The 144,179-nt window shown below is 41.0% G+C and overlaps 1 non-coding gene across 1 annotated transcript; it reads left to right on the forward strand.

Moving 5' to 3' along the window:
- Positions 1 to 129,669: 129,669 nt before the first annotated feature.
- On the forward strand, positions 129,670 to 129,741 carry TRNAR-ACG (transfer RNA arginine (anticodon ACG)). Its single transcript has one exon. It is a non-coding gene; the product is annotated as a tRNA-Arg (tRNA).
- The last annotated feature ends 14,438 nt before the right edge of the window (positions 129,742 to 144,179 follow it).

A 144,179-nucleotide genomic window follows, 5' to 3' on the forward strand; every position in this document is an offset into this window, starting at 1 on the left:
TCTGATTTAACTTGCCTGGGGTGTGGGTTGGTTATTTGTGATCATGCTCAGTTGCTAAGTTGTGTCTGACTCTTTTGTGACCCCATGGACTGTAGGCCACCAGGTTCCTCTGCTCATGGGATTTTCCAGGCAAGAATACTGGAGTGGGTTGCCATTTTCTTCTCCAGGAAATCTTCCCACTTCCCATCTCCTACTTGTCAGAAAGATTCTTTACCACAGGGCCACCTGGGAAGCCCCTGGGTTAGTTTTCAGGAGGTTTAAAAACCTCTTAGGCGATTGCAACATGTAGCTAAGGCTGAGAATCACTGGTTTGTACAATACTTTGGTGAAACAAGGAGTTTCTAATCTCAGATGCATGGAATTTACAGACCCACTATTATTTCTACTGCTAATTTACCTTTCTCTTGCTCTCTTTTATTCTTTTCCCCCTCATCACTGTGATAGGCAAACTAGTTACACCTTCCCTTGCAAAGATGTCCATGTCCTAATCCTTGGAACCAGAGAATATGTTACCTTGTACAGCAAAAGAATTTCTGCAGATGTGATGAAAGGTTTTGAGATGAGGATTTCATCCTGGTTTATCCAGGCTCACCCAAGTGTAATCTCGAGGGTCCTTATAAACAAAAGGAGGAGGGAGGAGAGTCTGAATCTGAGAAGGAGGTGTGATGACAGAAGCAGAGGTCAGCGGCCATGAGATGCTTACTCTGGAGATGGAGGGTGAACACGAGCCAAGGAACATTGACAGACTCTCAGTTCAGTTCAGTCGCTCAGTCATGTCCAACTCTTTGCAACCCCATGAATCACAGCACGCCAGGCCTCCCTGTCCATCACCAACTCCCGGAGTTCACTCAGATTCACGTCCATCGAGTCAGTGATGCCATCCAGCCATCTCATCCTCAGTCGTCCCCTTCTCCTCCTGCCCCCAATCCCTCCCAGCATCAGAGTCTTTTCCAATGAGTCAACTCTTCACATGAGGTGGCCAAAGTACTGGAGCTTCAGCTTTAGCATCATTCCTTCCAAAGAAATCCCAGGGCTGATCTCCTTCAGAATGGACTGGTTGGATCTCCTTGCAGTCCAAGGGACTCTCAAGAGTCTTCTCCAACACCACAGTTCAAAAGCATCAATTCTTCGGCGCTCAGCTTTCTTCACAGTCCAACTCTCACATCCATACATGACCACAGGAAAAACCACAGCCTTGACTAGACAGACCTTAGTCAGCAAAGTAATGTCTCTGCTTTTGAATATGCTATCCAGGTTGGTCATAACTTTTCTTCCAAGGAGCAAGCGTCTTTTAATTTCAGGGCTGCAGTCACCATCTGCAGTGATTTGGGAGCCCAAAAAAGTAAAGTCCGACACTGTTTCTACTGTTTCCCCATCTATTTCCCATGAAGTGATGGGATCAGATGCCATGATCTTCGTTTTCTGAATGTTGAGCTTTAAGCCAACTTTTTCACTCTCCTCTTTCACTTTCATCAAGAGGCTTTTTAGTTCCTCTTCACTTTCTGCCATAAGGGTGGTGTCATCTGCATATCTGAGGTGATTGATATTTCTCCCAGCAATCTTGATTCCAGCTTGTGTTTCTTCCAACCCAGCGTTTCTCATGATGTACTCTGCATAGAAGTTAAAAAAGCAGGGTGACAATATACAGCCTTGACACACTCCTTTTCCTATTTGGAACCAGTCTGTTGTTCCATGTCCAGTTCTAACTGTTGCTTCCTGGCCTGCATACAGATTTCTCAAGAGGCAGGTTAGGTGGTCTGGTATTCCCATCTCTTTCAGAATTGTCCACAGTTTATTGTGATCCACACAGTCAAAGGCTTTGGCATAGTCAATAAAGCAGAAATAGATGTTTTTCTGGAACTCTCTTGCTTTTTCCATGATCCAGAGGATGTTGGCAATTTGATCTCTGGTTCCTCTGCCTTTTCTAAAACCAGCTTGAACATCAGGGAGTTCGTGGTTCATGTACTGCTGAAGCCTGACTTGGAGAATTTTGAGCATTCCTTTACTAGCATGTGAGATGAGTGCAATTGTGTGGTAGTTTGAGCATTCTTTGGCATTGCCTTTCTTTGGGATTGGAATGAAAACTGACCTTTTCCAATCCTGTGGCCACTGCTGAGTTTTCCAGACTTGCTGGCATATTGAGTGCAGCATTTTCACAGCATGATCTTTCAGAATTTGAAACAGCTTAACTGGAATTTCATCACCTCCACTAGCTCTGTTCGTAGTGATGCTTTCTAAGGCCCATTGGACTTCACACTCCAAGATGTCTCACTCTAGGTTAGTGATCACATCATCATGATTATCTTGGTCATGAAGATCTTTTTTGTACAGACTCTAGAGGCAGAAAAAACAAGGAACAATTCCTCCCTAGAACCTCCAGAAAGAACAGAAGCCTGGCTGACCCCTGGATTTCAACCAAGTGAGACCCATTTTGACCGAATGAGAAGAAAATAAACTTGTGCTGTTTCAAACTACCACATTTTTGGAAAGGTGTTGCCCCAGCAGTAGGAAGTGAATACAATGGTTAATTCCACTTTTCTGTACTTCTTCTACCACCTAAAATAATCAATGTAAGGACTTTACAAAACATGCTTGGATATACAAGTGTCCTTAAAGAATGTGTACGTTTTACCTAAAAGACACAACCTAATGTGACAATGGGGACTTTCCTGATGGCTCAGACAGTAAAGAATCTGTCTGCAATGTGGGAGACCTGGATTCAATACCTGGGTTGGGAAGATCCCTTGGAGGAGGGCATGGCAATACACTCCAGTATTCTTGCATGGAGAATCTCATTGACCGAGGAGCCTGGCAGGCTACAGTCCATGGGGTCGCAAAGAGTAGGAGGTGACTGAGTGACTAAGCACAGCACAGTGTGACTATGGAGGGTTTCCCTAAGTTTCCCAACGCCTTTAATAGGAAACAAAGCCCTTCTCTTCTTTATTTTTATAAAAGTTTAAATGACAAATGCTTACAATGAGCCTTGGATCATTTTCACTAATGCGCACCAGACAAGTGCCAGTGAAGATGCTGAGTGACTTCTGGTTCGGGGTGGAGGAAGTGGGAAGCAGGAAGCATGAAGTACTGTGAGGTAGGGAGCAAGAAAAAGGTTAAGATAAGGGGGTACAGGAACCCCCAAACTTGCTCTGCTTCAGTTGGATGCCCATAATCAGAAGCCGTGTGTGAAAGTCTTTCTCTGAGCTCAGTTGCACATGCACAAAATTTCACAGGAGTGTCAGTTTCCACATGGGGCTTCCCAGGTGGCGCTGGTGGTAAAAAACCCACTCGAGTGAGAGACCTACAAGACTGGGGTTGGATTCCTGGGTCGGGAAGATCCCCTGGAGGGATTTGTATAGCATAATTATCCTTCTATCCAACCTTTTTTTTTTTTTTTTTTTGTTTGCCTGTTTCACTGAATATAAGCTCATCTCAGTAAAGATATTTTGTGCACCTGATGGAGTGGGAAAGCGTTGACTGTATGTGGTAGAAGGGAGTTTAGATTTGGTGCAAAGGACAAGAATTGTTTAAATACAACACTAGCTATACATCAATAAGTGACAACAGGCTGGGTAAAACAGAGGACTCCTTTAAAATATCATAACTTTACATTGAAAAAATTGTATATATAAACACAAGAATGAAGAGAAAATTATTGATTTGGAAATCAAAAGTTAATCAGATCCCTCTCTCTTTATGGCCAGAAAGCTGGAAACTTGTGATGAAGAGTGTGGTGTGAGTTGAGGTTGGAGGAGTGAGTGGGAATCCTACCAGCAAGGGGTTTTGTTGGCTGGGGTGCAGAGAAAGGCTTGGACTTTATGGTACTTTCAAGGGGAAGTCATTGGAGGACTTTAAGCAGAGGAGTGACAAGATGTGGTTAATGCTTAAAACAATCCTTCTGGTTGCTGCACGGAGGATGGGCTGTGGGCTCGGGGGCACAAGTAGAGTGGTAGCAGGGAGACTGGCCAGGAGGCTGCTGTAGGAGTCTATGTTAGAAATGATGGTGGCTTGCACTGGGATGGAGGAATAGAAATCGAAAGGAAGAAATGTGAAAGATATTTTGGGAGCACAGCTGAAAGGACTGTATGAGGGAAAAGGAAGAATCAAGAAGAATTCAGCTTTTGACTTAAGCAACTGAGTGGGTTGTTGGTGGTATTTACTGAGACAAGAGTGTGTGAGGTGACTAATAGGTTTGGGGGCAGAGAGAACAGAGAGTCCTATTTTGGGCATGATAATCTTGAGATGCCTATTTGACACGCAAGTGGAGATGTCATTAAGGGAGTTGGATATGAGGAAGGAACTTGGGAAAGAGGCCCAGGTTGGCTCTTTTAATTTAGGATTTTATCGATGGACCAGATGAGATTACATGAACAAGAGTTTAGATAAAGAGAAACTCGAGGGATCTTCAACTTTTAGACGTCAGAATAAAGAGGTATAGACAGCAAAGGACCATAGTGAAGAAGGGGCAGGAGTGTATGGTGGCATACGAAGCCACAAGAAGAAAGCAGAAAGGCAGATAAGCAGTGTTAATTGAATTTAAGAAGTTCAGTGTTGTTTATTTCATGTAACTAAAAAATTACAGTATGTGTATGTTGTATCAACCAATACTGGCCTAACTCCTAATGATGGGAAGTAAAGTAAAAATAAAAAAAGGTGATAATTATTACCATCATTATTTAATTTTTTCTAAAAGAATTAGCCAATAAAATTATACAAAAGGAAAAAATTGCAGTTATGCAAGCTTAAAAGACTTTCCAGTATTTTTACTTGGATCTCACTAAATTTGTACGTTAATCTAAATGGAATTGACATTTTTACAAGCTTAAGATTTTTAGCCCAAGAACAGGGTATGTGATGTATTTAAGTCTTCTTTTATGGACCTCAATATAGATAAACATTTGCTTCAAGAAGGTTCTGCTTCTTTCTAGTTAAATTTATTCTTAGGTATTTTTTAAAAGTTTTATTTTGTATTGGAGTAGAGTTGATCACAGAGAAGGCAATGGCACCCCACTCCAGTACTCTTGCCTGGAAAATCCCATGGATGGAGGAGCCTGGTAGGCTGCAGTCCATGGGGTCACTAAAAGTCGACACGACTGAGCGACTTCACTTTCACTTTTCACTTTCATGCATTGGAGAAGGAAATGGCAACCCACTCCAGTGTTCTTGCCTGGAGAATCCCAGGGACGGGGGAGCCTGGTGGGCTGCCATCTATGGAGTCACACAGAATTGGACACGACTGAAGTGACTTAGCAGCAGCAGCAGCAGAGTTGATCAACAATCTTGTGTTAGTTTCACATGTACAGAAAAATGATAAATACATAAATATATGTATTCTTTTTCAAATTCTTTTCCTATTTAGGTTATTACAGAGTACTGAGCAGAGTTCCCTGTGCTGTACAGTAGGTCCTTGTTAGGTATCTATTTTAAATATAGCAGTGTGTACATTTCAATCCTAAAGTATTGTAAAAACTCTTTATGTTGCTACTCTTAACATATTTGTATCTGTATATTTATCAATATATAGCTATACTGATATTGACATACAGATGCTCTTTGAAATATATAAGTTTAAAGGATTATGCACAGAAAGACTAAACCAGAAATGAACAAAATCTTCCTAAAGAAAACACATGCTCTCTCTTTCCACATATATATACATAGACATATGGTCTATTCACCCATATACATGTATATAGATATATGGATTGTGGTATATATATGCATATACATTTATATACATATGTGTGTTTGTGGGTGTATATATATGTGTATACATATATATGGCTTCCCAGGTGGCACTAGTGGAAAAGAAGCTGCCTGCCAATGTAGGAGACTAAGAGACATGGTTTCAGTCCCTGGGTGGGACGATCCCTTGGAGAAGGGCATGGCTACCCACTCCAGTATTCTTGACTGGAGAATCTCATGGACAAAGGAACCTGGCGAGCTACAGTCCACGGACTGCAAAGAGTTAGACATGACTGAAGCGACTTAGCACACATGCACGCATACACACACACACACACACACACACACACACACACACAGAGCTTCTTTGAGCAATACTTAAATTTATCTCTGGGTGAGTCTTTTTGTTTTCTTTAATACTAGAGTCTTTATTTCCCTTTCTTAATTGTGACAGGTTACATCTTAATTTCTTGGGCGTTTCTTGAGATGCCCAATAAAGAAAGTGTGAAGACAGTCTTCTTTTGTGAGTCTCTCCAAATGAAGGATCTGAGTAGGAGGGTCAGTGAGGGTCACTGAGGGGAGAAGAGTGTGGTCATCAGAATACTCCTATCATATTTTTAGTCATGTCTAAAATTTGAGCTGAAGTCTTAAGAGTCCTATGAACTGAGATATTAAATTACTTTTTAATTTTAACTCACAGTTTCTTTGAAATTCCATCTCTTTGGTAACATCTTGCTTTTTCCCTCTCTCTTTAATAAAACCTCATTTCCAGAACAACTAAACTGCTATAGCTCGTCAAATGATTCCTTTCAAAAGCCTTATGGGGAATGTTTTTAATAAACACTAAAAAAGTATTGTTCTATTTTTAAGCTTTTATCTCTGGTTTCTGAACCGTTCCTAGGAGCTTTCTACTGGTCTGTTTAGTCTAATTCAATACAAAACAGGAAAACAATTATACAAACCCTTTCCTAAAGAAGTGTTAAACAGATGCATGGTTTAAAGCACATGGAAACATTACATTTTGATAATATTTGGATAATTTATTAAACAATAGCCAGCACATTAAAATAGCATTTTACATATATGTTTTGATAGTGTTATATATTAATAATGTAGTTGGCTGCTTCTTCTGTATACAAAACCAATTACTGCACTTGCTTTGAGTTAGAAACAGCAGCGGGATTAAATATTGTCTTCTTCTGGAAATTTGACTTAATAAGTTAATTCTCTGAAAGAATAAACATGTAGGTAGGAGGCAGGATGAACACAGTATGCCAAAACAGGATCAGCAGTGAGATTTGATGTCTTTAGAATATTGTTATAAGCCAGTTCATTAAACCACAGAATTAAAATTATATTGAGAAACTCAACAGCAAATGAATTTATGAATCATGCTTGTTGGCAAACTCAAAAGCTCAAATGATTTATGGAAAAACAAATGAGAGAAGAACCCAACTTAACTTGACTAGAGACGTAGTCATGAGGGCTTAATTTCCAAGGGATCACATGCTTGGCAAGATTTCCCTAAAGGCAGAGGGAGAAGCAGAAATGGAACTAGGGGTTACAGATTTGAAAAAGTACAATGAGGGAGAGAAAAATGAATGTGTCCAGTGATTTATCCTTCACCTTTGTGCTATTTGGTTGGGTTCCTGTGTCTGATAAAACTCTTACTGTTCCAAGTTTCTTAGACAAATTCAGTGCTGGTGTCAGAAAGGGGGCCTGGGACTGCTTGATTCCATAGGGAAACTCAAGGGAATATTTTCAGTCCTCCAGTAGGGATGGAGTATTATAGAATGTTCCCTTCCTGTACTCCAGTCAAATCTTAAATTTTGATAAGGTCAGGTTTTGCTGAAGTAGTTTAAGACTAAAATGTTCTATATCAAGGGGTTCTCCCATCAACCTCTGGGAGAACCATATATGACTCAGTACAACTCATGACTGCAAGGGGAAACTCAGCCCAAAGTATGTTTTCTAATATTGAGGGGTGAATAGCATCCTCCTCATTCAGGCTTACTCATACCCACATGTTTGGGATGCTGCTTAGGTAGTGTCACTGAAGGACTACAGAAACTCATTGTTACCAAGATGCACCCTCTTAGGGAGTTCTTTCCATAGGGAAACAGAAATATGCTAGTCAGAGCTTATACAAGCCAGTAGCAACAGCAACAAAACAACACAATTTAAAAATGGGTGAAGACCCAAATAGACATTCTCCTAAGAGAACATAGAGATGGCCAACAGGCACATGAAAAGGTGCTCAACAATTTCTAACTATTTCAGAAATTCTAATCAAAACTGCAGTGAGGTACCACCTCAATCAGGAAAGAATGGCCATCATTAAAAAGTCTGCAAATAACAAATGCTGGAGAGGGTGTGGAGAAAAGGGAATACTTTAACACTGTCAAGAGCAATGTCGATTGGTACAGCCACTGTGGAAAACAGTGTGGAGATTTACCAAGAAAATAATATAGAATTGCCATATGATCCAGCAATCCCATTCTTGGGCTTATATTCAGACAAACCTGTAATTCAAACAATACATGCACCCCTATGTTCATAGCAGCACTATTCACAATAGCCAAGACTTGGAAGCAACCTAAATGTCCATTGACAGATGAATGAATAAAGAAGTGGTATATATATGTCCCACCAAACTACTTATTTGGGCACAGTTTACAATGCCCCTAATCAATTACAATAGTGACATCAAAGATCACTGATCACAGATCACTATAAGAAATATAATAATAATGAAAATATTTTGAGAATTACCAAAATACGTCACAGAGACATGAAGTGAGCAAATGCTGTTGGAAAATGATGCTGATAGACTTGCTTGACACAGGTTGCCACAAACATTTAACCTGTTAAAAAAAAAAAGCTCCCCCCATCCCAGACTGTAGTAACTGTGAAGCCCAATAAGATGAGGTATGACCATATGAATAAATCCAGAACCAGATATCAACAGTTTATGCTTATAGCTTTTATATAACTATAATACAAATCAAATTTACAAATTTACAAATTTAATTAGATATAACCTATAAGATCAACAGAATCCAAATCTGGGACACTTATTTAATGCTGGTTTGTTAAAAACTAAATTACCTTTCATTATGTGAGTGGATACTTTGTAGCTACCACCTTTCGTTGAAGATAGGTCCTTTCATGATTACTATCCATCTTGCAAGAGGGTTCAGAAATAATTTCACAATGCCAGCCAGAAAGAATAGGGAACAGGTCTCACTAGGGGAAACTTACAAGGCAAGAATCTGTGAGAAGAAAGACATACAGTTGTCTATGGAGGGAGGTGGTTGGAGTTAGCAAACTTAACTGGACATGCTGTGGGTGTGTGATTTCGGGAAGGTTCTTTGCCCTCTACTGCTGTACCTTTTTTATAGTATAAATGCAGCAAAGTAGTCATGTTAGCAACTCCTTGGGATATCTGAATTTTTGATTCCAGTGTTAAAAAAGTTGTCTGAGAAAAGCAGCTATTTGGAAACATTAAGGAATCCATGTAGAGTTGGGTTTTGGCCAGACTGTCCTGCTGGGGGAAGGTGGCCACTGGGCTTGTAATTCAGGTGACTCGGAATGAGTTCTTAGGACCATTTTCAGACAATTCTGCTCATTGTGTCTTGGTGCTAGATGCTAGGACACAGGTTCATTTGAATTTGGCATGTTTAAATCATCATAAGTCAAGTGATGATTCCATTCTTCTACCATTTTTTCCCATTTGAACTATTGTAAACTTTTATTTCCTTTTGTATGTCATTATATCACTTAGTCTTCTCTTGGAAAAAAGCCTCCTTTGTGTGTTTGCTTAGACGGTGTTAAAGTCATGGCAAATCCAAGAGCAAGCCAAGCCCCAAAATTTGGGAGATGTATTCATTTTTAAAGTAATAAGCTGACATGATATATCATTCTGAACATGCTTACTTTTAGATTACCAGAAAAACAAAACCACCAAACCAAAAAACAAACTATTGTAGAGAGGATTCCGACATCTATAATTTGGGAAACACTGGGAAGATCATGGATATTAGGGCTCAGTAACCTTGGACTTGAAACCTTGGCCCTTGAACTTTGGTATGTAGCCTCACGGAAGTCATTGAACCTCTCTGGGCTGGAAGTTTTGTATTTGTAAAGTGAGGATGACCTTTACTTATTCAATGTGTAGAAACTAAGCTAACTCTGTCCTAAGTGCTGGGGATCTAGCTGTGAGCAAGCTAAGTACCTGACTTCATGGAGCTCACACTGCAGCCAGGGTGGAGAGTGGAGGGAGGAAAAACACACTTAAAATAATTTCACATAGTGATAAGTGGTACGAAGAATACAGGGCAATGGGATAGAAAGTGACTTTGAGTAAAGGCAGAGTAGCTACTTAGTCAGGGAAAAACTCTGAGTAGACACCCAAATGATGAGATAAAACTAGAAGCAAGATGAGCCAGGAGATGTGTGAGTGAGCTTGTTGTATCTGAAGGATCCAGAAAACTAATGTGATTGGAGCAGAGAGAAGAAGGCAGTGATGGAGTCTACTTTGCAAGGTTGTTTAAGGATCACAGGAGCTAAAGACATAAAGTGCCCAGCACAGAATATCAACCCAACAGATGGCAAGCATTACTTGTATTATAGATTATAAATTCACATTTTATTACTTAGTCTGTTCCAAGCAGGAAAATTTTGTTGATCTCACTGAAGTTCGTTCCCCTTAGAAACAGAGAACCTAGCAAGATAACTGTTTCAGTCAGTAGTCACTCTTTATTCACTATGGCTTTGTTCACACTTAATTCTCTGTAAAGTTTTCCTCAGTGCAGTCTGTGGTATGTTTTCTCAACAATCTCAGGATATACATTATTCATATAATCACAGAATCTTTATTTATTGAAGCTGGTGATACCTTAGAGATCATTCTGCCTCGCTCATTTTTCTGGTAAGTAAGGTGCAGCCCAAGCAAATGACTCAATTTAAGGAGACAGAAATAGTGACAGAGCTGTACAGGGTCCAGGTCCCTGAACTCCAAACTGTGTCTTCTTTTTATTATCCTAACTTATTGCCTCTTACTCTTCCTCCCTGGTCAGACCCTGGCTTTTTGTTGCTTTGTTATGATTAGCAAATGATACTTTAGGCATAGTTTGGAGTGAACACAAGCCAGTGATAGGACCAGCAATTTAAAGCCTTTTAGACAGATCATCACAGAATGAATCTATGAATCATCCTAGATGGTTAGGGCATTGTTATGGACTAAATGTTTATGTCCTCTGAAAATTCATGTATTAAAGCCCCAACACAGCTGTGATGGTATTTGGAGGTAGAGACTTTGGGAAGTGATTGGTTCTACAGGAGGTCATAAGGGTAAATTCTTCATGAAGGAATTAATGCCCTGCAAGAAGAGACTAAAGAGTTTGCATACTCTTTTTCTGCTGTGTAAAGACACAGCAGGAAGGTAGCCAAGTAAGCCAAGAAGAGACCTCTCACCAGAATGTGATCATAACCGCACCTTATCTTGGAATTCCCAATGTTTGTTGTTTCAGCCCCCTTAGCCTATAGCATTTTGTTATAGCAGCTCGAGAAGACTAAGGCAGGCCTTCATACTGTAACATTTAGGATATATTATACTATTGAACATTTACTAGGGTGAGTAAGAATAAAGCAGTAAGTTGGTTGCCCCCCAAAACTTCACATAAAAGTAGAGGAGTTTTCTTGGGCAAATTTGCTAAAGTTTTCCCATCTTGATGGTGAGGTGTCCATTTCAAAGTTACATATGCCTTAAAAAATCTACTTTAAAACTGATCACTATTGATTTTAGGATGTGAAGGCAAAAACTGAAGATCTAAAAGAAAAATACAATCTAATAATATGGTATTAGGGGAACTTGTAAGGCTTACTGACTTGTCCCATCCTGAGGAAATACATCAGTGTCAAAGAAAACTAATCAGTGTTCTCTGTTCGCCCTAATCAGTGTCAGAGAACACTTGTTGAACTAGATGGGTTTGATATATGCTAAAATGTAGGCTATTTTGTGCCTGTAATTGAGAACTGGATCTTTGCTAGTAATTTTGTTAGAGATGTATGAGTCAGAGGAGAACACAATTCTCTTCTAAAGCTGTACTAAAGATACAGTGCTGACCCTGGGGGGACATTGTCAGTAAATAAGTGTAACACAGACACACAGAATTGATGTGCATGGTAATAATTGTACTCCATTACTTTTATAAAGTCTTCTGGTCTACTGATGCTTAAGAAAATATACTACTGAATACTAGCTTGATAGGGATGAATAAGTTGAGATATTGCTTCTCAAAATTTAGACTCAAGTGCTCTCTATAGAGTAGAAGATGCCTGAGTGCTCAGGATTGAATATTTAACAAGTGAAAAATAAAGGCAAGTTCAGTGCATGCATCAGCTGGCCATTGCACATACAGTTTTTGTATCCTATTCTACTTATAAATTTGCCTGCAGAATATTTGTAGTAATTCTTCAATATTGGGGTAATGGAAAGAGCCTATGGAATTGAAGACTCCTACATGTCCATCTATGTTTTGATTTTTTTTAAATCTTCAGAATAGGAGGAGTAATGACACCATATCTCAGGGTTGTCCTAAGAGTTAAATGAGATAAGGTGTGTGAAATGTGGCCTAAAAGAACACTAAATGGATATTCTTAATATATATGCACAAAAGCATTTCATTTCCAAACCCAAGAACAAAGGAAATAAAAAATAGGTTTTGTCACTAGTAATTAAATGAACTACGGCTGCCTTATAAGCAATGGACATGTGAGTAGAAGAAAAAGAATCCAGTGACTAAGGAAGCTGGCTTAAGAGGTCTCCTCATCCACAGCCAGGTCAGAAAAGATGAACCAGCAGAGCAGTTGGTTGCCTTCCTGGAAGCCAGTTTGGAAGGAGAGCTGGGGACTCTGGACAAGGATGTGGGAAGCCGTGGAACCTTCTTTTCATCTGGTTCATGAGTGAGGGCAGCCTGAAACACCTCCATGCACAGCAGGCCTGCAGTATCAATAGCTGAAGCAATTCAGGTGTAAGCAGAAGGAGGCATTCTCTGCGGGGAGGTTGGCTGGTGCAGTGTGGGTAGGGCTGTACCACCCATCAGCATTCCCAGTCCCAACCCCATGGACAGAGATTTTAGTAGAAAGCTAGCTTGCTTTGGAAATAAAGCCTTGAGATAAGTCTCCATTCTATCAGAGTGCCTGTAAGAACTTCCTATTTAGAACTTCCAGAACTGTCATTCTTTTCTGCCCCATTTGAGAGGAAAAATGTCTAGCTCTCTTTGTATTCAATTAAGAGTTTACCTTCGCCAGGCAGTAAACTCTATGGTATGTGCCGCAGAGTCATTTTGTTTTTCATTGGGTCTTCAAAGCCTGGCCCAGGGCCTGCACATAATAGGGGCTCAGTAAACAGATGAAGAATGAATATGTAACACAAAGTAAATAGGAGGAATATATAAATAAGAATGAGGTAAGTCCTTGGAGAAGTAACATTTACTGACTGCCTGGTTCGTCATTACTTACAGTAACGTTTGGTCCTCTGAACTACTCTGAGGTAAAGGTAAAATGACGTTTATTAAATGCAGAAAACAGAGACTTGGAGAATTTATGAAACTTATTTCTGGTCTCACACCTAGTAGTTGATATAGAATTTGGATGGGAAGTGAACAAGGCCAAAATCCATAATCCTCCAAAGGCCGAGGTTTCCCCCTGCACAGCATGGATGATACTTCAACACAGGCAGATTTAGGTTCTGTTCTAAGAGTGTCCCAAGGCAACTCAGAAGCCAGTTGCAATTCCAAGGAAGAATAGAACTGAATTTTCTGTTTGTTATTGAATGAAGCTGGTGTTTGTTTGAACTGACTGCAATGTTCCCAGTGAATGAGGACCACATACTTAGCAGCACCTGAGACGTGGTAGGAACTCAGTCAGTGTTTGTAGCACAGATAAATGAAAAATATAAATGAAAGAAAGAAAAGGATACATCAATCAGAGGTAACCAGTTTTAACCTAAAAGTCACAAGGATGAGCATGATGAGCTGCAGGGAGATGGAAACGTCAAAGGAAGGAAGCCATAAAAATGGGCAACAGAGTAAGCCCAGCGCCTGATGAGAAATAAGGCAAACACATTTAACGCCCACACAGAAAGTTGCTGTGCCTTCTATTTAGTTCTCTAAACAATAATCATGTGTTTCTTCAGTTCATTAGATAAACTATTAAAGAAAAACAAATAACCACATTGACCACTTTGGAAAGTCAATAAAGCTTTCCAGGATGGGTTTCCAGAATCAGAGAAGGAAATCTTAAGAACCTGCTGGTGCCCTGATTGAGTTACTATGCTTGGATTGCAAACGTTCCTTGTGCTTGAAGCATAATATTGCAAACTTTATTGATGCACTTTAACTGAATAGGCAAGATGTTTGCTATTGGCTGTGGCTAGAGTAAGTCTGGGCTTCCCGTGGCTCAGATGGTAAAGAATCTGCCTGCAGTGCGGGAGACCTGGGTTCAATCCCTGGGTTGGGAAGATCCCCTGGAGGAGGGCATGGTAACCCACACCAGTATTCCTGCCTGGATTATCCCCAGAGGAGCCTGGGGACAGAGGAGCCTGGCGGGCTACAGTCCATGGGGTCTCAAAGAGTCAGACATGACTGAGTGATTAAGCACAGCACTGCACAGAGTAAGGCCTTCCTCACCCATCCTGGCAGGTCTGGATGAGGAAGCATCCGTTTCCTGATAAAGAATATAGGCCCTTAGATGGCATTAATGTTCCGCAACAGCTACTGTGCTTGAGTTGTCCTTTGACACTTTGAGGCGAGTGACATCCTGCTGTGCCACACTCCACCCCTTGGTACCATTCCCATTCCTTTGGTACCAGTCCTGATGTGAAAGGGTCAGGAACCCTAATAAACACACGAGAAGATGCTCAACATCACTAATTATTAAGAAATGCAAATCAAAGCAACAATGAGATATCACCTCATACCAGCCAGAATGGCCAACATCACAAAATCTATAAACAATGCTGGAGAAGGTGTGGAGAAAAGGGAATCCTCTTGCACTATTCAGTTTCACTTTTCACTTTCATGCATTGGAGAAGGAAATGGCAACCCACTCCAGTGTTCTTGCCTGTAGAATCCCAGGGACGGGGGAGCCTAGTGGGCTGCCGTCTATGGGGTACAACAGAGTTGGACACGACTGACGCGACGCAGCAGCAGCAGCAGCAGCAGCAGCTTGCACTATTGCTGGGAATGTAAATTGATACAGCCACTGTGGAGAACAGCATGTAAGTTCCTTAAAAAGCTAAAAGTAGAACTATAATATGATCCATCAATCCCATTACTGGGCATATACCCAGAGAAAACCGTAATTCAAAAAGACACATGCCTCCCAGTGTTCACTGCAGCATTATTTACAATAGCCAGGGCATGGAGACAACCTAAGTGTCCCTTTACAGAGGAATGGATGAAGCAAATGTGGTACATAGACAATGGAATATCACTCAGCCACAGACAGAAACAAAATCGGGTCTTTTGTAGAGACCTGGATGGACCTAGAAACTGTGATACAGAGTGAAAAAGTCAGAAAAAGAAAAACAATGCATATATATTAACACATCCTTGTGGAATCTGAAAAAATTGGTATCAACAATCTTATTTACAAGGCAGAAATAGAGACACAGAAGTAGAGAACAAACATATGGATACCAAGGTGGGAAATAGGGGCGTAGGATGAATTGGAAAATTGAGACTATATCAATATGCACTATTGATACTATGTATAAAATAGGCTATTGATACTACGTATAAAATGGATAACTAATGAGAACCTATTTATAGCACTGGGGACTCTACTCAATGCTCTGTGGTGACTTAAACAGGAAGGAAATTTAAAAAAAGAGGGTAGATACGTATATGCTTAGCTGATTCACTTTGTTATACAGTAGAAACTAACACGTTATAAACCAACTATATGTCAATAAAAGCAAATACATAAATAAAAAAGAAAGGGGCAGGGGCCTTTCATGTTCATCTGCTTGGTCCCTCATCCTGTGAAAGTGATGGTTAGGATGGCACTGTCCTGCTCCAGCCGCCTGGACCAGAAGAGGTGAAACAAGAGCTCAGCGCCTCAAAACCCCTTAACTGCAAGTTATTTCCCACTTATTATTATTGTAATTTGAAATCGTTCCTTGAATTTTAAGATGAGAGAACTAAGTACATGTGACTTGTGATTTATCCAACTTAGTACCAGAAATGATGTTGATGTATACATTAACTGCTTAGTAGCACTGTCTGCATTTCTTGGATTCTGCTGGGAGGGATTGGGGGCAGGAGCAGAAGGGGACGACCGAGAATGAGATGGCTGGATGGTATCACGGACTCGATGGACGTGAGTCTGAGTGAACTCCAGGAGTCGGTGATGGACAGGGAGCATGGCGTGCTGTGATTAACGGGGTCACAAAGAGTGGGACACGACTGAGCGACTGAGCTGAACTGAACTGAACTGAGCTCAGTTATTGAATAATATCAAGATAGATTGATTCTGATGGTTCATTTTCTCTTAATGACTTTTATTGGCTATGATGTAATTAATTAGGAAGCATTTTGATACACTGATTAAACACATGGGATATGGAATCAGATGGGCTGGCCTCAAATCTCACTAGATTATTATCTAACTTGGTGGTCTTCAGGAAATTAATTAACCTTATGACCTCAGTTTCCTCATTTGTAAAATGGGCATAGGAGCTATAGCTTTCTAGATTGTTGTGCAGATTAAATGAATTAAACCATGTGATTTACTTACATGAAAAAGTCTAAGGTGTATTATCTCAATAAAAGAATATCAGCTATTAGATTGATATCAACATGAACATTTCCCACATTGTGACATTTCTGAAATCAGGATGTGTCTGAAAACCTTTCCAAAGAGACTTTCCAGGTGCTTGTGAGAGAACCTGACAAGTTGCCATCACTTAGCTGTGTTCATGTACCAGCTTTACTAGATGTGGAGGGTAGATGTTGACCTTGGTTGTGTTAGAACCTTTGGTAGTCCCACAGGTGCTATATCATTGAAATCAAATTGTAAGAATCAACAAAAATATTTTTAAACAAGCCTGCACCATAGAGCCACATAGAAACTAAAAGGTTTTTTTTTTTTTTTCAATAGAAGACAACCTTTTACTCATCAGGCAATGCAATTAAAGATATCAGACAAGGCCAGGTTTTTCAGAATACATCATGGAATCTTCAAAGCTAGGAGAAAGGTGTATACAACCAGTTTTGTGAAGGTCTATCACTCAAGCTCGGAACATCAGATAAAAGCTTTTAGCTGACTTTCAAGAAAAGCAGTTTAAATTCCAATAATATGTAAGTCCATCAAAAAATCTTATAAGCATAATCAAAGCAGAAATGTGGGCAAAATTCCAGATTCTTCGATGTGCTTTTAAATTATATGAGCAATCCAAAAATGTTACAATTGTCAAGACAATGGAGTTGAGTGATGAAAATTAGAACATCTTTATAACCCCAAAGTGACTCAGAATTATTTTTATACTTTGCAAATGAAGCTTAGAGACAAATTTTGATGCAGTTCATGGGGTCGCAAAGAATTGAACATGACTGAGTGAATGAACTGACTACTATATATAAAATAGATAAACAATAAGGACCTACTGTATAGCACAGAGAACTATATTCAATATCTTGTAATAACCTATAGCCTATAATGGAAAAGAATCTGAAAAAGTATATATATTCACATATATTTGTGTATATATATATATAAAACACATGAGCCACTTGCTATATACCTGAAACACTGTAAATTAACTATAATTTAATAAAAAATATAAATAATTCAACAGATACAGAAAAAAAGCATTCAGTAAAATAGAACTCATTAATGATAACAAACAACAAACCAGGATAAAAGCACTGAAAGAAAGCAGTGGTAAAATTTTAGTTAAGGAAATAATTGGGTAGTTTTAAATAGTAATACTAAGAGAAGAATATCTGGAACCACTGCATTTTATGGGCCTCTGAAATCTGAGATGATTGAAATCAGACTTACAGAGCTGGCCCCATGAAACAATATTCTTATATTGCCACAAAACTTCCTTTATGTCATCTCATGGCTGCTGGTGGCATACTCCATTAAAAAGAAATATGTTCTCTTTGGAATTTCCTGTGGAACTAACGAAACTCAGCTGTTTGATTTTTGCAATTGCTCATCTTCTGTTTATTTTTCTCCCCAATGAATATGGAGAGGAGGTATGCTGCTGCTGCTGCTGCTAAGTTGCTTCAGTCGTGTCCGTAATGGAAGCTTATTAATTGCTATGACATTTCTTTCTAATATATTTCAAGCCCAAGTGTTGAGTGAGCATGTGTCAGGTTTTGATCATTGGAACTTGTTTCTTCATAGGGCATCTTGCTGTTTTGTGCCTCTGGATATCAGATCTTTCCCTTCTTTCTCAGTTCTCTGTTTTTTAAAATCACTAATTCTTTGACTTTATTAAATATGACATCTGCCCTAGGTGCAAGGATCTTCCTGGACACTTCAACTCATGAAGAAAATTCTCTTCAATGATTTTTAGCGAATAGCAGAACTTACCCTAAGGTATAGCAGGCTTCCCTGGTGGCTCAGATGGTAAAGTGTCTGCCTGCAATGGCGGGAGACCTGGGTCCGATTCCTGGGTCAGGAAGATCCCCTGGAGAAGGAAATGGCAATCCACTCCAGCATTCTTGCCTGGAAAATACCATGGACGGAGGAGCCTGATAGGCTACAGTCCATGGGGTTGCAAAGAGTCGGACACAACTGAGCGACTTCACTTCACCCTAAGGTTATTCAATGGCAGGAGTTCTTAACTCTATCATGAGCCCTTGATTCTTTTGAATACCTAATCAAAGCTGTGTAATCATTGCACAGAAAAATTCATCTTCATGCTTACACATACATTTTGGATTAGCATTTGGGAATTAATGAATCGGTTGCAGCCCATTCATGACATCTAAGCTAAAAACCACTGTTTGCTAAGCTCTCACACAGACCCTCAGAAATTCCTTTAGTTTCCACCTATAAATCTGACAAATTGAGTATTTTTGAGGGTGAAGACACATTTCAGGCCAGAGTATGAAGGTTCAATTTCCTTCACCCCTCAAAGTAAGAGTTGGAGGGGTGGTCTTCCTTCATCCTGAGATTAATCCTCTAATCTTGAGAGTTAAGTTATACTACATCTACCGTTACTAAGGCACTCTCTGAGAGCCAAGAACTGTATAGAGCATTTCAAAGTTTTTCGTTTTCATAACGCACTTTGAGATAGATGAAATCATTCTTAGAGGAATAAAGAAAATAGAAGAACAAAATTCCAGAGCCAGAAGAGAATGCGATTAGACCAGCAGACAAAAGTGCTTCTGCTCTGAGTAGTTCATGTTCCTATTAGTTCATTCAACAAATATCTCCTAAGAGTGTTCTGTGGAATTTGTGCTATGCTGGAGTATTTGGCTATCACCAAAAAAAAAAAAAAAAAAAAAAAAATCAGACATAGTTCATGTCTTCAAATAAGCATTAGGAAGATGAGACAAAACAGTTTATCAGCCTAGGTACTGTCTCCTTGCTCTGAATGACATCAAACAAGTAAGACCTATTATTGTACTGAAAACACCCATGACCTGCTTAGAGGATATTGCAAGGAGATGCATGGCATTGATGTAGAGGCAAATAAAATAGGTGTTGAAAGAGTGAAATGAGCCCAATGAAACATGCTTGAGGGGAAAGAGAGATGGAGGGTGGCAGAGTGGACCTCTAAGCTCTCTCTTTAAGTTCCCCGGGGAAACTATGGGGACCATGCTGATGGAAGATAGAATGTCTATATTAACCTACTGACCCTGAGATCCTTGAATATAGAGCCCGAGTCTCGTTTGTTTTTTTACAACATTTTTTTCAGGTCTTAGCACAGTATTTGCTAAAGAGAAGGTGCCCAGCAGATGCTGGGTGCATGGAGTTGGAAACAAAATGTTAGAAAACAGAACCCCTAAAACAAAACTACTGCTACCACCAAGAAAGAAATATAAAAACCTATTTATGTGCTTTAGTGCTAAATGCAAACCAAGGAATTACTTTGGTCCTTGACCACTATGACTTGACAGCCTAGTAGAGACGCCTTAAGGTAGACATAGGAAATGCTTTGTATACATCATGGACTTCCTTACTCTGTGAAGAAATAATCCACTCATTGGAAGAAACAATGTAAAAATGAGGACATGTCATAGTTACTATTATTAGTTATTATTGGGCTTTCCCAGTTGCTCAGTGATATAAAACCCGCCTGCAATGCAAGAGATGTGTAGGAAATACAGGTTAAATCCCTGGGTCAGGAAGATCCCTTGGAGAGGTAAATGGCAACCCACTTTAATATTCTTGTCTGGAAAATCCCATGAACAGAGGAGCCTGGAGGGCTACAGTCCATGGGGTGGCAAAAGAGTCAGACATGACTGAGTGGCTAAACAATAACAGACAGCTAGTTATTATTTCTATTTATATTTTGTTCTTTTTTTCCCCCCTCTTTGGTACATGATGATTTGGCTGATCATCATCTAAAAAGTGTTGATTTGCTTGCTAGCTGTTATAAACTACTTTATACACAGACCATCTTTTATTATGACAGGGAGATACAACATTTCGATGGATATTGCTGCTTTTATTTGGCCTTTGCCATAACTTCCAGAAAATTTTCCATTATTGGGAATGCTTATGTAATCACATGCTAACACCTCCACACCTGCAGGAGTGACTCACAGTTCATCCTGCAGATCCATGGTGTGACTACTGGGAAAGTGCCTTCTGACGCAAACATGAATGTTTAAGTTACCAAAGAGACCAACAGCCCCGCCATGGGGTTTAGAGGTCAAAATTAAAAATGAATCCATTTAAACTCTTTTCTTCTGCATTTAAATTATGAGACAAGTCAAATAGAATTGGGAAATGCTCTTAGCAAGCAGATAAGTCACTTATTCACAACACAGTTGAAATAGAAAGCTTCCACACGTGGGAGGATTCATGAATATTTGCAGCAAGCAAACTCGCTCTTCCCCCTACACTTCGATGAGCGGGGGAATGAAGGTCTGCAGGTCTGCCTAGATTCTAGACAGTTTGTCAGAGCAGCCCCTTTGCTTCTGAGCCATTTCCACGTGCCCTTGTACCTGTCTGTGCTGGCTAGTTTTGTTCCACTGATAGCTGTCTTCAGCATTCAGCAAGAACTTTGCAAATATTTTTGTAGGAGTAGGGGGCTATGTAGTTATTATGTTCATGACTTAACTTTTCTTTTCTTCCTTCCTTCCTCATCAAGGCTTCTCCTGCCTTCTCTGGTTTCTCTTTCTGGGCTGTTTTTCCTATTTCTCTCTGTCTTTCTCCTGACACTGTATCTGTGTCTCTCTTTTTTTCATCTGCCTCTCTTGTCACATATTTCTTATGTGTTACCACATGCCAGGCACTAGGTTAGGAAATGGAGATTATACAGATCCTAAAGAAGGCAGTTTATACTTTCCAGAGTTCTCAGGCTAACAGGTAGGGGTTGAGAGGAGGGGAATGCATGGAAAGAGTAATGATGGCAATTCATAAAGGTGGAAGTGCGATGTTACAGTAGAACCAAGCAGTATTTAGCTCTGTCTCATAGGGCCAGGATGAACTGAAATTTGAACTAAGTCTTGAAGTATAAGCAGGAGTTTTTAGGTCAACAGTTGGGGAAGGGCAGGAGAGAGGCCATTCCAGAGGGGATAGTGTGTGCGAAGGTGTGCAGGTGAGAAAGTATCAACAATTATGGAAATGGCAAACAGAAAATTCACTTGGTCCACTTAGAACCAGAAACTGAGGGTGGAACACAGAGCAATGATGCTTTCAATCCACTAGTAATCCTTACCTGCAAATGTGCAACCAGTGCTTTTGGTTTTCTGCCAACAGTCACCCTGAAATACATATAATGAGGCCATATAGGGAAGCTGTTTTTCCCTGTAGTCTGTATCCATGGTGTTGGGCAGAGGGGAATCCTCTATCTCTCTGACCAGAGGGGTTTACGCTCTTTTAAAAATTAAAATTAAAAGTCAAATGTTGGGGATTTGAAGACAGCCAATACATTATTCCTTGGCATTGTCTTTCTTTGGGATTGAAATGAAAATTGACCTTTTCCAGTCCTGTAGCCACTGCTGAGTTTCCAAATTTGCTGGCATATTGATTGCAGTACTTTCACAGCATCATCTTTTAGGATTTGAAATAACTCAACTGGAATTCCATCACTTTGTTCATAGTGATGCTTCCTAAGGCCCACTTGACTTTGCATTCCAGAATGTCTGGCTCTAGGTAAGTGATCACACCATTATGATTATCTGGGTCATGAAGATCTTTTTTGTATAGTTCTTCTGTGTATTCTTGTCACCTCTTCTTAATATCTTCTGCTTCTGTTAGGTCCATACCATTTCTGTCCTTTATTGTGCCCACCTTTGCATGAAATATTCCCTTGGTATCTCTAATTTTCTTGAAGTGATCTCTAGTCTTTCCCATTTTATTGTTTTCCTCTATTTCTTTGCATTGATCACCGTGGAAGACTTTCTTATCTCTCCTTGCTATTCTTTAGAACTCTGCATTCAAATGGATATATCTTTCTTTTTCTCCTTGGCCTTTCACTTCTCTTCTTTTCTCACCTATTTGTAAGAGCCCCTCAGACAACCATTTTGCCTCTTTTTGCATTTCTTTTTCTTGGGAATGGTCTTGATCACTGCCTCCTGTACAATGTCACGAACCTCCGTCCATAGTTCTTCAGGCACTCTATCAGATCTAATCCCTTGAATCTATTTGTCACTCCCACTGTATAATCATAAGGGATTTGATTTAGGTCATACCTGAATGGTCTAGTGGTTTTTCCTACTTTCTTCAAGTCTGAATTTGGCAATAAGAAGTTCATGATCTGAGCCACAGTCAGCTCCTGGTCTTGTTTTTGCTGACTGTATAGAGCTTCTCCATCTTTGGCTGCAAAGAATATAATCAATCTGATATTGGTATTGACGATCTGGTGACGTCCATGTGTAGAGTCTTCTCTTGTGTTGTTGGAAGAGGGTGTTTGCTATGACCAGTGCTTTCTCTTGGCAAAACTCTATTAGCTTTTGCCCCACTTCGTTCTGTACTCCGAGGCCAAATTTGCCTATTACTCCAGGTGTTTCTTGACTTCCTACTTTTGCATTCCAGTCCTCTATAATGAAAAGGACATCTTTTTTTGGTCTTATTTCTAGGAGGTTTTCTAGGTCTTGATAGAATCATTCAACTTCAGCTTCTTCAGCATTACTAGTCTGGGCATAGGCTTGGATTACCGTGATATTGAATGGTTTGCCTTAGAAACGAACAGAGATCATTCTGTTGTTTTTGAGACTGCAACCAAGTACTGCATTTCAGACTCTTTTGTTGACTATGATGGCTACTCCATTTCTTCTAAGGGATTCTTGCCCACAGTAGTAGATATATAATGGTCATCTGAGTTAAATTCACCTATTCCAGTCCATTCCAGTCCATTTTAGGAAGAAAAGCTATGACCAACCTAGATAGCATTTTAAAAAGCAGAGACATTACTTTGCCAACAAAGGTCTGTCTAGTCAAAGCTATGGTTTTTCCAGTGGTCATGTATGGATGTGAGAGTTGGACTGTGAAGAAAGCTGAGCACTGAAGAATTGGTGCTTTTGAATTGTGGTGTTGGAGAAGACTCTTGAGAGTCCTCTGGACTGCAAGGAGATCCAACCAGTCCATCCTAAGGAAATCAGTCCTAAATATTCACTGGAAGGACTGATGCTGAAGCTGAGACTCCAATCCTTTGGCCACCTGCTGCGAAGAACTAACTCATTGGAAAAGACCCAAGTGCTGGCAGGAGGAGAAGGGGATGACAGAGGATGAGAAGGTTAGATGGCATCACTGACTCAATGGACATGAGTCTGAGTAAACTCTGGGAGTTGGTGATGGACAGAGAGGCCTGGTGAGCTGCAGTCAATGGGATCACAAAGAGTTGGATACAACTGAGTGACTGAACTGAACTGAATACATTATTCTACTTTTCCTTTCCAATTCCTTCAACCAACTGAGAGAGAAAGAATAAGGCAGATGGAATTCTGAATATCCCCTTTGTTAGTAATAAAGGTTAATTTGGAGACTATGACTTAAACCTTTGGGAATACTGAACTTCTTAGCTTTTTATCCCAGAATTAAGGAGGTTCATCTACCCAGTTGTAAAATAGGGGCTTCCTTGCAACCTTGAGGAGATAAAGGATCAGACCAGAGCTCTTTGCAAAGCAGGTAGAAGAATGGGAAGATGAGGTCGAAGACCTCAGTAGTCTTAGAAATCATTCCACCCACCATGGAATGAAATGAGTAAGCATCTGGGGAGAGGTCATGAGCTATAGTGATGATGTCCCATGGAAGCCTGAAGCCAGGTTAATAGAAGTATGTGTGAGAGAAACTGACATGGGTGAGAGGCATATGTGAAAGGTGATCTCGTGATTATTTTTTTTTTCTGAATCCCTAGCATGAACCAGTGTGGCAAGCAGAGACATCTTTTGTAAAAAATGTTTGTAACTGCCTTCTTTCTTAGAGTAGAGGGACAATGTGTTGACCTCCCAGGAATCTCCTAGATCTGGAACTCTAGATTGTATTCCATTAAAGTTAGTGGAGAAACTCTAGCATTATTGTTCAAAACCTGTGAGAGATCCAGGTTTTTAGAAGAGATCTAGAGTTGAGCACAAGATTTAAGGTGTGTGGCAGTGCGATCTTTTGAGCAGACTATAAATTTGGAAACAAGGTTCTCAGGTTATTGCCAAGACTTCAAGGGTCTGTTCAGGACTTTTTGTTCTGGCAATATTTAACTGCACTTGATCACGGTAACAACTCCCCTCTCCAGCTCTCAAGGACTCTTTGCTTTAGCTCTGATATAGATTTTGTTGGGGTGTTGTGCTCCTTGAAGATTAAGACAGTGACTCTGTACTAGCTTCAAGATGCCTGCATTTTAGTGTCCTTGGGTTTTTTTTTTTTTTAAGAAAGTTGAAACAAGACTTACAATTTAATTAGTAAGGAGTTGTAATCTGTTAGCACACCACACCTTTAATAGCTGTAGAGGCATGCCTGGAGGGGATGGCGACTGTGGTTTTCCAAAGAGATGCCACTGGGATCCAGAAAATATTTTGAGACCCTAATGCTACCTTTCTGGTTCTATGACCTTGACTCCTGTGACCTTACTCTTGTGACTGGATTTCCTCACAGTCTCTGCTTTAAATACTTACTCCTGCCCAGAGTGGGCATTTTTGGCTTATGGACTCTAGTTTTCCCTGATCCTACTTTCCCTTGAAGTTGGTAACTCTCTAGTGTTAGTGAGCACACCAGTCACTTACTTGGTGCTGACTCGCCGGGCAGATTCCTGGGCAGCAACCTCAGAGATTCTGATGTGTTAAGTCTGTGATGTGCCCCAAGAGTCTCACCTTGAACTAGCACCGCCAGAGATTCTGAGAAAGGTGGAAATGCTCACTCCCTTTTGTGGCCTTGGTCTACCTACGATTTCTGTCCTTAAGACTCATTTAGGTGCTGAAAACCTGAAGGAACAGGGCTGCTCTAGCTTGATATGAGATGCATTCCATGATGTACCTGGAAGAAGAGAATGAAGCTGGTGACGTGCTTTGAGATTAAAGGGGTAGCTTAATTATGTTGTTAGCACGAACTTTCCTTAAGGTTATGAGTTTATGGAATGATTCAGCTCTGTCCAGTTCAACTGAGTTCCCCTCAGGCTCTGTGCTTCATGATGGGGTCCAGTCCTCTGAGATCTTACAGTTTAGAGGGGTCCCTGGGAGAGTATTGTTTCTTCTCTCCATGCAGTCTGCCAAGAAGTTGTTGACTTCTGTGGTTGTATTGTTTATTAGGTGATTTTTTTTTTTTGGTTTGATTAGTAATTGGAAATGTGATCTACAGAAGTTACTTTGAGACCCTCTCTGGACCACGTGCCTCTGTTTAGGGATATTTGCCCAGAGATATAAAACCTCTTGAAAGGCTACCATGAGTCATCTTGCTTCAAGGGATCCTATTTACTTCTCAATAGGGTATTAATCATAGGACTTCTGAATCTCTAAAAATGTTTATAATTTTATTTTGTTTTCTGATATTCTTTTAATTGATATTCTAAATTATTCTCATGCTCCTTACGTTTTCTAGAATATGCTTTTACCTGAGACTCATTTTTGTTGTTTTTAAAACTTAGTTTACCATTTTATCAGTCTTTTTAATACATCAATCTATTTAATTGTGTTTCATTTCTTGTTGTTGTTCAGTCACTAAATCGTGTTGGACTCTGTGATCCCATGGACTGCAGCACACCAGGCCTCCCTGTCTCTCACTATATCCTGGAGTTTGCCCAAGTTTGTGTCCATTGAGTTGGTGATGCCATCCAACTATCTCATCCTCTGCCTCCCCCTTCTCCTCCTGCCTTTAATCTTTCCCAGCATCAGGGGCTTTTCTAATGAGTTGTCTGTTTGCCTGAGGTGGCCAAAGTATTGGAGCTTCAGCTCCAATTTTGTCTTTCTTATTCACTTTTTAAATTTTAATTTTATCTATTTATTTTGATCATTTCATAGCTATGACTTTTTATGAACAGGAAAACCGAACTGTGGCTGAATCTTTTGCATTTTTGTTTAATATAGGAAATTACTTTCAAGTTAGATTTGTTGTCCCAGTCCTTATTGACTTGTTTGTCATCATCTTGGTTCCCTGTTTATACTGTTTCACTCAAGAATTGTTTGAAATTCAAATTGTTCATTGTATGCTGCCTTCAGGGAAGTTTTATGAGAAGCTAGTGTGTTTAGGTGGGTGTTGGCGTGGTGCTAGCATGCCAGCTATTTTCAGTATAGACTGGATTGCAAGGTGGTGTGACCAGAGGCCAGTAAAATTCCTGAAATTGTCATTAAAAAGAAACAAAAACACTTATGTGCCTCAGTGAAAGGCATACTATATGTGGCATTAAAAATTATTATTTTTTTATTGTTTATGGTGGGTGAGAAATGTTTATTAACTTCCTCAGTGTCCTTTGAGGGAGCCGTAAAGCAAGCTTCACTGTGCAACCATTGTGTTATAGACTGAAATGTCCTGGATTAATTTTTAAGGTTACTTTTCTTAGAACACTTTGGACCCCCATGCGAAGACCTAGAAAAAAATCTGTTTCCATGATCCCTAAAATGTTGACACCAGTTCTCTCACTTGCAAAACTGCAGGTTGTGATTTAGTAAAAAGATTCTGTTTTCAAGCAAAAGAATCCAAACAATAGACTTCAGATAGGAGAGAAACCAGGACACCTGAAGGTTCTGTTAAGTCTCCATAATGCATCCCTGAAGGTCCAGTGTACATCCGTGTTCCCGCAGAGTCCTCGGCCTGGTTGGAATCTATCAGATACATTGGCTGTGGCACCAGTTCCTGCTCTGGGTTGTTAGAGATCTGTGGTCATCCACAAAGCACTTTTCAGACCCACTTCTGTCCATATCCTGGTCTGGTGATGTCCCTAAACTGATCTTATCTCCCATATTTGAAAGAGAATAGGAAGCTGGATTTTAGACACGTGCTACACACTTTGGAAAAATCATGTCTTTACCTTTACACGGGTGTTTGTTGCTGAGGATTTATGTACACTCAGGCATCCTTTCCTCCCACTTAAGGTAGAAATGATAGCCTTATTTAAAAAAATCTGCCAACTCACCTTTTGTAACAATTGTTAACTATCAATGAGTATATATATATATTTTTCGGTCTACCTAGCATCTTTATGTCCTTCTTTACATTAATGTGTCTATATCTATATGTCTCTATATTAGTTAGGTTTCTCCAGAGAAACAGAACCAATATCTCTATCAGCTCTATCTCAAGAGAGATTTTAATGAACTGGCTCTTGAAATAGTTGGAGGTTGGCAAGCCTAAAAATCATAAGATAGGAAGCAAGCTAGAGACTGGGAAAAACTGACATTTAAGCTTGAGTCTGAATACAGCCTGTAGGCATAAGTCCCTCTTTCTTGGAAGCGGGAAAGGAGAGGGCGGACACGCAGTCAGTTTTTTCCTTTTCTTAAGGACTTCAACTGACTGGAGGAGACCCACCCTGATCATTTGCTTTACTCAGAGTGTATTGATTAAATTGTTAATCTTATCTAAAAAATATCTTAATAGCAACACGACCAAATATCTGGGTCCTGTGGCCCAGCTGAGGTGACATATAAAATTAACCATCACATATCCCACCTTGCTTTTGGAGAACTGCTTTCCTGTCCATGTGCTTTGGATGGGGCCCCTCATTTTTGTTTTCAAGAGTGAGCATGCGATGCAGGCTCAGACAATCAGCATAAAATTACCCTGACCAGAGGGACTGCTTCAAGGATGGACAACAACCAAATCCAGGTCAATGAGAGCCCTTCCTGGGATTTCTGCTAGAATTACCAGGAATGAGGTGCTATTCTCAGAGTCTAGGTGCTAAGGCCAAGTAAGCTTGGCTCTACAGGGGCCATCTTTGCTCCCAATGGGGAAAGTGTGGTTGAAAATTAAGCCAACCCAGGGGAAAGAAAGCAGGGCCGAGAGAAGGAGAACCAGAGACCATTACTTGCAGGTATTCAGTTCAGTTCAGTTCAGTTCAGTTCAGTCACTCAGTCGTGTCTGACTCTTTGTGACCCCATGAACCACAGCACACTAGGCCTCCCTGTCCATCACCAACTCCCGGAGTCCACCCAGACCCATGTCCATTGAGCTGGTGATGCCATCCAACCATCTCATCCTCATCCCCTTCTCCTCCTGCCCTCAATCTTTCCCAGCATCAGGGTCTTTTCAAATGAGTCAGCTCTTCTCATCAGGTGGCCAAAGTATTGGAGTTTCAGCCTCAGCATCAGTCCTTCCAATGAACACCCAGGACTGATCTCCTTTAAGGTGGACTGGTTGGATCTCCTTGCAGTCCAAGGGGCTCTCAAGAGTCTTCTCCAACACCACAGTTCAAAAGCATCAGTTCTGTGCTCAGCTTTCTTTATAGTCCAACTCTCACATCCATACATGACCACAGGACAAACCATAGCCTTGACTAGACAAACCATTGTTGGCAAAGTAATGTCTCTGCTTTTGAATATGCTATCTAGGTTGGTCATAACTTTCCTTCCAAGGAGTAAGCGTCTTTTAATTTCATGGCTAAAATCACCATCTGCAGTGATTTTGGAGCCCAGAAAAATAAAGTCAGCCACTGTTTCCACTGTTTCCCCATCTATTTGCCATGAAATTATATAAACATTATTTGAAAACCTGATTCCAGCTGCCTTGATCCATGGATTTATTTTTTTTTAAGTTATATAAACTAATATATCCCTCTTCTTGCTAAAGCTAATTGAATCTGAGTTTCTGTCACTGGCAACTGCAATAGTTCTGATTAATACACAATCTGCTGAGCAATGTTCTAGGTGCTTCCCAGAAACAACCGCTTTCAACAAATTTAGCTGTTTCTTTTCATGTTTGTCTCTACACAGCTAAAAAATATGCCTTCACTGCTATTTCTTGATTGGTTGATTTTAGTCAGTAGTGATTGATTTCCTGTTAAGGTGACGGATTCCCTCTCCATTTCTCCCTCCCTGCTTCCAACCCTTCTATAGTTACAATGTTCGGTTAAATCACTAGTCAGGAGTTACATTATTCTGACTTTGGCCAAGATCAATTTACTCTGTATAATAGGAGGTAGCAAAATCTTCTAACAAGGCAAAGGATTAAAAAATAATTGAGGACGAATTTTGTACAGATTCTTTACAACACATCAGGTAAACTCGAAGAAAACAGAGAATGTGTATGAAATTCTAGTTGTTAAATTTTCTGTAGGAAGTAAGGCAACCCTGACTGATGTCTGCTGTCTGTGCGCCACACCCTGTATTGGTATTTAATGATGATCTTTTTGGTGTTTACCATAACCCTATGAATTTGTGTTGCTTTCTCCTTTTCATGGATGAGAAAACTGAGGGTCAGAGAAGATCATCATTTATGTGAAGCAAAAAACAAACAAACAAACAAACAAATGTCATCATCCTTTTGAATAATATGGGAGCAATCTGTGTACTCATAAAAGAAAGGCAAATCCTTGTTTAGGAAAACCTACTTAGTTATGGAATAAAGGCACAGGGATACAGTTTAACAGGGGCTCAATTTGCTCAGCTCTGACTGAGCCTTTATTTTGAATAAGTATAGTGGATGACTCTGTATTATGATACCCAGGTATTATGGGATTTGGGCTGGTCAACCTCATCTTGTCTTCTTTTATTTTTTAAACTATGTTTTAAAACGATTATTTTACTTTTTAACGTTTTTGGCCATGCTGTGTGGCACACAGGATCTTAGTTCCCTGATCAGGGACTGAACCCACATCCCCTGCAGGGGAAGTGCAGAGTCTTAACCACTGGACTCTTAACCAGGGAATTCCCAGATCCCATTTAAAACCAGTAAGAATTCAGCCTTGTAGCATCAGTGACTATTATGAGGGGCTGAACTAGGGGTTTGGCAATAGGTTCAGTAAAACCCAAAGGGAAAACTAAACCTTTCATTTGGAAATCAGTAGAACTCTAAGAAGATTCAAGAGATGTTTCAAGTGTGGTTGAGGTTGTGGAAGAGTTGGGGAAGCAGCTGGATTCAGAGATGGTCGAGGGAGCTTGTTATACTAGAAAAGCTCTAGAGCTGTTGTCTAGAGGCCTGAATTGAAATTCGGATCCAGCAGTAACTTGCTTGTGTGATCTCAGGCAACTCACTTAATCTTTTTTCTATTTCCTTACATGTAGAATAGTTGTAGAAATTGCCATCTTGCTTCCACTACACTATTGCTATGAGAAGCAAATGAGATATATGTGAGTAACTGAGGAGCAATGGTGTCAGTATAAGTGTAAGCTGTGTTCCACTCAGGGTATTCAAGGTCTGGTAGGGCATATCTACCGATGATTTATTTATACGCCTGGCCATCCCGCACCCTGAAAAACAGCTTATTTTAGAAAAAGAGAAAGCTGAAGTATATAAGTTTGGTTCAAGAATAATGGCCATTGGGAGGGTATCCTGATTCCTGGCATGATATAACTTGTCTATCCTGGGGGAGGGATGGGTTGTGGGTAGTTTCCAATTAATAAGCAAGCGAATACTAAAAGCTATAGCTTCTTTCAAATGCCTAGCAAATGTTGAGCCCACATGGAAATTCTCAGCAGGTTGGTGGCTGCAGTCACAGCAGTGATAGGAAATGACCTCTGGTGTCATTTAGAGCACTTTATGCCCCTTTATCATGTGAACTCTGGCAATCACCAGAGGAGATGAGGGCTCCTGAGCGAGGGTGGGCATGCCAGGGAGCCTCACCAGCGAAGGCTTTGGTAGGATCTTGATAGCTGCAACAACTGCAGCTTTTTCAGAGTGAATAAAAGTGAGAAAGGAGGGAAGTGAAAAGGAGGTTAGTTCGAGGAGCACATGGAGCACAACCCCAGGGAATAACTGCTGTGACAGCTTTGAAGGTAGATGGAAAGTATGGTCAGAGAGCCCTCTAGGGAAACGGGAGCAGAGCACCCCCTGGTGTTTACCATTTTATGATTTTTACTATAATCTTAATTTCATCCCTGCAGGAAAGGACAGGAAACTTGAGCGGTATTTGTTAGGTAGCTATGCAAATGGAAGGAATCATTATGAAGGCATTTTACAAGTACATTTGTGCTTCTGTGTGCTAGGTTGATCTCCGAATGTGTAGAAACTAGGGACCCAGAGCCAGAAAGCTTTTATTTTTTGTTCAAAGCAAAGCTGCACTGCATACTTTGGATCTCAGATTTGCCTCTTCAAGTTTTATTAGGTTTTCATTTAAGTATGTCAGATATGCAGATGACACCACCCTTATGGCAGAAAGTGAAGAGGAACTAAAAAGCCTCTTGATGAAAGTGAAAGAGGAGAGTGAAAAAGTTGGCTTAAAGCTCAACATTCAGAAAACGAAGATCATGGCATCTGGTCCCATCACTTCATGGGAAATAGATGGGGAAACAGTAGAAACAGTGGCAGACTTTACTTTTTTGGGCTCCAGAATCACTGCAGATGGTGACTGCAGCCATGAAATTAAAAGACGCTTACTCCTTGGAAGAAAAGTTATGACCAACCTAGATAGCATATTCAAAAGCAGAGACATTACTTTGCCAACTAAGGTTCGTCTAGTCAAGGCTATGGTTTTTCCTGTGGTCATATATGAATGTGAGAGTTGGACTGTGAAGAAAGCTGAGTGCTGAAGAATTGATGCTTTTGAACTGTGGTGTTGGAGAAGACTCTTGAGAGTCCCTTGGACTACTGCAAGGAGATCCAACCAGTCCATTCTGAAGGAGATCCTGGGATTTCTTTGGAAGGAATGATGCTAAAGCTGAAACTCCAGTACTTTGGCCACCTCATGCAAAGAGTTGACTCATTGGAAAAGACTCTGATGCTGGGAGGGATTGGGGGAAGAAGGAGAAGGGGATGACAGAGGATTGAGATGGCTGGATGGCATCACTGACTCGATGGACGTGAGTCTGTATGAACTCCGGGAGTTAGTGATGGACAGGGAGGCCTGGCGTGCTGCGATTCATGGGGTTGCAAAGAGTTGGACACGACTGAGCAACTGAACTGAATTGAACTGATGTCAGATTGAGGCTTTGTAATCAGAATGTTCGAATACTGAAGTTAACTGTGTCATCAAACTGAATAGAAAATGCAGAATGCTGTAATAACTTAAATCCAGGTTACTGTGCATTCATTCAACAAATATTTGCTGAAAACACACCAGGCAAAGTGCCAGGAAGTCACTCATTTATATATTCACTTAAGGAACATTTAGTGAGCACCTTGTTCTTGTCACTGGGATACTGTGAAGACAAGAAAAACAATGTCACTGCTCTCATGAAGCTTAAGTTAAATGAAAAGAGCAGTGAATCAACAAAGAAATAAATATTACATAGCAGTAAGTTCCGTGCAGAAAACTTATTAAGGGGAATATGACAGAGGGCAACTAGGTGGCTGCTTTAGACTGGAACATCAGAGGAGGTGACTGCTGATATTGGAATGCTGAGAAGGATTCAGCCATTTGGAGGGAGGTTGGGGTCAGAGCATTTGAAGCAGAGAACATGAAGACAAAGCTCATGGATCCTAAGACTTGGATGAATTTGTCCTATTGCACGAACAGAAAAGCCTTAAAATGAGGTTGGCACGGCATGAGGTTAAAAAAAGAAGACATGGGTCAGATTTTGTCGGACTTTGGAAATCAGGTGAAAGGGTCTGGGTTTTATTGTAACTGTGATCTGTGGTTGTTATGCAGAGAAGCACTTTGGGTTGCAGTAGCAGAAGCAGGGGTCTTGCCTGGAGAATCCCAGGGACAGCAGAGCCTGGTGGGCTGCCGTCTATGGGATCGCACAGAGTCGAACACGACTGAAGTGACTTAGCAGCAGCAGCAGCAGAAGCAGGGTGCTGTGACAATAATGTGGATGAGAAATGATGAAGGGGTGACCATTGATGATAGCAATGAAGATGGTGGAATAGAAGGATTCAGGATATAAATTAGCAGGTAGAGCTGACTGGACTTGCCGATAAGGTCTTATGTGGGGGAAAGGGGTATTAGAAGAGAGAGAACTGAAGTGTAACTCCTTGAAGATAGAATGTGAACCAAGATAGACATGATCTTGGACTAAAATCTATTCATAAATCTGAAGCAATATTCAGAGGGAACATCTCATCCTGGGATACTCTCCTCTATCTCAGGCAGGCTGTTTAGCAAAGGAAAGGGTCAGGTTTGTACCCAGAACCACCTCACTCCCATTCTCCCCTCCCCTTATTCCTAGAGCCTACTAAAAGATAAAGTTTTGTTCTTAAGAAAATGCAAGAATAAAGCAGAAACACTATGTCTGAGTTCCCAGAAATGGCTTGCTTGCCAGGCTCCGGCAAAGAGTCTATTCTTTTTATCAGTTAGAGGGTCCACTGAAAAGAGCAACAGCCTTCCTTTCCCACGAGTGTGCCAGCCAGGAGGTGGCAATGCCATTTCCTTTCCTCTTCCTAGTATTATTACCTTGGGAGCCTGCCTTCATTCACAGTTGAGAAAGGGTTGAGAGACTCCTGGGATTTGGTGTGAAGATCCTGAGTTTGACCTCTGGCTCCACTACTTAGTGGCTGTCTGTGCATGACCTTAGGTAACTTTCCTAGGGCTCAGTTTCTTTACCTATAAAATCTAACACCAGCTGGCATTTCCCCACCTCTGGTTCCCAGGAGTGATCAATATCCTGACTTCAAACACCACTGTCTAGTGCTACTTGTTGTAGAACCTCATAAAAATTGACTCTATGTCTGGCTTCTTTTGTGTGTGTGTGTAATTTAGACTTTACGGCTTATTAGTTGTATCATTAGCTCAGTCGGTAAAGAATCCATCTGCAGTGCAGGAGATCTGGGTTCATCCCTGGGTTGGAAAGATCCTCTGGAGAAGGAAATGGCAGCCCACTCCAGCATTCCCACCTGGAGTATCCCCATGGACAGAGGAACCTGGCGGGCTGCCGTTCAGGTGATCACAAAGAGTTGGACATGACTAAGCACAGCACAGCATACAATTTTAAGTAAATAGACTTTGAGAACATACACTGGGAGTATTAAACAGATGATGGTAATATTGATGAATATGTTCAAGTTTTACATAAGGTAGTAAGAGACACTTCTGACACTATCATCGCCCCAAATTTGTACATTTCATATAAGAGTAAAAAGAATTCATGGCATCCTTCATAAGCCTATGAACCATGATACACCTGAACAATTTCAAAACTTCAAAGCAAAACAAAGCATTTCTTTTACTAGCAGTTTCAGTTTCTTTCAAAAATAAGCAACAGCAGAAACTAATGCAAGATTGTAAAGCAATTATACTCCAATTAAAAAGAGCAGATTCATAAAAACTATACACACAACTCCAAAACAAAAGTTGGCATATTCCAGTGGTCCTGAATTTTCTTTTACATTTATTTTTTAAAATTTATTTTTAATTGAAGGATAAGTGCTTTATAATGTTCTGTTGGTTTCTGCCATGCATCAACATGAATCAGCCATGTGTATACACATGTGTGTCTGGCTTCTTTTGCTCAGTATTATGTTGCTTGGAACTGTGGTTTGTTTGTTTTTTTTCATTTCTTTGTATGAATTCATCTCAATTTCTCTATTCTTTTGTCGGTGGGCACTTGGCTTGGTTCCCAGTTAAAATAATGCTTCTAACACACAGCAGCTGGCTTTTGGTGACTGTGTTTACACCGCTCTGTGGAGTACATATCCAGGAGTGCTGGATCCTAGGACACACAAGATTCAATTTTAGTAGATCTTTTGAATTGTTTTCTAAAGCTCTTGGATCAATTTATGCTCCCATCAGCACTGTATGAGAGCTCCAACTGCGTCACACAATGACTTTGTATTGTCAGGGTTTATGTTAGCCATTCTAATGATACCTATTGTGATATTTATTACAGCTTTAATTGCATTTCTGTGATGACTAATAATGTTGAATATCTTTTCATGCGCTTATTGTTTATCTACCTTTGTAACTTAAATATTTTGCCTCACAAATAAAATGGAGTAACAGTAGTACCTGTCCCAAGGGCTATGGGGTGACAGAGGGAAGTAATGAGCGTTCAGCTTCTAGCATAGCATCTGCCTAATTTTAAGTGATTGGGACGTGCTGCCATAACAAATTACCACACACTGGGGTCTTAGAAGACCATATTATCATCCATATGTTCTGGAGGGTCAGAGTCTGAAATGGGTTTCTCTGGGCTACAGTCAGGGTGTCAGCAGGGTTTCCTTCTGGATGTTCTAGGGAAGATTCCATCTCCCTGCCTTTCCAGCTTCTGGAGGCTGTCTGTATTCCTTGGGTTGTGGGCCCCTTTCATCTTCAAAACCAGCAACAGTACCACTTTGACCTCTAACCTGGACAATGGGAGAAGGATTGGGAAAGCTGGGGAAGCAGTTCATACCCACAGGAGGAATGGCAGGGTCTCTGGCCTGTTTGGGGGCAGTGAATAGTAAGGGATGCAATGGTGAGTGGATTGACATTGGATTTTTGGCAGATCTGAAGCATTTGGAAAGTTTCTCCAAGGTAAGAAAGAACCATTATAGGCTTTGAAAGGGCTGATGACATGTTCCAAGAGATAGTGATTTGAGAAAGCTAATTTAGCTCAAGGGCAGGACTGATAATGAAGATGAATGAGGCTGAGGACTGGGGGTCCAGTTAGATGACTGTTGCTGTAGTGCTGGTGTGAGGTTAACAGGTCAGCAGCTGGGCTGAGGGAAATGGAAAGGAAAGGAAGAGGCAGGTCCTTAAGAACTGAAGGTGACTGGATGTGGGGGAAAGAGAGCGTGGAAGGATTAAATAAAGTTTTGTCTCAGGTGACAAGTATTACTAGGAGGGGCAGGATCCAACACGGTGTGTGACAGTGATGAAGTGAGTGTTAGCTGTAAAGATTTCATGGCAGTTTGCATCATGTCCACAAACCTGTTTTTAATACAGTAGTATTTGGTAACTTTGCAGTAGAAAAGAAACTCGGCTTGCAGTCAGCATGAGTCAATTCTTTCAAATGAGATAAAACTCTAATACTTTAATACTTACTGAGCCCTCGAAAGATCTTCCCACTGTCATCTGTGGTATAAGCATTCACCTAGGGCAGGAGAGGGTGTTTTTTCCTCCCATGAAGTGCCTAGATGAAAGGAAGTTCACTAATAATCAAAAGGAAGACTAAAATTCTAATCCCTCTCTTGTCTTGAAAGGGAAAGAGGTGTAAAAGCACAGTGCAGCCTTCTCTTTCATCTGAACCCCCGAGGCCAGTGCATAAGGACTGAGCGTGAGTTGTGGGGATAATGAATGGAGCTACTCCTGAAGACACAGATACATGTGGCTAGATCATTCCAGAGGGGCACGGCAAGATCCCTGGTATGAACAGGGAGATAGAATACCAAAAAGACCCCCAGGCCTGACATGGGGAGGATGATCAAAATTCTTGAGAATTCCCAGAGAGCATTTTAGTATTTGAGCACTTTCGCCAAACCACCAATTTGGCCCCCCTTAGCCAGGTGGATGGAATGAGTGAGTGAGTGAAAATCGCTCAGTCCTGTCCGACACTTTGTGACCCCATGGACTATACAGTCCATGGAATTCTCCAGGCCAGAATACTGGAGTGGGTAGCTTTTTCCTTTTCCAGGGGATCTTTCCGACCCAGGGATCTAACCCAGGTCTCCCGCATTGCAGGCAGATTCTTTACCAGCTGAGCCACATAAAGTGTCCCAGGTGGCGCTAGTGGTAAGAACTCGCCTTCCAATGCAGGAGACATAAGAGATGTGGCTTCGATCCCTGGATTAGGAAGATCCCCTGGTGAAGGGAATGACAACCTACTCTAGTATTCTTGCCTGGAGCATCCCAGGGACAGAGGAGCCTGGTGGGCTACAGTCCATGGGGTCGCAGAGTCAGACACGACTGAAGTGACTTAGTACACATGCACGAGCATCTTTGTCAGAGATGAATACAAATCCTTCTTTCTCCCAGTGCTTGCTGATATGAATAGAGTAGAGACCACAGCTAGAATAACCTCCGTATATTTTCTTGACTCTCTCCAAAGTCACAGGAAGGGGGCCCATGCGGCCCTGGCAGCTGCAGTCAACTATTGCACCCACCGCTCACCCCGAGGGTCTATGTTGGGTATGGCTTGTGACAGTCCTGCTGGGCGGCTGGGTACTGAAAGCGGCCCTATGATGGGTTAGAGCTGATTCCTGCCCTGTCATTGCGTGGTCTGCTCGTATGTCTCACAATACCAGAAAAAAAAATACCCCTAAGTCATCAGAGAAATTATTAGCTTTCTCATATAGATGTTGCCCAAACTGAGGGCAGCTCCTGTTTATGCCTGTTTCCGGACATAATTAAGCGTGTCCTGGTTCGGATGATAAACAATACAGTCACCCTCCACTGTGTCATCCTGTCTCACTGTGCAGTTAATCTGTCTTTAGATATGGGTTAGCTGAACCCAGAGGTCCCTTATGCCCGGAACTTCCCTTTTGCTCTGCCTGCCAAAGAGTCATCCTCATGGATTCCATATTAAGAGAGGGTGACTCAGACCTCAGACTGGTCCCTCTAGAAGGGCTCCCAAGAGAGCTGCACCATGACTGGCCAGGCGCTGACTTGTTCTTCCGTTTATTCGTGTGGGGAAATGAGACTTACTCATTTGTCTCGCCTGTTGCCCTGAGTCCTGATCACATTACTTAGAGGAAGTGTGTGAGTCTTGCTCAAGCTGATTGCTGCTAGTTTTGGGAGAGGGGAGGGGAGGAGGTTGCCACCACCACCCTAGTCCTCTCAGGAGACTCCTGGAAGGCTGACTCTCAAGCCTTGATTCTTTTGTCCTAATTATGTACAGTCTAACAAGATACCAGAAGTATGTAGCCATTTAATGAGAAATAAATACAATTACAAGAGCCTAAGAGTGATTTCAATCTTGTGGCTGAGCTCCAAGCCTTTCTGGATTTTACTGAGTAGACCAAATTTTGTTTGTCAGCCAGAAATGCTGCTTGCAGTTTACCAGCTCCAAGGCACCATTTTCCCCTCTGAGGTTATTTATAATTTTTTTCTTCTTTTTATTAGGAATTAATTTTATAAAACAGAGTCTTATAAAGACATTTTTATAAGGAATTTTATAAGGGTAATTATTACCAAAATTAAGATGAGTAATTATGACCCACAGTTAACTTAGAAAAATGATTTGCTTTCATGAGGAAGCAGAAATTATTGCTATCTACCTTGTGTAGTCTTCAGGCTTGCAATTAGTTGGTCTTTGGTGGAAGGAAGCAGCAGCTTAGCTTAAAATGGTTCCCTGGATTGATTATAGTCACATTTCTAGGCAGAATCTTGAAGAATGTGTTTGTGTAAACATCTGTATTTAGAAGTATGGACATCCACTTCAGTGATTAATATAACTACATTAATAATGGCAGAAAAATGGTTGCATCTAAAAAATTTAGTATAACAAATATATTCTTGGGTTTTAAAACCCTTTTCTCAAAAAAGTCCCAAAATGACCTTTTCAATTTACCACCTTCCAACATAAATTTCTAGCTTCCATCAAAGATAAAAGCTATACTTTTTGCCTCCTCAATTTACTTAGTAATACTTAGGGATTACCTTGTGTTCTGTGAGAGCCAGGCAGCCTTTCAATTATTGAGCAAGCTACTCAGCAAGGGGAGATCACTTTGGTGGTCCCCAGACATTTTATGCAAGCCTTTCATTTATTTAGGTCTTCCCTTGTGGTTCAGCTGGTAAAGAATCTGCCTGCAATGTGGGAGAACTGGGTTTGATCCCTAGGTTGGGAAGATCACCTGGAGAAGGGAAAGGCTACCCACTCCAATATTCTGGCCTAGAGAATTCCATGGACTGTATAGTCCATGGGGTCACAAAGAGTTGGACACAACTGAGTGACTTTCACCTCATTTATATAAGGCAGAGTCTCTGATGGATTGCAAAAATGGCCAGAAATTGCTGCACCACTTATATTTAAAGCTTTCAACATCACTTCACCAGTTCAGTTCAGTTCAGTCGCTCAGTCGTGTCCGACTCTTTGCAACCCCATGAATTGCAGCACACCAGGCCTCCCTGTTCAACATCAACTCCCGGAGTTCACTCAAACTCAAGTCCTTCGAGTTGGTGATGCCATCCAACCATCTCATCCTCTGTCGTCCCCTTTTCCTCCTGCCTCCAATCCCTTCCAGCATCAGAGTCTTTTCCAATGAGTCAACTCTTCGCATGAGGTGGCCAAAGTACTGGAGTTTCAGCTTTAGCATCATTCTTTCCAAAGAAATCCCAGGGCTGATCTCCTTCAGAATGGACTGTTTGGATCTCCTTGCAGTCCAAGGGACTCTCAAGAGTCTTCTCCAACACCACAGTTCAAAAGCATCAATTCTTCGGCACTCAGCCTTCTTCACAGTCCAACTCTCACATCCATACATAACTACTGGAAAAACCATAGCCTTGACTAGACAGACCTTTGTAGGCAAAGTAATGTCTCTGCTTTTCAAAATGCTCTCTAGGTTGGTCATAACTTTCTTTCCAAGGAGTAAGCATCTTTTAATTTCATGGCTGCAGTCACCATCTGCAGCAATTTTGGAGCCCCCAAAAATAAAGTCAGCCACTGTTTCCACTTTTTCCCCATCTATTTCCCATGAAGTGATGGGACCAGATGCCATGATTTTTGTTTTCTGAATGTTGAGCTTTAAGCCAACTTTTTCACTCTCCTCTTTCACTTTTATCAAGAGGCTTTTTAGTTCCTTTTCACTTTCTGCCATAAGGGTGGTGTCATCTGCACATCTGAGGTTATTGATATTTCTCCTGGCAATCTTGATTCTAGCTTGTGCTTCTTCCAGCCCAGCATTTCTCATGATGTACTCTGCATATAATTTAAATAAGCAGGGTGACAATATACAGCCTTGACATACTCCTTTTCTTATTTGGAACCAGTCTGTTGTTCCATGTCCAGTTCTAACTGTTGCTTCCTGACCTGCATATAGGTTTCTCAAGGGGCAGGTCAGGTGGTCTGGTATTCCCAGCAGTTTATTTTCCACAGTTTATTGTGAACATCACTTCATACCACCTCCCATTAAGAAGAATCTTTCTCTCCTCCTTGCATCTGGATTAGCTTTGGCCAAAGAGACAATAGCAAGCAGAGACCTGCAAAACACCTGTGCATAAGGTCTTGCCCTCTTGCTGTTCTTGGGGACTTGAGCTGCCATATGAAGCCTGGTTACCCTTCTAGGAGATAAGAGACATATGGCTCAATCAACCTGGTCTCCCCAGAAGCTAGTTGACTCCCAGGAGCCCAACTACCCAGCTGACTCGCTGTTGCTCACGTTTGTGTGAGTGAGCCCTACTCAGATCTGTATAAAAACCATCCAACTGAGCCCAGCCCATATTGCTGACCATCAGGACTGTGAGTTACATAACACTGGTGTTTTAGGCCACTAAGTTGGGAGTGATTTGCTACACAGCAATTCCAAATGATATACCTCTTTGCTGGCTTGAAATCTCTTGCATGGAGAGCCAACCCAAAGAGGGAGAAACTCACTTACTAGGCAAATGCTATGTGCCAGACTCAATGCTTCATATACAGTATATCATTTAAACCTACAAAATAGGTATTAACGGTTTCCATTTAAAAATAGGTAAACTGTGACTTAGGGACATTATTATCTTGCCTAACCTTGCAAGTGGGGGTAACTAGGAATTCCAAACTAGGAATCCTTGTTCATCCTAATTTAGCTCTGCCTAAAAACAGACTTTGAATTAGGGATTCAAGCACAATTAGTTTATTTGGGATGTGAAGGACAAGTGAGAAAATGAGGAGAAGGAAGACAGACAGTGAAGGTAACTTAACTAGTAAGCTACTAGTGTAGGCAACTGGCCCATCTTCATTCTGTGTAGTACATGCATCAGCGCTCCACCCAAGGGGAGAGGGGGCTTGAGTATTTATGCTCGAACTCCTGTAGTCATTGGTTGACGGTATCTAGAGGGCAGTGCGCATGTGTGGGGTGTGGACATGGGGACCTGGTTTTGGCAGTTACGAGAATCATCCAGCAGTAAGGTACAGCTGGAATTCTTTTCTTTCTGTAAATATGGCTGCAGAAGATCTTAGTTGGGGCATGTGGGATCTGGTTCCCTGACCAGGGAGTGAATCAAGTTCCCCTGCACTGGGAGTCTTAACCGCTAGACCACCAGGGAAGCCCTGGAATTCTTGGTGTGTGCTGAAGTGCTGGGTGCGAAGCTCTACGGACTAGTCAGCAAAAGGCCTCCCAAGATGAAGCCCTTTTTGGTTCACTTGTTACCATTTTTTCATCTCCATGAAATTATTCTACTATATGAGTAGAGACAGAGGAAGGGGGACAGAGAGAGACACGCAGAGACATAGAGAAAGATATTTGCTACCTAAAACATTTAGTGATTTAAAGCCAGCAAATTGTTTTGTGGTGAAAGTTGGAATCTTTGTGGTCTGAGCTTAGGCTGAAAGCTAGTCAACCATGTGAAGGGGAACAGAATTTGAGCTCCCCCAAAATGCGTCTTTGGCATATGGATTATCTTGAGTTGATTATTTCAAGAAACTTCAGACACAGGAGAAACTCTGAAAATCTTGGACTGTATATTTCCCCTTTTGTAAAAGACATTTACATTAGAAGGGAAACCTCTATTTGTAAGGGTGTTCTCTTTGTATGGAAAGAGAAGGATGACTAAACAAGAAATTCTTTTCAATGAAAAAGTTACCTACTGAAAACAAATCTGTGCTTTTCCTGGTCCCTCCCATAACTGCCTTCTCTAGCTGGATGTGGTATGTAAGATGGTAACTTGGTCCCTTTCAGAGAGTTACTCAGTTTTCCTGAGTATCTTCCCTGTTTACAGAAGGAATACATACTAACCTTTTTACTGCTGTTATTCTGTATTACAGGGAGGTCTCAGCCAAGAGCCTAGAAGGTAGAGGGTAAAATATTTTCCCTGTCCTACTCCTGTAACGTTAATAATGAATAATAGCAAACAACCAGCAAAAGAAAAACTTGTACTTCCTGTTCTCCTCCACTATTTACCTTTCAGGCAGGAAACTCTTTAAACATATCTGATATTGTTATAATTAGTTTGTTTGCTTATTTGTTCTTCTATCAAATCATTTAGGCAAGTAGATGAGCACTATAAGCAGCACTACTGGGCGCTGAGTTACTCCCCTAAACCCAGCATGTATGCTTATCTGTACTTAGTTCAGTTCAGTTCATTTCACTTCAGTCGCTCAGTCATGTCCGACTCTTTGCGACCCCATGGACTGCAGCATGCCAGGCTTCCCTGTCCATCACCAATTCGCAGAGCTTACTCAAACTCATGTCCATTGTGTTAGTGATGCCATCCAACTATCTCATCCTCTGTTGTCCCCTTCTCCTCCCACCTTCAATCTTTCCCAGCATCAGAGTCTTTTCCAATGAGTCAATTTTTCACATCAGGTAGCCAAAGTATTGAAGTTTCAACTTCAGTATCAGTCCTTCCAATGAATATTCAGGACTGATTTCCTTTAGGATGGACTGATTGGATCTCCTTGCAGTCCAAGGGACTCTCAAGAGTCTTCTCCAATACCACAGTTCAAAAGCATCAATTCTTTGGCATTCAGCTTTCTTTATAGTCCAACTCTCACATCCACACATGACTACTGGAAAAACCATAGCTTTGACTAGATGGACCTTTGTTGGCAAAGTGATGCCTCTGCTTTTTAGAATGTTGTCTAGGTTGGTCATACCTTTTCTTCCAAGAAGCAAGCTTCTTTTAATCTCATGACTGCAGTCACCATCTGCAATGATTTTGGAGCCCCCCAAAATAAAGTCTCTCACTGTTTCTATTGTTTCCCCATCTATTTGCCATGAAGTGATGGGTCTGGATGCCATGATCTTAGTTTTCTGAATGTTGAGTTTTAAGCCAACTTTTTCACTCTGCTCTTTCACTTTTATCGAGAAGCTCTTTAGTTCTTCTTGGTTTTTTGCCATAAGGGTGGTGTCATCTGCATATCTGTACTTAGGAAGAAAGCAAATGCAGTATCATCTCATTCATGAGTGGGATCTTTGTGGGATTGGTCTGCTTGGGCTGCCATAACAAGATACCGCAGATCGAGTAGCCTGAACGAGAGAGGTTTATTTTCTCACAGTTCTGGGGCCTGGCAGTCCATGGTCAGTGGCTTGGCGGGTTTGGTCTCTCCTGAGGCCGATCTGGCCTTGCAGGCAGCAGCCCTCTTGCTATGTCCTTACAGGGTCGTTTCTCTTCTTTGATGCATCCCTGGTGTCTCTTCCTCCTCTTGAAAGGACTCAACCCAACTGGCCTCATTATACCTTTATCACTTCTTTGAAAGTCTCTCTTTCCAAACACAGTCACAGTGTTTAGAAGCCACCCAGATGACCTCATTTAATTACCTGTGTAAAGATCGTATTTCCAGAGATGGTTCCATTCTAAGTTAATAGGGGACTTCAATATATGAATTTTGTGGGGACACAACTCGCGCTTTTATCACTTGTACACAAATCCACTTTTATTGAGAAGTCTCATTGATTCAGTAGATCTCCCATATCAGAATGCTATGGTTATCTTTCCGTTCCCTCCTCCATGGCAATCAGAAAGTCCTAATGATAGATTTTGGCTTCATGTGTTGCCATTTCTGTTTTATTCAGAGAATTTTAGAGAGATTCCACCTTGGGGGGAAAGTGAATAAAAATTTCATCTTCTGTGATAGTTGGGAAAGGAAAATATTTTGTGAGGAGAATAAGTCAAAATGTACCCCCCCCATCCCACCCCCTCTGGATGACATCATCTATGAGAGAATTCGCTCCACAGATCTGGACCGGACACCACACCTTGGATTTCCACACCTCTGGAAAACTGAATAAAGGAAACGGAGCTTATATTACAACCCAAGTAACTGACTATATTCCAGGAAGCATTTTCTGTTTAAAGTTTGTTGGTTACTGTGTGCTGTATGTTAACCAGTAATGTTATTGTTAAAGTTCTTGGCAGTTAACCTTGAACTTCAGAGCTTCTACACAATTCCTTATGCATTAACGTTTGTTTTTCATAGTCTTGGTCAAGGCCTGTCCAGGCTTATTCAAGAAGGAGGTAGGATTCTTGTCCCTGGAGTACTCAAGGCTATTATTGTTTGCATCGATTTTCTTAAAGGAGCATTAGAAGGGCACTAGATGGTCACCAAGTGCCAACTTGAAATGTTAACATTTCTTTTTTGTAAAATTAAAATCTCAAACTAAAGGTGACATGTCTTTAAATACTCACCAAATGCAAAATATAATGAGAATTTTAAAAAAAAATCTTGCCATAGAAAGAGACTATTGTTCTCAATTCTACCTTGTCTAATTATTGATGGGAAACTTTAGAGTGTGTTTTGCGGTATAGCATGCACACTCTTCATTAAGAATTTTCTCTATATGCCTATTATTCTATCTAAAATCTGTTATGCTTGAGACTCACCTTCAGGTTAAGGCACTACAAGAATATGAATGGGAGGGGTCACATGGAACCAATATCCATCAGCTCTTGGTGCAACTGTGTTAGGTTTGCTTTGGATTAAGATTCTGAAGAAATGAGACAGAATAGGTAAGTTCTGATGAGAGGGGAGTCAGAAGCATGGGAAGACAAACTATATAGGAAGACAGGTTATATGCTCTTCAAGGTGGGTTTAGCTGGCATCTAATGCCCAAGACCAGGCTATAACAAGAGTATTCCATAGCAATAGAGGGAGATTACAGTTAATCTTTGGTCACTTCACATTTGTGTGTTTGGCTGGGCATGGCTGAAACTTCTTTCCCAGGTAAAAGTAAAGGTCACAGTGGAAGAGTTCTTCATTCATCCTGAGCTTCACCTTCAATTGTCTCTCAAAGCATTGTCTACCTCCAGAAATTCTCCCCAACAAATAGGTGGTTGCTGACAGCTTCTATTCCTCCCCAGATGATTTCTTCAGGCGACTTTTCCTTGCACCTCGACTCAAGTGTAAGAGAGAAGTCTTCATCTGTTTGCAGCTTTCCAACATAATCAGCATCAGGACATATTAGATAACCAGTTGCTGGGAGCCAGCGTGAGGAATCCCGCCCGTGGCAAAGGTCATGAGGAAGGAAGCCTGACAAAACGCAAGGGCGTGATCAGGCTTCAGGGGTTCCCCCTGGAATTTCCTGAGCATCCACCCCCCAAAACCAGAGTCTGCCTGCTTTACTGTGTTATGCTTTCCACCTACTCTTCTGACATTAACAGGGGGCTGTCCCCCCACCACCTTTTTCTGGAAAAAGTTAATTTAGAGCTTAGATAATAAGTCTCCTGGGCATAATAAGAGTGTTTCAATCAAAAAACCCCTCTGATGGCTTTCTAGCCTGCCTGCCAGACTCTTAAAGCTGCGCATGTGATTGTTTGCGGCCTCCCAACTGCGAGAGGCATAGGAAGCTTAAAACATCCTAGGAATGTAGGGGCCTCCAAGGAGTCAAAATCATTAGAATAGGACTGATTAAAAGTTTCATTTGTTGAGCCAATACTTGCTGCCAAATTTTCATATCTTTTATTTGTAGATATAGTTGGTATATAGAAAAAACAGGTAGTAGACCTGGTATTAGCAACATTAGATCTTTGAATTAAGTACTTTCTTTGTTATAACCCACTGCACCTTTGTTCTACAGGAATGTAACTTTATTTAGTACTTTGAGGGTGATGCAGAGTAAAGAAAAAACACTTCTAGGGAAAAAGAGTTTTCTGGTTGATAGACATTTATCTAGGAAGAGAGCCATAAAAATGTTAATAGGCCTCTTGGCCAGAAGATAATATAAACCACCTGAGACCTTTTGTATACGGGAAGGTATTCAAAAAGAAAGCCTGGTCTCAATAAGGGTCAGGACTGCTGCCCCTGCATAACTCTGCATATTCCATTATTTCTTTATGTACAACTTGGGGTATATAAGCTGATTTTGAAAATAAAGTCTTGAGTCTTGCACTGATGCTAGGCTCCCCCATGTCGTTCTTTTCTCCCCTTTTCCAGCTGAATTCCCATCTGGAGCGTGGAGGCTCGTCAAGTCTACTTACTTGCCCTGGCTTCTAAGATCCACCTGAGAGGGAGCCCAAGGTGGGGCACCCTCCACTATTCAAGTGGGCTCCGGTGGCCTGACGTAGATGGTGCAAACCTCTTGTCTTGAGGTTTTATTAGTTTTCTGCATAAACGAAGTTATTCAGCATCTTTTCTCCACTAATTTTCCTACTACACTATTCTTTCCTAATCTCTTTATATTTCTAATTAAATAGTCCTTTTCCAGACTCCGTCCCCACTTTGAATTCCCTGGATCCATGGGGCTGGACCCCGGCAACCAGTGATGAATATATGTCTCAAAGTGACACTTTTCAGAGATAGCATCCAGCCAAACCAGTTCTCCATGGAGCAGGCAGTTGTCCTCATGGTGATTTGCAAGATGCCATTGAAATGACCCTGTTTTCAAATTCTCTCCTCCCCTTCCACATAGCGTCAAGTCCCAATCATTAGAGATTAATTCCCCTAGATTAAGGATGAGGTTTCTGGGAGTTCTCTTTAAATTAAATCCCTGTGGAAGGGACATGAAATAAGATGGGGAGGAGGCTTTTCAGCACAACCAAACTCATCAACCACCAGCAATTCAGCTCTGTAACAGGGCAAAGGCAGTGATGGATACAGAGTGTGTGTTGATGAACAAGGAAGGGACGAGTCTGGAGCAGATGGTGGGAGAGTGCTCGAGGTGGGGGCTGAGTTAGCTGGGCTTATATGGAATAGCTGGTAGTGAGGCACCTGATCTGGTTTCTGACCTGCCTAGAAAACAGTCAATTGAAGAACAATCTCACTTTGTTCACAATTTGGCCTAGGCTTATTCCTGCCCATACTAAGTTAAATGAGCTCAGACATCTACCAGACCACTTACTATATTAGGTTTTCATGAATTTTAATAACACTCAGTGGACACTGTTCTAAATGCTTTACGTATGTTAACAATCTGGATTCTCAAACAGCCCTTTTGTGGTTGATACCATTAGCTTCCCATTTTACAGATGAGGAGATGGCAGCACAGGAAGTAACCCAAGGTCAAATTCACACAGATGGTAAGTGGTGGAGCTTGGAGTTGAACCCAGGCTATCTTTGGTGCAGTGGTTAAGAATCCATCTACCAAGTAGGAGATGCAACAAATGCAGGTTCGATCCCTGGGTGGGAAGATTCCTAGGGGTAGGAATGGCAACCCACTCCAGTATTCTTGCCTGGAAATATTCCATGCAGCCCACGGGGTCACAAAGAGTCAGATGTGACTTTGTGACTGAGCATTATCTAGCTCCACAGTCAGGTTCCTGACAAACACCTAGTCTATCTTTAATGCATGTTATTTCTTTTAGGCATGACACACGCTACTACTTATGGCTGTTCCTTCATTCAAACCTGTTTATTGAAGTGGGTGCTAGCACATAGAGACCAGGTAACCTGGTTTGCCTGCAACCTAGACATTTCCTGAGATGCAGGACCTTTAGTATTGAAATCAAGACAGTTTCAAGCAACCTGGAATTATACATCACCCTAAGCTAGGAGTATGATGTACAAAAAAATAAACATAGAGTCTGCCCTCAGAGCTTACAATCTCATGGCAAATAATTACATGTGTGCTTGTAAATTTAGATGTGTCTGAAAGGAAAATAATATTCTCTGAGCACAAGTAATGGAGGAATCATGTGAATAATGAAGATGGTGCCTATTGTTATAGAAGTAGAAATGTTCCTCAAGTCTGTTATCTCTCTCTATCTCTGGGCCCAAGAAGAGAAAGACATGGGTTAATTTTTCCCATTGGAGTGATTTTTATTATTGGGCTTCCCTGTGGTTCACATGGTAAAGAATTTGCCTGCAATGCAGGAGACTGGGTTCCATCCCTGGGTCAGGAAGATCTCCTGGAAAAGGGAATGGCTACCCACTCCAGTAATCTTGCCTGGGAAATCCCATGGACAGAGGAGCCTGGCAGGCTACATACTGTTTACATTATAAAACCAGAGAAGAGCAACCAATAATCAAGAGTTATACCTCTAATGTCTCACTTATCCCAAGGATACATTAGTACATACTTTTTAAGCCTGATGTGTTGCATTTTAAATAATTATTCACTGCACATGCATTTTTTTAAATCCAGCTTTTGTTTTATAATTTACAGCTGCAGAGAGCCCCAGGCACTGTCTTTAAAGAGGATTAAGTTACTGCATCAAGAAACTTTCATTTCTAATCAGCAAAATCCATTGTAACCATGGAATTAAAGTTAAATATCATTACATGTTTCCCAAGAAGTTAGGAGAATATGGACATTAAAAAAACCAGAAGATTAAAAGTAGTGAGAATGTAATGTGTGTGTAGGAACTCCAGGGGCGAATCTCTTCTGCTTTCTATAATTGGGAACAGGGCTGTGGGTCTTTCAGAGCCTGAAGACCTCCTGGGGAAGGATGGCCACTCTGCCCAAACACAGTCTTCTATCAGCTTGTTCATTTTCAGGACAGCACTGGTTAGTCATGTGTTACTGAGAAAAACTAAACCAAGAGGCACCTTAACTGCAGTTCAAGTGAAATAGAGAACTAAAAACCACAGTTGTGTGCTCATGTGTTATTCTACTTGAGTCTCTATAACCTCATACCACAGACTAGGTGGCTTAAACAACAAGACATTATTTCTCACTGACCTGGAGACTGGAAGTCCAAGATCAAGGTGCCAGCAGGGTGGGTGTCTGGTGAGGCCCTCCCTTTAGGCTGTAGATGGCCTTTCTTTGGTGCTTTCAGGTGAGGGGTGAGAGAGAAAAAACAAGCTCTCTGCTGTCTTTTACAAAGGCACTAATCCCAATTGTGAGGACCCCACCCTCCTGACTTCATTTGAATTTAAGTTTCCTTTCAAAGACCCTGACTCCAAATTGACATATGAGTTTGGGGGAATACCATTCAGATCATACCAACTCATATTTTAGTTTAGAGGAACAACTAGGAGGAAAAATATTAGTTTCAGGAGATCAATAAAGAGGCATGAAGTCTTTTCATCTGGTTTGAAGAACATGGCTTAGCTCTCAGTTGAAGATATCCCTCACCTGGAGAGGGTCCTGGCACAGAAACAGTGAAATGTGGTAGGTGGGAGGCTGGATTCTGGAGTTGGTCCGCCTTGGTTTCAGCTTCTGTGTTGCCACATACCAGCCAGATTAATCGGAATCACCTTGTCTCAGGTTAATGGCAATAATAATAGTATTTAACAGCTAATGCTGCTGGATGATTAGATGGTCAATGGAAAGTAAGGGATACAGAGAGCCTTTATAGCAAACACAAGTGAGGGGGCATCTACAGGGAGTCTGGGAGACCCACGAACAAGGGATCTAACCAGCTATTGAGGCTGCACTCCACAGGATATAGGCTCTGTGTTCAATCTGTTGAGATTGTGTTTTGAGCAATATACAAGAAGAAAATCTTGTTCACACTGATATGTAGTTGAAAACAGGAGAAGTATGTTGAGGTTTTTCAACATACTTTCAACATATTGTGGATATTTTTCTTTGATATTACAACAAAGCTTAACAAGTTGTACTTCCTGAAAGGTTATTTGCTATATGAGATCTGAAGCCACATTAATAAACTTTCCTACTCTATTACATTAAAATCTATTGCTCTATTTTGCACTTTGAGTGGATCTTTTACACATGCATGATTTTATAACAGTGTGCATTGGTGTTTTGGAAGATATTGATTCATGGAGCTACATAGATCTTCCAAATATCTACACATTTAATTATATAATATAAAAATCATATTCATCAATATCACCACTGATCTTATTAAAAAGATCTTTAAGTACTGGGATATATCAAGTTCAGGTAGTGAATTCTAGTTCTCTGAAATTCTAATTTTTGCTTGAGACCACAAATATTATTATTGGAAACGAACACTGTCATCATTTTCCTTGAAGTGATAGGCTCCTTCTGTTCATTTTTGACAAAATATCTGCCACGCCTGAGTAGGTTCTAGTTTATCAATTGTTGTGCCAAGTCAAAATGGCGTTCCATGGAGAAAGCAGCAAGTTCAGTCACAATCCAAACATTCACACAGAGCTTTTCCTTCAGACAACATAGTGCTTGCCCCTGGATGTGGCAGAAGTGCTTTGTGTGTACCTGGAGCCATGGCCTTGGTTTGTACTATGGCGGCAGCAGTTCTGTCCACTACCGCTTTTGCAAATTTCAACAGTGAAAAAGTCCTTAATGTTATTAGGAATCTAGTTGACCTTGCCGACTCTCTGAGACAAACAGTGCCCTAGTGCCTTAATGCCAAGTCTCTCCATGTGGTGAAGTGAAGAATCCTGAAAATCCTTCTGCTCCAGTCTAAGCAGATGGGGAAAGTTGGGTTCTACAGGGAGAGGGTCATAGGAGGATCATCTTGAGGTCAGAGGCAAGACTGCAAAGAATTCAAGCTCGTAAATGGCAAGAGGCAAAAACAGATGTAGCAGGCAGCATGTGAATCATACATAAAACACAAAACAGAGAGCTATTGACAAGGCCACTCAGTAAAGAGAGACATGAAAATATTGGCAGGAGGCAGAGAAAGATTATTATGAAGAAGTGAAGTCGCTCAGTCGTGTCTAACTCTTTGCGATCCCATGGACTGTAGCCCACCAGGCTTCTCTGTCCATGAGTAGCAAATAGTATTACCAGAAATGTAATTTTGAGGGAATTCTTTTCAAGTGACCAAGTTCGTTAATTTTTGGCTTAAGATTCCAACACACATTATCAACATGGCTCTTCCTGGTGGGGTTAGAGTAATTTTTTCTTCTTTTGGTTAATCAGGCATAAGTATCCTGAATTCAGTATAACCTTTCTTCATTGTCTGTAATAGGATGATGAAATGCCAAGAATGTCTTTGGTGAACTTTCTTGAGGAATAACCACATGCCTTTTGCTTGAGTACTGCCTGCGGTTGAAACTTTTCTCTTACTGAGTTCCCAAGAATGTTGTTGTTGCCTAATGAAGAAAGGCCTACTGCTTCCTAAGGAGTGGGTATGGATGGTCCTTATAATTTAAAACATTTTCAACAATAGTCTCCTTTTGGCAGCTGGCAAACACAAATGACATTCATTCTCTTTGTCTTTTGTCTTCCCTGGTGGCTTAAATGGTAAAGAATCTGCCTGTAGTGTGGGAGATCCGGGTTCAATCCCTGGGTCAGAAAGATCCCCTGGAGAAGGAAATGGAAACCCATTCCAGTATTCTTGTCTGGAGAATTCTATGGACAAGAGGAGCCTGGCAGGCTACAGTCCATGGGGTCGCAAAGAGTCGGACATGGCTGAGAGACTAACACTTTCACTAAGACTTTTCTCAACCCCATTTCTCACTGCCTGCGTTTAGAAGCAGTACAGTCCTCAAAAACCTCTGTGTACTGGACTTGTCTACTAGATTGCTTAGTCATTGTGAACAAGATCTAATAGAATAAGAACTGCTTTTGAGAGTTGTTTGTAGTCGAGTCCCGAGGCTGTCTTCATGACAAACAGATCTTTAAATGTGAAAGAGAAGGAAAGATGTTGACCTTTAGGCATTAAGAAGTTCTGCTGATGAGGTATGGATAAAGGGTGTGTAGACACAGGGGAGGGAAGGAGAGGTGAGATGAACTGGGAGGTTGGGATTGACATATGTACACTACCATGGGTGAAATAGATAGTGGAAACCTGCTGTGTAGCACAAGGAGCTCAGCTCTGTGTTCTGTGATTGCCTAGATGGGTGGGACAGTGTGCGGGGAGATCTCAAAGGGAGGGGATATATGTGTACAGATAGCTGACTCACTTCATTGTACAGCAGAAACTAACATAATATTGTAAAATAACTATACTCCAGTAAACTAAAAAAAGGGGCTCTGTTGTCTCTAGATAGAATTTTTATATATCTTCTGCTTGATATGGTACATCTTGCATGATGTTTGTTATATATACTTCTGTTTTAATTTCCTTCTTGACTTTTTCTTTTTTTCACCATCTCCCCCCAAGATATCCCTCTTTCTTTTCCTTGAAGCAATGGCCCATGTGTAGCTAGGAAAGGGAATAAGGAATAGCTCAGTTTTGCTTGCTTTCCCCCCTTCTCTCTCATTCTCATACTGTTTGCTGTCTACATAGCAAGTAATATAGTGAACCGCTTATCACTGCTTGCCCTCCACATATGTGTTCGTATTCATATTGATTAGTATAATAATTGTGATGCTTAGAGTCAGAGTCATTGTTTTTAGGACTGGAAGCAGCCTAGTGAAAGCTGCTCAGTCCTGTCTGACTCTTTGTGACTCCATGGACTATATAGTCCATGGAATTCTCCAGGCCTGAGTACTGGAGAGGGTAGTCTTTCCCTTCTCCAGGGGATCTTCCCAACCCAGGTTCAAACCCAGGTCTCCCACATAGCAGTGGACTCTTTGCTGGCTGAGCCACCAGGGAAGCCCAGAAGCAGCCTAGGAGATCCCCTAAACTAAACTTTCTCATTGTTACAGGAGAGGAAATTAAGAATGAGAGTGTCAAATGGTTTATACAAGTTCATAAAGTAAGTGGCAAACCCAGATGCGCTGAGTGCAGGGGTGTGGCACTAATGTCTATTGTGTGACATCTACGTTTCAGGTGCTGTCTAGCTGCTATCTCATTCATCATGGTAACCACCCTTTATAAATAATGAAATTGAGGCTCAAAATACTTGACATCTTCCCAGCCCCAAATTGCAAAACCCTATTCAGCCTGATTTGGAGAAGGCGATGGCACCCCACTCCAGTACTCTTGCCTGGAAAATCCCATGGGCGGAGGAGCCTGGTAGGCTGCAGTCCATCAGGTCGCTAGGAGTCGGACACGACTGAGAGACTTCACTTTCACTTTTCACTTTCATACATTGGAGAAGGAAATGGCAACCCACTCCAGTGTTCTTGCCTGGAGAATCCCGGGGACGGGGGAGCCTGATAGGCTGCCATCTATGGGGTCGCACAGAGTGGACATGACTGAAGCAACTTAGCAGCAGCAGCAGCAGCATTCAGTCTGATTGCTCACTCTACACTTTAGCTCCTATCTCTTAGCTGTTTTCCCTTGTCTCCCAACAAAACCAAGTAGTAACACATCCCATCAGTTTATAAGCTTACACTGGTAAGAGACATGGTTAAAAATACTGTTTTAAAAAGTAGCAGACCCCTGTTCCTTTAAGACTTAGAAAACCAGTCTATGAACAATAAACTTTCTTGGAGATGTCATGCATGTCCCACAAGTTCATTAAAAACATCTCTTCAATACCACCCCATTGTAGAAGGAAGTCTGTTAAGTATAAAACTTATGCATCGGTATTTTAATCAAGTCAGAAAACTCCTTCTTGGCTGCTCAACATGGGAGTTAAAAATCTGCATTTAAATTGTGGTTCTATAATATAAATCCAAAGCACCCAAGAGGCTCTTCCCCAGAGGAATGGTATACAGAGAGTGTGAACTTCTTGCTTATCTTTGATTCAGCTAGCTCTCAGAAAGTTCAGGGATGAGGCGGAAGGAGGAACAGCTTTAGGAAATAATAAGAAAATGCTTAGGGATTTGGTATAGAACTTCACTTAATGATAAGATTTTTCCACTCATTCGTAAGGGCTGAATCTGCATAATCTGACATGAATTATGGTGTGGGACTGCTAATAGGCAATTTATTCAACAGATGTAGGAAGGGTTATTGCTTTCTGTCAATAGTCACACTTATTTGTTTTGTGGTGATGTTGGGCAGCTGCTGGAGAAAGAGCATGGTCCCTTAAGAGACGTGAACATGGGCTTCTCAGATGCTCAGACTTGGCTTAGGTTCTGAATGTAGGAACATCCAAAAGTAAAGGAAACCTCAGCTTAGGAATTGCTTTAGCCATAAAGAAAAACTGGGGGGTACAAATGTGTACAGAAAATTTTGTCACCCTGTAAACTTTTCTCCTGATAGGGCTGAAGATGAAGCTCCAATACTTTGGCTGCCTGATGTGAAGAATCGGCTTACTGGAAAAGACCCTGATGCTGGGAAAGACTGAAAGCAAAAAGGAGGAGGAGGCAGCAGTGGATGAAATAGATAGCATCGCCCACTCAAGTGGACGTGAATTTGAGCAAACTCCAGGAGACAGTGAAGGACTGGGAGGCCTGGAGTGCTGCAGTCCATGGAGTCAGAAAGAGTCAGATACAACTGAGTGATCGAACAACAACAGGAACAAACTTTCCCCCGAAGTTTCTGCCTAGTCTCAAGCTTTTGCCCTTGTGTACAACCTACACATCACGATCAGGTTAGTTTCCCCAAAGCCAGTTCTTAAGGCATGTGATTGGCCTGCATAGATGTATACCCCCTGACTTCACATTGACCATGGAATCAAAACACAGGTCTCTGCCTGGCATTTGAAGCAGCCCTTCACCATCTGAGCCCCACAGCCTTTCCATTCTGACCTCCTCCTTCTCTGGGTTATGAATCCTCATCCAAAGCAAACAGCTCTTCTCAGGTGTTCCTCCTACTCTGGCTTCTGCCACTGCTCACGCGGGCTCCCCTCCCCCTTCCTCTGCTTCTTCCCTCTGACTTTACAGCTGCACCGCCAGCGCCACCTGGAGCAGACTCTGGTAAAAATGAAGCGCTCAATGGTGCTTGAAGTGAAACTCTCTGGGACTCATTTCCTTGCCGGAAGTGTTATGAGCATCAAAAGGTTTATGTGGAAATGCTTTTAAACTGTGATAGAAGTATGGGTTTTGTTTGAGCTTTCTGAAGCTGGAGGTAGTGGATCAGAAACAGATGAGAAAACGAGGCTGGACTGAGTCAGGGACGTGTCCAATCAATAGGAAGCTATGTGCCCTTCCCTGAGCTCCTGTGAGCCCCACTTTGGAAAGGGGACTTTCCAAGTCACTGGTAAATGTTGGAATAACTTCTGGGGCCACTCGGGTCACCCAGAAAGGGGGCAATTGGATGACTAAGCAGACAGGATATGCTCATCTCTTGTGTGCTCACTTGCTCAGTTGTATCCAATTCTTTGTGACCCCATGGGGGCTATAGCCCACTAGGCTTCTCTGTCCTTGGCATTTTCTTGGAATTAATCAAGGAATTGCAACCAGGTCAGACAAGAATACTGGAGTGGGTTGCCATTTCTTCCTCCAGGGGGCCTTCCCGATCCAGGGATCAAACCCTCTGGCATTTGCAGGTGGATTCTCCACCACTGAGACTTTCCTGGTGGCTCAGATGGTAAAGCATCTGCCTACAATGCGGGAGACCCGGGTTCAATCCCTGGGTCGGGAAGATCTCCTGGAGAGGGAAATGGCAACCCACTCCGGTATTCTTGCCTGGAAAATCCCATGGACAGAGAGGCCCTGTGGGCTACAGTCCAAGGGGTCGCAAAGAGTCGGACACGACTGAGCGACTTCACTTCACTTCACTTCTGTGCCACTGAGCCACCTGGGAAGCCCACTGATTTCCTCACTTTCAGGTTAATTGCTGTTACTGTATGGCTCCTGTTTCTCATCAGCACCACCCTTTCCCAAACTCTGTTTTGTCTGCTTCTGTGTGTTCCTTTTTAATGCTCCCTGGAGCTCCTACCACAGAACTGTCTTTCCTGCACTTACTCAGAAGACTCCAGATTTTGCTTTGCAGATAAATTTATCTTGCTGCACAATTGTCTCTTTCAATCTAGATTTTGGTATTTATTATATCTGCGAGGGATAACAAGCAGCTGTCTGCCTTGTCGGTTAAGTTTCAGTCACTCCTTCCCCTGCCCTTGCCATCATCTCCCACGGGAATGAAGTCCTTTGAAGCTGACCTGGTTGCGATTTCTTGATTAATTCCAGGCTGCAGCCCTGCCTGGCTGTAATTGCAGCATGCCAAAGCAAAAATCTTAATGATTTACACCAAAATCAGATGCTGGAAAATTGCTTTCGACGATGCTATTGAAGAAGATTTCTCAGGGGCTATGTTGGTGGTAAACATTACTTAAATGTAGCAGAGCTGTGTCATCGGGGTTTAGCAAAGTCAAAAAGTGGCAAGTGGAAAAGTTGGCTGAACAATGAAAGGCAGTAGGCTTATATTTTTATTTAGTGTGGCTGTGTTTATATGTGTTGTGCTCACATTTTTTTAATGTATCCATTTGGATTAGGTTTTGCTTCACATAATATTAAAATTTGGTATGAAATTCTTGAGGGCTTCCCTGGTGGCTCAGTGGTAAAGAATCTACTTGTCAAGGCAGGAGACCCAGGTTCGATCCCTGGATCGGGAAGATCCCCTGAAGGAGGAAATGGCAACCCACTCCAGTATTCTTGCCTGGAAAATCCCATGGACAGAGGAGCCTGGTGGGCTATAGTCCATGCCGTCACAAACTTGGTGACTAACCGACAGCAATGAGAGTCTTGAACTTTGTAGAAGTTCTTTCCTTCTCTTGTAAAATAAGTAGTAGGTGGTGCGGGCCTGGTATGTGACCCTATGAAATCCTCAAGGACCAAGGCTTCTCTGAGCACTCACCAGCCTTAGGTTGTGTGTTCCATCCTCATGGCCCTAAATGGCTGTTAAAGCTTCAGTCCACACAGACGAGTGTTAGGCATGTCATGAAGAAGAGAAGTGTGTGCCCCTGTAGGATTTACAGAGCTGTGCTGGAAGTCCACAGGATGCTTCAGATAACACTCTGTTGGCCAAAACATAGTTCTATGGATACAGCTAACTTCTAGAAAGGATGGGAATGTAACCTCTTAGTGAGGCAGCAAGGGGGGACCAGCTAACATCAAGGTTCTAATGTTAAGGAAGAGGGGGTTGATGGGTGTTGGGAAATAACAGCAACGTCTTTCATACCAATCACCATCATCCCTGTTTCAACTGACTTGTTTAGCCAACTTGTCTCAACTCATTTGCTTTTTCCCACTTTTCCTTTGCTCCAGTGAAGTCTTCTCTGCTTGAAACGCATGTCCTCTGCTGCCTCCAGCTAGTGACAATCACTATTTCCATAAATCTTCCCCTACGTGCTCCCCTAAAAGAAAGCTCTCCCCTCTTGGAATTCCTATAACACTTTTCTCTGCCACTTAAATAATACTTTTCACACCTTACTTTATAGGATAATAATTTGTATTCACATGTTTATATGTTTTATTAATATATATTTATTAAGTCTATGTATTAGATTCCAGAGAGCTGAGAGTCAGTTTTAGGCACATGAATAATAACATGACTTTGCGTTAATCATATTTGCTCATTCAACAAAAATTTATTAAACAACTGCCATGTGCCAGGATACTGCAGTGGGCAGGTATGACGTATCTCTTAGAGGAGATAGACTAATATGTAATTATGATGTAGTGTGGTAAGGGCTTAGTAGGGAACTTGCTACAGAAACAAATGAATTTTATCCCTTGCTTTACTTATTTTACCATTCTAAATTGAGAAATGTATAAGAACAGTTAGTCTTATTTGTCTTACTTACTAGAACACATAAACACATTTTTAGAAAACCACAGCAATGAGCTATGAGTATCTTGAAGTAATATGATATCCATATTCATAAGAATATCATCTGCAACAAGTAAATAGTACAAAATGCATAGTGAAGATGGACAATTTGGGCTCCAGCTGTTCTCCTCTCTCCCGCCTTCTCCCCTTCCCCTCTTCTCCTCTTTCTCTTCTAAGTTTTTTTTTTTCCCTTGCTCTCCCAAAGGATGTAGGACAACTTATAAAAATATAGAGCATGTAACAAGATAAAAATGCAATTAAATATAAGAGAGTCAAGCAAGCCAACCGGTATGTGCTGTGCGTCCAGACTCAGTTTTCTTTATTTCTGATATGACAGGCACTGTGGCATCTTGAAAAGCACACTCAACCTTGGAATCTGGAGTCTTGGGTTCAAGTTCTGGCTCTATGACATATCAATCCTACAATTATAAAAATCCCATTTAATTTTTTTGAGTCTCTGTCTCTTTTTTTAAATGGAGATAAAATTACCTTCCCATCTCATAAGATTGTGAGGATTCTTTCATCTAAACTATGAAAATAATTTGTGGTCTGTCAAGTGCTCTGTATATATACTTATTTTTAAGGAGATCCCTTTTCGTCAACCCACTGACAATCTCTGGTTGATAAAAAAGCTGTAGGCATTTTTGAGTTTTCTGGCTTGTCATTTCACAACATCAGTGGTGAGGTACCAGGACTGCAGTAGGCATACCTGAGGCCATCAGATGAGTTTCAGGGCCAGAAATCCTAAAGACTGAGGCAGACTGCTACTGATTACTCCCAACTTATAACTCCTCCTTCTCTAAGAAAAGCAAGAAGGAACCTGTGTCCATACCCCTGTGGTCTGTTGAGGGTTGGATGGTGACTCAACAGGACCTAACAGATTCTTATAGCAGGAACTAGTCTCAGGACATTAAGAGCATTGAGCTGAGAATCTGGGCTTCCCTGGTGGCTCAGATGGTAAAGAATCCGCCTGCAAGGTGGGAGACCTGAGCTCAATCCCTGGGTTGGGAAGATCCTCTGGAGGAAGGTATGGCAACCCACTCTAGTATTCTTGCCTGGAGAATCCTTAGGACAGAGGAGCCTGGTGGGTTACAGTCCATGGGGTTGCAAAGAGTTGGACATGAATGAGAGACTTTCACACACAATGTTGAGGGTCATTCCTTAACAAAGGTTTCTCAAAAGGACAAATCTATTCAGAATCTCTTTTGGTATAAATTGTTGGTAGGCACACCTATTTCTAGTGGTTGGGAAATCCAAAATCTATTAATGTGTTTTTTACCTTTAAAAAAATTTGTATATGTGCTTGCTATTAGTAGGTTCTGGAAATGATGGGATTGAAAGAAAGATATCCCTGTTTATGGATAGTTTTGCTAAGTTCAGTATCTTGCCACCTTAGGAAGGTATAGGTTGACCAAGTGCCAGGGTTGAAAAGGAGCTAGAAGTATAGATATTTGATGGCTGTTTCCCTCATTCCCTGCTACATAGAGGAGAATTTTGGGTCAATTATAATGCAATTTGCAAAATGGAGATAAAGCCAAGTACAACTATTTGTTTAACCTTGAGGATGGCGTTTGATAATTGGGGGGAGGTGTCTTCTCTTATCCTCATATAAACCCTGGTGGGAAGTAACTCTCAAAATTAAACTTCAGGAAAGGGAGGCAGGTGGGGATAGAGCAGAAAGAAGATTTGGGAGCTTTCCATGTGGAACCAGCCCCAGGAGGGATTTGGGGAAAGCTAATCTTGACTAACTACTTACTTCCTCACCCTCTGTACCCGCTGCTCCCCTGATCCTGTCTGGCTCCCCTGATGCTGTCTGGCTACCCTGATGCTGTCTGGCTATCTTTCCCTCTCCTCCCCCTTCCCTATTTTGAATGACCTCTCTTTCAATGTTTAGAACCATCCCCATAAAGTCTCATTTCTACTGTGCCTTATTTCAGGTTGGTTTGGGGAAGGAATAAAGTAAGCTGATGAAATTAACTTGAGGTCACCTTTTATTTAATCTAATAATCTATGCAGGATATTAAGAACTTCTCCCCTTTCCATTGTAACAAACTCAAATGTAAGCTGAGAGTGGATACAGGGAAATACGCAATGTCTCTGCTGATGTATGCCCTTTATAAAATTTGTGGATTCTTAATATCAATTTGGCCTGACATTACTTCAAGGACTTCTCCCCCTTACCTTGGTTTATTTTATAAGTTGATTTGAAGTTATTATCATGGTTTTGACTTGTTACAGGAGGTTCAATTTTATTGCTTGATGCAAAATGCCCTTCATTATCTAATAAGATGAAATTTATTTCATTTTCTCAATTAATTCTTCCCCTTAAAATATAATTAGGAATGGAAAGAGATCATTTTATAATGTTAAAGCTGGTTGGTTTCAAAATCATAATTCTGCTTCACTCCAGAAAACAACTTCCCAGGCAGGATATCTGGACCACTGATTTAACTCCTGTGATCTTAGAGAATCACTGCATCCAGTGGGACTTAGTATCTGCATTTATGGAAAGGCTTTGGCTTCACGACCCTGAGCAAAGTTGTATATAGACAAGAAGTCGATAAGTTTTCTGCTCAGTTAGAGCCCTAGAGACTTTTATTATTTGATATCTATCAAGATATTTTCTTGAAAATACCTTGACTTTAGTCACTTTTTGTTCTGGAGGAACTCATTGATTATTAATTTAGAGGATTCAACCTTACTGATTTATGTCTCCTTAAATTTGTGTTCTCAGGTTCTGTGTTGACAAATTAGACTTGGAAGTTGTGCTTTGCCACTAATTGAACATTTTAGCAGATTTAAAAATTAATGAGCCAAAGCCCCTTCTTCTGGAATTTATTTAAAAGGAGTCATGTCCATCGAAAAAGAACTTGTTTTCCTCCCCTGCATTTCCACCCAAATGAAACCATATAATTCACTGAGTGTTTATAACGGTATCTGGCTGAGTGGTAAAAATGAGGTGTGGGTCTGAGTGATGCCACCCATCTGCTTGTCTGTTTTATTAAAAAGCATCTGTTATTTATTTTAAAAGGGATTTTACTAATGAGCTCACTTGATCACATCTCAGGGACAAGTCAGAATTAAAAGGAGGTTAATCAACTTAGAAAGACTTCCTGACCATTATTTACATTTGTTTGTGTTTTAGGATCCTCAGGGAGCCTTCAGGTACAACATTCAGGAGGCTTTGTAGCTGTCATTAAAAGCTGACTATTCAGGAAGTGGCTTACATAAATGTTTTCTTTTCCTGAATCTGGCCCTATAAGTGGTAAATGATTTATTTTTTCAGTCTGTTTGTGAGGAATCTGTTGCTTTTATGCCAGGGTTAAGTGAAAGAGAAGAGATAAATGGGTACAGCTTTTCCTTTTGTGTACATCTGATAGAACTTATTGTCAGCAATGGACAATGCTCTTGGGAATGTTTTTCCAGCACTGACTTTGGGTTACACCTAAATTCTTTCTCTTGGTCTTTTGATGATTAATAGCCCACAGTCAGTGACATAGATAGCTAAGATTAGCGTTCAGCATCTCTTCATGGAACAGAGAGAAGGTACATCAGGCTATTATTCGTAACCTCAATATTACCATGCCAAAGAAACAGCTTATGTATCTATTGACAGGGTTATTTCCATACTAAAAACAAAACAGAATGAAAAGAAAATAAAGGAAAAAGTATAGGTCCATAATATACAACAACAACAACAACAAAACCTTTGAGAATATAAATTGAAGGGAGAGTGGTTTTCTCTAGGTCCCTGTGCAGATCAGTCACTAAACTTATTGACGCTGGTGGTCTCATGACAGGCTGACCTTGAGACTGAAGGAAGGTAGGGCTGGAACTACGATAGGATAGGGTCAGAGGTCACGGCCACAGAGTGTGAGGGAAGACAGGCAAAACCTGACTTCTGGTCAAGGCCAAGATACGGTGTGATAACTGCATCATTTTGTGTCCTAGGGATTGTAGGCTTTGGATTTGAAGGAATCTTACAGATCAGAGTCTAATCCCCTCACTTTTCAGCTGAGGAATTAGAGACTCAGACATTTAAGTGACTTTCCTTAGGTCAGACATCTAGTTGTGGCAGAGCTGTGAACAGAAGAGAGGTCTCCACCACCCACCTTGCCAACCCCTTTCCCACTGATATTCTTATCCCTGGATGCTGTCTTTGTGTGGCAAGTTGCTCATGGCTCTAGGGAAGACTATTCTGTTGAAAACAAAGAGCTCCACCGTTCAATAAATATCTGTTGAATGTGGAATGGCCTGCCGGGCCCTGCCCTAGGCACTGATGTCTTTAGAGTGACCTCTTCATGTTCTTCATTTTCCCCTGTGACTTTCCTTTCTTCTCTTTTGTCAGCACCTCTCTGAGACTTGTTTCCACTGTTTATATTAGCTTCCTGTAATTTCTAGAAGACCTTGGGGTTGGTGCTGCTGCTGACAGTTTCAGGGGAGGGGGTGTCTGATGTCTATTGAAAGTGATCGCTCATAACTTTGTATTAACAACATCTAGCAGGCCCCCTAAGGTTGGTTTTCTTAGGTCTTTTAGAAAATCAAAAGAGAACCAATATATCTTGGTTGTATTTGGTTTCAAAAGCTGCTTAAGAATTTGCATGTAGATTTCTCAAGAAATTTGAAAAAGGCAGAGAGTTTGGAAGTGAGCTTGAAACAATATCTTTTGTATCATGAGAAGTAGATAGATGATTATTTTCCCCTATAAAATAAATATGATGCTATTTCCTTTTCTAGGACTCTCATGATATCCCAAGTGGAAGATTATCTTAACATTTTACAGGTAATTAGAGGTAAGCATTCTTCCTTTCTGTCTGCTCCAAAAGAAGGAAGTACCTTTACTACTTCTACTTAACAAAGAATATAAATATTGCATTGATACGATTATGACAGAAATTTATTTCATGTAGAAATAAGTCACTTCCAAGACTCAGAGTTTGAAATTACATTTATTTTAACATCTGTCTCTCCTATATATGAGACAATTATCTACAATTCTCATCAACACAGGACTCACTTCACAGTCTATGAACACTGATTTATTTTTCGTCTTCAGGAAATATTATGAGTATTGAAAAATTTGTTAATTCTGCAGCAACTTAGTCCTCATAGAAGAATGGCTAGGATGCAGGATTAATTGTTGTTGTATTGCTAGAAATTGCATTAACTGACACAGAATTTGGGGAATAGATTTGTGCAAGGAGAAATTTTATCTTGATCATCTAACCAACATCTTTTCATGGGGAATCATATACAGAAGGCTTCCCTGGTAGCTCAGATGGTAAAGAATCTGCCTGCAGTGCAGGAGACTTAGGTTCAATCCCTGGGTTGGGAAGATCCTCTGGAGAAGGAAACGGCAACCACTCCAGTATTCTTGCCTGGAGAATTTTACAGACAGAGGAGTCTGGAAGGCTACAGTCCATGGGGTCACAAAGAGTTGGACACAACTGAGTGTACAGAAAGGGAAGCTTGGTGTGGCTCACTGTAAATTTATTTTTTCTTACCTGATTCTCAAATGAATCTTACCTGATTTTCAAATGAAGATTTTTATAGGTAATCTGGAATGAAGATTGTATCATGGGGAAAACTCCAGGTTTCCCCATAACTGCTCCTGTATACCTAGTAAAATGTCAGACTTCTGTATGGGCATGGGCATGTGGCAGACAGTATGTTGAGGTGAACTGGCCCCAACTTACATGGCAATAATATCACTCAATTATATTTGGGGGCTGTTTCAGCTTTTGATCTGATATCTTTAAATATAATTTTGGAATCTAGTTATCAAGTGTTGCTAGGGGCAACCTAGACGAAGGGTATACATCAACCTCAGGCACTGTGAGCCCATTAAAGAGGTCTGGAGTCCGTGTGGAAAAGCAGTGGGAGTTGGGATGTGCTACCATGGCACAGTTTTTTCCTTCACACGAGCAGAAACTTTTAGCCAGGAGAAAGCTAGAGGGAGAAAGAGATTCTGGACTCGAGAGGCTCACGTAACTTTCCTTAGAATAGACCCTGAAGGAAAGGAGAGAAACAAACCTCTTAAAGGCAGTGCCACTCACCCTGGGATACAAACGCCCTCAGGTGTGAGTGGCTGGTTCTGTGAAGTATATGAAGCTACAGGACATGGGGACATCTTCCCGGAAGTCAGTTAATGGAATACTTTTGGAAAAATAGTTTTTAAAATGCGATGCAATAAATGATAAAACGGAAGTCATGATTTGCACCAGTATTTGAAGAAAAGACCTCAATGGAATTTTATGCCACCACAGACCATGGAGACTCACCAGCCTTGGTAGAAAGAAGTGGGAAACACTGATGGGAGGAAAGTAAAAACTCCTCACCGTTTGACCTCCATTTCCACAACCCCCCCACCCCCCACCATGGGGAGTCACAAACAACTGGGATTTCCCAGATACTAACTTCTAAGTGATAAGGTCGTGTGTCTTATGAACTAGTCCATCTTGCAACAGTCAACCATATACAGTGTTTGTGTATGCTCTTCATAACTTGACCTGAATTTTTCTCTCCAGACCACTCCCCACCTCTCTTCGTCATTCACCTTGTCTTTTAGCCAAACCACTCTATTCATCCTCAGGCCCTGTTTCAAGTTGAGTATTCAGGAAGCAGACTCTAGGAGGGAGAGTCTGCTTATGCAGGAAATTTATTAGGGGAGTCTGTTTGGGATTAATTAGCTTCCCTGGTGACTCAGACAGTAAAGAATCCGTATCTAATGCAGGAGACCCAGGTTCGATCCCTGGGTTGGAAAGTTCCCCTGGAGAAGGAAATGGCTACTCATTCCAATATTTTTGCCTGGAGAATTCCATGGACAGAGAAGACTGGTGGGCTACAGTCCATGAGACTGCAAAGAGTTAGACATGACTGAACAACTCTGCATATAAGTTAAGTAAGCAGGGTGACAATATACAGCCTTGACGTACTCCTTTTCCTATTTGGAACCAGTCTGTTGTTTCATGTCCAGTTCTAACTGTTGCTTCCTGACCTGCATACAGATTTCTCAAGAGGCAGGTCAGGTGGTCTGGTGTTCCCATCTCTTGAAAAATTATCCACAGTTTATTGTGATCCACACAGTCAAAGGCTTTGGCCTAGTCAATGAAGCAGAAATAGATGTTTTTCTGGAACTCTCTTGCTTTTTCCATGATCCAGAGGATGTTGGCAATTTGATCTCTGGTTCCTCTGCCTTTTCTAAAATCAGCTTGAACATCTGGAAGTTCACAGTTCATGTATTGCTGAAGCCTGGCTTGGAGAATTTTGAGCATTACTTAACTAGCATGTGAGATGAGTGCAATTGTGCGGTAGTTTGAGTATTCTTTGGCATTGCCTTTCTTTGGGATTGGAATGAAAACTGACCTTTTCCAGTCCTGTGGCCACTGCTGAGTTTTCCAAATTTGCTGGCATATTGAGTGCAGCACTTTCACAGCATCATCTTTCAGGATTTGAAATAGCTCCACTGGAATTCCCTCACCTCCACTAGCTTTGTTTGTAGTGATGCTTTCTAAGGGCTACTTGACTTCACATTCCAGGATGTCTGGCTCTAGGTGAGTGATCACACCATCATGATTATCTTGGTCATGAAGATCTTTTTTGTACAGTTCTTCTGTATATTCTCAGACTGGAAGAAACACAAGCTGGAATCAATATTGCCGGGAGAGATATCAATAACCTCAGATATGCAGATGACACCACCCTAATGGCAGAAAGTGAAGAGGGACTAAAAAGCCTTTTGATGAAAGTGAAAGAAGAGAGTGAAAAAGTTGGCTTAAAGCTCAACATTCAGAAAATGAAGATCATGGCATCCGGTCCCATCACTTCATGGGAAATAGATGGGGAAACAGTGGAAACAGTGGCAGACTTTATTTTGGGGGGCTCCAAAATCATTGCAGATGGTGATTGCAGCCATGAAATTAAAAGACGCTTACTCCTTGGAAGAAAAGTTATGACCAACCTAGATAGTATAGTCAAAAGCAGAGACATTACTTTGCTGACTAAGGTCCGTCTAGTCAAGGCTGTGGTTTTTCCTGTGGTCATGTATGGATGTGAGAGTTGGACTGTGAAGAAGGCTGAGCGCCGAAGAATTGATGCTTTTGAACTGTGGTGTTGGAGAAGACTCTTGAGAGTCCCGTGGACTGCAAGGAGATCCAACCAGTCCATTCTGAAGGAGATCAGTCCTGGGATTTCTTTGGAAGGAATGATGCTAAAGCTGAAACTCCAGTACTTTGGCCACCTCATGCGGAGGGTTGACTCATTGGAAAAGACTCTGATGCTGGGAGGGATTGGGGGCAGGAGGAGAAGGGGACGACAGAGGATGAGATGGCTGGATGGCATCACAGACTCGATGGATGTGAGTCTGAGTGAACTCCGGGAGATGGTGATGGACAGGGAGGCCTGGCGTGCTGCGATTCATGGGGTCGCAAAGAGTCGGACATGACTGAGCGACTGAACTGAACTGAATGAACAACTAACACTTGGGATAAATGACTGATGTAGACAAAGAAGCAGGATTGGGCAGAGGGAGAAGCCAGACTTAGATACAGCCTCAATAGAAAACATCAACTGTGCCCCAGGGGAACTCTGAAACCGGGAAAACCCCTCAGAACTCTCCCATGTTGGGGCAAGGAGACTGGGCCTTTATCCTTCCGTGTAGAACAGTTATGGGATTCTGGCTGCCTGGACATAAGGATGCTAGATTTAGCAAGTAAAAATACACAATGCTCAGTTACATTTGAATTTCAGATCAACAATGATTAGTTTTTTAGTCCAAGTGTATCCCATATAATATTTGGGACATGCCTTTATGAAAAACTATTTGCTGTTTACCTGACATTCAAATTTAACAGGGTGTCCTGTATTTTATCTGGCAACCCTACCCGGGGAGGGAGCATGGTCATTTAGAAAAGGAAAGAACATTTAGAAAAGGAAAGAATCTGGAGAGACTTCTGGAAGAATGTGGTATTTAAGCAGGGCCCTTATGGGCAGGCTTGATTTGGACACACAGAGATGGACAGCCCAAGAGAGCACAGCAGGGGTGCCCGGGGGTCGCCGTGCACTTGGGCCAGGCACACATTGCCTCAGTGGATTCCCAAAGAGGCTGACAGCTGAGGCAGGACTGTGGGCAGCACTTCCAGGAGTTGGGTCATAAATCCTTCAGTCCTCAAAGGGCACCTGGGGGTGCACCTCAGCATCCACGATAGACACACATCACCTCCCACTGGGCATCACTGGGAATTAGCTGTCATTGGGAGTCAGGTTGGTGTGCATGGGCTTCTATGAATCAAACAATATTTGGCAGGGATAAAAGAGAGGTGTTATGGTTCCTCTCATTCAGTTAAAAAAAAAAAAGAAAAGGACCTGTTCATGTTGAACTCAGTGAGCCATCTCTCTACCTCTAAGCCCTGAGAGCAAGAAAAAGATTCTCTTGGATGCTTGATATATGGTTTTATTATCGACAACCAGGACTGACTTGAACTGACAACTGATTCTGTTATATAACAGTTTCAGGAAGAATCACTATAGAACATTGTTTATCAAATTAATGTTCTCAAGTGTGTAAACATCTCTCCATATTTAAATTCCTTATGGAAAACAGCCCTATCTAGCAAGCTAACTTAACTTGCTTAATTAAGTGTATATTTCGTGATTATAACATACTGAAAGGTTATGTTACTTTCTGGGAGTTTTACTAAGACGTCATTGTGGCTCAGATGAACTTTTGGGTGTTCTGCTTTAAATTTTTTCTAGGTGAAAATCTTTTAGGGCTATGAATCTATCCATTTGGCACCAACATCATATAAATGACTCTATGTTAACATGGTAATCTAATCTCTTTCTGAAAAAAGTCTTGGTTCTGGCTGGGGTTTATCTCTTGGCCTGTCTTTGCAAGTATCAAAGCTTACTTTCAGGAATACCTCATTTTTAGATTCCTTGCTCTAATTTCTAACCCAGCTTAGTTGAATCAAACCATACAGCTGTGCCGTTTGCAGGAACATAGAATAACTGTTTACCAACTGCTTTCAGGAAATATAACCCCAACTTGTAGTTTCATCATAATTATCAAATTCTTATTTAAGAAGGATTGTCTAAAAACATGCAGTTTATTGATTCTTTTAGATGTTTTGAAATTCATATCTTGACTCCTGAAAACTACATTCTTATGCCACATTATCTGACTTTCATAAAATTGCTTTTACAAAATTATGTTTTAATTTTATCCTCTGTTCATCTTGAAGAATATAATTCAAAAGAGTTCTGTGAATCCTGCTAATGACAATGACATGTTGATAGTAATAATGATATTACTCACTAATAGTTATATGATGATAATTCATGAATTCACTCATTCAATAAATATATATTGAACAACTTCTATGTGTTAGAAGTTCTTTTGAACCCTGGGAATGTGGATGAATGAGATAGACCAAAATGTCTGCCTTCATTGAATTTATATTTAAGTAAATGGAGGCGGGAGAGAGATTTTAAAAAAGATAAAGTCTCATTGATAATAGTGCTACAGGAACAAAAGAAGCTAGGAAGAGGGATGGGGAATTGTGATTTTAAGTAGGTGGTCATGGAAGAGCTCTTCAATGGTGCCTGGTACGACCCACATATTTCCCTGTGTATTTTACATCAGGTTGTTGTTCATTATTTAACCTTGAGAAGATGTTGTTCATTGTATTACAGTGTCCTCTTTATGAAGGCCCATGGGAGAACTTTCCCTTTGGTGGTACAATTTGCAATAGTTGGGTTTCTCCTGAGTAACTGGTTTCTTTTTATCTTTCAGGCACAAAGAATCATGTAACAGATCATGTTTACATTCTTGTTTAGACTACAAGGGAACTTGAAACTTTGGCATGAGCTAGGAGTACTGACCTTGCTCTTGGCTTCATCTTACCTTTTCTACCTCGTTTTAGCCTTTGTCCCAATTGACTCACCTACTTATTTTAAATTTCATTCTATGTTATATTTATTTTGGTAAGCTTCCTTAAAATTTTTTTTAAACAAAAGAAGACATGAATAAAAATAAGACCCCCAGAACAGATGTGCACACACATATAAGCATACATAAATAAACAAATCGTGTGACGGTATCATATATATTCCTTATTTCAGTGTGCCTTGAACTAGGAGTTCTTATTTGAAAACGCATTTCATGCTTCATGGGACCCTGCTTATATAGATGCTCAATAAATATTTATGGAATTACAGTTTTAGTAGTGGTTATAATGTAAATGAGAAAGATACTCATGAATATCTTGAGAGATTTTCCATTTGAATATAAGACAAGTAAAATTTTTCTGGCTTAGTTTTGAAAATAATGATGTTTAAAATATCTAACTCTTTAATATGAATGTGGGGGGGCACAAATCTGGAACACGGTCAGTATATAATAATGACCCTTCTAAATCACTTCCTGAAAGTTTTAAATCAGCAGCTTCTAATTCTGGGATGATGAAGCCCTTTGAAACTATCACTCTCTCTCCAAGCAAATTTGGTAGCACAAAAAATGTATTTGCAGTCTTAGCTGAGCCATGGACACCCTGAAGCCATCCATCAATCAACCCCAGGTTACGAATGTTTGTAAGTTATTTTTCTTTTTAAGTAATACTACATATTCTTAAAATTTTAATATCAAAAAGCATGAATAAGCAGAAGAATTACCTTTAACTTCAGCACCAAGACAGCTATTTTTCACAGTATTTGGACATATTTATTTTTAATCATTATATTTTCATTTTTAAAAATAAGTTGAGATTACATAAATTGTTACTGATATGATTTTATATACTGATTTTTTTTGGCTTAACAATATAATAGTAAGTAGTTCCCAAAACTTTGTAGACATCATTTTTCATGGTAAATTTATACATATATTATAAATAGTATACACTGAAAAATTACAAGACCATTAAAATAATATGTAAAAATATAATGTGCCTCATTGCTTTTCTAGTGTTATAAATTTACTTACCCTCATCCCTTTTATTTGCTTTAATGTTGCTGTGAACACCTTGGAACAAATCATTGTTGATATATCCAAATATTTCCCTAAGGATCCCTGAAAGGAGAATTACTAGGTTCAAATGTAATATCATAACTAATATTAATGATATACATGGACAAGTTGTTTTTCAGAGAAATTGTTGCAATTATATGGTACCAGCAGTGTGTAAAAGCACAAAAGTATCTACTTTACCTCACTCTCGCCAGTATTGGGTGGTTCCATTAAAAACAGAGACTTAAGTAGGAAAAGGAGTACATCAAGGCTATATATTGTCATCCTGTTTATTTAACTTATACGCATAGTACATCAAGAGAAACTCTGGGCTGGATGAAGCACAACCTGGAATCAAGATTATTGGGAGAAATATCAATAACCTCAGATATGCAGATGATGCTACCCTTATGGCAGAAAGCCAAGAAGAATTAAAAAGCCTCTCGATAAAAGTGGAAGAGGAGAGTGAAAAAGTTGGCTTAAAGCTCAACATTGAGAAAACTAAGACCATGGCATCTGGTCCCATCACTTCATGGGAAATAGATGGGGAAACAATGGAGACAGTGGCTGACTTTATTTTTGGGGGCCCCAGAATCACTGCAGATGGTGATTGCAGCCATAAAATTAAAAGACGCTTGCTCCTTGGAAGAAAAGTTATGACCAACCTAGATAGCACATTAAAAAGCAGAGACATTACTTTGCCAACAAAGGTCAGTCTAGTCAAGGCTATGGTTTTTCCAGTAGTCATGTGTGGATGTGAGAGTTGGAGTATAAAGAAAGCTGAGCACCAAAGAATTGATGCTTTTGAATTGTGGTGTTGGAAAAGACTCTTGAGAGTCCCTTGGACTGCAAGGAGATCCAACCAGTCATATCCTAAATGAGATCAGTCCTGAATATTCCTTGGAAGGACTGATGTTGAAGCTGAAACTCCAATACTTTGGCCACCTGATGCAAAGAACTGACTCATTTGAAAAGACCCTGATGCTGGGAAAGATTGAAGGCAGGAGGAGAATGGGATGACAGAGGATGAGATGGTTGGATGGCATCACCGACTCAATGGACATGAGTTTGGGTAAACTCTGGGGGTTGGTGATGGACAGGGAGGCGTGGCATGCTGCAGTCCATGGGGTTGCGAAGAGTCGGACATGACTGAGCGAATGAACTGAAATAAACCAAAAAAACTTAATTTGCTAGGTGAAAAATCGTGTCATATTTGCTTTAATCTACCTGTATATTTTCTTTCTTATTTTTCAATGTGATTTTTATACAAGGAAATCTTTTAGTAAAGTTTAGTTCTTTTTCAGGCAAGTCTTATTTTTAAAAGTTTATTCCTAGGTGTTACATGTTTTGTTTTTTTGCTGTAGTACAAAGAGAATTTTAAATTATGTTTTCTCACTAGTTATTTATTTTTTGAGGCTCCAAAATCACTGCAGATGGTGATTGCCGCAATGAAATTAAAAGACGCTTACTCCTTGGAAGAAAAGTTATGACCAACCTAGATAGCATATTTGAAAAGCAGAGATATTACTTTGCCAACAAAGGTCCGTCTAGTCAAGGCTATGGTTTTTCCAGTGGTCATGTATGGATGTGAGAGTTGGACTGTGAAGAAAGCTGAGTGCTGAAGAATTGATGCTTTTGAACTGCGGTGTTGAAGAAGACTCTTGAGAGTCCCTTGGACTGCAAGGAGATCCAACCAGTCCGTCCTAAAGGAGATCAGTCCTGGGTGTTCATTGGAAGGACTGATGCTGAAGCTGAAACTCCAATACTTTGGCCACATCATGCGAAGAGTTGACTCATTGGAAAAGACCCTGATGCTGGGAGGGATTGGGGGCAGGAGGAGAAGGGGTTGACAGAGGATGAGATGGCTGGATGGCATCACCGACTCAATGGACATGAGTTTGAGTGAACTCCGGGAGTTGGTGATGGACAGGGAGGCCTGGCGTGCTGCAATTCATGGGGTCGCAAAGAGTCGGACACGACTGAGTGACTGAACTGAACTGAACTAGTTATTACTGCCATACCTAAACGTGATAGACTTTTATCTGTTTATGTTGCATTAGATTTTCAACTGATCCGCTTGGAAATTTTAGACATATTATTATTTCTTGTCTGCAAAGAAAGATTCCTTTTTTCCTAAGGTTTATGTCTCTTGCTTCCTGTTCTGTGTCTTATACTGGCTAAAGCCTCCAGAAGATTAAATAATGGTGATGATATGAATTCATACACTTTCTTCTTATTTTAATGGGGTTATATCTAATATTTCATTGTTAAATGCATTAGGTGTAAGCTTAAGACAGATTGTTAGTGACAAGTTTGAAATTTTATTAAATACCTATTCTGCATATGCTGTCATGATTTATGGCTTATCTCCTACTGCATTATTGGTCTGATATTTTTATTTCTTAGTATTTAACAATTTTTACATTTTGTGATACATTTTATTTGATCATAGGAGGTTATTCTTATAAAGTTCAACTGGATTGAATTTGCTAGTCTTTTTATTTAGAATTAGCATGCCTAAAATGAGACTAATATATAGGTTTCTTGTTTAAAACGTTTTTTTAGGTTTTAGGGTCAGAGTTGGTTATGCTAGATTCACAAAATGAATTGGGTCACTTTTCATCTTTTTCTTTGCACTGAAAAACTTAAGTAGCCTGAGGATTATCTGTTCCTTCAGGTATTTGGATATGTAGCTATGAAATAACTTAGACCTCTTACAGAAAATGATTATTTGATAACTTTTTCAATTTCTTCTCTCACTATTGACCTCTTCAGGCTAATATTTTTAGAATCAATTTTAGAAGATTACATTTCCCCTACCTCCATTTTTTATTCATATCTATGCTTTATTACTTAATTTATTAGGTTCATGTCTGTTTCAGTTTTATTGTGAGTTATACTTTAATTAACATATAGTGATCCATAGTCCAATTTAATGACTTTTTGCCTTGACTTCTTCCTACTTTGGTAATTATACTGCTTCCCCTGCTTACTGATGTCTTTCCCCCTTCCCTCTCAAGTTCTCTTTCTCTTCTTTGGTTTCTTCCTTTTTCCTTCCCTTATATTTTGGTATTTTTTTGACCTAGCAGTAACTGGTTTATCGAAATCTGTGAAATACTTGGGAGACAATTAAGAACAGCTTTATTTCTCTCGGGTCTCTGCCTTTAAATGTGCCCTGCATATTTCTCTCCCTATCTCTCTGATGAAATGACCACAGTGTTCATTTCAGTCTAAGGTAAAACTCTAATTCCTCATCCATTTGTGGCTTTCCCCAGGCACCCCCATCTCCATCCAAAGAACCCTAAGCTCAGGACACTGAGGGGACACTGATAACAGGCAGCATCGATTTTTTCCCTCATTATTTTCTCCTCTTCCCTTCATTTTGCAGGTCTTCTGCAGTAGGGTGGGGGTGTATGCATAGGAGAAGAAATAAGAGAAAAGTCAAAAATCTTAAAAATTGAAAAAAAAAACTAATCATGTTATAGTAATCTCTTCGTTAACACCACCTGTCTTAAATACTTTCTGTGTGATAGCACCCTGTATTATTCAGGGTTCTCCAGAGAAACAGATCAATAAGATGTGTGTGTGTGTGTGTGTGTGTGTGTGTGTGTGTGTGTGTGTGTGTGTGCATGTAGGAAGGGAGGGGGAAGAGAGAGTGAGCAAATATGAGGGATTGATTGATTGATTTTACAAACTGGCTCACATGATTGTGGAGGATGGTGAGCCCCAACTCTGCAGGGTAGACCGACTGGGTCTGGAGACCCAGGGAAGAACTGAGGTTGCAGTTCAAGTGCCAGTGCAGGTCTGATGGCAGAATTCCTTCTTTTTCGGAGGAGGCCAGTCTCTTTTCTGTTAAGGCCTTCAACTGATTAGATGATGCCACCTACATTGTGGAGACTAATCTGCTTTACTTCAAAGCTGATTGATTTAAATGCTAGTTTTGTCAAAAGAAAAACTTTGCAGAAACATCTAGAAGAGTGTTTGATCAAATACCTGGGTACTGTGGCCCATCCACGTGGATACATAAAATGAACTATCAGAGACCCACTGCATAATTCTGCTGTCATCTTAGGGCCCCTGTCCAAAACTCTTACCCCAGCAGCACACTTCTTCCTGTTGGGCTTCCTCACCCTAGAAAGCAACTCTCTTTAACAGTGTCAAGCCTGCCTGCCTTTCCAGGTCCTCCTGACCCACAGAAACCCCCCTCACTCTTACTCTGCCACTCAGTCGTGTCTCTTCTTACTCTTTCCACCCCTCCAGCCAGACTCCCACTCTCAGAATCCCTCAGAGAAGCACCACACACTTTTCTTTCACCATCCCCAAACTCTCTGGTGAAAGTGTTAGTCACTCGGTCACGTTCCACTCTGTGACTCCATGGACTGTAGTCTGCACCAGGCTCCTCTGTCCAGGGAATTCTCCAGGCAAGAATACTGGAGTGGGTAGCCATTCCCTCCTCCAGGGGATCTTCCTGACCCAGGGATTGAACCTGGGTCGCTTGCACTGCCTGCAGATTCTTTACCATCTGAGCCACCAGGGAAGCCCTCAACTCCCTGGGATGCCTGTCAAACGTCAACGAACTTCTTCTCCACTTGCTCCTCTGCTCTGATGTCAACAGAGTTTGTCCGCAGTTTAGCATGTTGAGTACCTGACAGGAGACTCAGATGCAAGTCTCCTTTTTTTTTTTTTAAATTTTTTATTTTGTGTTGGGGTATAGCTGATTAACAATGTTATGATAGTTACTTACAAAACAGAAAGGTCTCTTCTCCTTCTTCTTTTTTTTTGGGGGGGGGGTTCCTCTTCTTAAAGGCACTCACAATTTTTCTAGGTTGTATTCATGGAGTTGGGAACTTATGCTCTCTCCCCTCCTTCACAGGGGGAAAGAAAAGCCTCAGCACACTTTCCTAATGACGCCTCCTCTAAAATCACTCAAAATTCAACTAAGCCTCCTGTGAGTTGCTCATTTTTCTTTCTGTAAGCAAGTTGGGGCAAGGAGGTGAGAGTGTCTTATAAGCCCTGGAAGCATATCTGAGCTACTTACGGCTCTCTTTAGAATCTGGCAATACTTGGCTCCTAATACTCACCTTTGGGGCTCTAAAGAAATTCTGAGGCAACAGGAAAAGTCCTCCTCAATCTCAAAAATTTATCATTGCTGTTTTTTGTATTTTTAATCTTTCTTTGCTATTTTTGTTTCACTCTAACTTTGTGAACATAGATTTGTGTTTTAAAATATTCTGTTTCACTCTCATTGGGTAATCACGGGTCACATGTCTGCTCTGAACCAATCACCATGATGGGGGCATAGAGCTGCCTAGGTTGCCTTCGATCAGTCAACTTCTTACTTCTGTTTCTGTTACCACCTCTCTCAATGTTACTACTTCATACATCTTTCCTTTTGTTCTGGGAGCCTTTCTCTGGTTTGTCCTCCACATCTCTGAATGGATTTCTTTTTTAATAAGTTTTGCTTTTTACTGCCTTCCATATGAATTTTAATGCCATTCCATTAAAACTTGTATTACTTTTTAGTTTTTAACCACGTCCCTTTTGTTTCTGTCTTTGTTCCAATTTGTTCTCTTTAAAATTATTTTTTAATTTTATATTGGAGTCTAGTTGATTAACAATGTTGTGTTAGTTTCAGGCATACAGCGAAGTGATTCAGATATAGATATGTTTATCTGCTCTTTTTCAAATTGTTTTTCCATTTATGGTGTTACAGAATATTGAGCAGAGTTCCCTGTGCTATATTCTCTTCTATTGGCTTCCAGCATTAAAAAAAAATTCTCAGAAGCTATCTCTGTAAATTTTTTTGAGGAGAAGTTACTGTAAAGGAATATAAAAAATATGCTCTGTGCTGTATAACGATATGAATGTACTTAATGCCACTGAATTGTACACTTAAAAATGATTACAATGATACATTTTATATTATGTATATTTTACCACAGTAAAAATATATTCTGTTTCCTATAGAAAATAATTTTCAATGTGTATTCTCCTTCTGTGAATTCAGAGTAATATTTTCTTTTCCTTACAATAAAATATTTTATTAGCCCATATGCTTTGTTGATTTGCTTATTTTTCTGTTATCTCCAATATTGGCAGGATTTATCCAGGTTTAGTTTTCTCAAAAGTCAGGGTCCATGCAGAAGTCCCAGTATCTTTAGAGTAAAAAGTTCCCTTCTCTGATCTAGACTTCGAATGGTTCATGTGTTCAGAATTCCCAATACCATGTCTAATTTTTGGTAGAAATTGACTGGGATCTTCTATTCTTTTAGCTATTTTATCAAATTAAAATTTTTATGGAACATAAGAGATAGTATTTAATTCTTTTGTATGTATGCAATTATTTATATAGTCATCCTTTAGTATCCACAGGTTCTATAACCACAGATTCAACCCCCTGCAAACCAAAAATATTTTTTAAAAATCTAGAAAATTCCAAAAAAATTAAATTTGAATTTGCCATGTCCCAGCAATTTTTTATATAGCATTTACACTGTATTTACTATTCTTTCCATAACATTTGCATTGTATTAGGTAGTATAAGCAATCTGTGCATGCATGCTAAGTCACTTCAATTATGTCCAACTCTGCAACTCTCTGGACTGTATCCTTCCAGGCTCCTCTGTCCATGGGATTCTCCAGGCAAGAATACTAGAGTGGGTTGCCATTTCCTCCTCCAGGGGATCTTCCCAACCCAGGGAACTTGCATCTCTAAAGTCTCCTGCACCTGGCAAGCCACATAAGTAATCTGGAGATAATTTAAAATGTACAGAGTGGAGGCTCAGTGGTAAAGAATGTGCCTGCCAATGCAGGAGACCTGGGTTCATTCCCTGAATTGGGAAGATCTCCTGGAGGAGAAAATGACAACCCACTCCAGTATTCTTGCCTGGACCTCATGGACAGAGGAGCCTGGCTGGCTACAGTTCATGGGGTGGCAAAGAGTCGGACACAGCTGAGCGACTGAGCACACACACATGTGAGCCGGTTGTATGCAAATACCACACCACTGATGCAAAGGACTTGAGCATTTGCTGATTCTGGTAGCCACGGCAGGTCCTGGAATCAATGCCACGTGGATACCAAGAGATGACTGTATGGGAGAGGTTACACCCTTTTCATGAAATGCCCCTAGAAATTCTAACTCTACATTAAAAAAAATTTTTTTTTTAATTGAAGGATAATTGCTTTTCAGAATTGTGTTGGTTTCTGCCAAACTTTTGTCTAACTCTACTTTTGTTTACAGAGCATTTCTGAAAATATATACACATCCAGAATGAAATAAGCTACAGCCAGACACTTCCCATGTACTGGCAACTGAGATCTGTCCTTTCTCTCCCTCCTGCTGCAGCAAGAACCCCAGTAAAGCCTTGTCTGAATTGCTTGTCTGGTCTTTTTCAATTTCTTTTGATTAAGGAGGCCGAGAACCCTGGTTGGTAACAATAGGATCATTGTTAACAATCATTGGTAACAATAGGATTATTTTACAATTTGTTAATATGCATGTTGAAAATCTCTGGTACCTCTTCTTCCCCTTTTCTTCCTGAGTAGTCTAGTTTTAAAACTATCAGGGCAAGACAGGCATCTATGCTGGGGAGGGCAAGTCCTAGTCATGGTGGCCCAGAATGAGATGACAGAGCCTAAGTAAGGCTAGTATCCACACTGTGTACAGCTTGGGGTTCTGTGGCAGCTCGAGTAGGGTCAGGGGTGTTCCCTGCGGCAGCATGAGAAAGCTGTCTGCACAGGGGCTGCCTGGCATGGCTTGCCTGTGTCAGAGCCGAGCCTAGGAAGGAGTCCGTCCCTATGAGGGGGAGAGTGTCAGTCTGGCTGGTGGCAAAGCTGAGTAGGGTGATGAGGGTGTCCATGTAGGAGTGGAGATTAGTTATAAATGTCTGCGCTATGTTGTGCTTAGTCACTCAGCTGTGTCCGACTCTGCAACTCCCATGGACTGTAGCCTGCCAGGCACCTCTGTCCGTAGGGATTCTCCAGGCAAGAATACTGACATGGGTTGCCATGCCCTCCTCCAGGGGATCTTACCAACCCAGGGATCAAACCTAGGTCTCCCACATTGCAGACGGATTCTTTACTGTCTGAGCACCAGGGAAGGCCAGTTATATATGGGGTGTTGCTCAAATAAATAAATATATTAAGGATAATTGGGAGCCAGATACTCCACTATCAGAGAGAGGGAGAGAATCACTAAGTTCAGTTCAGTTCAGTCTTTTTGTGACCCAATGGACTTAAGCATGCCAGGCTTCTCTGTCCATCACCAATCCTGAAGCTTGCTCAAACTCATGTCCATTGAGTCGGTGATGCCATCCAACCATCTCAGCCTCTGTCGTCCCCATCACCTCCCACCTTCAATCTTTCCCAGCATCAGGGGCTTTTCAAATGAGTCAGTTCTTTGCATCAGGTGGCCAAAGGATTGGAGTTTCAGCTTTAGCATCAGTCCTTCCAGTGAATATTCAGGACTGATTTCCTTTAGGATTCACTGGTTGTATCTCTTTGCAGTCCAAGGGACTCTCAAGAGTCTTCTCCAACACCACAGTTCAAAAGCATCAATTCTTCGGCGCTCAGGTTTCTTTATAGTTCAACTCTTACATCCATACATGACTCCTGGAAAAACCATAGCCTTGACTAGATGGACCTTTGTTGGCAAAGTAATGTCTCTGCTTTTTAATATGCTGTCCAGGTTGGTCATAGCTTTTCCTTCAAGAAGCAAGCGTCTTTTAATTTCATGGCTGCAGTCATCATCTGCAGTGATTTTGGAACCCCAAAATATAAAGTATCTCACTGTTTCCATTGTTTCCCCATTTATTTTCCTATCATGAAGTGATGGGACCAAATACCATGATCTTAGTTTTCTGAATATTGAGTCTTAAGCCAAACTTTTTCACCCTTCTCTTTCACTTTCATCAAGGGGCTCTTAAGTTCTTCTTGGCTTTCTGCCATAGGGATGGTGTCATCTGTCTGTCTGAGGTTATTGATATTTCTCCTGGCAATCTTGATTCCAGCTTGTGCTTCATCCAGCCTGGCATTTTGCATGATGTACTCTGCATATAAGTTACATAAGCAGGGTGACAGTATACAACTTTGACGTACTCCTTTCCCTATCTGGAACCAGTTTATTGTTCCATGTCCAGTTCTAGCTGTTATTTCTTGACCTGAATACAGATTTCTCAGGAGGCATGTGAGGTGGTCTTGTGTTTCCATTTCTTGAAGAATTTTCCACAGTTTGTTGTGATCCACACAGTCAAAGGCTTTGGCATAGTCAGTAAAGCAGATGTTTTTCTGGAACTCTCTTGCTTTTTTTGATGATCCAATGGGTGTTGGCAATTTGATCTCTGGTTCCTCTGCCTTTTCTAAATCCAACTTGAACATCTGGAAGTTCACAGTTCACATACTGTTGAATTATTAAGTAGAAAGAGATAAAATTGTAAAGAATCCTGTAGTGGTTGGATTGGAGTTAAAGGCATCTATGTGGAGTCGAGGTTCTCAGTATAGGTGGATATAGGAACAAACGCGATTTAAATGTACACATGTATTACATGCACACATGTATTTCTAAGCTCACTCCACTGGGATGGCCTGGGAGCCCAAGAGGGGACACCTGGATCACATTGAGCATCCTGTCACATCAGATAGTGATAGTAATAATTTACAACACAACATGTGTAAACCATTAGAGGTTACCAAGTGAATACATTGAAATTTTGATGAGCAATGGAAAATTTCCATAATGTTAAAATCCCCACAAAATACACATGATGTATAAGACAAAAAAAGGGGGTTATTTTCTGATGAAGTGGCCCAGTAGACACAAGCTCAATCAAGTGAATGTTATCAGTCCTGAGACAAATCAAATCATGTGCCATCTGAGAAAACACAATAGTAATAACAGCCTCCTTTCCATAATGCTTCTGCCAAAGATGCACAAACATCAGACACCTCTGGTTGAAGGAGATTTTATAGAGTAACGAGTCTCTATTAATAAAGCTAACAAGGTCATGAAAGTCAAGGCCAGAAGGAGGAACTGTTCCCACATTAAGAGAGAATAAGGAGACACAACAAGGGCATGGTGAATTGTATCCTTCTACTGTGAAGGACATTATTAGGACAAATGGCAAAATTTGAACAGGGTCTGGGTAAACTTCAAGAGATAGTGAAGGACAGGGAAGCCTGGAGTACTGCAGTCCACGGGGTCACATAGAGTTGAACACGATTTAGCAACTGAACAATGGGATTAGGAAGTCAATTTCTTGATTTTGGTGGTTATATAACTTTCCAGGATAACATTAACTATTATTTTATTTTTTGTATATGCATAAATCACAATAGTTTTATATAACATATAAATATATTGTATTTATAATATGGAAAATATTTATATATTATATATAAATTCTATAAAATATAGAAATAAATAAAATAAAATATATTTATATATTTAACATATATATATATATATTGCGGGAAACACATATGAAAGTATTTGGGGATTGGTGGATGATGGCATGGCAATCCACTCCAGTATTCTTGCCTGGAGAATCCCATGGACTGAGAAGCCTGGAGGGCTACCGTCCATAGGGTGGCAAAAGTTGGACACGACTGAAGTGACTGAGCATGCAAACACATGCGAAGGCATCATGTTAGCAACTTATCTTAAACGTTTCTGGAAAAATCATACTGTATTTTCAACTTCTCTGTAAGTTTAAGATAGTTTCAAAAAAAGAATGTTCTCAAAAAAATTTTTTTTCTGGCCACATTGTGGACTATATGTCCCAAGAAAACTGTTCTAGGACTGGGTACTTAAAATGCTGAATTTGAAACCAAAGAAACAACTTCTTGAAAGTGTGAAGTAAAAGAGAAAAACATTCAGTGAACAGAAATGCAGGAAGCATGAGTCCCCAGCAGTGAGTGAGCCCAGGATACTTCCAGTTTTTCCCAGATCACACAGGGCCTGGAGCCTGAGCTGTATTCCATCAGGGGCAGGAAAGAAAACAAAGATAGCTCAGTGCCCAAGAAAGGAGACAGGTCTAGTGAGAAACTTGAATTTGTTACGGGTGAAAGACAAGTTCCCAGTAAAAGGAGACTTACCTGTCTCATCTGTCTTGGTGAATGAGTGGCAGTAGTTTAAAAAATGTTCTGAGAATGTTCAATCATAAGCATGCTCTCCATGAAGTTGGGGCTGGAATTCACAGCACCTGTGTGATCTGAACCATACCCCAGCACCCTCCAGTTAGGCACTGAATTTAGAGTGACCCTGGTTAAGTATTATGTAGTTAGCCAGGTTTTCTAAGGGCTTCCCTGGTGGCTCAGATGGTAAAGAATCTGCCCGCAATGCAGAAGACCTGGGTTTGATCCCTGAGTCGGGAAGATCCCCTGGAGGAGGGCATGGCAGCCCACTCCAGTATTCTTGCCTGGAGAATCCCGTGGACAGAGGAGCCTGGCGGGCTCCAGCCCGCAGGGTCGAAAACAGTTGAACACGACTGAGAGACTAACACACACACCACATTTTCTAAAATGCAATACATTGATATGGATATCGACTTCAGCTAATAATACTGTATCAGTGTTAGTTCATTAGTTGTAAAAAAAATGTACCACACTAATGTGTTAATAAGGGAACGTGGATGTGGATACACTGAAACTCTCTGTGCTATCTTCACAGTAATTGTGTAAATGTAAAACTGTACTAAAATTTTTTTAAAGTTACTTTAAAAAAAAGAAACAAAATACAGGTCCCGGAGGGAGGATTTCAAGTGCCGAGGCTTTATTTGGGAAGTGCCTACCCAGGGCAGCTGGAATGAGGGAGAGGGAACCCTGACAGAGGAGGTGGGGGGCGGTGGCGTGAGGTCCTCCTGCCCTCACCATCCTCAGTGATGAAGGCTGCGGAGCAGGTGCTCAGAAATGAGGCTGTGCAGAAACACTGCCTCAGAGCAGTGAGTGGGGCGAGGGGAGGAGGGGAGGAGCAAGATTTACCCACGTGGTGCCTTCTCTCTGCTGCTTCCTACTGGCCGACGTTCGCTGGGAAGGCCACTCGATGCACTTCTGGGTTGAGTCTCCTGCCCGTTCAGCAGGGTTCAGGATGCAGGTCTATGCTCTACCCGGGATGTTTCATTTGGGCCCAGAAGTGGAGGGGGAAGCAGACACTTCCTGTGTGGCTGATGGTCCGGGTCAGGTGACAGTGAGGAAGGGGAGGTCCAGACACATACTGAACAAGTTCCCCTCAACTCTTGCCTTCAAGACTTGAGTCTGGTGGCTAAGCCCTCTCTGAACTTTGAGAACAGGAAACATCTGGTTTTGATTTGTCTTGCCATCTCTGCTGAGCCCCACACTCATATTTCTGGCTGCCCAGTAAATGTTTTCTTTCCATGTTTCGTGGTAACTGCAGAGGAAACGTGAAAATCGTTTCCTCTTTTTTTCAAACTCTTTCTTCCTGGCTTCCCTGCTGATCTCTGACCTGGCTTGAAGCCTCAACTTTCAGTCCTCTACCATTATCCCTTCAATTATTTGTTGGTCTTCAATGGTTACGGTTATTTTCCATTCCCAGGGCTGTTGTTCTGGCACCTCAACTCTGGACGGCTCTAATCGACTTTTAATTGGTCTCCTTGGCTCTACTTTATCCCTCTCTGATCCATCCTACTATTGTTGCCAGACTGGTGTTCCTAAAAATATCCCTTTAATCATGTCACATGGCTGCACCCAAACCTTCGCCGATTCCCCAGTGACTGGAGTGAAGCCCATTGCTCTATTCCTGTGTTCACTGCCGTTCATTCTAGGACCCCATCTACCTTTCCAATCTTCTGTATATTCACAAACTTCTCAGACCCCATCTTCAGGTAAGCTCAGTGCTACTACTTATAAGCATAGGAAGTGGAAAGAAGATGTCATGGTAAATTTTATTTGATTACCACTTTGAACTGTTCTCATTCAGTGGTCAACTTTTTATTATTATTATTGTTTTTAGTGGTCAATGTTTTTTGCTTTTGTTTCACATTGCTCTGCACACAGTCAGTATGGTTATCTTAATAGCCGTGGATACCTATCTATGGTGCACACTGAAGTCATCTGGGGCCTTTAAAGAATACCCATGCTTGGATCCCACTCCCAGACACTCTGAATTACCTGGTCTGGGCATCTGGATTTTCAAAGGTCTCAGGTGACCCTCATGTGCTACCTAGACTGAGAACCTCTGGCTTCCTGGGAAGGCTGCTCTGCGCCGGACTTTGCTGGTGTTGCAGGATAAACCACAACAAATAACAACAACAGCAGTAAAACAACTCGATGCCATACTTGTTGGCCACTGTGCACTGCAATTTAGGGAGCGACCAGGTATTGGGCTAACCTGGCTTTGATATGGGCTTGAGAATCTTACCAATAACTGCCTTCATTAACACACAATGTGAAGAAAAAAGAAAATCTAGGCTGCTAGAAGCATTCTTTGAGGGGGTGGATTTATACTCTAATTTGGATGCTGCGTTTTTCCATCTCCATAGGAGATCGCTAACAAAAACACAAACAGGCTCTCACATTACCGTCACGGGCAAATGAATCATTTTCTAATTGCAGTTTATCAACAGAATAGCTACAAGTGTGTCAGAAAAGCTAGGAAAAAAGCTACAGGCAGACAAAAGGTTCTGATCTTTTATGTTTATTTTTAGATAAACGAGAAGCCTATTTTGTGTTTGAAACCAACTTGGTGCCTGAAATATTTTAGGCACTCACATACTTGTCTACGTGTTAGATTATGCCAGACTATAATATTCCCTAAATAATATGTTTAAAATGAAAGAACAATCCAGTGAAAAATACAACACCCTGTGTGATGAACTTCAGCTTAACAAGGGACATTTATATGGATGTCTAAAACCTATCAGGCTTACATGAAATTTACATGAAAGCACTAGAAGTTTCATTCTGATTTGTAGATTGGAAGATCAGAATTCCTCCAATAACCTTTTGGTAAAATTAGCAAGAGATGTCATTGGGAAGGTATTTTAGAACTTTCATTTGGGAATACAAAAGCATTATTCTTCACTGAGCTATGGAGTAGTCTGAAGTTATTGGATATCAAGTGGTGATTTTGATAGTTCTATGCAATTTGGGAATTTTTGGATCTCAATTTTTCAATCTGTGAAGTAAGGTTAAAAGAATAAGGGATGACATTGTAAGTCATATGTTCATTGGAAGGACTGATACTGAAGCTAAAACTCCAATATTTTGGCCACCTGATGAGAAGAACTGACTCATTGGAAAAGACCCTGATGCTGGGAAAGATCGAAGGCAGGAGGAGAAGGGGATGTCAGAGGATGAGATGGTTGGATGGCATCACTGACTTGATGGACATGAGTTTGAGCAAGCTTTGGGAGTTGGTGATGGACAGGCAAGCCTGGTGTGCTGCAGTCCATGGGGTCGCAAAGCGTTGGGCATGACTGAGCAACTGAACTGAACTGGTTGTAAGTCACATTGTTGTCTGTGTACATGTTATTCTTACTGTCTTACATATTAGGTGTTTGTATAAATGTATTGCTATATTCCCTAAACGGTTGGAGGTCTCACTGTAGTTGTGCCAATAGACTATGGATGAGGTTGATCTCTAAGTGAGAAGGTCCTTTTAGGTGGCAGGTTGGGATGTGGCTCTTTGATGGTGTAGAGAGGACTGGCACCAGGCCAGAGGTTTGTTGTTGTTTTTTTTTTAATATAGTTTAGCTCTAACTGAGACATTGAACTTTGTTAACAGAAAATTGAGAATGCTTTTGTCTTCTAGGGCTGAAACTACAGCAGAGATACAAAACTGAGGACCAAACAGCAAAGTATCCCGTATCCTGAAGGTCATTATCAAAGGGTCGCCATCTTTGGGACCCTTCAGGTTTGTTCACAATCCCTTGTCCCACCCCTGTCTGGATGCGGGATGCAGGGTGTCCCTAGGGCCCAGGTAAGAGGTTCCCCCTTCCCCATGGGAGGTTCTTTCTCCAAGAAGCCAAAGGAAGGGCTCTCAAGGGGCATCAGTCACAGGAGTGGGAGGCATCTGTATTTTCGCCCTGATGGATCAGTGCTGAGCTCCAGAAGCTGCAGGCTCATTCTGTACTGAGCTGGGAGTGGTGCAGAGCAGGTGGGAAAGTTTTTGTTGAATCTGACACACGCCTCCTTAAGGCGTAGGGCAGAGGGACCTGGACGCTGCTAACCTGGAGACTCCTGAACAGAAGGCTTGTTGGAACAGTGATACCCAGCAGAGTGAGCAGTGGCCCTGGAGTGAGGAGGAGGAGGTGCTGGAGGAGACCAGGATGGGGCCAGGCTCACCCTAGTCCCTCTGAGGGCACAGAAGGACCACTCGGGGAGGGGCAGGAGCACAGGGCTGCCCAGTTGCTGCTGGGCCCAGCAAGGGGCCACAACCCAGAAAGGGCTGGATGTATGTGCTGCAGATGGAATACATTAGAGATAGGGGGGCTTCTTTTCTGCGGGGGTCCTCAGGGGTTGGGGAGGCGCAAGGTGAAATTAGCATTGCCCCAAGAGGACTATGTGTCCATGTAGAAACCCAGAGGCCAGGACACTGGCCCTCTTGAACATGATCACTGTCTTCACTTTTTTCTCTATCCTGCCCCTAAGGGGCTAGAGGAGCCAGGTCTTGAAAAGAGAAGAGGAGAGAAGCTGTTTCAGAGTTAAATCATGTTCATTCTCTATGCCAAGAAACCAGGATCTGAGGATCTAGCAATCTGGAAGAAGGGGAGATGAACAATTTTCAATCAGCTAAGGTGTTAGAATTCTTAATATAAGTAATATTAATAACTAAAAGTGATTGCTAAGTTATGGACTGTGCCAAGAAGTCATTGCTAGGAAGGGTTATTAGGAAAAGCATGAATGAAATAAAGATTTGAATAAAAAACATAACTTCATGTTAATAACCATTGAGTTGAAATTCCTTCATAAACAGCCTACATTTGAAGGGTTGGGATGCTCTTAGTAATACCGAACCTGAGTTTGAGATTTCCAGGGACCAGGAGAAATGGAGATCAGGAATTTCCTACATCTATTTTTCAACAAAAGCAGCTGGAGTGAGATTTGAAGGCATGTAAGGAGAAATATCAATAACCTCAGATATGCAGATAACACCACCCTTATGGCAGAAAGTGAAGAGGAACTAAAAAGCATCTGGATGAAGGTGAAAGAGGAGAGTGAAAAAGTTGGCTTAAAGCTCAATATTCAGAAAACTAAGATCATGGCATCTGGTCCCATCACTTCATGGGAAATAGATGGGGAAACAGTGGAAACAGTGGCTGACTTTATTTTTCTGGGCTCCAAAATCACTGCAGATGGCAATTGCAGCCATGAAATTAAAAGATGCTTACTCCTTGGAAGGAAAGTTATGACCAACCTAGATAGCGTATTCAAAAGCAGAGACATTACTTTCTCAACAAAGGTCCATCTAGTCAAGGCTATGGGTTTTCCAGTGGTCATGTATGGATGTGAGAGTTGGATTATAAAGAGAGCTGAGTGCCAAAGAATTGATGCTTTTGAACTCTGGTGTTGGAGAAGACTCTTGAGAGTCCCTTGGACTGCAAGGAGATCCAACCAGTCCATCCTAAAGATCAGTCCTGAGTGTTCATTGGAAGGACTGATGTTGAGGCTGAAACTCCAATACTTTGGCCACCTGATATGGAGAGCTGACTCATTTGAAAAGACTCTGATGCTGGGAAAAATTGAGGGCAGGAGGAGAAGGGGACGACAGAGGATGAGATGGCTGCATGGTATCATTGACTCGATGGACATGGGTTTGGGTAGACTCTGGGAGTTGGTGATGGACGGGGAGGCCTAGCGTGCTGCGGTTCATGGGGTCGCAAAGTGTCAGACACAACTAAGCGACTGAACTGAACTGAACTGAAGGAGACCATAGCCTTTTCCTGGATCCCTATGCTCTGGAATGCCCAGGGCAGGGACATAAGTGGTAGGGGAGGAGGAGCCAGTCTGGGGAAGAGCCCCCTTTATGAAGGAGAGCCTAAGCAGGAAGGCAGGCTAAGCAGGAGTCCCACACTGACCCTCCAAAGGTGGAAGGGGGCGGGTGTCCTATTTAACAGTGGTTGCTTTTGTTTTTTGTCTTTTGGACCTTTACAGGGCTTCCCTGATAGCTCAATTGGTAAAGAATACGCCTGCAATATAGGAGACGCCAGTTTGACTCCTGGGTCAGAAAGATCTGCTGGAGGAGGGATAGGCTACCCACTTCAGTATTCTTGGGCTTCCCTGGTGGCTCAGCTGGTAAAGAATCCCCCTACAATGTGGGAGACCTGGGTTCATTCTCTGGATTGGGAAGATGCCCTGGAAAAGGGAAAGGCTATCCACTCCAGTATTCTGGCTTGGAGAATTCAGTCCATGGGATTGCAAAGAGTTGGACATGACTGAGAAACTTTCTTTCTTTTTTTTTTCTATTTTCTTAAATAATTTTTTATTTTATTTTTTTACTTTACAGTACTGTATTGGTTTTGCCATACATTGACATGAATCCACCACAGGTGTATGTGAGTTCCCAACCCTGAACCCCCCTCCCACCACCTTCCTCATATCATCTCTCTGAGTCATCCCAGTGCACCAGCCCCAAGCATCCTGTATCCTGTATCGAACCTAGACTAGAGAGAAACTTTCATTTCCATTTTGGAGGTTTAACTTACTGTTGGTGAGGATTAAGGGCAGAGGGCAGAGGGCAGAGGGCAGAGGGCAAGGTTTGTTTTCCACACCACTAGCTGGTCAGAATTATAAAATTGTTCAACGTCAGAGCTGGAAGGTATTAAGGAAGGATATTCAATACCCTCTTTTTATATAATCCTTGTTTTGCTAGTACCTAGTATAGAATAGCAGGCCCCTGTGTTTCCCCCTCGTTATACAGGTATTTGGGGAGTCCCTGTACACTGAAAAACAAGTGTCTGGTAAAGTTCTGGTTAGTTGCCACATGATTCTTGCTACTCTGCTCCAGCCCCATTGCTTAGAGGTTTCTTGAGGGGCCTTGAAAGTCCACTGAATACCACTCCCCACTCTCCCACCAGGCGCCTTCACCCCGGCTGTTAGGGCATCACTTCTGCTGTCTCCAAGCAGACACGGTCCTTACCCATACTCATGGCCCTTTGAAGAGCCAGGGTTGTTTTTTTTTTGTTTAAACTGGATCAAGGTTGTTGTGGTTGGCTGCCTCGTTTTCTTTGGATGTACTCTCTCCCCAGAAGTACTTAGCCCTTCTTTCCCCAATTTTTGGCAAGTCCCATATTAATTTACCCCCACATATCTGAACTGCACGGGTGAACATAGTGTGGGCTTAAGCTGAGCACCCTTCTTCAAACCATGAAGAAATGGAAAGGAAGAGACATGAAAGTTGCTTACCCTGGAGCATCATGATGTCTGTGACTAGAACGAAACCGTCCAGCAAGCGTGATTATTACCTACGCTTAGAGGGGCTAGGAGCAGAGAGGAGTGAGAAGGAGGAAGGAGACCCAAGTCAGCTTTTTGGAGCCACAGGAGATGGTGTGTGGACTGACAGCTGAGCAAGGAACTCTCCAAGATGAAATCTTGTCCGTATGAGGCTATAGACCATTCTGCCTGATGTTAGGTGACAGCCGAGATTGAACGTGACTAGTTTGCTTTTACATTAATATCAAAATCTCTAATTATTTTTATTTTATGACTACTATTTTTTTTTCTAAATATGAACACTTTCCTTGGAAAATAATGAAAATTATTTTTCACAGTGAATGAATCTGGAGATTAATGATCTCACATTCCTTTCATATTAAATTCAGTCATGGCTTTGTATTTTATTAAAGCAATCTTATTTATGACCCAGGTCTGGATGCCTAATGGTATCTGGAGCTGCAAAGAATGATCATGTTTTATATTTTGCATGAAGCATTGAATACCGTTTGCAGCTCTGAACACTTAATTTTGATTGGACAGATTTACTGTTTCAGAGAATAGTTTCCTGGAACACTTGTGGAGTGATCATGATGTTTGCTATAAGTGAATAGAAAAACTGTTTTTGAATACATTAGTGAGGAAATCCTTCTCTTTCAGTGCACTTCCTTTTTAAGGCTAAAGGACCTATTCCGCGAGGAGTGGGTGTTACATGGTTAACACAGTGGAGGATTCTGGATCAAACTTAGAGGAACTATTGTTCTCTTATTTGATTAATATCCCTCTAGAATTGCTCCAGATTATATTTCTCTTCAACCCAGAGGTGAGACATAATCAGTGTTTCTGATCATTGCATTTTCCACAGTGGTAAGGACAGCAAGAACAAATATTAAAGAATTCCTAGTCCTTGGTGAAGTGGGAGAAGGAAGTCAGTGCTTGCTAGTGCTTCAGTCCTGCATAAGAATAGGCCTGGGAAGGGTGCTCATTGAGCCCCTTGACCAAACTATAGCTGAAATACACAGCGTGGCTTATTTTAGGCTCAGTTTTAATAATAAAGAGATGGGTGGGATATGCAAATTAGGAAATACAAAAACCAAGAGCTTGGGCAGTGACGTTGGTCAGAATAGAATTTGATTCCCGGATCTCCCAGCAACTAGTCTGTGACATTCTGCATATTTCCCGGCTTCTCTGAGCCTCAGTTTCTTCATTGGTAAATTATCATTTGTGTGATAGAATTGTTGGGATTCCCTGGTGGCTCAGATGGTAAAGAATCTGCCCACAATGTGGGAGGCCTGAGTTTGACTCCTGGGTTGGGAAGATCCCCTGAAGAAGGAAATGGTAACCCATTCCAGTATTCTTGCCTGCAGAATCTGATGGACAGAGGAGCCTGGTGGGCTACAGTTCACAGGATTGCAAAGTGTCAGACACAGTTGAGTGGCTACACTTCTTTCTTTCTGATAGGATTGTTAGGAGAGTTAAATGAAGTGGTGTGTGAGAAGACCAGTGAATGACATGTATCAGGTGAGAAATGAACATTGCTAGCTGAATTACTAAGCATCTGTTCTCTTGGTGACAGTGTCTAGTTTTCCCTTTAGAGAACCATCTTTTTCCTGTTGTCAGAGGACATGCTGCTTGTGGGGCTGATTCTACTATCAGCCTCAAGAGTATAACGCATAACTCAAAACTGATCAGGTAGCATCAGTGTACCCTTGGCTGTGTGACTCCTTCAGGGATCAATATAAATCAGTGCAATCGAAAGACAACCCAATGTGGGAGCTACTGGGGAGAGATACTTTCCCTTTGAACTCGAACATAGAGAATGATGCTGTTGGCAGGCACCTCGCCCCCACAGAGCCTCACAATTAAGCCAATATTGTAGTAGAGAGTGGGCTTCGCTGGTGGTTCAGGGGTAATGAATCCGTCTGACAAGCAGGAGACACAGGTTCGATACCTGGGTTGGGAAGATCCCCTGGAGAAGGAAGTGGAAGCCCCTTGCTGGAGACCCAGGTTCAATCCCTGGGTCAGGAAGATCTCCTGGAGAAGGAAATGGCAAGCCACTCCAGTATTTTTGCCTGGAAAATCCCATGGATGGAGGAACCCGGGAGGCTACAGTCCATGGGGTCACAAAGAGATGGACATGACTAAGAAGCTTCACTTACACTTTTCAGTGTTCTTGCCTGGGAAATCCCATGGACAGAAGAGCCTGGCAGGTTACAGTTCATGGAGTCGCAAAGAGTTGGACACCACTTGGCGACAGAACAACAACAACATGGTAGAGAGCAAATCCAAGAGCTATAATTGAAACATAGTTTGAATCACTGATCCCCAAATGCTTCAGCTAAATTAATATATACTTTTTTATTTAAGCTATTTACTTGCAATCAAACGAGTCGTTATTGGCACAAGGAACATAATATATTTTAGCCATTCTCCACCTCCCCATCCCCCATTTCAGGAGCCAGAACCTTGCAGAGGAAGGATAAAAGCATCAAGGTTCTTCCAGAATGCCTAACAGCAGATAGAAAATGCAAGGAAGTGCTTTCCAGGCTCTGAAATTTCATATATATAAACAACTTTGAAAATATATCCTATTAAAAAATAAAATTCATAAAACCCCAACAACCACCATGTACTCTCACTATTTTCTCATAAAAGAAAGGGCATTTTTTTTAATATTCTAAAATAAGAAGCACAGAATATAATAAAGGATAGTATTTTAGACTGGATAAATCTAGCTTTAAGAGAAATACACTGTGCTATTCTTATTTCTTTCTTTCACCACAGAGCAGTGAAAATGTCAGTGTTTTTTTTTAAGTTCCAGGTCTGAAATAAGACTTCCTAGAAGTAAATCCTGGCTCCACCATTCACTAGCTCTTCCTTAATTATTCTGAGTTTCAGTTTTCTCATCTGTAAAGTAGAAATAATAGTGATGATCTCTGTCTCACAAGTTTTTGGAAAAGATATAGCACCCAAGAAGATCAAACCAGTCAATTCTAAAGGAAATCAACCTTGAATATTCATTGGAAGGACAGATACTGAAGCTCCAATACTTTGGCCACCTGATGGGAAGAGCCAACTCACTGGAAAAGACCCTGATGCGGGGAAAGATTGAGGGCAAGAAGAGAAGGGGGGTGACAGAGAATAAGGTGGTTGCATGGCCTCATCGACTCAATGGACATGAGTTTGAGCAAACTCTGGGGGACAGTGAGGGACAGGGAAGCCTGGCATTCTGCAGTTGCAGAAAGTCAGACAGGACTGAGCGACTGAACGACAATAACACCCAAAGCACAAGCAACCACAACAGAAATAAACAAGTGGGACTACATCAAAGTAACAAGCTTCTGGTAAGGATGAAATGAACAAGCATATGTAAAGTTTTTAGAACAGTGCCTGGCACATAGTGAGTACTCAATAAACATTATTATCATTAATAATAAACACTCAGTGTTTGGGACAGGTAGCAGAATCTAATTTCAGCCTTGACGCTAAAATTCTCTAGCGTCGGGCAGATCAGTTCAGCTGTCTGGAAACCACGCACTTTCTCGGATTCGTTTCACGGATTCTTCTCACGGGAGGTTAGGGGCGGGGAAGTGAGCCCCCATGATTGATCGCTGAACGCTCACGTGGGACCAGGTTGGCTCCCCAGAAGGGAGAAGAATCGTTAATCCTGCCCCTCGATGTCCCGGTCAGATGGCTGCTTTTCTCTCCGGATGGACAGGGAGACGTGGGAGAGAAAATGCCTGATAGGCGAGTGAGTGGAGGGATTCAGGGTAGGAAGTTTCCAAAGAAGAAGTTGGGAAAATCCCAATGATGCCAGACGGGATAGGCAACAAAATCAATGGATGACAGATTATTACTTTCAACCACTCTACTGCCCTCTACTGCCAAAGCTTAGTACTGGTGAAAAAAATCTTGGGTATCCTGCTTGTCTGAGAGGGCAATCCCATCCTTGAAGGAAAGCTGAGTGTCCTCTTCCGGGTGGCAAGTGGACAATGCATAAAACATTATGACTATTAATTTTATTAAAAAATTTTTTTACTTTTAAAATTTTTATTGGAATATAGCTGCTTTACAGTGTTATGTTATTTTCTGCTGTACAGCAAAGTGAATTTGGCTTCCTAGGTGACACAGTGGTAAAGAATCCACCTGCCAGTGCAGGAGATGTGGTCCCATCTCTAGGTCAGGGAGATCCCCTGGAGAAGGAAATGGCAACGCACTCCAGTATTCTTGCCTGGGAAACCCCATAGACAGAGGAGCCTGATGGGCTACAGTCCATGGGGTCTCAAAGAGTCAGACACAGCTGAGCGACTGAGCACAGCACACACGCATACATGCATCTGCTCCTTTTCAGATTTCTCTTCCATTTATGTGACCATTAACTTTAGAAGAAAAAAATGCTTCAGGCAACTTATATGGAGTTTAAAGACTCCATTAGCTGATGTACTTTAGGGAACACCTCAGGGTGAGAAAACTTCCTTGGCAGAAGCAGAGTTGGAGTCGCAGCGCAGCCAGGAGAAGAGCTGGGTGTGTGATCCTGGTCTTGATCCCAGGAGCAGCTTTCTTTCACTGCAATGGCTATGAAACGTGTGGTTGGAACACCGGGAGAGGACTACACGTCCTCGTATCTCCTGGATTCGTTGCCCCAAGTGTCATGTCAGCAGCTGCCAGAGCAGTTCAGCGTGCTCTCTGCCTTGTGGCTTGTCTCTTAACTGTCTCATGTCTCTTAAGGTTCAGGGAAGGGGAGATGGATAAGGGACCAAAGAGATGGGAGAGGAAAAGAAGAGAGAAAATTTAGAAAGGGAAGGGGACAAAGTCAAAGAGGGCGACTGGGTCTGTTTTTATTCTTTTTCAACTTAGAAAGGAAACTTTCCACAGTCTTAAGAATCTTTTTTTCATGTACGCTGGCCCTCTATTGCAATACCTGTCAAGCACTACTAAGTAATAGGACTATCTTATATCAATGAAAATAATGAATGTTTCACAAGGATACAATGAAATAACCTCAGCCCATATCCTCTTTTTTTTTTTTTTTAAAGAATTTTCTCAAGTTTATTTCTCAGGAGGCTCTTACGTTATTTTCTTCCTTTGAATTTATCATTTTCATCCTTATTTCCTAAATAAGTCCAGTTAGTGCTTAAAAATTCCATTGAGAGAGGAAGAGAGTTAAACCATACAGATGTGTGTCATATTATTCTTTACACTGTGTGTAAACACTGTATATATTTCTTTATGCATGATCTATTCCACAATAAAAAAATGTCAAAACAAAGAGAGAGAAAGAAGGAAAAATCTTTAAGGATGGAAAGGAAAACAAAATCCATGTCCTAAGGATAACTTATTCTCTTTTGGGTCAGGTGTGTGTTTCAGGTTTACTGTCAGATGAGGGGAGGGACAGACAGGAAGTAGGAAAGCATTTCAAAAACGGCAGGTTCTGGGAATTGTCCCACTGAAGCATGCTCTAAGATTTCGTTTAGGTAAAGATCATTTTTGCAGTATATGAAAATAATGAACTTCCATCAGACCCTGGTGAGGAGCAATTTGGAGTATATTACTCCTTGGAAGAAAAGTTATGACCAACCTAGATAGCATATTCAAAAGCAGAAACATTACTTTGCCGATTAAGGTCCGTCTAGTCAAGGCTATGGTTTTTCCAGTAGTTATGTATGGATGTGAGAGTTGGACTGTGAAGAAGGCTGAGTGCCGAAGAATTGATGCTTTTGAACTGTGGTGTTGGAGAAGACTCTTGAGAGTCCCTTGGACTGCAAGGAGATCCAACCAGTCCATTCTGAAGGAGATCAGCCCTGGGATTTCTTTGGAAGGAATGATGCAAAAGCTGAAACTCCGGTACTTTGGCCACCTCATGTGAAGAGTTGACTCACTGGAAAAGACTCTGATGCTGGGAGGGATTGGGGGCAGGAGGAGAAGGGGACGACAGAGGATGAGATGGCTGGATGGCATCACAGACTCGATGGACGTGAGTCTGAGTGAACTCTGGGAGTTGGTGATGGACAGGGAGGCCTGGCGTGCTGCGATTCATGGGGTTGCAAAGAGTCAGACACGACTGAGCGACTGAACTGAACTGAACGGGTAAAATGGCTCCTGGGCTAAGATGGATGTAACATCTTGTTGATGATGGCTTTCTGTTTATGGGTCAACTGCACATTCACACACATGCACTGCTCTTTGCTCCAAATTGCTTTATGATTCTCTTTAAGTTGTCTACTCGTTGTGTTGCTTACATAAGGAATAAATAGCTACTTTCTCAAGAAACCTGCTCCATGGGTATATCTTAATGAAAAGGTATTGAACTGGAAATTTTAAGCCCATGCTTTTAAAGCCCAGTGGATAATGATCCAACAGAGACAGCAAACTGGAAGTAAAGTGGAAAGGAGAGGAGGGTGCAGAGGTGGGGTGCTGAAGAAATGGACAGTAAGTCTATCTTCTGCTTTAGCCCTGGATTTAAACCTGAACAGTGATGTGTTTTAGGCTGAATGTTTGTGTCCCTCCCAAGTTCATTCGTTGAAATCCTAATCCACACAGTGATGGTATTAAAAGGTGGGGTTTTGAGGAGATGCATAAAGTCACCAGAGTGGAGCCCTCATGAGTGGGATTAGTGCCCTTATCAAAGACACCCCGGGAACTCCCTTACCCCCTCATTCATGTGAGAACACAGAGAGCAAATGGCCATTTGTGAACCAGGAACGGGGCTCTTACCAGACGCCAAATCTTATAATGCCTTGGTCTTGGGCTCCCCAGCCTCCAGAACTGGGAGAAATCAATGTTTGTTGTTTAACCCACCCTGTCTAAGGTATTTTTGTATAGAAGTTCAAGCGAACCGAAACAGAATGGAAGAGTCCTCTCTGACACAGGTTTATCCTGGTGGCACTTCTTCCAGTGTCCCCGAGGCTCCCCATGTTCTGATTTTTCTCTGCGCTGCTTCAGCTCTTGTGTTTATCACCCACCCAGGGTTCTATAACCATCCCCTGCTACTCCCATTCCTCTCTCTCTCCCTCTCCCTGTCTCTCTCTAGTCCTATATGTTAAGCTTCTCCAGAACTAGCAGTCATAACAGGACCTATTCTGTAACCAGATTCAAGTTTGGCAGCACAAAGTACCTTATCTGTTTATTAGCTTTGGTTTTCATGTCGCAAGTTAACTAAATCCAACCCACGTTTTTGAGAGCTCAGGATACACAGGAATGGGGGATGACAACACGAAAGACATGGCACGTGGGTGTGCTTTTGGGCCAGTCCTGTTAATATTGCCAAGTCCTCTAAATAGAGTGACTTCTGGGTATACTTCAGTTTGTTGGATAAATTGAATCCACTTTTGATAAAATCATTAATTGTTACTTAGTAAAATATATTGAGAGAAAATAAAAGAGCAATTGAATACTTCAATTGCTTTTTTGCTCATAGAAAACTGGCCATAGAAAATAAGTCTTGGCCTTTCCAGGTGGTCCAGCAGCTAAGAGTCTGAACTCCCAATGCAGGGGGCCCAGGTTCGATCCCTGGTCAGGGAACTAGATCCCACATGCCACAACTAAAGATTCCACACGCGCAACTAAGACCCAGCACAGCCAAATAAGTAAATAGTATGTCTCAACGAGTTAAGGGCAGGAAGGGTGGAAATCAGGAGTGAATGTCAGCTTGTGAGGTGCTTTTAAGCAGTGTGGCTGCTTAAAAACCCAGATTCTTTCCTGAAAGTTTCCCAAGTACTAATGGGAAACAAGAAAGGAGGAAAAAACAATGCCTTACCATACATGGTTTTAATTGTTAACAAGGAAATAAAAAATGGATTTTGTATCAAAAACTTAATCTGTGGCTAATTCAAGCCTTTACTTCTTTTTCTTTGTTCTAGAAAATGGGATTATTCACAACATTAATCTCATCCCAATAAACATTGAACTGTGTTATACAAAATCCAAATGGTTGAATCTCATATTATTACACAGTTATTTGATTGAACTTCAGTTATCTAAAAATGAAAAAGTATTCAATTTGCACAATCTCTTTAATTTTTTATGTTTTGCGTTTTATGTAATTACTTTATTCATCATGCTGAAGTTGTTTAGATGAAAACAATTCAATTACTTGAAGCAACGTCAAAATTCTGAAAAATCACCAATAGCAAGACAGTAAATTGAACTTTTAAAGTTTTGATTTAGATATTGAGTGAGTGTAAGTCACTTAGTTGTGTCCGACTCTTTGAGACTCCACGGGCTGTAGCCCGCCAGGTTCCTCTGTCCATGGAATTTCCCAGGCAAGAATACTGGACTGGCTTGACATTCCATTCTCCAGAGGATCTTCCCCATCCAGGGATCAAACCTGGGTCTCCCACATTGCAGGCAGATTTTTTATCATCTGAGCCACCAGGGAAGCTGAAAGATATTGGAAAGTTGCTAATTGTAATGGCAGGTATCTGGGTTTGAAATCTGGCTCCTCCACTTACTATATTTTACCCCAACAGTTTTCTAATCTCTCTGTTTCTTATTTTACTGATCTTAAATAGGGCCATTAATAGCATTTAGTTGATAGGGTTGTTGTGAGAATTAAATGAATTCCTCAAATAAAGCATTTAGATGAGTACCTGGCACTGAGTATCATCCATAAGTGTGCTATAATTCTCATCACCATCATTATATCCTGTCAGGTTGATTGACTCAGCATTTTTTTGACAGTGAAGAGTGAATTTCCATTATCTATCTCTCAGAGAAGTTCAACCAAAATTGTCTGTGATGAGAAAACTGCAGCCCATGGTTACAGTCGTGGTACAAATGTTCAACGCGTGCTGGTCCTCATTTAATGTGTTCTCCTTACTTACTATTTCACAACCATTTAATTCACAGATGACTCAGATGACTGAAAGAACATTAGTCCTTCTGTCTCCTTATTTGTTCAGGATTGAAGCAAGCAGTAGTTGCTTTTAAGAAAAGAAATTGGCAAATGGGTTTATTTTAGATGCATTCTGTTCTTTCTGGCTTTGCTGGGCAAAACAATAAACTCCCTGGTGGGTGGGACAGAAGGAAGTCTCATTCTGACTCTCATCCAGTGCCTCTCCTTGGCCAGACTCCAGAGCTAGGGATGTTTACATTCATTCTAGAAGAAATGGCTTTGGGATTGGATTCAGAAAAGGCCAAAATAATTGGATTAATTTAATAAGGATTAAAGACTGTTCGTAGTCTTCAAGTATACACATAATGAATATGTAGAGAAGGCTGTAACCATTTAAGTTATCTACTGAAAACAGAAAAAAAGTATTTGTTGGCTTGTCAGGAGTAAAATTTTATGTAGGTGTTATAAGGTAAGCAAATTCTACCAAAGGATTTTCTTGGGCTGATGAATTCTCCCTTTGGTGGATGTAGCCCATGTTTTAGCCCATGTTTCTTATTTCTACTCATTATTGTAGCACCTCTGTCTAAAAAGCCTTCCCTGCCCACTACTGTTACTGCTAACACCCATCCCCTGGCTTATCTCACATTTGCTGATTAATAAGCTACTACACAAAGAGTTGGACCTGATTTAGTGACTAAACAACAACAACAAGCTACTATGCATTGCCTGTGATTTTTTTTCCTCTCCCAAACTGGCCCTGTGGGTGGAAACTGTTGATGGGGCTTTCACTGTCTTTAAAACTGCCTTTAGTGAATATCTCCTGCCTTCAGTGCGCCCGTCTGAGCTGTCACTGATTTCAGGTGACTCCACCAGGGGTGCCTGAAAGGCCACCAGTGGCCAAGGGGAAGGAATATTTCCTGGGGTCTCAGTGAACCAGAGCCATGCTTGGTTCTGAACAGAAGTGGATCTTGCCTCCTTTTCTCTTATGTTTTTCACATGACTTCCAAAGAAGAGCTACTTTGCCCAATGTTTTATAAAAATATTGGTGAACAGCCCTTTTATTTACTTTGGCTTTTAGCCCTACCTGGCTCCTGGGATGCTGAGCACAAATCAGTGAAAAATAATCTAGAAGGCAAATCTGAGCCATAGACACCATGCTGAAGTCAGCAACTCCTTTCCAAAGCCTGAGAATCTATTATTGGACCACATCTCTGTTTCTGACATCTTGGCAAGAGCTTTTCTCTGGCTTCTGATGGGCTGTCCCTCAGCATCAAGATATGTCCAGGAGAAGGTACTGTCTGTCCTGCCCCAAGGACTTTGATGGAACCCAGTTGAGCTTCTTGCCCATCAGGATGATTGTGAATTGGGAAAAGATCAAGACTTTAAAATATCATGAAATTCTGGTAGATAAAGAAATTTAAATTGCAACATCAATGGATTACCAATGTTAGGCTCTAGTATACACATTTCATTGTAAAAAGGAAATGTACTAAATTATAATTGATTCTCTCTGGGGTTGTGAAATCATGGTGGATTTTTCTTTTTTATGTTGTATTTTCACTTTTGTTTACAATTATTGTGCATACTTTTAATCATCAGAAAAATATTAACTTTCTTGTTCAAGAGAATAAATATACCAATTTAAGGCTAGGTGGCAAATGATAGAGGTGGAATCGATAGATAATGATACAGTGTAAGCAAGAACACACCCCGGATTCCTGAATACTTTCATATTAGTTCCTTGATGTGCTCTGTCACACTGGAAAAACCAAGGCAGCTTAGCAGGCCCAATACAAACAGTTATGTTTAATCACATTGGATGAATTTAGATTGGGTTTGATATTTTCAAGGCCTCAAAACATCTAGCCAAAAGTTGAAAAGTGGTCAGTTATCCAGCACTGACATGTAATGTATATAGCACACCTAGCTAGGTGATTTCAGCTTTAGCTTTCTTTACAGGTGCTTTGACATTGCATAGGCAGCATAATAATGAGAAGAACTTACAGGAAATAATTTAGCATAGGAACACATTTGCATCCTCTTTCCCCCCTTATTAATTTGGGCTAAGGGGCTGTTAGGAGGGTGATGTTTAGGGAAGAAATAGGAACAGTCTGTTTCTCATAGAAACCTGCTGAAGAAATAAATTCTTAATTTAGGCCAAAGATGTTCAACTAAAATAGAGTTCCCTTGCTTAGTGTTGAGTGTTTATTGCTTCTAAGTCCTTAAAGAAATACTGTATTCAAATAAACCTATGAAAATTTTGTCCCACGGGTCTTTTAGAAACAAGGAAGGGTGTTAGTAGGAGATAACTTAAGGACATCCAAAAATGAAAATGTTACATTGTCTCAAAAGTAAATTTTTTTTCCAGGCAAGGCCCCTCCCGCAGGCTGGTTATTCTTCCTAGTTCTGGTCACTTACTTGTTATGAAAACTTCAAGGACTCCTGTTGAATTATTCACATTTTTTTAAGGACAAATAATTTTTTTGTTTAAAAATGTTATGCTAGAATATAATAGATGTAGAAAATACACAGAAAACCCAAATATTGTAGCAAAATGTTGACTGCAAGTGTTTCCTATGTCTTACGAACTGTGTCAGAATTCATCTCAGAAGTACCTTTTTTTTTTGAAAACAGTTATTTTTAATAATAGATTATGTGAAGGCAAGGCCTAAACATGACCTGAAAGGAAGGAATAAGGATAAAGAGAATCATAATAAAGCAAAGGGTAGTTGTCTTGGTTTGAGGGGTTCTCAAACTGTTAACTAACTGATTTTTCAGGCTTCTCTGGGGTTGAAAACTCCAATACTTTGGCCACCTGATGTGAAGAGCTGACTCACTGGAAAAGACCCTGATGCTGAGAAAGATTGAAGGCAAAAGGAGAAGTGGATAGCTGTGAAGGCAAAGTGAAGGCAAAAGAAGATGAGATGGTTAGATAGCATCACTGACTCAAAGAACATGAATCTGAGTACTCTGGGAGATAGCAGAGGATAGAGGAGCCTGGCCTGCTGCAGTCCATGGGGTCACAAAGAGTTGGACATGACTTAGCGACTGAACAACAACTGGCTGTAGATGTGAAGTGGGACAGGCTGAGGCCTGGGGATGGGCTTTGAGGCTCAGGGCCCCAAATAGCCCCCTGCGGACTCCAAAAGTGAAAGTGAAAGTCACTTAGTCATGTCCAAGTCTTTGCGACCCCATGAACTATACAGTCCATGGGATTCTCCAGGGCAGAATACTGGAGTGGGTAGCGGTTCCCTTCTCCAGGGGATCTTCCCAACCCAGAGATGGGACCCAGGTCCCTCGAAGAGCATTGATATTGCTTTTGAGTTTTGTTTTCCTGATATTGCTTTTGAATTTTAATATTCCTCTTAGGATATTCTAGGATTTCAGTAAAGCTGATTAGCTTAATAGTCTATTGCCTGAGTTGTATGCAAGCTGCCTTGGGAGATGCAGGCTGGTGGCTGTGTCTCCTCCTCCAGGTGTGGAGAGGATAAACTCATGGCAAAGCAGTAGAGACACATCCAGGCATGATCTGGGAGGAAGGGAAACAGCCATCTGCATTCTGAGGCAACAAGAACCAGTTAAGACATGTAAGCATGTCCAGAGAATCCCCAGAAATATTTAGAAAAGACTAGATTTTCTGTTTATAAGTTTGGCCTATTTTATTTGGATATTTAGAAATGGGCACATTGAAAAGCCGAGATGATTTGGAAGCCCTCAGATTCTATATCAGAGAAGGCGATGGCACCCCACTCCAGTACTCTTGCCTAGAAAATCTCATGGACGGAGAAGCCTGGTAGGCTGCAGTCCATGGGGTCGCTAAGAGTCGGACACGACTGAGTGACTTCACTTTTCACTTTCATGCATTGGAGAAGGAAATGGCAACCCACTCCAGTGTTCTTGCCTGGAGAATCCCAGGGACTGGGGAGCCTGGTGGGCTGTCGTCTATGGGGTCACACAGAGTCGGACGCGACTGAAGTGACTTAGCAGCAGCAGCAGCAGCAGATTCTATATGAAATGGATGAAAGTGGCGATGCTCTTATCAAAGGGGGACTCTTGGTTTTCCGGAAGGGCTTTTCTGAGGCCACAGAATGTTAGTGCTGTTCTTGATATACTGCAGATGATCAGTAAAGGAGGGCTGAATGAATGATTAAGCAAATGAATGACCAGTAACCAAGAACATGAGGTTCACTGTTTAAAGATAATGACCAAAGAGGTTTTGTCAGTCAAAGTAAGTGACTGAAAAAATGAAATATTTAGACAACTGTGTCATTAGACAAGTTGTTTAGGTAAAAAAAAAAAATCATTTTTCCAGATAATGATCCAAATAGGATAATAATCATCCTATTTCAAGATTAAGAAAATATTACAAGCTGGTAATGTCTAGAAAAATGATCAATTGGTAATCTGAATATTTTTCTTTATACCAAGTAAGCAGGATTTTTGGAACTCATATTATCATCTCATTTTTGAATTGGCTGAGAAAATGAGTTGCCTGCTTCAGTATGTATGACTGCATAAATACAATTTATTCATTTTGCAAGAACATGGTTCTTTTAGACACATTATTTACTGAATGCTCATAGTTTAAAAAATATTTATGCATGTGTCTATTTATTATAGGAATAAAAGGAAATGACTGGAATGATAAGTATAATGTACATATACAAAGTTGAAGACAGAATTGTATAGGTGAATTAGAGTTATTTTTTATTTTACTTTAAAAGAAGCAAAGGAAGGCCTTGTTAGAATTAAAACTCATGAGTTTTGGGTTTTGTAATGAAAATAATAGTGAGTCCTGTGGGATACAGAAGGGACAGTGCCAACTCAGGAGCCTCAGTTGTAACACTGACTGGCAGGAAAACCATAATGACAAGGTGGGCTCCTCTGTGGGACTCTGGGCAGTGTTTTGATGTGTTTCGGCCATTGTCTCCATGGTATAAGCCTAAGAAAAAATCAAGGAGAAAATGGTTCTTTGATTATACATTATCAAGACCCTAACTTCTTCTCTCCAGATCTGAGGTTTAAAACTTCCGTTTGAATCACTATTGTCAACCTACTATATGCCAGGCATTGTGATGGAAAAGTAGGTGGTATGTAACGGTAAACAAAGTGCATCATCTCTGCCCTCATGGAGTTTAGATTAGAGGGAAGCAATCAATATGTCAATGCATGACTGCAAACTATGTTGTGAACTAAGAAGGAAACTATGTGATACTCTGAAAGTATTGTGTGTGTGGGTGGGGAGTTGGGGTTGGTGTGGAATGAAGAGTGAATAAAAAATGGTATTCAGGGCAGTCTTTTTGGAAAACATGATGACTGACCTGAAATCTTAAGGACAATTGCTTTATTTTAGAGAATTTACCATATGCTCCAGGAATCCTACTTCTGGAGATATAGCCAAAGAAGGATGAAAACAGGGTGTCAAAGAGTTATCTGGATCTTATTTACAATAGTCAAGAAATGGAAACAACCCAAGTGTCCATCAGTGGATGAGAGGATAAAGATGAGATATGTATGAATAGGATTCAGCCATCAGAAAGAAGGTAATCCTGCCAGTTTTGACCACATAGAGGGCTTATGCTGAGTGAGGCAAGTCAGCCAGAGAAAGAAAAATGCTGTTTGATTTCATTTATATGTAGAGTTTTTTAAAAAATTCAGATGCATAGAAACAGAGAAACTAGAAAAATATTTGCCCAGGGTGGGGATAGAGAAAGGTTGGTAAAATGGTACAAATTTCCAGCTATAAGATGAATCAAGTCTGGGGCTCTAAGAATAAAGCATGGTGACTATAACTGATAACACTGTAGTATAACTGAAATTTGCTAAGAGAGTAGAACTTTAACGTTCACACCTCTTCCCCCCAACCAAAAGAGATACATATGTGAGGTGATGGATGTGTTAATTAACTAGATGTTGGGAATCTTTTCACAATTATATGTCATAAGGTATTCCTTAAATATCTTACAATTTTATTGATCAACTGTATCTCATTATAGTTGGAAAAAAACTTGATTTTCTTGGTTTAAAAAAAAGAATTTATTACCTCCTAAATCCTCCCAGCAATGTAAGGGGTTAAGTGCTTCTTTTATGGTTGGGAACACTGACATACCCACAGGATAACTGACTGAGTTAACAGCTAACAAGTCAGTGGTTTATGTGATGTGAAAATCTCACTTTCTTGTTCTGGGAATGTTGTACTTAGAAATCTACATCAGAATATTTCCAGCAAAAAAAAAAAAAAAAAAAAACAGAAGTGGATTTTACTTTTCATATTAATAGCATTTGAACCTGTGAAGACGAGGATGAATTTCTTTTTAAAGACTATCTTGGTAGACGGAACCTATAGTCAGGATGGTACAAGGTTACTTTCACATTTCGTTTGAGCAGCTCCTACTGTTTCCAAACTCCACGCTGACTTTTCTTTTTTTGTCAAAGTCTACGGTTGACTAAAACCAGACTGACAGTAGCAGTAATGACTCTGAGATCTTTATTATTCCTTTCCACTGTTCTTGTTCCCCTCATGCATGCCACTCGCATTTTGTGCTGAAGATATTTTAATGAGTTTCTGAATGATTGTTTTCCACTTTTCCTAATATCCCTGCTCAGATCACTAAATTAGAGGAAAGCATTTGAGCAAATGGGAACGGAAACAAAAAAGTATCATTACTGGGAGCACTGCTGAAGTCACAGCTATTAGGAACGTGACTAGAAGTACGGAAAAGACGCTGCCAGATGGAAGGGTTAATTACTAGATGCTGGCTTCAAAAGAAGACAGGGCAGCCTAGAAGTTCCATTTGTCAACAGCGGTAAGGAACATGCTTCTTCCAGTGCAGTCTGTGATCACTAAATGCTCTCTCCTGGAATATATTGGGTGGGGAGAAACAATTGCACAGATCTTGATTTTCGAACTTTTCCTGTGGTGTTTCATGACTCAAGAGACTGGGAATCTGGCTACTAGCAACAAAATGCTAGAGTTCTCATGTTTAAAACCAGAGGACTAACAAGCTGCAAATATTTATAACTTGGTATGTCTCAGAATGTTTTCCCCGAGTTCCTCTTTTCCTGTGCCCACTCATGTGGCATCTGAATTTCTTCCCACTCAAGGAGTTAATCTAGATGAAAATTTTAATCTTTTTTGAGCACAAGATATCCATCTGCAAAAGTACACTTGATCACAAAAAGATAGTGAATCCTATTTGGGGGTACTTTTTAAATCCATTTCCATGGCAGACAGGAATTGGGTTATCACAGATCCATTACGGCAGCAAATTTTGTTGTCCTCAACTTAGTTCTCCTGTGGGACAGGTGAGCATATTATGAGGAGCTGAATATTCATTCGGTACCCCAAATTGGTTTCTTTTGTGGCTCATAATTAATCCGTATGTCTTATGCACAGTAAACATTCAACAGATGCTTTTAAAAATGGAAGTCAATTGTTCAGGGATATCTCTAAACAAAGCTGTGACTGAAGACTAGAAGATGAAGATCCTGTGTTTGCAATTAAAGCCTTACCTCTGACAATGGAATGAAATGACTTCCTTCTCAATTTAAGAACTAACAAGACTGGTTGATGATGGAAAAGGAGGAACCTCAATGAAACCTACAAACTGATGAGTATGTAGCCACCCACTCACTGTCTAATGTAAATCCTATTTAAATTCTATGCATGCACTCAGTTTATTTCCACAGTCTCATGTGAGAATGACTGTTCTGAATGCCTGATAATCGTATATGTAAAAACCAGTTGTTTCATTTAGATATGAACATGATTTTTGCCAAGGATTTAGTAGGAGACATGGGCAAGGAAATATCCTTGGAAAGAAGTAATTAAAACTGTAAAAATTAGACCAGTATTGTAAAGGTGTAAACTTGGATATCAAGCTAGAAGAATTACGGTTTTTTTAGTTTTATTTTAAATATAGGGAATTGCATCTTCACAGGCTGACCAATGGACTAGTAACTTCATTACCAAGACGCCTGGTTCTAGACTAAATGATTACTTTCAACCTTGGTAGCACCTTTTTGTTTTAATTAGAAAATGTTTTGTTGACAATGTCCAATAAAGTTGAGAGGATCTTTGCCTAGTCCTGGCCTAGTATTGCTTTCATGATATGATGCCATCGTGATTATGTATTTGTTTGCATCTCACCACTAGACTGCATATCTTTGAAGACAAGAGCTGTGCCTATTTCCTTTGCTTCTGTATCCTCAGAGCTGAGCGCAGTGTATTTGATAGCACTAAAAGAATGGGAGCACGTGTGTGTCAAGTTACTTCAGTCATGTCCGACTGTTCACAAACCCATGGGCTATAACGGGATTCTCCAGGCAAGAATACTGGAGTGGGCTGCCATGCCCTCCTTCAGGGCATCTTCCCAACCCTGGAATGGAACCCGTGTCTCTTATGCCTCCTGCATTGGAAAGCAGGTTCTTTACCACTAGCACCATCTGGGAAGCTAATTATGAATAGTTCCATACAAAATAGAACACTTGCCTTTAAATGAAATTATTTGCTGCGTTTTATGACATGATTTCATCATATCCATGTCTGACTTTTTACTTGTAATAAAACTATTTTGGCTTTTAAAGAAGAAGTCAATGGGAAATAAGGTAAACATTTTTGCTGGAATATTTTGATTCTGTGTATTGAATTAAGTGATGGGGTATTAGGCTAAATTCCTATTTGAATCATTGGCAGTATGACTTTTTTTTCAAGTTAGCAACCTGAACACCCATAACCTGCAACCATATGTACTTTAAAAATATTTTCTCAAATGGATTGAAATGGGAATCTGAAGATTGTTAGTTTTCATTTCATTACTTCATTATTGAGTGATCTGGGATAAGAATGTCCTGGTGCTTTAGTTTCCATGTTTTTAAACCAGGATTAGTAGTGTCTGCACTTAGGATTTAAACTCAAATGGAATAATACGTTATCAGTTCCAGCAATGGTGAATAAGTAGGTAACTTGGATTATGGTGACAGTAATAAAAAGGGTCAGAGACAGCTGTGGGGCAGAAATGAAGCCTTCCATGTGACTGTGGAAAATTAATTCATCTTTCAAATATTTCTGAAACAGTAGTTATGAGTCGAGAGATCTATAAGAAATGAAGAAGGGAAGCAGACAGATGGCAGCTCTCTGCTCCTGGACCACGGTTCTTACGTAAGACCTGGTGAAACAGGATTCAGACCCCAGGATGGCCAGACTGTGCTCTGAGGATCCAGGAAATTGGGAGCATCTGGTTAAAGTGATGAATGTGTGGGGAAGAGAAACTGAAGCTTCTGGATGGCAGATTTTGAAGCACAGGTGCTATCAACTACATTGTCACCCAAACCTGAAAACTTGAAGCTAAATATGTACAGAGCTTTGGTACATGACATATGGTGTTTCAAATATAAAACTTATAGACCATCTGTCAGATCTAGTGGGGCTTTAGCCTGGAAGGATGACTGAAGATTGGAGAACCTGCTACATTTGCACACCCAGAAGTAACTAGACTTAATACATATTAATTTACTGGTCATCACAGATAAAGTGTAGTTTCTGTAAAGAGTTATAGGAAATATGGTCTTGTCCTTAAAAAGGTAAAGCAAGACAATAACAGAAGGGCAGGCAGAGTGCACAGCTTTACATTGCTTCTAGTTCTTCGGCTTCAATTTCATGGTCCATCATCACGATTACTCTTGCGCATTTGCCGTAAATATCCTTGCCTTCCTTGGCCCCTTACATGCTTGGCAAAGTCACAATCCTGGATAAACAGAATCCCTCTGCCTTTCCAAGCTTGCAATCATGCAACTGAATATCTCTGGAGAAAAACACACAGTCATGTCTTGTCTTACTTTAAATTCAGGGCTGTAAAGCTCAGTGGGTTCTTGAAATGGTTAGAGTGAGAGTGAAGTTGCTCAGTCGTGTCCGACTCTTTGTGACCCCATGGACCAGGCTCCTCTGTCCATGGGATTTTCCAGGCAAGAATACTGGAGTGGGTTGCCACTTCCTTGGTTAGGCTATTGAATTATCCATCCCCTGTTCCCTCCCTCCTCACTCACCTAGCAGGACTCTCTCCTACCTTCTCTGCTTTGCTTCCTTGTTTTCATTCCCAGGAATGAATCTTTATTTCACTGAGAAGATTGAAGTAATCAGAGGAGAATGTCTAAAAGCCCACATCCCAGTTACCTCCCTACCAACACCCACATCCATACCCTCAGATTCCTTGCTTGTTCCCATTAAGCATCTTTGCTTCTATCAAAAGCTAGTTGCTCCCTTGGTTCAGTATATCTCATCCCCTTTTGCCTACTCAAGGACATTGCTCTAGCGATTCTTTATCCTTTCCCTTATGCATCATTTCCCCTTTTAATTTAAACATAATTTTTCTCTTAAATGAAACAAAATCTCTGACTCCACTCCCTCCAACATGTTTGTATTAAGCTGTTTCCTTACAATTTCTCATTTCCCATGCATTCTTAAACCACTCCAATCAAGCTTTCATTTTTACAGATTTCACCAAAACTGCCCTCATTACGTCTACCAGTGACCTACATCTTGTCAGCTCTGTTCGTCAGTTCAGGACCTCTTTCCATCGGCTGTGTTTGGTCCTTCCCTCCTCCTCGACCCGCGCCATTCACTAGGTGGGACTTTGACTCTTACCTCACTGGCTGCTCCTTCTCAGTCCCCTCTTCTCCCCAGCCTTTGATATTGGAGAACCCTAGGGTTCAGACCACGCTCTTCTTTTCTCTACAATTACTTACTCCTTGGGTGATTTTATTTAGATCTATTTTATTTAGGACCATATAACATACTATAGATCTACGTAATATCTGTTTGCTGATTTTGTACCTTTGGTCCAGAATTCTTTCCTAAATTCCAGACTTATCTACCCAAATACCTACTTAACCTACTTGGCATTTCTACTTGGGAGCCTCAGAGGGATCCCAATTGCAGCCTGTGTGAAACCAAACTCTTGACTATTAGGCAACTGATCTCTCTACCTTCTCCACCTGTAGCCTTTGCAAACTCAACTGATGGCAATTTGATTCCTCCAGACATCCTTGCAGTCATCTTGGGCTTTTCTGTCTCTCTCATACTCTATATTCAATCTATTGGAAAACCTTCAAATTATATGCAGAATCTGAGCATTTCTTACCAATCCACTATAACCTCCCTCACCTGAGCCATCATCATCTGTCACTAGGGTTTCAGAGGGAGACTCCTGGATGATTTCTCTATTTTTCTTATTCTCCTACAGATTGTTTTCAACCCAGTGGCTGAGAGTGATCCTGTTAAAATGCACATCGGTTCATGACACCCTTCCCTTCAAATCCACATCTCAGTCAGAGCCAAAGATCCAACATGATCTGACTGCCATTGTTCCTGTCCCCCAACTCTGCCCCCTGAGTCCTCTGTTAATACTCTCCCTCTGTGTCACTCCCCTGAGACACACCTGCCACCTAATACTCCTTAAATATATTCTGTACTTTATTCCTTACGAGCTCTTCCTGGAATGTTCTCTCAGATATTCTCTTGGCTCCATTGCACAACTTCTTCAAGTCTTTGCCTGTATGTCCGCCTTTCCCTACAAGCCTGTCTGACCACTCTCTTCAATACTACAAACTGCTCTGACCCCCTGCACTCCTGACTTCACTTAATCCTGCCTGACTCTTCCTTTTTGTTAACATGTAGCATCTTCTCCGGCCTCCCAGGTGGCACTAGTGGTAAAGAACCTGCCTGCCAATGCAGGAGACATGAGACGGAGGGTTCAACCCCTGGATCAAGAAGATCCCCTGGAGGAAGGCATGGCAATCCACTCCAGTATTCTTGCCTGGAGGATCCCATGGACAGAGGGGCCTGGAAAGCTATAGGACCATGGGGTTGCAAAGAGTTGGACACGACTGAAGAGACTTAGCTTGCATGCATGCACGCTATCTTCTCACGTATGATGTATATAACCCATTTATCAGGTTCATTGTTGCATGTCTCCCTGCAATCCCAGTAAGATTTCATGAGAGCAGGGGTTTTTTCTGGTTCATTTTTGCCAATTTATTCCAAACTCCTAGCTCTCTGCCTGGTACATAGTATATGTTCAATAAATATGTGTTGAATAAATAAATGAATAGCGGTAGCTCTGTCATCATCTAGACTGAAATTTACACAAGTGCTTCTTTGCGTCTCTTTCATCTTTTGAGCATATTTCACATATATTATTTTTAAAATTTTTTTATTCATTTATTTTTGGTTGCACTGAGTCTTTGTTGCTGTGCGAGGGCCTTCTCTGGTTGTGGCGCATGGGCTTAGTTGCTCCATAGTATGTGGGATCCTCCCAGATCAGGGATTGAACCCATGTCTCCTGCATCGGCAGGTGGATTCTTCCACCACTGAGTGACCAGGGAAACCCACATATTCTTGAAAATTAAATAGCCATAAATTCTAGATGATTATTGAGCTAGAAAATTATTACAGGCCTCCTGTTTCATGTATAAAAATGTAAATAATGTCTATATTTTTACATGAAGTCTTAAATTTCTATGTCCTTGGAATTTTTGATTTGGTTCTAGCAAATATCTTGCCTGAATGCTTTGGAATCATAGTCCTTCACAATGAGCAGTTCCAGTAAAGAAAGGAATGCTGCAAACTCAGATGCAAAGGGCCAGATGTAAGAGACATTTTGGGTAAAGCTACATATTGAAAACATTTACAGGAATGAAATTCTGTTGTAGATTTAGTAATATGAACCTGTATTTAAAGGCTTTCTGTGAAAAAACAACTTTTTGAGACATCTGCGACATTAAATTTTAGTATATTGAGTATAGAATGTAGACTTCAGTTTCAAAGGCCACTCATACTAATTGATTATCATGGTTAAGAGTATCCGAATTATTAATTGTAACTTTGGAGAATATACTGGGCTTCCCAGGTGGCACAGTGGTAAAGGCTCTGCCTGCCAATGCAAGAGACACAAGAGATGCAGGTTTGATCACTGGGTTGGAAAATCCCCTGGAGTAGGAAATGGCAACCCACTCCAATATTCTTGCTTGGAAAATGCCATGGACAGAGAAGTCTGGTGGGCTATAGTCCAATTCTTGGGGTCCCAAAGAGTCAGTCACGCCTGAGCGAAACACACATATTGGAAAATAGACTATTGGATTTCTCTTTATAAAACCTATGAATCTTTTTTCTTTTTTTTTTAGCTTTGTGCATGATGGTAAATGAAGTGACAGCTTTTATGTACCAGGGATTTGTTTTGTTAAGTATAAGACTGTAAGGAAAAACCCCAATAAACTCATTCTCCTGTCTTTAGACAAAATTAGTCCTTCCTAGAGGAAGTATTTTAAAGTGGGAGAAAACAAGAACAATAATTAAAGAATTCTAGGTGTTAGGAGAACTGGATTCTAGTTTGTACCCGGCCGCAATCTTGAGTTATTAATATAATCCTCAGCATCTGTTTGGCTCTCTAGGCCCAAGTCAGCTTATCCTCTAGTGTTCTTTGAGTTTATACTTTATGTCTCAGCCACGTTTATGAAAGAAGAAAGCATCTTATTTCACATTTAATTAGCCAAAGAGATAATTTCTAGGACTGGATGTCAGTTATTTTATCCAAGCAACTTTTCTGTATTGCCTGGAAAACAATATTGGTATCTTTCTTAAAATTTCCTGTGTTTATCCTTCTGAAACTTAAGGGAGCTCATATTGTCTGACTAAAGGTGTGAGCAGCCTGTCTGTTTCTCCTGTTCTCAGCAACCCGAGGATAAGTGATTTGTGTTGTTGACTTTGGAGTCAGTCAAATGAATAATTTGGGCCCTGTTTTCCTTAGACATCCATCACTTTCCTATCAATAAGCTGGAGACAATGCCATCAAAATTTGACGTTTGGAGACCTATTGTGAAGGAGCTTTGTATTTGCTTTTCTACATCAAACCGTTAACTCTTGTCTGTTATCTTTATGGGAGCGAAGAGCCCTTTTTCACCATTGTATACACTTAAGCCAGCACAGTGCCAGGCACTCAAAGAATATTGATCGAAAGAGTGAATAAATAATTGAATGAAAGAATGAACTTTGTTTGGATAGCATATTGTGAAGAGTGATTTAGACCAGCAGTCTCCAGCCGTTTTGGCTCCGGGGACCGGTTTCGTGGAAGACAATTTTCCCATGGGCTGGGGATGGGAGGTGGTTTAGAGGTGATTCAAGGGTATTACATTTATTGTTCACTTTATTTCTATTATTATTACATTAGCTCCACCTCAGATTATCAGGCATTGGATCCTGGAGGTTAAGGACCCCTGAATTAGACCATGGCCTTCCCAGGTGGCACTAGTGCTAAAGAACTCGCCCACTAACGCAGGAGACAGATGAGACGTGGGTTTGATCCCTGGGTGGGGAAGATCCCCTGGAGGAGGGCTTGGCAACCCACCCCAGTATTCTTGCCTGGAGAATCCATGGACAGAGAAGCCTGCTGAGTTACAGCCCCTAGGGCCTCAAAGAGTTGGACACGATGGAAGCGACAGCATGCATGCATGCACGAGTTAGACCACAGGCCATTTCACACCTGGGAAGACAAAGAACTTTAAGGGAAAAAAACACACTAATAGGACAGAGATTGCCCTTATTTCAAAGGCAAGGGCTCAGTTATGAGCAGTGGGGAGAGGCTATTCGTCTTTCCGGACAGAAGCAGCAAAAGCACTCTCTGGGCCACGTTGGCCGGGCTGCTGTTTGCAGGGTCCTTAAATTTGTCCTGACGACAGAAGAGTAGTTGCGATTCACTTGATAAAAGAAATTGGTCTCTCTCTTTTCCTCTCCTCAGACACTTTTCTCTCTTGTGATTGAACTTTTCATTTGCATTTTCATATATTCAGCTATATTTATACTTGCAGATGTATATTTGTGTTTTTCCCCTGAATTTTTATTTTCCTATAGGCTATTTTCAAAAACTACAACTACAGTTGTTTTCATTACATCTACAAAATTACATCAGAACTAGTTTTTCAATCTCATTCTGTTCTTGGATTACCAAAATCCAATTACCAGAAATATCTCAGGATGCTTTTTTGTCTTCAGTTTCTCCCTGACACCTTGCTAGCGTCTGGAACATAAGAAGCTGTCAATAACTAGGTAATTAGAATAACTATTAACACATTTGAGTATCTTAGGACGATCAGAGTTTCAAAGGAGTTTCTATGCTAATACGTGTATTTCAGAGCCATTTACTTAAAATACGCTTTGAAAAATGTTTTGTAAATTAGTTTTTATTAGAAATTTTAGAAAAATTAATACACATATTCTGTTTAATTGTTTAGACAACTCTAATCAGATATACTGTTAAACTTCAAAAGTCTGAAAGAGTTCTTTTAACTATATTGGTTTGATTATGATTCTGGTGATTTTATTGCTATTTATTTTACTTTTTTGATTCTATTTGTATTAGGAAGTCATGAAAAATTACCTTTATTTCATGTTTATGGGTTTTAGATTTTTTTCCATAATACCCTTCAGCTCTTATCTTTTTTATTATGTTAAATCTAAAAGTACATATCTAAACACATTGTTTCATAAGTATTATTGTTGATTGTATTGTATTTTTGTGGCTAGTACAATATAGTTTATTAAATATGTGCTTTTACTAAAATTTTAATTTTTAAAATTATTCTCTCTTTCTTAGAGTATAATTCCCACAGGATTCCCATATGAGAAGAAAATAGTTTGTTTCTGTCATTTTTATTTCAAATGTCCATATTGTTCTTCAGAATATTTGTGCTATTTTATATTTTCACCAGTTATGAGATTAAGCTCTTGTCTGGCTGCCTGGTGTTGAGCATTTATTACCATTTTTAAAATCCATTATTTCAAAGAAGATTGATATGCAATGACATTATTTTCATTTTCATCTCAGTTTGAATATATTAATTTGACATACATTTTATAGCTTATTTTATTTTTATTTCTTGTACATGTATTACTTTCATTTTCCTACTTTTTTTTCATCTGGAGAGCCTTTCAATTTTGTGATTTACATCTTTCTTTTTAATTATTTTATACAATAAAGTTTTTAGTCAGTGATTGAACCTTGGGTCTTAAGAAATATAATTATAAAAGTAATATATGTTTATAAAAGTACTGAAGCAGTACTAGAAGATTAAAATCAAAGTTAAAAGTCTTTTTCAGCAGTCCCCAACCCTCATTTTCAGACTTCATTTTTAGTTTGGGATTGAAGTTGTCTCTGTAATACTAATTATATTTTATACTAGCATTGATCTACTTACCAGATTTAAATATTATTTACTGACTCCCCAATATAAAAGAAAAGGAATTTAGATTATTTACACATTTGTTTTTTGCATGCTGCATTTAGTCCATCAAAAAATACTTATCGAGAAACTTCTGTGGTGGAGACAGAGCAGTGAAAAAGAGAGAATTGGCTTCTACCCTCATGGGATTTACCCTCTAACAGGAGGGAGAAATAAGATTAAACAAGTAATAACAGATCCCTGGGTTGGGAAGATCTCCTGGAGAAGGGAAAGGCTACCCACTCCAGTATTCTGGCCTGGAGAATTCCAGGGACTGTATAGTCCATAGGGTCGCAAAGAGTTGTACACGACTGAGCGACTCTCACTTTCTCTTTATAGATGTGATGGCTGTTACCAAACAGGAAGCATAATGAACAAGTGAGTTTATAAGAGAAGCATTCCCTTAGTGTGTGTGTATGGGAACAAGGAAAGACCCTTCCAAGGAAATGCCATTTAAAGGAGAAGAAGACACAGGGCTTAGCTAGCAAGAGGGGGAAATCCAAGATGTGTGAGGATTATGTATAATTTTTATATCTTTTCCTTTTTCCTCTTCTCATCCAAATTGTTAGGGATGTAGTATACATGCACTTCCCTTGTAGCTCAGCTGGTAAAGAATCTACCTGCAATGCAGGAGACTCTGGTTCAATTCCTGGGTTGGGAAGATCTGCTGGTGAAGGGATAGGCTACCCACTCCAGAATTCTTGGGCTTCCCTGGTGGCTAAGATGATAAAGAATCCACCTGCAATGTGAGAGACCTAGGTTTGATCCCTGGGTTGGAAAGATCCCCTGGAGAAGGGAATGGCTACCCACTCCAGTATTCTTGGAGTGGAGAATCCAAGACTCCTGGAGAATCCCATGGACCAAGGAACCTGGTGGGCTATAGTCCATGGGGTCACACAGCTGGACACGACTGAGTGACTTTCACTTTATTTCATATATAATTTATCATATCAAATGATAAACATAAACTTCTATTTGATTCATCACTAGATAATATTCTTTCCCTTTCCATTATTTAAGATGAAATTAGCACTCAGTTCACTTCTACATTGTCCTTTGCAATCTTCTAACTTCTGTGAAAGTGAAAAGTCGTGTCCAACTCTGGCTGCTCTGTCCATGGAATTTTCCAGGCAAGAATACTGGGAGGTGGGGGTTGCCATTCCCTTTTCCTGGGGGTCTTCTCAACGCAGGGATCAACCCTGGGTCTTCTGCATTGTAGGTAAATTCTTTACCATCTAAACCACCAGGGAAGCCCAACTTCTGTAGGTATACTGTTGACATTTTCAACAATAACATTTTTCATTCTTTTCTGGTAGCGTTACATAAGGCTTCTGTGCTATGCCTATTGACTTTAAACATTGAAAACAAAAAAAATATTAACAATATAATAATTACATAAACAGTATTCACTGCAAAAACCAAGAACTGTGATGAACCTGAGGACTAAGTCTTTTGTAAAAATATTCTTATCATCTAGGGCAAATTAACCCCCCCCCCCCGCCACTTTTTAAAGTACATAAAATGATCAAAATTATAGCATGTGTTGGATTTCCCTGGTTGTCCCCTGGCTAGGACTCTGTGCTCCCAATGGAGAGGGGCTGGGTTTGATCCCTGATCAGGGAACTACACCCAATATGCTGGAACTAATAGTTCACATGCCATAACAAAGACTGTGCATAACATGTACATAGTCACTCAGTCATATCCAACTCTTTGTGACTCCATGGACTGTAGCCCACCAGGGCTCCATGGTCCATGGGATTTCCCTGGCAAGAATACTAGAGTGGATTGCCATTTCCTCCTCCAGGGGATCTTCCCAGCCAGGGGATCAAACCCACATCTCCTGCATCAGCAGGCAGATTCTTTACCACTGAGCCACCTGGAAATGAAGACTAGGTGCAACCAAAATAAATAAACAAATCGACTAGGCATTTGATGTCTTTGCCGGATGGGGGTTTATGGGGAGGAGTATTGTATTGAGAGTGTGGAGCGACACGAAGGACGAGAGGAAAAGACCTGGGCACCCAAGTGCATTGGCTACAGTACTCAGCCTGCCTTATTGCTGACTCAGATCTCATTGTGATATTAGGTCCTCTTTTTCTTTTCAAATTCTTACCTCTCCCCATCCTCTGACTTTCAGAGCTTAAGTTTGCCTGTTGTCTGTTCCTTTTGTTGGTTGGAAAAAGGGCCCTTGGGTCTTCAGATTTGGGGCAATAAGCTACACTCATTAGATCTGAAAATGTAATTGAAGTAATGAGGTGAATTGAAAAAGCACTGAGGTTAATCACACCCTCAAGTTTCATTTGTTTATGAAATGATTATTAAGTCTTGATGATATATTGCTGAGTATCCATGATGTATCTGGCCCCATTCTGGGTGCTGTGATATAGCAGAGAACTAGGCAGCAAGGTGCCTACCATCAAGGAGTCTGCATCCTAGTGTGGGGTGAAAGATACCAAAGGAAGCCAAGAAGTCCATAAGATAATTTCATCTCGGGTCAGGGCTATGAAGCAAATAATAGGATTGACAGTGACTATCACAGCACAGTGATTAATTTAGATTGGGTGGTATGGGAATAATAAAAATAGTGTAAGAGATATTTTGAATAAGCATGACTCATAAAGTAATCAAAATGCAAATTTGTTTTTGTCACTTGCTCTCCTTTAGAAATTTTATTTGTGACAGTAATCTTTCCCTGGCTTTGGATAAAATCTTGACTGTTCTCTCTTAAATGATATCACAATCACAGCCTCAATTTTGTGATTAGAATGTCTACTCCTAGATATTAACCTATCCTTAAATGTTCATTAAAATTCATCATCAAATTTATTTTCCCGTTTTGCAAGCCAAGCCTTTGCAGAGGTGGCAGAGTGGTGGTGGTGGCTGGCTTTTGCTCTCTTTCTCTTTACTCATCTTTGCTGTGCATACTTTTGCATCATGAATATTGTTTTACTCTCAACTCTTTATAAAGGAGGTGGGGGGTTGCCAGGGGCTGGAGGGGTGGGTAAAGTGGGAGATGTTCAAAGGGCATAAAGTTTCAGTTATAAGATGATCCAGTGTTCAGTAATGTGATTTTAGTCAACAATACAGTGTTGTATACTTCAAATTTGTGAGATCTTAAGTGTTCTCATAGTGCACGTAGAAAATGGTAATTATATGAAATGATAGATATATCAACTAGTTTGATTGTGGTGGTTATTTCACAGTTGCATACATATTTCAAAACATCAAGTTGCAACCTCAAATATACAATTTCTTTCATCAATTTTACTCTAATACAGCTAAAAAAATTAAACAAATTGAAAAGTCTGAGACAACTGTTGGGTGATAAAATCAGTATTTGGGTGACTGAAGCTTTCTCCTAGAGGGAGGAAAAGAAGTCAACAAATTTAGATTGTTGAATTTTAACTCATTTGAAACAAAGTACTCATGTATATTTCAAATTTGCTTTGCATTTTTACTTGGTATTACTTCTCATTGTATTTTGAAACAAACAAGTTTATATTTATTTAAAAAATCAGGCACAGAGACCAAATTGCTAGGTCTAGAATACTCTATATGAGCCACATTATTCACCAGTGGATAACAGCTCTTAGCTGGGGTCAAACTTCCCTCTGGGTATTCAGAAATGTCCAGGGGCTTTTGGATTGTCCCTGTGCCTGAGAAAAATACTAGCATTTAGTTGGTGTGGGTCCGCGGACGCTGAATGTCCTGAAATGTACAGTCTCCCGCAATAAAAGTTGTTCTGCCTTGTTGCTTCTATGGAGCCCTCCTACTGGGAAAGACCGTCCGGGAGGCAGAAGATGTAAGTGAAGACAGAGTGCTGAGGGGGCTCGTTCACCGGCACAGAACTAATCCTTCATCTTCCTGCACTGTCTGTAACAGGAATGCCTCTTATCCATCAATCTGGAAACAGTATCTCAGCAGCTGGAGTAAATAAAGAACTTATTTCTTAAACTCTTCCCATGTTGAATAGAAGTGAGTTGTGCAAGTTCATACACAATTATGACTTTGTCAAAAGAGAAACTGGTCAGGGGGATAGGTGAAGTGTGCTCTTCCTAGCCCTGTGGCTCTGAGATCAGGATCAAGGGCTGCAGCTGCAGTTTACCTGACTCTGCTTCCTCAAACCCCATCAGATGTGGCTGCCACAGGATGGCAGGCTTAGCATCAGAGGCTCTGAGAAAGGGTCTGGACCAGACTGCTCCCTTGATCCTCAGCAGCAGCACATTTCAGGCAAGCAAGGATGAACTAGCTCCTTATTTTAAATGTGGGCTGTCTCAGGCGAGAGAATAGTTAAGTTTCTTGACATGGGTTTGTGAAGATAAAAAGCTTATTTTTCTGCCTGTCTCTGATATGGTATGTTGTTCTAGAAAAAAGAACATTAGTTTGTGACTTACAAGGTTTGTTTATCACACTGTCTTGTATATATTGGTGGCAATTTAATATTTCATTATATTCAATCCAGCCTGCTAATACTCTTCTTTTCTCTCTTCCAAAATGGCCCTGGAACTTTATATAACAGATAAAGGCTTGTCACTTTTGATTCCCCTTTAGTCTGAGGAAAACGTTTTCTGATAATGTTCTGAAAGGCAGGTAGATAGAACTTTAGTGAACACTTTATCACTGAAACTCATTATAAACTAACATTTATCTAGTTCTAAAAACTTTTAAAGAACAGCATCATCTCACCTCAACAGCATCAACAATTTCAGAATCCATACATTTATTTTAGGACACTTTTACTCTGTTCCTATTCCTTGTCACACAAAGTAATGATTAAGGAGGACTTTTAGTTTCACATATAATCATCTTCCTTCAGCTCTGATGAGTTTAATTATCCCCTAAAATTTCCCCCTTGGCTTGTGTTGTTCAAAGAGCCCAATAAAAGGTCATCTGAATTCTCCACATAATTGACAATACCTCATTGCTCTTAGAGACCTGCTGACCTGATATGGAATCTAAGTCCTATCTCTTTGATGAATGAGAATCACGATCTATATTATTCTCAGAGCCGTCTTATTGTTGTCAGGTAAAAAAAATTAGGATAGAAGACTTTTGGTGAAGAGACAGATGAACTATTTTGGTCTTGCTGATATAATTCTGCCCTTATAGCTGTCTTGTCCCAAAGAGGATGAATATTCACAGGAACCATTGGAGAACTTTAACAGAGGGCATTGATGAGGAAATCAGGCTGGAAGAGTGCTAGCCACAGAGGATGGTCCTGGGAGGAAAACCAGTCATCTAGGACTGTGGTTAAAAGGATAAACGAGCCCAGGCTGATTAAAGCATCTGTTGTTTCTAAGAGAACTAATCCAATCAGGGCACACTAGAGAGGAGATCCAGAAACCAGTCAGTGTCAGGAGAGTATTCATTCACTGATATCTGTGGAGGTGGACGATGAGAGGCATGGAGAACAGGGTCATTTTTTAGGGGGAGGATGGCTAAAAGGAGCCAAACAGGGTAGCAGCAATTTAAGTTATTGGTTAGGTCCTGAGACAGGGTCCTCAGAACTGGAGTGTTAGGTAGGGAGTTAAGGTGGAAGCCTGACTTTTAGATCCAGATCAACATGGTATGGGGGAAAGAATTTTGTGTCAAATCCAGGGCTACACAGATAGAAGAGTGTCCATGTTTGATGGTAAATGAGAATCAAGGATCTGAGCCCTGTCTACTGGATTTCAAGGTTTTAAAAACATTTTTACTCAATTTTTTCTGATTTAAAAATAATATAAAACTTTTATGGTAACTTAGAAGACAAAAAAAGTATTATAAGGAATCAAAACCCCTCATAGCCTTACACCAAGGAATAGCCCCTCTTCGTGACTTACTAAGCTGTCCTTTTGTCTTCCACCCATTCATTTATCTTTAGCATTTGGAGTTAGATAGAATTTAATGAACTGCTTTAAGCTGGCCATTTCCCCATGTTGTTAATTACTATATATTGTCTAAAAGCAGCTTTTAAAAGTTTGCTAATATTTTGTTATATAGCAACAAGATGAATTATCTTAATGTTACACATTTATTCATTTGATTAACTTTTATTGAGTTTCTACTTAGTGCCTGGTGGCTCAGTGATAAAGACTCCACCTGTCAGTGCAGGGGATATGGGTTCAATCCCTGGGTTGGGAAGGTACTCTGGAGAAGGAAATGGCAACCCACTTCAGTATTCTTGCCTGAGAAATCCCATGGACAGAGGAACTTGGCAGGCTACAGTCCCTGGGGTCACAAAAAGTTGGACACAACTTGGCTAGACAACAACTTTATTCAGGCAAATGTCCTAGGCGCTTGGGAGACTCCAGGGACCGAGGCAAAGCCCATGTCTTCCTAGAGCTCAGCTGCTAAGTCACTTCAGTTGTGTCCGACTCTTGTGAGACCCCATAGACGGCAGCCCACCAGGCTCCTCTGTCCCTGGGATTCTCCAGGCAAGAACACTGGAGTGGGTTGCCATTTCCTTCTCCAGAGCTCACATTCTAGTTACTTAATATTCCAACTGTTTCCATTTTTCTTTTTGCTATTATAAATAATATTGAATGTAGATAATCCTTGTCATATTAATCTTGGACCCCATTTCTGATTATTTCTTTGGCAAGAATGATTTCAACAACATTTTCAACTTTTATCCAACTTTTAAAAATGAACAGTTAAAAATATAAAAGTGTTAAGTGAATAATGCTATTTAACTATCTATACATGTATACCTGTACATGCATGCACACACATTCAAAACGAAATTTTAGACTCATGTCACTTCATCTCAAAATATGAGCATCTACCTTCTAAGAACTATACCGTTATCACCTCAAAGAATTTAACAATCACTACCGACATCACTAGCTTCTTGTCCATATTCACATTTCCCCAGTTTCTCCAGAGTTTCTTCCTTTTTAAAATGTTTTATCTTTGGCTACGCTGGGTCTTTGTTGCTGCATGCAGGCTTCCTCTATTTGCTGTGAGTGGGGGCTACTCTTCTTTGTGGTGCTCAGGTTTCTCATTGTGGTGGCTTCTCTAGCTGGGGAGCACGGGCTCTAGAGCGCAGCCTCAGTAGTTGTGACACACTGCTTAGAGGGCTTACTTGCTCCGTGGTGTGTGGGATCTTCCTGAACCAGGGATGGAACCCATGTCCCCTGCATTGGCAGGCAAATTCTTAACCCCTGCACCACCAGGGAAGTCCCCAAAGTTTCATTTATAGCCTAAAACAAACGCAAACAAGGGGACGTGTTGCAATTTGTCTTTCTATCTTTTCAGTCAGTCTATCTCTCATTCTTTCTCTCTCATTGATGTAGCTGAAGATTCATATGCAGTTGTAAAATATAAAATAGAGATCCCTTGTACACTTTGTCCATTTTCGCTCAATTACAACAGTTTGCAAAATAAATAGTACAATGTCATGGTGAGAATGCTGACATGGATACAATCCTCTGATCTTTATCAGTTTTACTTGTATGTAAATGTGTGTATTAAGATGTATATAATTTTTACCACCTGTATAGATGTATTTACCCACCCCACAGTCAAGATTCTGAACTGTTCCACACCCTAGGGTCCCTCTGTGTCTCTTCGATAATCACACCTGCCTCTCTCCTATCTTACTTCTGCCCTGTCTCTAACCCTTGGCAACCACTAGTCTGTCCATGATTTTTGAAATTTCATCATTTCAAAAGAGTGTAATGTAGTCATACAGAATGTCATCTTCTGGAATTGCTTTTTTGATTTAGTATAATTCCCTAGAGAGTCATCCAACTTGTTGTATTTATCAATGATTTGTTCCTCTTTATTGCTGAATAGTATTCTATGACATGTTTTTGTGATTTCTCAGACTGTTTACTTGTTGAAGGATGTCTGAGCTGATTCTGGTTTTTGGCTACTAAGATGCTGCTATGAACATTTGTGTTTGAGCCTCTGTGTGAGGAAGTTTTCATTCTTTTGGGATGAATGTCCAAGAGTGCAATTGTTGGGTCCTATGATAAAGGTACACATTTAATTTTTTTCTCTTTTAGAAATTGCTGAACTCTCTCCCAAAGTGGCTGTATTCCCACCAGCAATGTATGCAGTTTCTCTAGATCTTCACCAGCATTTGGTGTTGTTACTAGTTTTTATTGTAGCCATTCTGTTAGGTGTGTCGTGAGAGTTCATTATGACAACCTCTGGGCACTTATAACTGTTGATAGAAAATTATGGGAGCACAGAAGGGAACATCTGGTCCTGTATGTGCAGAGGCCTGTGAGTGTGTGTGCATGTGTGTGCACGTGCTGCTATAGTCATGTACACCTCAGGAATATTCCTGGAGGAGCTGAGCCCTGTTGCCTGAGATTCTCAGTGTTTTGGGGAGTTAGTGTGCAGAGAAGCCTGGACTGTTCTTCAGATCTTTAGGATGCATGTCAGAAGGCAGGGTCACATACACGGAGCTGGACTTGCCATGTCCCCCAAGAGGAGTATGAGGCCCTCTCTTTTCATGAGGTTTGTTCCCTCTGAGTCAGGGAGCAGGTCCTAGTATTTCATTTGTGTGTATGCACAGTTAAGGCAGATAACACCATCATTGCCTTGCAGAGATCTGCCTGCTTATTTACAATTCCCTAAGCAGTGCTTAGTCTGCAGGCAGCTGCTGAATGCAGTGACTCCCGGCTGCCAGGCTCCTTGTTTTCATGGTGGGTTACATTATCTGCCTTAGTTCTTCACTACCTGTCCTATTTCATTTCAACATTCACAGGCTGCTGATAAATTCCATTGTCACTCAGCATCCTGTCTCCTGGTACATGGATGCTGCTGCTACAGCTCTTTAAGATTATCCATCACTAAATGGGTGATTCCCATACCCTTCCTGTTTTCTCTCACTTTAATGTGTGCAGGCAGCATGCCACCTTCAGTGACATCTCTCATGCAGTGGTTCTCACAGGGGCTATAGGAGAAGATATGGGATGTGGGGTGAGGAGGACAACTCCATTCCTGCTTCCCCATCTCATCCCTGGCCTAACACACCTGGGGAATTATGCACTAAATCACTCAAATTCCTTCACACAGTAGCAAGTCGAACTGGACCCAGGAAAGCTTTTCATAAAATTATTATTATTATTTTCTTAAAAGATTTTTTTCATGTGGACCATTCTTAAAGTTTTTTGAATGTGTTACAATATTGATTCTGTTTTAGTTTCTGCTTTTTTGGCCTTGAGGCATGTATGATCTTAACTCTTGGACCTGGGATTGAACTAGTGAAATCTTTTTCACTTAAAGCAACAAATAGGATTCTCTCCAAATGCTTCCCCCCTGCATTGGAAAGTGGAGTATTAACCGCTGAACCACTAGGGAAGTCCCTGAAGCCTTTTTAAAAAATATATAATATCTGAAGTGTTTGTTTCAGTTAAATTCAACCAGTGTCTCTGGAATTCTCACTTTAAGAAGGAGATTTCCAGGTAACTGCGGCTAAGAAGACATGGTGTCTGCCTTAAGAAAACTCTAATTTGCAGAGGAATGGATATATATCATAGAGCTGCCTCGTAAAAAAACTGTGATCATTTCAGTTAACTTTGGGGGTGAGGAATTAATGTTCCTTCAGGCAAATCTTTAGCACACAGGAAACGTGACCTTAGCTCTCCAGGAGGGTAAGTGAGGTGCACTGTGTTGGTCTGGGCTCCTGCGGGGTGATTGGTCATAGATGTCCAAACCTGAAAAAAAGACGAGAAATACCACTGCAGGGCTCCTGAGATCACAGAGGGCTAGAACTGGATGAGCAGATGAGATCTTATGACCCAAAAGACGAACAAGGATCAATGTCAGGACATGTTCCTTGGAAGGTAGTTAAAGGCCAATGGCAGCTCAGAACTCTGACAGAGATGGATAGACAGGCCTCCAGGAGGAGCCACATCATGTTGCGGGCAGGAAGTTTTGCCTTGGAGTTGGTGTCCTGGCATAGGAGCCTCTGACCTGCTTCAGTTTCTCCACATTCTAGGGGATGAACAGTTTAGTGTTACAGGCAAAACAGTGATGTGTTGACATTTGACCAACGAGAGTGAATAAACAGCAGGACCTGTGGTGGAGTCTGTTCCTGCTGACTAGCCCAGAGGGCTGGACGTTTCACCAATAAGTGCTTAGTTCAGTGGTAGCTCAAGAAAAATAGCCTCTTGGCACCACGTTATTCTGTTGGGAGAGAAACACACCTGCCTGCCATGACCTGTTCTCATGAATGGGTGTAAAAGTCTTAAAGGGAGATTCACTGTCATGAAACCGCCATACAATTACTTTTGTCTATAATTTCACGACAAATTACTGCTTCTTTCAATTGATAGGCTGTAGAGAACTAAGGTAACAGATACTGAACACTGGAAAGGATCCCTGTCTTGGTGAGGATGTGCTGATGCAAGATGTTTTTCCTCTAAAACCTCAACAGAGCCTCTCTTTTCCTCTGAGTCACATAAGGGATCATAATTCATTTGCTTTGTCTTTCATTTCCTGTTTCTAAGAGACATGTCTTGTCCTGGTTAGGGACACGCGCGGTGCATAGTCAGAGACCTGGCTTCTTTAGCTTGCTGGGGAAGGACTATTGCAGCAAACCTGGTGAGCGTCGGGAGGTTGCAGAGTGATCAGGTGTAGCATGACTTCTCCTCTCACTGAACCCAGGCAAGCGGAGGGAAGGTACTAAGATCTGGCTAAAGCCACTGATATAACTTACAGAGGAAATAGTAACGGACAGAATGCAGATAATCATGGGCATATCACTTGAAATCTGTTTTTGCTTAAAGCAGTGAATAGGATTCTCTTCAAATCCCATTCCTGGTTAAAGAGTGAGGCAATTCTAGGAGTGGTTGCCAGGCAGGGATATGTCAGTGTCACTCCAATGTGCCCATTCTAGCCCCCCTGTATCTTATGACAGACAACAGTATTTTAAACAAAATACCACACACAGACTAAATTTGTGCTACAAATATTTCTCTAGGGATAGAACAAAGTCTTTTTTTGTTTGTTTGTTTTAAGTAGAATCTTTGGAGACCTGATGCTGGGACCCTGATGCTGGAAAAGATTGAAGGCAAAAGGAGAAGGGAGCGATAGAGGATGAGACGGTTGGATGGCATCACCGACTCGATGGACATGAATCTGAGCAAGCTCCAGGAGACAGTGAAGGACAGGGAAGCCTGGCGTGCTGCAGTCCATGGGGTTGCAGAGTCGGACATGGTTTAATGACTGAACAACAACAACAAGTTGGAGTTTATAGGATAGCATTAGGCCTTACCCCTTGGATGGCTTTGTCAGATCGTGAGTCCACAACCCCAAGTCAAACCATTTGAAATGTATAGGCTACAATTAATTAAGTGATGTTTTGTTTGTGTAATGCTTCCCTCCACGGCCCATAAATAAACAAATTACTTAAACAAAAGAAAGAAAAAAAATTCTTAAGCCAACTACTTAAGGTGAAAGTGAAAGTGAAGTCACTCAGTAGTATTCAACTCTCTGCGACCCCGTGGACTGTAGCCCACCAGGCTCCACCATCCATGGGATTCTCCAGGCAAGAATACTGGAGTGGGTTGCCATTCCCTTCTCCAGGGAATCTTCCCAATCCAGGGATCGAACCCAGGTCTCCCGCATTGCAGGCAGAGGGAAGCCCATAAATAAACAAATTATTTACATAAAAGAAAGAAAAAAATTCTTAAGCCAACTACTTTATTCTTGGAAGCAGTTGGATTTCCCCCACTGAATTAACAAAGCCTTATTGTACAAAGATGCATTTCAACCAAACCAAAGTACTTGGACATTCCTAGGAAAATACATATCTGCAAGGCTAGTTCACAGACATCACTATCTGAGGGTGGTTTAGAAGTACAGGGGCATCAGGGCCAAGCTAGGGGTGAGGGGTGTTACCACCTTAGGAACCCATGTTAATACTTTATTGGGAAGCAGGAATGAAGACATGAAATGTTAGAGAATGACATGGGTAAGGCATTAATAGTTTGATGGGCCAGAATGTTCACTGGTATTTCACAATCTGGCACTAGAAAAGAGAAATACCAAGGGATAAAGGTAATCAAAGAGGGATGGAGAGTCTGGGAGCTTTGTCTAGTAGCTCCCACGATAGTAATGAGGATCTATGAGCTATTTTTGATGTCTCTAAAATAAAATAGGAATGACACGTTTATTCATAATAGCATTAACAGACTAATTAAAATGTTAAGATTCTTTGCTTTGGGCTGGGATTGTATAAATCCATTGTTGTAATATATTTATCTCAATCTATCCAGAGTTCTGACTACTGACAGCTGCATCTATTAGATTAATGAAAAAAGAAAATAAATTATTCCTTAATATGTGCCTGTTTGTAGACAAAATTTTTCAAATCATGTGGTCTACAGAAGGAAATGACAAGGATAGTCTTAGCAGTGAAATAGTAATTACTACCCTAGAGAAGAGTCTGTCCAGTGGATCTGATGAGTTTCTGCTCAGTCTTGGGGCCTAGGGAATGCTCAGTGATTATATATATTTAACCTTTGTTCTAGGTACAAAACAAATATGTCTTGAGCTTTCTGAATAGAGACACATCTGAGCTAAATAAACACTTGAAAAGTCAGCTTAGTTGAGCTAAGGTGAGCTTAAGGTAAGGGATAGCTGCCATCTCTCAGTAACTTTAATTTCACAGGGAAAATTCTTTTTACAAGGTCCAGGGGCTTCTTCCAGTTGGAAATAAGAGAATGATAAGACACTTCCCTGGCCTTTAAGGAATACCTGGGTTGAGGCTTCCCAGGTGGTGCTAGTGGTAAAGAACCCACCTGCCAATGCAGGAGATGCAAAAGACATGGGTTCAGTCCCTGGGTCGGGAAGATCCCCTGCAGAAGGAAATGGCAACCCACTCCTGTATTCTTGCCTGGAGAATTCCATGGACAGAGGAGCCTGGCAGGCTACAGTCTATGGGGCTGCCAAGAGTCAGACATGACTGAACACCACTGGTGGGGATGGGAAAGGGGTGCTCATGAGCGCCAGCTGGGCAACTGGGTAGCTTTGTCTTAGGAGAGCATGGCACCGTTTAGACAAATGTCTCTTCTGGCTTCTTATCCATGACAGAATCCTATATCAGAAAGTACAGTGAGATTTCAGGGAAAGCAAGGGGGCTCCTTGAGCCAAAAATTTTCAGTGTGTATTTATGTGTCAAAGACACCAGTTCAGTTCAGTCCAGTCATCTCAGTTTTGTCCGACTATTTGTGACCCCATGGCAGTACACCAGGCCTCCCTGACCAACTCCCAGAGCTTACGAAGACGTAAAAAAACAGAAATGCGTGGAAGAGGTTGTGGTGACCCAAGGACGAAAGTGCAGATAAAACCAAGGAGGGTCTTGGAATGCAGGAAGGAAAAACCAGACCCTTAATCATCCTTCCCTCCCCCATGTTGTAACTATTAATGGATTTCAGGTCCTCCTGAGCAGTATAACCTGTCTCCCCTCCTACCCCATAGGAAGAAGGTATCTGCCTTACTCTTTCCTCCACCCAGTATACGTGCCTCATCCAATCAGCAAATGACCCACAAGACCCCATCCCACTCCCTGTACCCTGGGTATAAAAGTGGACTAAGGACCCCTGTTCAATGTCAGTTCTCCCTTGAGCTGGCCCTCTGTTCTAACAGCATCTCCCACTCTAATAAACTTTATTTCTCTTTCATTCTGTCTCATGTCTGGAAATTCCTTTCCAACCCGCACCCAGACCACAACAGAGGTCACTGAGGATATTTATTTCCTGCTAAAGTAAAATCCATTTAGTGAGCCAAAGTAAAGGATGTTTGATGTCTAGTTCATTTTGAATTTGATAGCAGAAAGGAGCTTAAGAAGAGAAGGGGAGGAATCACAAAGAGAAAATCTTGAATCCTGCTGATTTCATTGTTTGCCCAGAGAGGGCTCTGTGTGTTTTTTTTCCCTTGTTTCAAGGCCAGTGGAGGCTTGTGAGAACGTGAACTCTGTCACGGTACGTGTGTGTGTGTGTGCGCGCGCGCGCGTGTGCCCGCGGGGGTAGGGGGGGTGTTGCAACTTAGAAAGGCGTGGTGCTCAGAAAGCTTCTACTTCAACCTTTTTGACTTTCTTAGTGAAAAAGCAGGCAACAAATAGTCAGCTTTTGCCATGGTGCCATTTCTGCCGTCACAAATCTGGCTTCCTTTCAGGAGAACTCCTTGGATGTACCATAGTGGAATCCACAGACTATCTTGCTACTCAGAAGCTCAAATCTCTATGAGAGTTCTTGTAGATCCCAGCCCTGGGTCATCTGATGACTAAGCTCTGCACTTTTAGTGCCTGACTCCAGTAATAATTTCTAACCATTTCTTTTTCTTTGAAAGGCCTTTCTTACTCTTTAAATTCAGAATGATTTGAATATTGCAGAGGAGTCTTTAAAAACAGCAATGAGGTGTTCTCTTCACTGGAGACATTGCTATCATCCTAAGATAAGGAAAACCTGCCACCCCTGAGATAATTCTGACATCCCTTAACTGCATTAAGGAGATGCAGGAAATGGTGATTCATTGCAACAGTGAAGGGTGTATTGGACGCACTGCCATTCAATTACAAGAAAAACCAGATTAAGCATTAAACAAAAGCCATCAGTCAAAGGAAAAGATTTTTTTTGGAAAAAAAAAAAAAAAAGATTTAATGAGAACTATGCCTGCTAGAAGCAAAGATTGGAGAGGATATATAAAAAAACAACCTTTTTTTTAAAAGCCCCAGGTGAAAGATTGAAAGATTGAGAAAAGAAGCAGATTTCAGATTTTATGAGAACTCCTCTCTCCTTTCCTTCATGCTGCTGCCCCCCACCCCACGCACCCCCTCAACCCCCAACCAAAAAACAAAAATCAGACCAACCTTTGAGTAAAACTTTAATTAAGTTTGTGCAGAGAAACATCTTAGTTTCTTTATTCCATTTCCTGTTAGTGGGTCTTTAGGGAGCACAGTTATTGAGTACTGTATATCCCCGTTGTTGTCTAACTGTACTTAGAAAAGATTTTATTCCTCAGTCAGCTTCCTTTTAACCAAAGGCTGTTTGACCTTGCCCTAGGGTCCTGACCTCTTGTCAGGGTGAAAGTGCTAAGAACCTCTGCCCACATCCAGGGTGACCCTGCAACCCCCAGCTTTCTTGCCCTCTTTTCTAGAGGTAGCAGTTGCCAACCTGCAGTTTAAAATTTTCAGCTTCAATTGTTTTGTTTTGTATTGTATTCAAGTCAATGTTTATTTCTCAAGGAACAGTAAAAATGTGAGGTTATTACAGACTTCCCAGATTTAAAACATGAATTTTATTTTAGCATTTAATCTTTATCCACCTGTAAAAGTCTTCGGCATTGTTTCAGCGTCTCAAGGTTTTATTATGATTAGCATGTGAATAGTCTGAGGGAAACATTTAAAAAGACACTGCCATAGATTCTCCCTCTTTCTGCACAAAGGCAATTTAACAGCTAATTATTCAAAATTCAAGCTTCCCAGGGTGTGAAACCTCTGGGTTAAACAACCGTTTTGCTCTCTTTGGTAGGGCAGACGAAGAATTCAACCAGTTCAAAGGTAAGAAATTCACTTTTTCAAGGCAAGAAAATAATTCTCATAGTTTTCATCTTTTGTAGCAAAAGGGAAGAAAAGGTCAGGAAAGAATGAGAAGGATGAATAAGGAACTGGAAACTGATGCTGTGAAAAAAATGGAAGCAATGGAGATATGTTTGCTTTTGGAAGAGAAGGCTGAGGTAATTACCATCTAGGGAGAGTTTTAGTCACACACACACACTCACACACACACACAAGAACACGTTTTCTGTCAGTGAAGGATAGGATAAGATGAAAAGGGCTTACACTAAGGCAAGAGAGATTCCAGTTGGATCTAATGAAGATCTTTGGAAACGCAAAGGGATCAAATACTGAAATGGAATGTTCAGGAAGGTTACGTATTTTCTTTCCCCAGCGGCTTTAAAGAAGAAAAGAGATAACTATTTATTTTGAATTGTTTGCCTGTATAAGGGTAGAGATATGGGTGGATGGTTTCTGGAAGTCTCTTAAAGCTTAAACACTTCTATTCTCTGATAGTTCCTTTAATGTTGTTTTTACTTTGAGATAAAGTTATGCAAAGGAAATGAATGTTTGCTATCTTGATTAGCTGTGTTCCCATGCCCACAGTCTTTCATCTGACAAATCTCAAGGTCAGTCTTTCACTCCTTCCCTCTTACACACCCACATCCAGCCTCAGACTGACCCAATACAAATGGCTACATTTAAAATGCTGGGCAAGTGTCAGGTGCTGCTTTATACAGCTATGTTCTAATCCTCACAAAAAAACGCTAAAGAGAGCCAATATCAACGTAGAGCAAAGCAGTTCAGTTTTCAGGATATGAAAAAGAATATAGGTATTCTTTTTCAGATTCTTTTCAATTATAGGTTGTTACAAGACACTGAATATAGTTTCCTGTGCTATATAGTGGGCTTCCCTGGTGGCTCAGAGGTTAAAGCATCTGCCCACGATGCAGGAGACCCGGGTTCAATCCCTGGGTAGGGAAGATCCCCTGGAGAAGGAAATGGCAACCCACTCCAGTACTCTGGCCTGGAGAATCCCATGGACGGAGGAGCCTGGTGCTTGTTCATTATTTTATATATAGTAGTGGATATCTCGAAGAAGCAAATGGCACCCCACTCCAGTACTCTTGCCTGGAAAATCCCATGGACCGAGGAGCCTGGTGGGCTGCAGTCCATGGGGTCGCAAAAAGTCGGACACCACTGAGTGACTTCACTTTCACTTTTCACTTTCATGCATTGGAGAAGGAAATGGCAACCCACTCCAGTATTCTTAACTGGAGAATCCCAGGGACAGAGGAGCCTGGTGGGCTGCTGTCTATGGGGTCGCACAGGGTCGGATGTGACTGAAGTGATTTTGCAGCAGCAGCAGCAGCAGTGGATATATGTTAATCCAAACTCCTAATTTATCCCCCGCCTCCCTTTCCACTTTGGTAGCAATAAGTTTGTTTTCCATGTCTGTGAGTCTATTTTTGTTTTGTAAATAAATTCATTTATATCAGTTTTAAAGATTCCACATGTAAGCGATATATGATATTTGTCTTTCTTTGACTTACTTTACCTAGTGTGATTATCTTTAGGTCCATGCTTGTTGCTGCAAATGGCATTATTTAATGTGTGTGTGTGTGTGTGTGTGTGTGTGTGTGTGGCTGAGTAGTATTCCATTGTATATATGTACCACTTCTTCTTTATCCATTCATCTGTCAATGGACATTTAGGTTGCTTCCATGTCCTGGCTATTGTAAATAGCAGTGCTGTGAACACTGAGGTACATGCATATTTTCAAATTAGAGTTGTTTCCAGATATATGCCCAGGAGTGGGATTGCTGTATCATATGGTAATTCTATTTTCAGTTTTTTTAGGAACCTCCATACTGTTCCCCAAAGTGACTGCACCAATTTATATTCTCATCAACAGCGTTGGAGGGTTCCCTTTCCTCCATACTCTCTTCAGTATTTATTATTTATAGACATTTTTATGATGGCCGTTCTGACCTGAGTGAAGTGATGCCTCGTTATAGTTTTGATTTGCATTTCTACAGAGGGAAACCTTAAACTCCAGTATTCAAATCTAAATTCTGAACGTGTAAAATGAAATGGAAACAACTGGAAGCCATTACTTAACCCCTATGCTGTGTAACTTGGGAAAGTTACTTAACTTTTCTGACCTCAATGTCCCTGTTACACTGGGGCTTGGTTCTTTTTTTTTTTTTTTTTTGAATAGGATATACAAGACAGTGTTATGGAGAAGAGGAATGATAGATTAGCTTTAATCATGTGGGATCTAACCTGATATTAGGTTGGTTGACAGTCTTTCATTTCATGAGAAGATTCAACTCCCGAGAGAGAGGTTTCAGAGGTGGTTGTCTTCCTAGTGACCAACATGTATGTAATTACTTTTGATTTACGCACTCTATCCTGATGATCAGTTGTGACCAGTGTGGCTGGTTGGCATCATCCCTGCACGTGACAAGAGCCAAAGAAAGTCTATATAAAGAATATGAGGTGCTACATATTGCTTTATATATTCTTTGCAGCCAAAGATGGAGAAACTCTATACAGTCAATAAAAACAACACCAGGAGCTGACTGTGGCTCTGATCATGAACTCCTTATTACCAAATTCAGATTCAAATTGAAGAAAGTAGGGAAAACCGCTAGACCATTCAGGTATGACCTAAATCAAATCCCTTATTTTATACAGTGGAAGTGAGAAATAGATTTAAGAGCCTAGATCTGATAGATAGAGTGCCTGATGAACTATGGAATGAGGTTCGTGACATTGTACAGGAGACAGAGATCAAGACCATCCCCATGGAAAAGAAATGAAAAAAAGCAAACTGGCTGTCTGGGGAGACCTTACTAATAGCTGTGAAAAGAAGACAAGCAAAAAGCAAAGGAGAAAAGGAAAGATATAAGCATCTGAATGCAGAGTTCCAAAGAATAGCAAGAAGAGATAAGAAAGCCTTCAGCAATCAATGCAAAGAAATAGAGGAAAACAATAGAATGGGAAAGACTAGAGATCTCTTCAAGAAAATTAGAGATACCAAGGGAACATTTCATGCAAACATGGGCTCGATAAAGGACAGAAATGGTATGGACCTAACAGAAGCAGAAGATATTAAGAAGAGGTGGCAAGATTACACAGAAGAACTGTACAAAAGGGATCTTCATGACCCGGATAATCACAATGGTGTGATCACTCATCTAGAGCCAGACATCCTGGAATGTGAAGTCAAGTAGGCCTTAGAAAGCCTCACTACGAACAAAGCTAGTGGAGGAGATGGAATTCCAGTTGAGCTGTTTCAAATCCTGAAAGAAGATGCTGTGAAAGTGCTGCACTCAATATGCCAGCAAGTTTGGAAAACTCAGCAGTGGCCACAGGACTGGAAAAGGTCAGGTTTCATTCCAATTCCAAAGAAAGGCAATGCCAAAGAATGCTCAAACTACCTCACAATTGCACTCATCTCACATGCTAGTAAAGGAATGCTCAAAATTCTCCAAGCCAGGCTTCAGCAATACATGAACTGTGAACTTCCAGATGTTCAAGCTGGTTTTAGAAAAGGCAGAGGAACCAGAGATCAAATTGCCAACATCCTCTGGATCATGGAAAAAGCAAGAGAGTTCCAGAAAAACATCTATTTCTGCTTTATTGACTATGCCAAAGCCTTTGACTGTGTGGATCACAATAAACTGTGGAAGATTCTGAGAGAGATGGGAATACCAGACCACCTGACCTGCCTCTTGAGAAATCTGTATGCAGGTCAGGAAGCAACAGTTAGAACTGGACCTGGAACAACAGACTGGTTCCAAACAGGAAAAGGAGTCCGTCAAGGCTGTATATTGTCACCCTGCTTATTTAACTTCTATGCAGAGTACATCATGAGAAACGCTGGACTGGAAGAAACACAAGCTGGAATCAAGATTGCCAGGAGAAATCTCAATAACCTCAGATATGCAGATGACACCACCCTCATGGCAGAAAGTGAAGAGGAACTAAAAAGCCTCTTGATGAAAGTGAAAGAGGAGAGTGAAAAAGTTGGCTTAAAGCTCAACATTCAGAAAATGAAAATCATGGCATCTAGTCCCATCACTTCATGGGAAATAGATGGGGAAACAGTGGAAACAGTGTCAGACTTTATTTTGGGGGGCTCCAAAATCACTGCAGATGGTGACTGCCGCCATGAAATTAAAAGACACTTACTGCTTGGAAGAAAAGTTATGAACAACCTAGATAGCATATTCAAAAGCAGAGACATTACTTTGCTGACTAACGTCCATTTAGTCAAGGCTATGGTTTTTCCAGTAGTCATGTATGGGTGTGAGAGTTGGACTGTGAAGAAGGCTGAGTGCCAAAGAATTGATGCTTTTGAACTGTGGTGTTGGAGAAGACTCTTGAGAGTCCCTTGGACTGCAAGGAGATACAACCAGTCCATTCTGAAGGAGATCAGCCCTGGGATTTCTTTGGAAGGAATGATGCTAAAGCTGAAACTCCAGTCCTTTGGCCACCTCATGCAAAGAGTTGACTCATTGGAAAAGACTCTGATGCTGGGAGGGATTGGGGGCAGGAGGAGAAGGGGATGACCGAGAATGAGATGGCTGGATGGCATCACGGACTTGATAGACTAGAGTCTGAGTGAACTCCGGGAGTTGGTGATGGACAGGGAGGCCTGGTGTGCTGCGATTCATGGGGTTGCAAAGAGTCAGACACGACTGAGCGACTGAACTGAACTGACATATTGCTACAACAGCAGGCACATTACCATAGATAAGGTATCAAAGTAACATGTTGTACACCTTAAATTTATACAGTTATATGTCAAAGTAAATTCAATTAAAGAAAAAAGAAATATAATTTGACAGGCTTTTCTTAGAAAGGCTATATATTTGTGACTCATCTCTCGTATTAAGTATAAAATTTAGTTTGTAGAGTACTTGAGGATAATCTAGTCCAGGTATAGCACACATTGTACAATCTATCCCCTGTTGATCAGCCATGATTTCCCGGAAAACACAGAGAAGGGATCTGAGACTATTTCCAGGCTCATGTTTGCCATGGTCATGAGGCAGAGGGAAGCATTTGGTTCTCATAATTATTATCCCTAATATAGTCAAATTTGAATTTTATAGGCCAGATAACTACAATCTCGATAGATTTCTGTCTTGACCAATAATGGTTCCAGGGAGAATAAGCACAGTACACCCTGCCATAGTGCTATAAATAAGGTCCAAAAATTTGCAAATGCATAACATGCACAATCTCATTACTGCAAAAATAATGAAAAACATAACTTTTTGATCAGCTTTCTAGTTGTTATATGATAAAAAGGGGAAAAAACCTTTTTTCGTCTATCAGCTATATAAACACAGACTGTTTATTACAAATAAATATATACTGAGCATTCATTTTTTTCTTTCTTCTCCCCTCCCTACTGCAGAACATTAGAATATTATCCTGCCTCTTTTGAGAACAGGGAGCCAATAGTCAATCACTTTGTCTTCTAATTAGCATTGTCATTGGGTATGTTATGACAGGACTTCACTGTAATTTAGTACATTTCAATGAAAAGTATTCCAAACGGTTCAGTTCAGTTCAATTCAGTAGCTCAGTCGTGTCCGACTCTTTGCGACCCCGTGAATCGCAGCACGCCAGGCTTCCTTGTCCATCACCAACTCCCGCAGTTCACTCAAATTCATGTCCATTGAGACAGGGATGCCATCCAGCCATCTCATCCTCTGTCGTCCCCTTCTCCTCCTGCCCCCAATCCCTCCCAGCATCAGAGTCTTTTCCAGTGAGCCAGCTCTTCACATCAGGTGGCCCAAGTACTGGAGTTTCAGCTTTAGCATCATTCCTTCCAAAGAACACCCAGGACCGATCTCCTTCAGAATGAACTGATTGGATCTCCTTGCAGTCCAAGGGACTCTCAAGACTCTTCTCCAACACCACAGTTCAAACGCATCAATTCTTTGGCACTCAGCCTTCTTCACAGTCCAACTCTCACATCCATACATGATCACAGGAAAAATCATAGCCTTGACTAGACAGACCTTAGTCGGCAAAGTAATGTCTTTGCTTTTGAATATGCTATGTAGGTTGGTCATAACTCTTCTTCCAAGGAGTAAGTGTCTTTTAATTTCATGGCGGCAGTCACCACCTGCAGTGATTTTGGAGCCCAAAAAAATAAAGTCTGACACTGTTTCCCCATCTATTTCCCATGAAGTGATGGGACTGGATGCCATGATCTTCATTTTCTGAATGTTGAGCTTTAAGCCAACTTTTTCACACTCCTCTTTCACTTTCATCAAGAGGCTTTTTAGTTCCTCTTCACTTTCTGCCATAAGGGTGGTGTCATCTGCATATCTGAGGTTATTGAGATTTCTCCCGGCAATCTTGATTCCAGCTTGTGTTTCTTCCAGTCCAGCGTTTCTCATGATGTACTCTGCATAGAAGTTAAATAAGCAGGGTGACAATATACAGCCTTGACGGACTCCTTTTCCTGTTTGGAACCAGTCTGTTGTTCCAGGTCCAGTTCTAACTGTTGCTTCCTGACCTGCATACAGATTTCTCAAGAGGCAGGTCAGGTGGTCTGGTATTCCCATCTCTCTCAGAATCTTCCACAGTTTATTGTGATCCACACAGTCAAAGGCTTTGGCATAGTCAATAAAGCAGAAATAGATGTTTTTCTGGAACTCTCTTGCTTTTACCATGATCCAGCGGATGTTGGCAATTTGATCTCTGGTTCCTCTGCCTTTTCTAAAACCAGCTTGAACATCTGGAAGTTCACAGTTCATGTATTGCTGAAGCCTGGCTTGGAGAATTTTGAGCATTACTTTACTAGCATGTGAGATGAGTGCAATTGTGAGGTAGTTTGAGCATTCTTTGGCATTGCCTTTCTTTGGAATTGGAATGAAACCTGACCTTTTCCAGTCCTGTGGCCACTGCTGAGTTTTCCAAACTTGCTGGCATATTGAGTGTAGCACTTTCACAGCATCATCTTTCAAGATTTGAAATAGCTCGACTGGAATTCCATCACCTCCACTAGCTTTGTTCGTAGTGATGCTTTCTAAGGCCCACTTGACTTCACATTTCAGGATGTCTAGCTCTAGATGAGTGATCACACCATTGTGATTATCCGGGTCATGAAGATCCCTTTTGTATAGTTCTTCTGTGTAATCTTGCCACCTCTTCTTAATATCTTCTGCTTCTGTTAGGTCCATACCATTTCTGTCCTTTATCGAGCCCATGTTTGCATGAAATGTTCCCTTGGTATCTCTAATTTTCTTGAAGAGATCTCTAGTCTTTCCCATTCTATTGTTTTCCTCTATTTCTTTGCATTGATTGCTGAAGAAGGCTTTCTTATCTCTTCTTGCTATTCTTTGGAACTCTGCATTCAGATGCTTATATCTTTCCTTTTCGCCTTTGCTTTTCGCCTCTCTTTTTTTCACAGCTATTTGTAAGGCCTCCCCAGATAGCCATTTTGCTTTTTTTCATTTCTTTTCCATGGGGATGGTCTTGATCTCTGTCTCCTGTACAATGTCACGAACCTCATTCCATAGTTCATCAGGCACTCTATCTATCAGATCTAGGCCCTTAAATCTATTTCTCATTTCCACTGTACAATCATAAGGGATTTGATTTAGGTCATACCTGAATGGTCTAGCGGTTTTCCCTACTTTCTTCAATTTGAATCTGAATTTGGTAATAAGGAGTTCCTGATCGGAGCCACAGTCAGCTCCTGGTCTTGTTTTTGTTGACTGTATAGAGCTTCTCCATCTTTGGCTGCACAGAATATAATCAATCTGATTTCGGTGTTGACCATCTGGTGATGTCCATGTGTAGAGTCTTCTCTTGTGTTGTTGGAAGAGGGTGTTTGCTATGACCAGCACATTTTCTTGGCAGAACCCTATTATTCTTTGGCCTGCTTCATTCCAAATGGTAGTGAAGAGTAAATGCACATCTTGGGGGCCTATGAGTGTAGATCCCAGTCGCTCTCTGCAAGGATAAAATCTCCAAGACTAGTGTTTTATCTTATAATTTACTTGAACTTTAGATTCATTCAATAATATATCCAAATTTGTTTTAATATATAATTGACATGAGGCTGGTGTCTAGGAATAATAATAACTGACATTTATTTATCCTGAGCCTTTATGTACACACAGGGACAGAGGAGCCTGGTGGGCTTCCGTCTGTGGCGTCACATAGAGTTGGACACGACTGACGCGACTTAGCAGCATATGACTACATGTGTTTCACAGATCAGAGCGATGTACCCAAGGGATTATATAACTCAACTAGTAAATTTTAAAAGTATTTAAGCTAAAGAGAGTCTGAAAGTGATTGGCTATTGCATACTTGCCAGGATTCCCTCTGTCCCTTTTTCAGGTTTACATATTCATATTAAACCTTTCCATTTCTCTCCTTGTTTCTTCTTTTATCATCATTTATTTCTCTCCATCCTAGAAAACTGTCATCCGACTAGCTATGACTTTAGTGCCTCTCTTGAAAGCTGCCTTTGTTCTAAAGCAGAACTCTATTTTCAGGTAAAGTGCTGTGAGGGATCCCAATGCATCACATGTAGCTACAGGATGGAGTGAAGCAAGAACGGAGCCTTAGCCCTGAGTGTCTGTGCCTCTCTCACCTTGAATAGTCTCTTCTTTACTTCTTAGAAATCTGGGACTCTCATCATCACAGTTTGCAAACAGCTTTCTTAAGGAATCTAGTTAGTTATTAAAACATACGCTTCATTTTATACTTTTGTATGCAGAGAGATAAAATTTAACCCTTTCAATCTCTCTGAAACTTGAGAAAACAGATTATTTGAAATTCTTTAAAAGCTGCTCTGATTGTACATTGGAGCTTCAATAACGAATAGAAATGTTAATTGACAGGGTGCTTATTTTATATTTCTAAGAGCAAGTGAATGGAGAAGTAAATTAACACCCGGGAAACCATGTGGGAAAGAGGTTAGCAATTGGGTAATGAGGCTTTCACACTACCATCCTCCTGGAAACATCTTATCCTAATTATAGTCAAAATTACTAAGAAAATTTAAGGAACTTCTTGAGAAATGACCTTTGGCCCAGGTCTATAATGCTACTGGAAATATCTCAACACAAAAGCTTCTTTAGCATGTTTATAAAATATTTACCTGTTTTCTTTTTTAAAGCATGTTTTTTTCTTTTATTTCTGCTATTTTGCTTCTTAATTATTCCTATTATCTTCTTCTCAGGTTAAGCATTTTTTAAGTACCTGCAGTAAGAATATGTTAACTGATTCAGAGGTTCTCTAAAAATAATTTAAAACTGTCCATTTATCTTTTTTTTTTTTCTTAGAAATTCAGCCTATGAAACAAACCAACTTTGGAGGTGGGAAAATGTACATATGTAATGTACTGATATGTTTAGATTCCATTACTGTCAAAATATATTAAATGCTTTAAAATACTGGAATTGAGTTCCTTTAGAATGAGGTGTCCTTGTATTGGGCATTTCCTTTAACATATATTGTAGAAAAAAGGTTAAACTAGTTTAAAATTTTTTAATTTTTAAAGATTCATATTTATGTTGTAACCCTGAGGACTTTTATTATAAAATATAAACTTTTTCTTTGACTGTTTGTTTACACATCTGGTATTAAGATTAAATGTTTTTTTGTTTATGGCTATACTTCTACTCTAGGAATTTTAGAATATTTAGACCAGAGGTTGGGCAGATTTCCTTCTCTTTGCCAGAGCACAGTTAATTACTTAGTCCTATTTTTTTTTTTAAAGCAATGAACCTTATAAGATATGAAATTCCAGGCAAAAAGTGTTTTCCAATGAGTGAAAGTTGCTCAGTCGTGTCCAACACTTGCCACCTCATGGACTATACAGTCCATGGAATTATCCAGGCCAGAATACTGGAGTGGGTAAACTTTCCCTTCTCCAGGGGATCTTCTCAACCCAGGGATCAAACCTAGGTCTCCCACATTGCAGGTGGATCGTTACCAGCTGAGTCACAAGGGAAGCCTGTTTTCTAAGGAAGTCCCTTTTCTATTTTATACTTACAATTACATTACATTACAATCAGATAGTCCCAATAATCTCAGATATTGAGATCTCTTTCTTTTCTTTTGAAGTTTGAGCAGTATTAAAACCTTCTATCTTAGCTTAAAAAGGTCAAAAGAGGTGTCTCATGGTCCAGATCTTTATCTTCTTGAATTAAAAAAAAATTAATTGGAGGATAATTGCTATACAATGTTTTGTTTATTTCTGCCGTACCTCAACTCAATTTTTGTTTTTAGCTTGACTGCTCGCCTATGGCCGGGGTCACACTTTACTCTTTTTTTTTTTTTTTTAAATAGAGATAATTGTCTATTATAATGTCTAATTACAATGTTCCCTTCTCCTGAAAGGCAAGGTTTATCTTCTAATACACTATTACAAAGTAATAAGTATGATTAGTCAATCAGGGCAAGAGCAACATTTAAGAATTTGTAGAACTTTCATTTTTTTCCCCTTTCTCTGTAATCTGTATGTATTGTGTTATCTTTGTGAGGAAGGGGCTGACTTTGTGGTCCTGTGGAAGAGGGTGGTGTTTGACAGTTTATCAATCCCATCTCTTCTTAGATAGAGACTTCTGTCACATGGCCATTGGCCAGGAATGTTAGTCTGCAGAATTTTTAAAGGATTTTTTGGTATAGTTGATATGGCAGATACTATACTGTTATAGACCTTTTGAAACATATCAGAGGATTTGAAATAATAGACACCAAATGAGGACCTTATGACATTTGGAACCATTTCAAGGATGAATTGGAAAAGTTCCTTCCTTAAAACCACTAACAAGGAGACAGGTACTAGCTTCAGAGTGGGAACTAGGAGCCCACACCCAGCTATGTTGCTCTATTTAGAAATCAGATGAAGATGCTGCAGGTCATGCTTGGTTGTTGGCAGGAAGTCCTGGAGAATATGTGACTGACAGGTGAATCTGGTGAAGGCTGCCTCTGGGCAATGGGACCTCCTCATCCCTCCCCCATCCTTGGAATATGGACTGTGGCCAGCGCTCCTGCAGTGGGAGCCATTCTGAAGAAGAAAGCCTGGAGAGAGATGGGTTTTGCTGAGACCACCTCTCCTGAAATGGTGGCTGAACCCTCTTAGGGCCTCTGTAAACTTTTGACATTCTGGCGGGCAGCCCAGAGACCGACTCTGCTTGCGGCGCCTGAGACCAACCTGAAAGCTAAGTTCCCATATTTATTCAGCCCGTGCCCTGCCAGTCAGGAATGCTTGGCCTTTTCCTTCAGTGTCTCCTTGCCCTCTGTGTATAGGGCCAACTTGTGAACCAAGAGTGGTCCAGACCATCAGAGATGATTTTCCTACATATTCTATTTTTATAGTTTCTTCATGTTAGGTTTTTGGGGAGAAGGTAGAAACAGCTATGGTGGTTGTCAGGAAAGGGAAATTCAACTCAAGATATTCCCCCACATTTTATGAGAAGAAAATTTTCTAATGCATTGTATGGAACTATTTCCAAGATTTTGTGTATCTGTGCTATGTGAAGTTTTGTAGGAACAAGACCCACAACTTCCACTAATTTTCACAGAAGGTTGTGGCTTAAAGTTAATTTCCTGGTTTCTTTGGTGTTTGATATATTTCAGTACAGTTCAGCTCATCGCTCAGTTGTGTCCGACTCTTTGCGACCCCATGAATCGCAGCACACCAGGCCTCCCTGTCCATCACCAACTCCCGCAGTTCACTCAGACTCACGTCCATCGGGTCAGTGATGCCATCCAGCCATCTCATCCTCTGTCATCCCCTTCTCCTCCTGCCCCCAATTCCTCCCAGCATCAGAGTCTTTTCCAAAGAGTCAACTCTTTGCATGAGGTGGCCAAAGGACTGGAGTTTCAGCTTTAGCATCATTCCTTCCAAAGAAATCCCAGGACCGATCTCCTTTAGAATGGACAGGTTGGATCTCCTTGCAGTCCAAGGGACTCTCAAGAGTCTTCTCCAACACCACAGTTCAAAAGCATCAATTCTCCAGTGCTCAGCGTTCTTCACAGTCCAACTCTCACATCCATACATGACCACAGGAAAAACCACAGCCTTGACTAGACGGACCTTAGTCGGCAAAGTAATGTCTATGCTTTTGAATATACTATCTAGGTTGGTCATAACTTTTCTTCCAAGGAGTAAGCGTCTTTTAATTTCATGGCTGCAATCACCATTCGCAGTGATTTTGGAGCCCCCCAAAATAAAGGCTGACATTGTTTCCACTGTTTCCCCATCTATTTCCCATGAAGTGATGGGACCGGATGCCATGATCTTCGTTTTCTGAATGTTGAGCTTTAGGTCAACTTTTTCACTCTCCACTTTCACGTTCATCAAGAGGCTTTTTAGTTCCTCTTCACTTTCTGCCATAAGGGTGGTGTCATCTGCATATCTGAGGTTATTGAGATTTCTCCCGGCAATCTTGATTCCAGCTTGTGTTTCTTCCAGTCCAGCGTTTCTCATGATGTACTCTGCATAGAAGTTAAATAAGCAGGGTGACAATATACAGCCTTGACGGACTCCTTTTCCTGTTTGGAACCAGTCTGTTGTTCCAGGTCCAGTTCTAACTGTTGCTTCCTGACCTGCATACAGACTTCTCAAGAGGCAGGTCAGGTGGTCTGGTATTCCCATCTCTTTCAGAATTTTCCACAGTTTGTTGTGATCCACACAGTCAAAGGCTTTGGCATAGTCAATAAAGCAGAAATAGATGTTTTTCTGGAACTCTCTTGCTTTTTCCATGATCCAGAGGATGTTGGCAATTTGATCTCTGGTTCCTCTGCCTTTTCTAAAACCAGCTTGAACATCTGGAAGTTCATGGTTCATGTATTGCTGAAGCCTGGCTTGGAGAATTTTGAGCATTCCTTTACTAGCATGTGAGATGAGTGCAATTGTGTGGTAGTTTGAGCATTCTTTGGCATTGCCTTTCTTTGGAACTGGAATGAAAACTGACCTTTTCTAGTCTTGTGGCCACTGCTGAGTTTTCTAAACTTGCTGGCATATTGAGTGTAGCACTTTCACAGCATCATCTTTCAGGATTTGAAATAGCTCCACTGGAATTCCCTCACCTCCACTAGCTTTGTTCATAGCGATGCTTTCCAAGGCCCACTTGACTTCACATTCCAGGATGTCTGGCTCTAGATGAGTGATCACACCATCGTGATTATCTTGGCCGTGAAGATCTTTTTTGATACAGTTCTCCTGTGTATTCTTGCCACCTCTTCTTAATATCTTCTGCTTCTGTTAGGTCCATACCATTTCTGTGCTTTATCGAGCCCATCTTTGCATGAAATGTTCCCTTGGTATCTCTAATTTTCTTGAAGAGATCTCTAATCTTTCCCATTCTGTTGTGTTCATCTATTTCTCTGCATTGATCGCTAAAGAAGGCTTTCTTATCTCTTCTTGCTATTCTTTGGAACTCTGCATTCAGATGCTTTTATCTTTCCTTTTCTCCTTGCCTTTTGCCTCTCTTCTTTTCACAGCTATTTGTAAGGCCTCCCCAGACAGCCAGTTTGCTTTTTTTCATTTCTTTTCCATGGGGATGATCTTGATCTCTGTCTCCTGTACAATGTCACGAACCTCATTCCATAGTTCATCAGGCACTCTATCAGATCTAGGCCTTTAAATCTATTTCTCACTTCCACTGTAAGGGATTTGATTTAGGTCATACCTGAATGGTCTAGCAGTTTTCCCTACTTTCTTCAATTTGAATTTGAATTTGGTAATAAGGAGTTCATGATCTGAGCCACAGTCAGCTCCTGGTCTTGTTTTTGTTGACTGTATAGAGTTTCTCCATCTTTGGCTGCACAGAATATAATCAATCTGATTTCGGTGTTGACCATCTGGTGATGTCCATGAGTAGAGTCTTCTCTTGTGTTGTTGGAAGAGGGTGTTTGCTATGACCAGTGCATTTTCTTGGAAAAACTCTATTAGTCTTTGCCCTGCTTCGTTCCGCATTCCAAGGCCAAATTTGCCTGTTACTCCAGGTGTTTCTTGACTTCCTACTTTTGCATTCCAGTCCCCTATAATGAAAAGAACATCTTTTTTGGGTGTTAGCTCTAAAAGGTCTTGTAGGTCTTCATAGAACCGTTCAACTTCAGTTTCTTCAGCGTTACTGGTTGGGGCATAGACTTGGATAACTGTGATATTGAATGGTTTGCCTCGGAGATGAACAGAGATCATTCTGTAGTTTTTGAGATTGCATCCAAGTACTGCATTTCAGACTTTTTTGTTGACCATGATGGCTACTCCATTTCTTCTGAGGGATTCCTGACCTCAGTAGTAGATATAATGGTCATCTGAGTTAAATTCACCCATTCCAGTCCATTTTAGTTCGCTGATTCCTAGAATGTCGACGTTCACTCTTGCCATCTCTTGTTTGAACACTTCTAATTTGCCTTGATTCATGGACCTGACATTCCAGGTCCCTATGCAATATTGCTCTTTACAGCATCGGATCTTGCTTCTATCACCAGTCACATCCATAGCTGGATATTGTTTTTGCTTTGGCTCCATCCCTTCATTCTTTCTGGAGTTATTTCTCCACTGATCTCCAGTAGCATATTGGACATCTACTGACCTGGGGTGTTCCTCTTTCAGTATCTTATCATTTTGCCTTTTCATACTGTTCATGGGGTTCTCAAGGCAAGAATACTGAAGTGGTTTGCCATTCCCTTCTCCAGTGGACCACATTCTGTCAGGCCTCTCCACCAAGACCCGCCCATCTTGGGTTGCCCCGCAGGCATGGCTTGGTTTCATTGAGTTAGACAAGGCTGTGGTCCTAGTGTGATAAGATTGACTAGTTTTCTGTGAGTATGGTTTCAGTGTGTCTGCCCTCTGATGTCCTCTTGCAACACCTACCATCTTACTTGGGTTTCTCTTACCTTGGGCGTGGGGTATCTCTTCACAGCTGCTCCAGCAAGGCACAGCCGCTGCTCCTTACCCTGGACGAGGGCTATCTCCTTACTGCTGCCCTTCCTGACCTTCAACGTGGGATGGCTCCTCTATGGCTGCACTGGGTCTTCAATGCTGAACTCAGGCTTTCTCTGGTTGTGGTGAGGAGGACTTCTCTCTATTTGAGGTGTGTGGACTTCTTATTGGCTTCTCTTGTTGTTGAGCACAGGCTCTAGAGTGGGTGGGTTTCAGGAGTTGTGGCTCCCAGGCTCTAGAGTGCAGGCTCAGTAGTAATGGCTCACAGGCTTAGTTGCCCCAAGGCATGTGGGATCTTCCTTGACCAGGGATAGAACCCGCGTCCTCTGCATTGGGAACAGATTCATAACCACTGGACCACTAGGGAAGTCCTCACTGATGTTTGCAAGGGAGATGTAAGGTGATGCCACCCTATTTCCTACACAAGGATTGCTTGAAAACTGTATGGAAAGATTTGAATATAATCAGAAA

This window comes from Budorcas taxicolor, chromosome 4, assembly GCF_023091745.1.
Source record: "Budorcas taxicolor isolate Tak-1 chromosome 4, Takin1.1, whole genome shotgun sequence".
NCBI lineage: Eukaryota > Metazoa > Chordata > Mammalia > Artiodactyla > Bovidae > Budorcas > Budorcas taxicolor.